At 44.6% G+C, this 144,179-nt stretch overlaps 2 protein-coding genes and 2 long non-coding RNA genes across 5 annotated transcripts; 2 read left to right on the top strand and 2 right to left on the bottom strand.

The window, feature by feature from the left end:
- Positions 1-8,437: 8,437 nt before the first annotated feature.
- Positions 8,438-9,354, bottom strand: LOC123368643. 2 transcript variants are annotated; one of them, XR_006578848.1, is made up of 3 exons: positions 9,302-9,354; positions 8,793-8,940; positions 8,438-8,613 (listed from the first exon to the last, which is right to left on the bottom strand). It is a non-coding gene; the product is annotated as an uncharacterized LOC123368643 (long non-coding RNA). The 2 variants fall into 2 exon arrangements; XR_006578847.1 differs by having other exon boundaries at positions 9,272-9,336.
- A 16,508-nt stretch (positions 9,355-25,862) lies between these two features.
- LOC123368237 lies at positions 25,863-31,367 on the bottom strand. The gene is made up of 3 exons (XR_006578721.1): positions 31,287-31,367; positions 26,473-26,618; positions 25,863-26,230 (listed from the first exon to the last, which is right to left on the bottom strand). It is a non-coding gene; the product is annotated as an uncharacterized LOC123368237 (long non-coding RNA).
- Positions 31,368-38,789: 7,422 nt separating this feature from the next.
- BCAS2 (BCAS2 pre-mRNA processing factor) lies at positions 38,790-48,262 on the top strand. The gene is made up of 7 exons (XM_045017089.1): positions 38,790-38,945; positions 40,138-40,230; positions 40,469-40,539; positions 43,780-43,941; positions 45,855-45,905; positions 47,199-47,279; positions 47,845-48,262. The coding sequence occupies exons 1-7, from the start codon at positions 38,853-38,855 to the stop codon at positions 47,969-47,971; spliced, it is 678 nt and encodes a 225-aa protein (XP_044873024.1). The 5' UTR covers positions 38,790-38,852; the 3' UTR covers positions 47,972-48,262.
- A 7,131-nt stretch (positions 48,263-55,393) lies between these two features.
- Positions 55,394-126,956, top strand: TRIM33 (tripartite motif containing 33). The gene is given in 21 exon segments (XM_045015019.1): positions 55,394-55,425; positions 55,427-55,809; positions 81,210-81,328; positions 81,841-81,988; positions 84,969-85,101; positions 92,639-92,755; positions 93,798-93,912; positions 99,386-99,532; positions 103,014-103,131; positions 105,828-106,072; positions 106,353-106,517; positions 107,556-107,756; positions 111,118-111,250; positions 115,057-115,120; positions 115,525-115,684; positions 116,608-116,954; positions 117,356-117,479; positions 118,435-118,509; positions 119,192-119,344; positions 121,694-121,744; positions 121,828-126,956. Coding segments are annotated over 21 exon segments (3,243 nt in total). The 3' UTR covers positions 122,041-126,956.
- The last annotated feature ends 17,223 nt before the right edge of the window (positions 126,957-144,179 follow it).

Raw genomic sequence — 144,179 nt, 5'->3', positions numbered from 1 at the left:
AGGACGGAAAGCTAAAATAATAGGAAGCAAACAATGCAGAAATTATTCATGATGGACAAGATTCTGAGACAGTCTCTCTTGTTGGGAAGTAACTTAATCCTCAGATTGCACCATTCATATACATTGATGAGTCATGAAGCAGCATTAGAGCTGGTTAGAAAATTTAAATTATAATTAATTTAATTTTAATTTTTAATTTTGTGGGAAACATCATGGAGGTTCCCCCCCAGGAACATCACAGTTTTCAGAAAAACAAAACAACAGCATCTCTCCTCTCTACGTAAATATTTTGGGTTTGGAAAAAATGTTATTCAAATCTGTAGGGTTTTAGTTCCAAATTTCACCACACACTGAAAATGTCCCGCCCAAATATTTGGGGTTTGGTTTCCTTTGTTTTCCCCATGAAACATCAGAGGAAGTTGGACTCGACCTGGGTAGCAATATACCACATTCTGGTCCTAAACAAAGAAGGGGCTACATAGATGACAAACAGTTTTACCAGTGTTACACAAGAGTTAGGAAACAGCAAAGTTAAACGTACAGGTGAAATCTTAACTCTCCCCTTCTGCATATGCATTATTAGAGTTCAGGTAGTTTGAAGTCAATTGAAGTTTTGCCACTTGTCGTTAATAAGATCAGGATTTAGTGCAAAATATAGACATATATGCAACTGAGATGAAAATTATCAATATATTTCTAACTAGTAAAGCAGAACTAAATGACAAACTAACTTTTCTGCAACACTGAAACAAATTTCCATGTGGCTCAAAGTGCAATGTATGTACTGGATTGCCTGGAGGTAGTGCCACAGATAAGGCTGAGTTTGCTTCCACTTAAGCAGAGATTCACTGTGGTGTGCTGAGGTCACTGCCTTTCATGCTGACCATATTAATTCCTTGTTTCCTTGTACTCCCCTATTAATCTGTCTGTGTCCAGTTGTTGACTCTGGAGATATTTAAGCCACGTCCTCCTCGTATTTACAGCACTACACCCTAACTAAAGAATGAATTTTCTGAGAATTTGCTAGTGAATCTGTTAATTAATTTCTGAGTTCAAATTAATTTTAAAAATATGTCCTTTAAAAATTTAACAGTGTCAAACCATTTATTTCTCCCTAAATAACCCAACCCAGGTCCTCCCTATCTCAATGGAAATGACCAAAGAACTAAGTCTTGGGTGGATCTGGGGCAGTGGGTAGTTTTTTTAAAGAACTTTTTAGGTCTTTTTCCCTGCTATTTTACTGAACTGAAAATGTCCCCTTCAGAGCAAGATGTATTAACAAAACACTATTGATAGTGTCATAGTCTTTGAAACAATTCACATAGTAATTTATTTCTAAATCACTGTACCTGCAAGCTTGTTTTCGTTAGTACTCTGTCTAAAGGGTCACCACTTTTCCCAAGGGCAGGACATGCAGCCTCAGTTGCTCTGGGACTGGGTGGTGGAGCTCCAGCACCCCCTGTGCCCCCTTGTGAGCTCCTATAGCAACTCCACCTTAGTTCAGACTCCGTGGAGATTTTACCTTCCTACGGAGTGATGCAACCCAGGAAGTGTTTACAGTGACCCGGGGCAGCCTTTTCAAAGTGAGGTAGCATTTCATAGGCACCTGGAGTATTGCATGAGCAAGTCCTGAGGCTAGCAGAGGAAAACCAAGCTTAAGAGAAAGTCCAAGTGTAAAAATAGAATCAGGCAGGCCATAAAAGCATTTGAAGAGCAATTAGCAAAAAAGACACATAAACAGAAAGTTGTTTTTAAGTACCTCAGCAGCAGGAAGCCTGTTAAACAACCAGTGAGGCCACTGGACAATTGAGGTGCTAAAGGAGCACTCAAGGAAGATAAGGCCATTGGGAAGAATCTCAATGAATTTTTTTGCATCAGTCTTTACTGCAGAACCAGATGTTATTCAAGCACGAGTTCTGAAGGAACTCAAATATGAAATTTGCGCAGCTACTAACTGTGGTATGTATCCTATCACCGAAATGAGCCTCTGTATCAGATGACTGCAGGAAAATTAATATAACCCTGATTTCAAAAAACGACATAGAGATGATCCTGGCAATTACAACAGTAAGCTTAATTTCATTACCAGGCAAATTGGTTGAAACTATAGTAAAGAACAGAATTATCAGATACACAGATGACCATGATTTGTTAGGGAAGAGTCAACATGGTTTTTGAACGGGCAATAATGCCTCATCAGTCTATTAGGATTCTTGGAGGGGATCAACAAACATGTAGGCTAGGGTGATCCAATGGATAGAGTGTACCCGGACTTTCTGAAAACCTTTGACCAAGCCCATCACCTAAGGCTCTTAAGCGAATTAAGCAGTCATGGGGTAAGAGAGAAGGTTCTGTCATGGAGCACTAACTGGTTAAAAGACAGGAAACAAAGGGTAGGAATAAATGGTCAGCTTTCACAATGGAAAGAGGTAAACAACGGGGTTCCATAAAGAACTGCATTAAACTATTCATAAACTATCTGGGAAAAGGGGTAAACAGTGAGGGTTCAAAGCTTGCGGATGATACAAAACTACTCAAGATAGTTAAGTCCAAACCTGACTGCAAAGAGTTACAGAGGTGTTGGTGTCACTAGACCTGAGTAAACCAAAGTTGTGACTGCAGGCCTGAGTGAACCAGAGGTCTTCCATGCTGTGAACTTTAACCAGCCTAAGATGCTAACAGACTGCAAGCAAAATGTGTAACTGTCAGCTGTCTCAGCTTGCAGATGCAGGGGAGGAGGGGGAGAGAGGGGGAGAAAAGTCTACATGCATCTGTTCTGTGAAGGCCAGAGATAAGCTTGTGGATGAGAACTTTTTCTAACACGCTGAAATGTAATGCCTAATGTAGCTGCTGTTGGGAAGGGAGGGGTGAGGGGGAAAACCGAACAAAAGGCTTACACAAACAAGGGGGGTATAAATGCTGGGATCCCGCCTGCGCGCGGGTGTGCAGGATTTGAGAATGCTTTTCTCCCTGGCACCTTTCTTTGGGCTCAAATAAACCTGGTTTTGCTTCTCCACCCTGGTGTGATAATTAGTGCGACGCACACCGGGCAACGAACCTGCTGTTGCTCCGCCTCGGGCTCTTTGAGCCGGCAACAGAGGGATCTCACAAAACTGGGCGATCAGCCAAGGGAATGACAGATGAAATTCAGTGTTGATAATGCAAAGTAACGCACATTAGAAAACATAATCCTAACTATACATACAAAATGATGGATCTAAATTAGCTGTTACCACTCAAGAAAGAGATCTTGGGAGTCATTGTGGATGGTTCTCTGAAAACTATGTGAAGTGATGGTTCAAAAAGCTAACTTCATGTTAGGAACCATTAGGGAAGGGATAAATAATAAGAAAGAAAATATCATATTGCCTATATATAAATATATTGTATCCTCAGTCCCTGAATACTTTGTGCAGTTCTGGTTGCCCTATCTAAAAAAAAAAAAAAGATAGATTAGAATTGAAAAAGTCCAGAGAAGAGAAATAAAAATGTCCAGAGTTCAAGCTTTATTTTTTTTTGAGAAAAAGCTGAAATTTTCTGCTAAAATGGTTGATGCATAAGAATTTATGTGTATGTGTGTAAAAAGTCCATAGGCAAGGGGCACATTTTCCGAAAGTTTTAATGGTGACTTGTTCTTCTTCAGAGAATTGCAACCTTTCAAAATGGCCACCAGCTCTCATCATTGTTGACAGGAATGAGGCTAAAGCTGCCTTTAAGCAAAGAGGTCCTCTTTCAATAGGAACACCACCATCTGCCATTATTTCCAAAGCAGTAAAGTCAAGCTGCCCTCACAGAAGCTGGTGGTCCATGTCAGCCCAGAGAGCCATCCTTGAGAATAGAAGACACAAGCTGTTTTGAAAGAGGGCAGTTCCTCTTGGTATCTTCTGAACTGAGTGTGGCTTTAGGTTAAAAATCCATCTTTTCCCTATAATGTTTTGTGCGCACGTGAGCGCTGATTTTCACTCTGACTGGAACAAGGGGGTTGTCAAGTAGCTAGATATCTGGCTTCCTTTAATTGCAAACACAAAAACCGCAGAGACAAACAGGGAGGACGAGTTTTTAACTATTTGGACCATTGCATCTCTCATATTCCACTTTTGAAGGCTAAGCTGCTGCGAGAACACTCTGAGCACTGATCCCGTGGCTAGGCCGGCCCACAACATTTTGGCACCTGAGGTAGGGAGCTCAAATGACACCCCCATACCCTCTCGCTCGGGCCAAAACTTTGAAAGGTCTCAATTCTGCCTTCTTCCTGTTCTACTCCTCTCATGGTACTGCTCTGCTACCTCCCCCAATAAAGGAGAAACGAATAACTTAAAATGCCTTGTTCCAAAATTTTAAGTAACACAACTTTCAAATGCCTGAACTGCAAACGTAACTTTTCTTGTCTGCATGGTAAACACTGGCATTTTTATCTGTTTGAATAATCAAAGCGGTGTTTTCCGTGCCTTCTTGGTTGCAAAGATTTGAACTGCTTCTGCTTCCTGCATGTCCACCGTCTGGGCCAGCTCACGCTCTATTGAGATGGATGCAAGGCTGACCTGTGTCATTGTGGAGTGTAGACGTGTTTTTATTAACTTCAGCTTGGAGAAGCTGCGTTCTCCAGTGGCAACTGTTACAGGAAGTGATAGAAGTATGTGCAGAGCAACAAAAGCATTTGGAAAGAGGCTGGTCATCTTATTTGTGCACATATATTCCAGAACAGCCTTTGGAGTAGATCCCGCTGAAATGTAACTTGAAAGGGCTTTCAGTTTGGGGTCTCGTAGGGGATTATCCCCTGCCTCGTAATCAAAATGTCTTCTTCTTCGGTGACTCTTGTATTCTTGAATGGGTGGGAAAATAGCTTCAGTGTGAAGTTCCTCTGCCAACTTCTGTGCACTCTTCAGAACGGTTTGAAATCCCTCATCTGACCGGTCAGACTGTAGGTCTGACTTTGCTTTGTCCAGTTGTTCCATTGCGCCAGTTATATCAAGGTCAACACCTTGGAGTCTCTTGCTTACAACATTTATTTCAAACAGTATGTCATGCCACAACACTAAGCCACACAGAAATTTGAAGTTATGTATGTTTCTGGTGATTCCATTTCCCTCTGCTACTGTTCTCCCAAGAACAGTTCCTGTCATAGCATTATCCTCCATAATGACAACTATGGCATCAAACTCAGCCATCAGCCCCACAATTTTAAGGAAGTTTCCATTGTTTGGCATATGTAGCTGATCTGAAGTGCCACACAGTGCTGGGTTTTGGGTAGCAGCATTCTCACAATGGCAATGAGCCTTTTCAGAACATTTTGCCAGTAAAGAGACTCTGATGCAATCTTCTCTTGATGCTGATCATCTATGGTGGACTTTACCCTTAGGCTCATCTCAAGCTCTTTCTGCCTATGAGATGCTCTCTGGTGATTTGCTGCCTTCTCATGGCATGCCACATTTCTAGCCAGATTTTTCCAGTCCTTTGTTCCTGTAGAACGCAATGTGGCTGGAACGTTAGACTGGAGGAGTTTGCAACAAAAACAGTATGCAGTATTCTGGGTTTTTGAGTACCTAAGCCATGACCTCTCCACTTTGTCACCATTGGGGATTTCACACCAGGAATGTGTTGGATGGAAGCTTCTATTTTCATTGTCTTTGGGGAACATGAAGTTTTTCACTTGCTGTGGCCCATGCAGTACAAGGAAGTCCCTCAGGCTACTGCTCAGGTGGGTCCACAGTCCTGGATCATCTAGACTTAAGGAACTAAACTCATCAGCAGCTGTTTCTTGTGCCTCCACCACACTCTTCTCTGATCTACACTTTTCTTCAGGCATGTGCATGGTTTACATCCATTTGGGATGGAGATATGGATGCTGCAGTAGCTGCCAGGTCGCCTGCACTCTGACTAACTGGAAGATCAGGCATCTCCTCACCACTCACATCCTCATTGGGGATGGAAGGCTCACCGTGAACATTTGTGTCTCTGTATCTCAGGAGAGCTCCTTCCTGCTTAGACAGAAAAGCTTCTTTTGATTGCTTTCTTTTTCTGAATGCTGCCCCAGAGGGGCTTTTCCTTCTTTCACTCATGACGGCTGTTCTGTGCCAGCTAGAGTGGCTCTCAACACTCAGTTGAAGGGGACAAAGAAGCAGGCTGGTAGCAGGGCCTGAGTGAGGGAAGAGATCAGCCTCTTAAGGGCCTAACCGGCTCCTACTACTTCAGGAAATAGGAAGCTCCCTGAGAAGCTGGTGTTAATCAGTCCAGGCTCCTGGGGGTGCTCAAGAGGTACATAAGAGGCTCCTCCTCCTCTCTTTCCCTGAAGCTCCTGTTGCTTTCTGTTATTCCCTCTCACCTTTTCTCCTGCCTGCCTGTTATGTCTCTTGGGCCCCCTTCCTCCAGCACAGCACTCCACCATCTCTGTGCATCTACAGCAGAGAGAAAACATATGCACCAGCACCAGACAATTTTTCTACACTCTGGATCCTAGTGGCGCCCGCCCACAGTCTGGCACCTGTGGCAGCCGCCTCAGTTCGCCTCATGGTAAGGCCAGCCCTGTCCTATGGGCACGGAGAACCTAGCTCCCACTGAGGTCAGCCAGGGAGGCTGGATGTGCACATTGCAGGAAATAGACAGTCAGGGCAGCATAATCCACTGAAAAAACCGCGTCTTGCTAATTGCAAATCAGGCTCTCCCAGTGTGGCTCTTCGTCCTGCCTCTGTTGGCTGGAGCATGAGCAGAGCTTTATGAGACAGCTGCTGTGGCTGTGGCCAGCCATTGAAGCGAGTTTCCCATCGTCTCTCTTCTGGCTGTGGATGTTCGACTGCAGCAGCCCTGCAAAGGCACCGGCCTCGCTCTCTAATGTCCATTCTCCCCTTGCTTGCATGGCGCTTCATGGACCATGGAGTAGCCTCATGAAAACATCCCAGTTGTGGACACAGGCACCAGCACCAATTCCACAAGCTAAAGTCCCCTTTGCAATCCAGGGAACCAGCCTGGGTTGTCTGGAACGCAGGGTGTGGCCCATGGTGACTGCAGACACTGCCCCTGCTGCACAACGACTCCTGGGACCCTCTAGCCCATCAGCACTCGGCTCTCCCGCGTTCTGCTGAGCGGCTGAGATCTGGGGGAACAGAAACCCTTTGTTAGAGATGGAAAATCTCCTCCCAGGAACACTCTGTCGATGGCTGCCAGAGGCCATCCCTGTGAAACCCCAAATGTGCAGCCCCTCGGATTCCCACAGGGGAGATCTCAGCTCATTCACTTGTCACCCGTGGCCGCAGTCTCTGACAGGGGGAATGTAGAGGAGGTTTTTGCCAATGGTCCCTTCTACAGGGCACAGAATGGGAGGAGGTTTGGCCTTGTGATGTGAGGCCTGGGTCTGAGAATCAGGGCTCCTGGGATCTGGGGCTCTGGAATGGGGTGTGGTCTAGTGAGTGGAGCTGGATTTGTTGACAGTGAGTGAGAGGGGCTTGTGCTGAAGGACCCTGGGTCAATCCCCACCAATTAATGTGATGTCTACATGTGGCCACGATTTTACTTACCTCTCAATGTAGGTTATTTAGCCCATTCCTGGACACATGTGTTACATCTGCTGCTGGCCATCCCTGAGATGTAGGTCCTTCATCCACACAAGGACATGGCACATCAAGGTCAATCCAGCAGCTCTCATCTGGTCTTCACCTCCGCAATGGACGGTGAGCCCTAGCCTGATTAGAGAAAGACAGGGTGGTGTCCTTCAGGGGAATCTGCTGGTGCTCCTGTATCCCTGCTCCACCTCACACCTCGACACGCTAAGGGTTTTCCAAAGATACCACTAATCTCAGATAAACAAAGCATCTGAGATGAGGTCAGTGTGGGTGGATTTACTGAGCAGACTGGTTCTAACGGAAGAACAGATTTCTCCCCTGCTCTGGGGAGATTCCCATAGGAAAAGTCTCTGATGGTGGGGGTGGGGGCAATGCAAACCCTCAGCCCCTTGAATGGCAGGAAATCAGGACTCGGGGAGTTAAGGGGTGTCTCTGTCCTGCTGAAGGGAGCAGACCTGGAGAGCAGGAAGAGCACTAGTGGCATTGTAGGAAAGCCAGTGACTTCTACCTGTGAAGGTGGCTGAAGCTTCTGGCAGACATTAGAGTTCCGGATCCTTACATCTCCTTTGGGGATCTTTTTCATAGGAATAAAATAAGGACACCACACAGAGAATGACATTTGAATCCCAGGGAAAAGGGATGATCTCAGCCAGGCTACGTACCAGGAACCCAATTTTTGTCCCAAGAGCCACAATTACCCAGATGAGGTTTTCTTCCCCATTTGCTTTCAGGTTATTTACTCACAGTATTCATTTGTTTGCTTTGCCAGGTCTCCACTCTCTGCAGTTGTTCATTGGTTTTAGTAACAATCTTTCAGTTTTTGATTCTCTTTCCTCTTCTTACAATGTAGCATCTGCTTAGCACATTTTTTTTAAATAAAAATAAATTTAAACCAAAATCCTGATCTTACATTGAAGAGGAAGGTTTCTGAGAATTTGGCTGCAGAACTTTAGTGTCTGCATATTTCAGTCACTATTAATTATTCAGGTGCAGGTCTGATGCAATCTGCACACTCAAGAATGCCCATATGATGCACGGGGGGGGGGGCTTAGAATACCTGTTAAAAGAGAAGAAGAGAGTAGATTAAAAGGTGGGGAAATCAACCAATGCATCAGCACGTCTCTGCATCATTGAAGCACCAGGCATGGGAGCAAAACAGGCTAAAAATCCCCATGGTTCTTTCCCACTAGACAGACATCCAAAAAGAAAAAGGCTTTCAGACAATTATTTCCTTACACTCTGACGGGGTGAAATTCAGCCCTGTGCAGCCAGCCAGGGCAAGGTCTGTGCATCACAGCGGGGTTAAGTGGCACTTCACTGCCCAGGTGCTGGGAGACTTCGGTGGCACAGTTTTCCTCCTGGATTGGAACAGCCGGCTGGAATCCTGTGAGGTACAGAGCAGAGAGAGGTTAGGGCCACAACGTTCACCTCAGAGGCTGAGCTTCTACAGACTTTTGGGATGTTCCCATCTGAGGAGGAGGATTTTGGCCAGCCCCAGCTCAGAGCTTTCAGTCACTTCAACCAGTGATTCTCTGGCACAGTTGATCTAAAGCAGCTGAACTTTTCAGGCCTTGCCCCCATCTCCGACCCCCCTCCCACCTCGCATTGCCCTCTAACAGCCCTCTCCCTTCTCTCGATCCCTGCCAAGCCCAAATACAGAGCCTAGCCCACGCTCCTCCTCTCTTAGACCCTCTCCTCACACGACCCTCCCCTACCTTTGAGAGGCTGATCCCTGTGCCCTTTACCCAGCTCCTGGAGAAATCATGGCTCCTCAGGACAACCTGGGAGTGGGTGGTTCCAACCTCTGTGTGGGGTGCGTGGTTTTCCGTCTAAGCTTCACTGAGAGCCAGCACGTCTCGATTTCACAGGATGAGTGAAGTCTAGGAAGCGCTGCACTTCTTGAGGACTTCCAACTTCGCCCCATTTATGAATGGCTTCCACCTTATTTGCATCAATGGTAACATCTTCTGGGGAGAGGATGTACCCCCAAAACTCTGTGGAGAGTTGGCTGGAGGTTCCGCTTTTCCAATTCTGTGTTGAGACCATGCTGCTGAAACCTCTCCAGGTTCGGATGTGCTGCGTGTGCTGCTCTGGGTTCTCCAAAAAGAGACGTATGTCACCCCAATAGATGACACTGTCCCCAAATACATCACTGATGAAGTGTTTCAAGGTCAGGGGACCCTTAGTTAGCTCAACTAGCATATCAGACCGTTAAAATGTCCATCGTCTGTTTTGAAATCTGTCTTCAATTTGTCTCTTGCCCAAACGAGGGTTAGATTGGAAATCCTTGCAGATGAAGTTTGATGAAACCCTTTGCAGATTTCCTGTGAGCCAACAATTGTGGGATTCGCAGCAGAGGGTCTTCTTCCTCTTATTCACTCCCGGTGGAGCATAAGGCGTCAACCATTCTCCTCCATTCGTTTCGTTCTTGAGCGAGGCAGCAAATTTCATCCCACTTCATTCCCATGCCTTTCATTTCCTCTTCAATGGTCCTTCGCCACGTCCCCAATGGTCTACCTCTCCTCCTTCTTCCTTGTGGTGTCCATCGTAGGGCAATATGAGGGTGTCTATCAGCACCCATTCTCAACACATGCCCCAACCATCTCCATCTTCGTTGTTTGGCTTCATCCACTATGTTGTTAATGCCCGTTAATCGGCTCACTTCAACATTGGTGATACGCTGCGGCCAGTGTATGTTAAGAATTCGCCTAAGACACCTTCCTTCAAAACCCCGAAGCCGACTTTCTATCTTCTTGTTGGTCCTCCATGTTTCCACCGCATAAAGCAACACAGAGCGGACGTTCGACCTGTAGATCTCTACCTTGGTTTTCATTTGCAAGATGGCCGACCTCCAAATGTTCTGAAGTCTATAGAATGCAGTTGCTGCAAGACCAATTCTGGTAGATATCTCCTTCTGAATATTACCATCAGCTGATATGTAACTACCAAGATATTTAAAATCGTTCACCTCCTCCAATTCTACGTCACATACTACTGTCTTCATCGAGCTGGCTGTTTTTACTTTCATTGTTTTGCTCTTACCGGTGTGGATATTAAGTCCCACGCACCTTGCTGCTCTACCAACTCTATCAGTCTTCTCTTTAAGGTCCATCTGAGAGCTTGAAATCAGGGCGATGTCATCCGCAAAGTCACAATCTTCAATATGACCAGAGGGTCCCCATGCGATCCCTCTTGGCCTATCTTCGGTGGCTTTCCGCATCACCCAGTCTATAACCACAAGAAATAGGATGGGCGAAATAACACATCCTTGTCTAACTCCCGTTCTCACATGGAACCACTCGCTCCGCTGTCCTTCATGGCGAACACAACACTTATTATCGGCATACATATCTTTGAGGATGTTAATAACTTTCGGAGGGAATCCATATGTTTTTAGGATATTCCAGAGAGATGGATGGTGGACGCTATCAAATGCCTTCTCGAAATCAAGGTAGTTAATGAACAGTGGCGAGTTCCATTCAAGGGATTGTTCCATTATCATACGTAATACAAATATCTGATCAACGTATCCTCTCCCACTTCTAAATCCTGTTTGTTCTTCCCTCAGGATCTCTTCTACTGCTTGTCTTATTCTCTGTAACAGGACTCTGCAGAAAACCTTCCCGAGCACTGATAACAGGTTTATACCTCTCCAATTATCACACAAAGACAAATCACCCTTCTTTGGTAATTTCACAATGATACCTTTCTTCCATGCTTCAGGTATTTTCTCTTCTTCCCATGCCTTGTTGAATAGCTCCTCTAGAATCCCGGCACTCATATTCAGGTCGGCTTTTAGCATTTCTGCGGTTATTCTATCTTCGCCTGGTGCCCTATTTTCTTTTGTCTGTCTAATGGCCTCTTCTATCTCTCGCTCTGTGATAGGCCCTTGTTCTACCTCCATCTGAAAACTCGTTTCCTCTATTTCAACTACCTCTTCAGGATTTGGTCTATTTAGAGTCTCTCTAAAATGCTCTGCCCATTGATTAATTTGTTCTTTCTCTTCTATCAATATTCTCCCATCCTTTCCTCTAACTGCTGTTGACCTATTGCTGAACCCTCCTGTCAAAGTCCTCGTGATTCTATACACAGTTCTTGTGTCGCCCCGCACGGCTGCTGATTGTGCCTCTCTTGACAGACTGGTAATATAATCCCTTTTATCTTTTTGAACACTTCTCTTCACAGCCTTGTTTTTCTCCCTGTATTCTTCATTCGCAGCTTTCTGTTGTTCACCACTTCCAGTCAGCATACGTAATTTTGCTATCTTCCTCTCCTCAATGAGTATGTATGTATGATCTGAAATCCATACTTTACGCTCTCTTTTCTTATAGCCAAGCACTGTCTTGCTGGCCTCCGCATATACCTTCTCAACGTTATCACAAATAGTATGTATATTACCAGTTCGCAAATCATTTAGAAGTTGAAACTTTTTCGAGAGCTCCAGTATGAACTGTGCCTTTACCGACGGTTCTTTCAACTTCCTTGAGTTGAAAATTTGTTGCCCATAAACTTTCTTCGTCTTTCTCAGTTTTATCTGAAGCTTACTCAATACAAGGTGATGATCGCCACCTACATCTGCACTTCTTGATACTCTGGTGTCCAACAACGACCCTCTCCACTTTCGATTGATCGCAATGTGATCAATTTGGTTCCTGGTTTTCCCATCCGGTGATATCCACGTCAACTTGTGTATTGTCTTGTGCTGGAAAATTGTTCCACCTATCACCAGTCCATTCTCAAGACATAAATCTACAAATCGTTGACCATTATCATTTCTCTCTCCAACTCCTTCCCGCCCCATACATGCTTCATACCCGTCGTTATTGGAACCGACTTTAGCGTTGAAGTCGCCCATCAAAATCAGGATGTCGTGGCATGGGGTCTTAAGTATCTCTTCCTGACGTCTGATATAGAACAAGTCTTTTTCCTCTTCCTCGGCTTGTTCAGTAGGTGCATAACATTGGATGATGGTGGTCTTCGCATATCTGGAGAAGAATCTCGCTCTTATTATTCTGGAGGTAACAGGACTCCATCCTAACAAACTCTTTCTCGTCTGTTTGTCGACAAGGATGCCCACCCCTTCATGGTGATATCCATCTGTGCGTCCTGAATAAAAAATTGTCTCACCAGAGTCCAGTGTTAACATACCAGTGTCCGTCCACCTCATCTCACTGATCCCAAGGATGTTAATACCATATTTTCTCATTTCCTTTGTTACTAATGCTGTTCTCCCTGTTTCATACATTGTTCGAACATTCCATACCGCTATCTTTATTTGTTTTTTGGGTTTAACCAGAGACTCCATCGAAACAGGGACTTCCTTTCGGCTTTGATCCCTGTTTGTCATATTTGGCATCTCTGGCTGGCTACCTACGATTTTGTGAATTTCTGGAGATTTGATTGACGTTTCTGTGGCACTTTTTTTTTGTGGCAGCAGAGGGTAATGGTTTCAAATGATCACTTTGTTCAGGAGCTGATTGTCTAAAGAGATGTGTAGCAGAGTCCCAAATTTCTTCTTACCCAAAAGGGCCTGCTCTTAGGACCGGTTTTCATGACTGTACGCAGGGAGATCCACTAATTCTGGTCCCAACAATGCATAAATACAGGGAAAAGCAGCTTTCAACCAAGGTGGTAGGTCAATAGGGCAGTCATAGTCCCGGTCCAGAGGTAACGAGTCCACATTTCTTTCGAAGGTATCCATGTAATCTTGGTATTTATCAGGAACGCCACCATCAATCAAACCCTAACCCCTCCCCTTGACCCTCCCAAGCCCTACCCGTTGACCCCTTAGTCTCTCCCACCTGTCACCGGAAGTCCCGCCCCATGGGGGGGTTTAACTCCGGGGTCAAGGTGGCCACATGACTGGAAGCAAGGTGTATCATGTGACCCCTCTAAGAACTCCTCCCACCACTCTCTACCAATCAGGATGGGTTTCATCCCAGAAGGACCACCCTGGGAGGAGATTTGACCAGTCAGGGTGAGTTCCGAAGTGGGGTGACCCATCCAGAAGTGGGTCGTGTGACCCCTCTAAGAACTCCTCCGACCGCCATCTACCAATTAGGATGGGTTTGACCCGATAGGACTGCCCTAAGAGGAGATTTTGACCAATCAGGGAGAATTCCGGGGCAGGGTGAGCCGTCCGGAAGTGGGCCGTATGACCCCACTAAGAACTCCTCCCAAGGCCCTCTGCCAATCAGAGTGCAGCACCATTACCCCTTAAGTCCCAGCGCCGGACAGATGAAGCCATCTCTTACCAAGGACACATGGTTTAGAAATCGTGGGAAGGCTGCTGAGAGGAAACCTGGACTCCTTCACCATCCCCGTGAGAACTTCAGACTGTCTTCATCCCAAGGGTCTTTGACTATCCGCGGAGAAAGCGCTACATCAGCGACAGTGCCGAGGAGGAAGAGGGAGTGACCGAGGGGAGCCCTTCGGCCCAGCCATGGATAAACCGGAACCAGAACCCCAAACCCAACTGCTTGTGAGACACCCCAATGAGCATGGTGACCTCTCTTTGTCCACCCACTTAGAGGTGGAATGCGATTGAGGCTGGGGGGAGTCACCGGTGGACAAGGTGAATGGTAAAGACGTCACACAGGTAAATGAATGATTAAGAAGCAATCGCTTCTTAACGGGTAAGGAACCAGGAGTTGTGTAAATCTAAAAACAAACACTGTGGCGCTTACACTGTTTCTGTTCTGAAAATCTCTCAACAGCTCGACAATGCCTTTCTAGATGGCCTGGAAGCCCTGGACAGCGTTGCATCAAGCAGGGAAGATGAACTGGGCCCACCTCGGTTTTGCTCAATGCCGATACAAATTGTTGAAGAGGACTCTGAGGACGATGGCCATGAGGGGTTTCGGAGGAGGCTTGACATAGAACTAACTGAGCCAGTGCCACGTCGTGAGCGTAAAAAAATCACGCAGACTATTGTACGCGTTGCTGTTTATGCTGCCCTTAAGCACTGCCTGAGGGAAAAGCTTTGTGAAGATTGCGAGGGCCGTGTCATAGATGCGCCAGGCCAACAGCCCCACGACTGAGTGTCTTGGACTTCAGTGGATATAAACCACAAGCTCTGGGGCCTATGTGCTGAGCTGGGTTTGGAAAGCTGATTAAACACCGTGATTGCCAGAGGTTCTGCTGTGCAATGTCTGTGCCTAAGCCAAGAACATTTAGTGCAAGGGGGGACCTTGTTCAATGCTGTGCAGTTGAGTGGAGCACCTGCACTAAAGGTGTTTTAAAGAAAATAACCTGCTTACAGCTGGAGTGAAAAAATTGCAGGCACCTTCTGGTTCATTTTCTTTAAAACACAGTCAGGGTCTCCACTCACTCACTTGCACAGCATTTCTCCAGTTATGGCAATCATGTGAACAAGGACCCACAAATTGTGGGTTTTTTGCTATAAAACCTGTTGAGAAATCTCTATTCAGGGGTAAGCCAGTTTGCTGGTCCCCGCCCCCGGCATGCTCGTAATAAAGGGGCCTCGTGTGATTCTGATCCAAACACAACGTGGGGTCATTTATCCAAGACACGGCGTGATATTGGCCGTCTAGTCTGCATAAAAAGTTACAGATTCCTGCTTAAGGAAAAGACTATTTGTAAGGAATCTAAAAGGATTCAGCTAGAGAATGGTGAGGGGACAAACACGCAATAGAAAACTTGGTAGCTGTAAATTTTAAAATAAACCCTATTGAAAAGGGCTTTGTGACTATCTGTGTTTCTGTTCAAAGGCCTTTGGCCCTTAAATGAGCTAAAAGTGTTAATGAAGCATCTTGGCTTGGTTTCAAGGAGCTGTATGTCTTTTAAATAAAAAATCAGTTGTTTGTGAGAAGCTAGCGCTTGTGGGTTTTGAGTGTAAAAGTGACCCATTTACAGCAAAAAGCTGAAATGTATGTTGTGGGTGGGGGGAAAATCCTAAGAAATGTGCTTACAGTAAAACAAGCAGGCTGTTCAGACCTGTGTTTGAGTACAATACAGTTGACTTATCCTGTTGAACTGAGTGGGTTTAACCCCCACCCCCCCTCACTGAATAGCCAGGGTGACTGCGATTACTTACCCTTGTTGCCATAGGGTTAAATTTGATGGGGGTGGGTGGGGGTGGATGGTGAGTTCTGATTAATATGAAATGAAATAAAACCTCAGGAATTCACAGATGCTATTGGACAGTTTCAGTATAACTGCTGGAGTTGGCAGAACTCAATTAGACAGTTTCAATATGACCCCAGGAGTTGGTGGAACACTATTGGACAGATTAAATATGGCCCTGGAGTTGGTCGAATGCTCTGGGTCATTCTTTCTAGAAAACACCCCCACCCCAAACTTTAAGCATGAAAGAAACGTGTTTAAAAAAAAAACCAAGCCCCAAGACATTCATTGATATCTGCAAAGGGCCCCCCACTTGGAAATGGGGACTGTTCAATACTCTAAGGCGGCCCCACAGAAACATTTATTTTAACTTACAGAAAAAAGGAAAAAAGAAAAAAAAAAGCCCTGTTGTGCAGACAGCTTGGTTCCCCCACCCCAGATCACCACAGGGGGTGCTGCGGGAGGGGTGCCTAAAGTCCTTAAGGATCTATTAGTTCAGACTCGTGGGGATTAAATTAACCTGCTAGCTACTATGCTGAAGTCTGTTTGAACAATGGGCTAAGATGGTCTAAAAACCTCAGGTCTGTTGGAGACTGTCCTTTTCAACAGAAACTTTCTTGGAAGGCTGCTGGATGGCAGACAGAGGTAGGGCTGGCTGGCTTGAACTCTGAAACTATACATCTTCATTGCAGCGTGATCTGCTTAGCATGGACCCAGAAAGTTAAGCTGCAGTTCACCACCAGGCCAAGGTAAAAACCATTTTAACTATAGTTGTGCTTAATACGGTTTTAAAAATCTTTAAGTATTGCACAGTTTGTATAGGGATTTGGTGGTAATAGTAACTAACATTTTTGCTTGTTCTTTAACCCGAAGGCTCAAACACACATGGGGGAACGGGACAAGCATGTGCCTGCAACACTTGATCCCTTAGTGAAAGGGAACTTTTTTGCAACTGACTTTTAAATGCATGGGGTGGTGGGGGTTATTGAAAAGTATATGGAGGCAAACTTGGTTTAGTGTGTTTCTAAAGCTGCTAATTTGTGTGTGAGAGGGGTCTGGGCAAGGCATAGGTGTAGGGTTTTAAAAGTACTTGGTTTGTTTCAAACCAACAGGGTTTTTTCCTGTGCAAAATGTGGTTTAAAATGGATTTTAAAAGCAGTTTGGTTTTTATTCTGCAAAATGAGATGTATTTAAAAAAAATGTTTTTGAGGTTTTTGTTGTTTGTTTGTTTGTTTGTTTGTTTGTTGTTTTTTGGTTTATGTTTTAAGTGGTAGAAATAAACTCAAAACCGGTGTTTCTCGTACAGCCTGAACTGGATGATTTGTTTTAAAGCTGTGACTTTTTAAACAGAAAAACACCCTAACGAATATTTAGTTTTTAAGTTTACAAGACGGTTTCATGTGTTTTATAATAATGCTGTTTGCTCCACAGTACGGTGAAAACATGAGAGATCCTTAGAGCAGAGGGAAAACAAGCTCAGAAGAAAAGGGAACGAGACAGCTGAAAGGGAAAATTCACCAGCATCAGTGACTGATGGATGGAAGAAGCCCAGTAAATATATTTTGCTTATTGGTTGGGTTGTTCTGTGAGGTTTTGTATTTGAAGTGAATACATAGGTGTGGGTGAGAAAGATGGTAAAGTTCAGTTTTGTAAAATGGTTCCCCCCACCCCCCATAGGCATGGGCAACTTTTCTGACAACGCTTAGTCCGCGCTACAAGGACACCTCCTCCAGAACCGCCAAAGAACCAGGAATCTGCTTTGAGTCTTTTAACAATGCAAAACAGCACAAGAGTGCAGATGAAGCATCCGGGCAGACCAAACCTCATATCCGGCAAACCCAAGGGCAAAACAAGACTCTGGTAAACAACAACCACAACTCCAGTTCCTCAGCGGCCACTGCCACAGCAAACCCTGAGAAAACACCCACATTCACAAACCCGGAGCATGCGTTCGAGGGACTCTGAACGTGCGCAGAACCACACACATTCACAAACCCGGAGCATGCGCTCGAGGGACTCTGAACGTGCGCAGAACCACACACATTCACAAACCCGGAGCATGCGTTCTGGGGGTTGTGAATAAAACACCAAGGACTGACAAACCATTCTCCCAAAACCATAAGCTCGTCACCGCTCCCCTATATTCTAGTATTTGGGAACAGTTTGATGGTTCATTCAGAAAACTGATGGACGCTGTGTCCCCAGAGGGCGGTGGGGGGGGGAAAACGGCATTCTAAAGAGAGTTGGGAAAAATCTGACACTTCGCTCAGAACACTGGTGACCTCTGTATCCTCAGGGGGCCTAACGACCGACCACAACTCACTTACTGGATGCTGAAACGAGTCTGTTCTTCAAAGAACCGACTGAGCCGAATACTAAAAGGCTAAACCTTACAGCGCCGAGCTTCAAAGGTGCCTAATGTACGTGAAGCCGAGCGACGTGGAGAAAGTGAAAATCAGTCTGTTTCTACCAGAACAGGGACAGAATGTAACTGCAACCCCCCAGAAACACCAAAGAGCTCAGAGTCTGTTGCTCAGCAGGTGCTGGATAACGTGAAGAAGCGTTCTAAGAAAAATGCATTCGTACTGCTAAAGAAGCTGGGCCAGGCTACAAATCTCTCTTCATGGAACGATAAAGGGGCTTTTGTGTACAAAGGCTCTGTGGTTAATGGTTCTAACATGCTCGACTTAGTCCGGGCCGTGACCCAGACGTCCTCAGTTCCTAGCAGACATGGACCTTAAAGATGGGATGTGTTTATGAATGTCATGGCGGAACGGAACGTACCACCTTCCGTCATGGGCACTGCGGCCAGGAGAGCTCTATGGAACGTCTCATGACCTCGACCGTCACTTAATCCAGAGGTGAAAGTAAGCTGGTACGGGCCAGTACGGGGTACCAGCCAGAGCCAGTACGCCGTGCCGGACCGCACCGGCTTCCTTGGCGGGGATTTAAAGGGCTCAGAGCTCCGGCAGCTGGAGGGAGTCCAGAGCCCTTTAAATTCCCCTTGCAGCTCCAGCAGCTGGGTTGGGGCTGGGATTTAAAGGGCTCACAGCACGGGGGAAAGTAACTTCCAGGACTTACCGGTACTGCCGGAATCCTGAGGGGGCGTGGCCTCAACCGGAAGAGGTGGGGCCTCTCAAGATTTAAAGGTCCTGGGGCATCGGCTATGGCTGGGAGCCCCAGGGTCTTTAAATTAACCCTGGGGCTCAGGGGCAAATTAAAGGGCCCAGGGCTCAGGCCGCCGCGGAGCCCCGAGGCCTTTAGATTCCCCCCGCAGCTCCGGCAGCCGGATTCGGGTGTGGATTTGAAGGGCCTGGAGCTCCCATGGCTGCGGGGAGCACCGAGCCCTTTAAATCTGGCCCCAGCCCGGCTGCCAGAGCTGCGGGGGAAAATTAAAGGGCTCTGGGCTCCCTGCAGCCGCCAAAGCTCTGAGCCGTTCAAATCCCTGCTCAGGAAGCCGGTGCGGTCTGGCACGGCATATTGGCTCTTCCTGGTACGCCGTACTGGTCCGTAATGGCTTATCTTCATCTCTGCTTCAGAGAACCCACGGCTGCGGGGAGCCCAGAGCCCTTTAATTTCCCCCTGCAGATCTGGCAGTCGGGCTGGGGCCAGGATTTAAAGGGCTCGGAGATCCCGCGCCTGCGGGAATCCCAGAGACCTTTAAATACCCCCTGCAGCTCTGGAAGCCAGGCTGGGGCTGCGAATTAAAGGGCTCAGAGCTCCCGTGGCTACAGGGAGCCCAGAGCCTTTTAAATTCCCCCGCAGCTCAGGCAGCCGGGTTCGGGTGTGGATTTAAAGGGCCCGGAGCTCCCACGGCTGCAGGGAGCCAGAGGGTTGCCAGGCTGGGGCCGGGATTTGAAGGGCCCAGAGCTCCTGCCGCTGCAGGGAGCACCGAGCTTTTTAATTCCCAGCCCCAGCCCGGCTGCCGGAGCTGCGGTGGGAGGGGAGGAGGGATTTAAAGGGCTCTGGGCTCCCCACAGCCGCCGGAGCTCTGAGCCTGTTAAATCCCCGCGGAGGAAGCCGGTGCGGTCCGGCTCAGTGTACTGGCTCTTGCCGCTACGCTGTACTGGCCCTGTACCGGCTTACTTTCATCTCTGGCTCAGAACTCCTATGGCTGCGGGGAGCCCAGAGCCCTTTAAATTCCCCCTGCAGTTCCAGGAGCTGGGCTGGGGCCGGGAATTAAAGGGCTCAGAGCTCCGGCAGTTGCTGGGAACCCAGAGCCCATTAAATCCCCCCTGCCCCCACAGGTCCAGCAGCTGGGCTGGGGCCAGGATTTAATGGGCTCAGCGCTCCCCGTGGCTGCATAGATCCCAGAGCCCTTTAATTCCCCTCCATGCAGCTCCAGCAGCTGGCTTGGGGCTGGGATTTAAAGGGCTCACAGCACGGGGGAAAGTGACTTCCAGGACTTACCGGTACTGCTGGAATCCTGAGGGGGCGTGGCCTCAACCGGAAGAGATGGGGCCTCTCAAGATTTAAAGGTCCTGAGGCATCGGCTATGGCTGGGAGCCGCAGGGTCTTTAAATTAACCCTGGGCTCAGGGGCAAATTAAAGGCCCCAGGGCTCAGGCCGCCGCGGAGACCCGAGCCCTTTAGATTCCCCCCGCACCTCCGGCAGCCGGATTCGGGTGTGGATTTGAAGGGCCCGGAGCTCCCATGGCTGCGGGGAGCACCGAGCCCTTTAAATCTGGCCCCAGCCCGGCTGCCAGAGCTGTGGGGGAAAATTAAAGGGCTCTGGGCTCCCTGCAGCCGCCAAAGCTCTGAGCCGTTCAAATCCCTGCTCAGGAAGCCGGTGCGGTCCGGCACGGCATATTGGCTCTTCCTGGTACGCCGTACTGGACCGTAATGCCTTATTTTCATCTCTGCTTCAGAGATCCCACGGCTGCGGGGAGCCCAGAGCCTTTTAAATTCCCCCGCAGCTCAGGCAGCCGGGTTCAGGTGTGGATTTAAAGGGCCCGGAGCTCCCACGGCTGCAGGGAGCCAGAGGGTTGCCAGGCTGGGGCCGGGATTTGAAGGGCCGAGAGCTCCTGCCGCTGCAGGGAGCACCGAGCTTTTTAATTCCCAGCCCCAGACCGGCTGCCGGAGCTGCGGTGGGAGGGGAGGAGGGATTTAAAGGGCTCTGGGCTCCCTGCAGCCGCCGGAGCTCTGAGCCTGTTAAATCCCCGCGGAGGAAGCCGGTGCTGTCCGGCTCAGTGTACTGGCTCTTGCCGCTACGCTGTACTGGCCCGTACCGGCTTACTTTCATCTCTGGCTCAGAACTCCTATGGCTGCGGGGAGCCCAGAGCCCTTTAAATTCCCACCGCAGCTCCAGGAGCTGGGCTGGGGCCGGGAATTAAAGGGCTCAGAGCTCCGGCAGTTGCTGGGAACCCAGAGCCCATTAAATCCCCCCTGCCCCCACAGGTCCAGCAGCTGGGCTGGGGCCGGGATTTAATGGGCTCAGTGCTCCCCGTGGCTGAATAGATCCCAGAGCCCTTTAATTCCCCTCCATGCAGCTCCAGCAGCTGGGTTGGGGCTGGGATTTAAAGGGCTCACAGCAGGGGGGAAAGTGACTTCCAGGACTTACCGGTACTGCTGGAATCCTGAGGGGGCGTGGCCTCAACCGGAAGAGATGGGGCTTCTCAAGATTTAAAGGTCCTGGGGCATCGGCTGTGGCTGGGAGCCCCAGGGTCTTTAAATTAACCCTGGGCTCAGGGGCAAATTAAAGGGCCCAGGGCTCAGGCCGCCGCGGAGCCCCGAGCCCTTTAGATTCCCCCCGCACCTCCGGCAGCCGGATTCGGGTGTGGATTTGAAGGGCCCGGAGCTCCCATGGCTGCGGGGAGCACCGAGCCCTTTAAATCTGGCCCCAGCCCGGCTGCCAGAGCTGCGGGGGAAAATTAAAGGGCTCTGGGCTCCCTGCAGCCGCCAAAGCTCTGAGCCGTTCAAATCCCTGCTCAGGAAGCCGGTGCGGTCCGGCACGGCATATTGGCTCTTCCTGGTACGCCGTACTGGACCGTAATGCCTTATTTTCATCTCTGCTTCAGAGTTCCCACGGCTGCGGGGAGCCCAGAGCCCTTTAATTTCCCCCTGCAGATCTGGCAGTCGGGCTGGGGCCAGGATTTAAAGGGCTCAGAGATCCCGCGCCTGCGGGAATCCCAGAGACCTTTAAATACCCCCTGCAGCTCTGGAAGCCAGGCTGGGGCTGCGAATTAAAGGGCTCAGAGCTCCCGTGGCTACAGGGAGCCCAGAGCCTTTTAAATTCCCCCGCAGCACTGGCAGCTGGGTTCGGGTGTGGATTTAAAGGGCCCGGAGCTGCCACGGCTGCGGGGAGCCAGAGCATTGCTGGGCTGGGGCCGGGATTTGAAGGGCTGAGAGCTCTCCGGAGCGGCAGGAGCTCCGGGCCCTTTAAATCCTGGCTCCAGCCGGGGAAGGCTCAGGATCCCCACAGCCATGGGAGCTCCGCGCCCTTTAAATCCACGCTTGAACCCAGCTGCCAGAGTTGCGGGGGGGATTTAAAGGCCCTGGGGCTCCCAGCCACAGCTGATGCTGCAGGACCTTTCAATCTTGAGAGGCCCCGCCCCTTCCAGTTGAGGCCACGCCCCCTCAGGACTCCGGCAGTACCGGGAAGTCCTGGAAGTTACTTTCACCCTTGACTTAATCATTCCTTTACCTGTGTTCACCTTGTGTGCCGGTGACTCCCCCGAGCTGCAGTCGCATTCCACCTCTAAGGGGGTGAACAAAGAAAGGCCACCATGCTCATCGGGGTGTCTCACAAGCAGTTGGGTTTTGGGTTCGGGTTCCGGCGTATCCATCAAGGGCTGGGCCGAAGGGCTCCCCTCGGTCGCTCCCTCCTCCTCCTCGGCACTGTCGCTGATGTAGCGCTTTCTCCGCGGATGGTCAAAGACCCGCGGGGCAAAGACAGAGTCCGAAGTTCTCACGGGGGTGGTGAAGGAGTCCAGGTTTCCTCTCCGCAGCCTTCCCATGATTTCTAAACCATGAGTCCTTGGTGAGAGATGGCCTCGTCCGTCCAGCACTGGGACTTAGGAGGTGATGGTGCTGCACCCTGATTGGCAGAGGGCCCTGGGAGGAGTTCTTAGTGGGGTCATATGGCCCACTCCCGGACGGGTCACCCTGCCCCAGAACTCACCCTGATTGGTCAGAATCCCCTCTTGGGGTGGTCCTGTCAGGACAAAACCGATCCTAATTGGTTGAGGGCAGTGAGAGGAGTTCTTAGAGGGGTCACAAGACACACGTCGGGATAGGTCACTCTCCCACCCCAGAGCTCTCCCTGATTGGTCAAATCTCCTCTTGGGGTGGTCCTTCCAGGAGGAAACCCATCCTGATTGGTAGAGGGTGGTGGGAGGAGTTCTTAGAGGGGTCACATGACACACCTGGCTTCCAGTCATGTGGCCGCCTTGACCACGAAGTAATACCCCCATGGGGCAGGACTTCCGGTGACAGGTGGGAGGGACTAAGGGGTCATGGGGCAGGGTTGGGGTTTGATTTATGGTGGGGCCTGTCTACTGCAGCCAGGTGTTGACTATGTGCAGGCCCATCCGGAGCCAGAGTCCATATCTGCGCCGGAGGTCGAAGCCGGGTGGTCGAAATTGCCGGTGTCGGGGAAGATCAGGAGGAGGAGTAGGCAGGGCTGGAGCGGGTGGCTGGAGGGCCTGGAGCGAGGCTAGAGAAAGGCAAGGAGAATACTGAGCCGGGGTTCAGAACCCAAATCTGGAGCCAAGAAGGGTCACGCCAAAGTCATAGCCAGAGACCGGAGTCAAGAGTCCAGCCAGAGTCAACAGCGAGAAACCGGAGGGCAGGGCAGGGCAGGGCAGGGCAGGGGGTACATGCGGGCGGGAATGTGGATGACTTACTGGAGCCTGGAGACCCCTCATCGGGGGACTCCCTTCCTAGCAATAACAGAAGGACAGCGGGATGACAAAGATGTCTCTGAGCCTGGGCTCCAAGCCAAGGGGAGCTCCCATCCAGGTTGTGTGCCAGGACCCCATCACCCTCCCTGTTCATTTCACACTCTCAGACCCCCTAGCCGGAGGGGAGAATAAAGGGGCAGAAGCGAAGGTGCCCCTGGGGGAAAGGCTCTAGGCCGGGACCCAGTCCACTTCCCAGATCTACACCCAGGATTGTGTGACCAGGCCCACAGCCCTTCCTCTGCATCTCAGTTCCCACCTGCCAGACGGGGAGGCTGCTCCCCTGCCCCAGGGTGTTCGGGGGGAGTTTCCTTCCTGGCTGGGAAGAGCTCAGATACCGGGTGGGTGGATTGGGCCCCGGCTGGGGGATGGTCGGATGGGCACAGGGTGTTACTAGTCCCCAACGCCCCAGTCCTCCTCCCTTTCCCCTGGGTCTCCCCTCACCTCCAAAGAGGGAGCCTTGAAACACAGGGCTCCCAGACCCCACGGAGGAGCTGCTGGCCCCGCAGGAGAATACGGAGCTGGTGCTGTCACTGAACTCCTGCTCTGGGCTGGGAGGAGGCGCCACAAGTGCCAGGCTGGGGCTGGCGGGAGGCTTCTGAGGCGTGATGGGGGACGAATCCTCCTCCTCCTCCTCCTCTTCTTCCTCCTCCTCCTCACCCCACCACACCTGGGCGCTGGGGGTGTCTGCACCAGGGAGGGAAGGAGAAAGTTTAATCCCTTCTGCTGCTGGGGGGGATGCAGTGGACAGAGAAGGCTCCATGTTTCCCCTTTCTCTGTAAGGAGCCCCATGGCAGCCAGGGCCCCACCCTGCCCCTCCCAGAGACGCCCTCAGCCCCATCAGCCTCAGGGCCCCATGGCAGTCAGCCCCCCCCCCCAACATGATCAGGGGAGGCCGGAGCTCCCCGACTCCACCCAGCATCCCCTGCCTTGGGGCGTGGCTGTGCTACCCCCACTGGTGTCAGTGGGGCTCATGTGGCTCAGTCCCGGTGCCTTGGCGAGCCCATGGGCACAGGGTGTTACTAGTCCCCACCGCCCCAGTCCTCCTCCCTTTCCCCTGGGTCTCCCCTCACCTCCAAAGAGGGAGCCTCGAAACACAGGGCTCCCAGACCCCACGCAGGAGCTGCTGGACCCGCAGGAGAATACGGAGCTGGTGCTGTCACTGAACTCCTGCTCTGGGCTGGGAGGAGGCGCCACAAGTGCCAGGCTGGGGCCGGCGGGAGGCTTCTGAGTCGCCAGGCTGGGGCCGGCGGGAGGCTTCTGAGTCGCCAGGCTGGGGCCGGCGGGAGGCTTCTGAGTCGCCAAGGTGGGACCGGCGGGAGGCTTCTGAGTCGCCAGGCTGGGGCTGGCAGGAGGCTCCTCCAGGGCCAGGCTGGGGCCGGTGGGAGTTTCCTCCGGGGCCAGGCTGGGGCTGGCGGGAGGCTTCTGAGTCGCCAGGCTGGGGCCGGCGGGAGGCTTCTGAGTCGCCAGGCTGGGGCCGGCGGGAGGCTTCTGAGTCGCCAGGCTGGGACTGGCGGGAGGCTTCTGAGTCGCCAGGCTGGGGCCGGCGGGAGGCTTCTGAGTCGCCAAGGTGGGACCGGCGGGAGGCTTCTGAGTCGCCAGGCTGGGGCCGGCAGGAGGCTCCTCCAGGGCCAGGCTGGGGCCGGTGGGAGTTTCCTCCGGGGCCAGGCTGGGGCTGGCGGGAGGCTTCTGAGTCGCCAGGCTGGGGCTGGCGGGAGGCTTCTGAGTCGCCAGGCTGGGACTGGCGGGAGGCTTCTGAGTCGCCAGGCTGGGGCCGGCGGGAGGCTTCTGAGTCGCCAGGCCGGGGCCGGCGGGAGGTTTCTGAGTCGCCAGGCTGGGGCCGGCGGGAGGCTTCTGAGTCGCCAGGCTGGGACCGGCTGGAGGCTTCTGAGTCGCCAGGCTGGGGCCGGCGGGAGGCTCCTCCGGTGCCAGGCTGGGGCTGGCGGGAGGCTTCTGAGTCGCCAGGCTGGGGCTGGCGGGAGGCTTCTGAGTCGCCAGGCTGGGGCTGGCGGGAGGCTTCTGAGTTGCCAGGCTGGGGCCGGTGGGAGGCTTCTGAGTCGCCAAGGTAGGACCGGCGGGAGTTTCCTCCGGGGCCAGGCTGGGGCTGGCGGGAGGCTTCTGAGTCGCCAGGCTGGGGCTGGCGGGAGGCTTCTGAGTCGCCAGGCTGGGGCTGGCGGGAGGCTTCTGAGTCGTCAGGCTGGGACTGGCGGGAGGCTTCTGAGTCGCCAAGGTGGGACCGGCGGGAGGCTTCTGAGTCGCCAGGCTGGGGCTGGCGGGAGTTTCCTCCGGGGCCAGGCTGGGGCCGGCGGGAGGCCCCTCAGCTGCCACAGTGGTTGGCGGCTCCTGCTGGGCCCTGGGGCGCAGCTCCTGGCTCCTTGGCTTCCTGCAGTGGAAGCCCCAGAGCTGCCGTCCCCGGCTCCTGCCCTCCCCTGGCTCTCTGCTCCACAGCCGAACCCGGGGCCACTTCCTTTTCGGCCCAGAAGGTGCCTCCGGGTCAGCTAGAGGAGCTGCTGTCTTCTGCCTCCTCCAGCAGGCGAAGCAGCTCCTCCCTTTCCGCTGGCCACGAGCCTCTTCCCCACCCGCGGGGACAGAGGGGCCGCTCTCCTCCTGGGCAGGCTGTCTGATGTTTGCTGCCGGCTCTGGAGCCATGTGCCCGGCCTTCCTCCTCAGCATCCGCCTTATTCGCTCCATCCTGGAACGGAGTGGGGAGCAGCCATGAGTCTGGCTTCAAAGCAGCCTCTCATTAACGAGCCTGCCTGCTCCCCTGCCCACCTCCCCTCTGCTGAGGCAATTTTTCCTCCCGACACATCCCACCCCAGGGCACAGGAACCCTCCACCTGGGGAACAAACCCTGACAAGGGACGGGCTGGGAGCCCCAGTGGTGGGATATTCCCACCACACGGGGGATGGCTCTGGAGAACTCCACTTACTTACTCTAGATCAGATGGAGCTGAATGACAGATGCTCGGGGTTGCTCCTCCCTTCACCCTCCTCGCTCTCCGCACCCAGGTGGCCGGAAACGGGTGCCGCTCAATGCCCTGCCAGCAGGGCAAGGGGTAGACACCAGCGATCGAAACTGGCTGTGAAAACAATACAATGCCACTAGCGGAACGCTCCTGGGACACTCCATAGCTGTACCCGGGGCTACCTCCATTTGGGCCCAGAAGGTGCCTCAGGGTCAGCTAGGGGAGCTGGGATCTTCCTCCTCCTCCAGAAAGCCAGAGCTGGCAGTGCCAGCAGGACTCGATTCCCAGTCTCCCTGGCTCCGAGTGGGACCTGTTGTTCTGACTGACGGATTTGCTCCTTGTCCCCCATCCAAAGCCAATAACACATCTCTGGGTTGGCAGTCATGAGTTAGACCTTCTCAGCACCCCTCTGTCTCCCGCAGCCCTCAGCTGTTCCTTGGACTGCGGTGGCTTGGACGGTAACAGGAGTGGATACTGTTACTGGCTCACTGGGTGGTTCTAGCCAATGAGGGTCTCAGTCTAGCCTCAGAGGCCCACACCCCCAGACACTACAGGTCAGGGTGGATTGATTTCATTCCAAATGTTTTGTAGTTGTATTTTTGAGTGATTTTCCTAATGAGGGATTGATTCTCATGAAATTCTTAGTGGTGGCCGATGACAGAACACGGAGCAATGGTCTCAAGTTGCACTGTGGAAGGCTTAGCTTGGCTATTAGGAAACACTAGTTCACTAGGAGGGTGGTGAAGCCCTGGAATGGGTTCCCTAGGGAGGTGGTGGAATCTCCATCCTTACAAGTTTTTAAAGGTCAGCTTGACAAAGCCCTGGCTGGGATGATGAAGTTGGGGTTGGTCCTGCCTGCAGCAAGGGGTTGGACTAGATACCTCCTGAGTTCTGTTCCAACCCTAGTCTTCTATTATACTAGGAATAGGGATCCATTCAAACATGTTGACTTGCTGGTTTTGCAGGATACAGAAAAACAAAAAGGTTGACTGAACCATTTGTTTTCATTTCAAACAAACTGAGGTAAAGAAGTATCTCTAGTTTGTGCACTGAACTGATTGTTCCTGCTCATAACATCCTTCCAGATTTTAGAAGTAGTAGCTCACACCTCCTCCTCTCTAGCCTTTATTCATATATTACAAGAGGAAAAGAAGCCTTCATCCTTTTCTAACTCCCAATCAGTTTCTTACATTTGAATGAAGTAGCTGCATCAACTGGAATGAAGAAAATATTCTTTCTGCACCCGCAGAAGAGGCTAGTGCTGCCAAAATCTGGCTGAGTGTTTCAATAACTTCTGGACCCCCAGGTTCTTAGGCAATGACTTCCAACAGTTCAGTGCTTTGACTTCCTCTGACACTTGGCAGCAAACATGGACTTCTTCATATATGTAGTTATTTAAATTACTTTAATAGGCTGGAGCAACTAGAGGCCTTAACATCACTTGTCATCATTTCAAATTTTATACTGGATAAGTTTAAAAAAAAAACCTTTTTCAATATAAATTTAAAAAACCCAGTTTAAATAAAAAAAATCTCGGGGGGGGGGGGTTGTGAAAAAGCCACTGATTGGTCTTGCCCTTGATTTTAGAAGAACTACTTCATCTGAGAGAATCAGAAACTGCTTGTATTCTAGTCAAGGAGAGGAGGCAGCAAAATTCACCCTAGCAGTAATCTGTTGGGCCTTATTTGCTCAGTCTCAAACAAACAAGTGTGCAAAACTCTAGCTAGTCTCTTTTATGTAGGCCCAGCTAAGAGGTGGTGGGAGGGGCAGGAATGCTGTCTCCCTCCCGGATCCAGTAGCAATTGCACAGGATATTGCCACAAAACCTACATTTTACTGCCAAACTTTCTAAGCCAGTCCTCTCCTGCGCTTCCTGGTTTCCAAGTTTCAAATCCACAAAACCTTCCCCTTGACAGTCACTGCCCAGGTGGTGCAGCAGGCAGAGGAACCTGAGCCAGGGCCGGCTCCAGAGCCCAGCGGGGCAAGCACCCGCCTGGGGCGGCCCTTTCCCGGGGGGGCGGCAGGCTGGGCCGGCGGACCTGCCGCAGTCATGCCTGCGGGAGGTCCACCGGAGCCCCGGGAGCAGCGGACCTGCCGCAGGCATGACTGCGGAGGGGACGCTGGTCCCGCGGCTCGGCTGGACCTCCCGCAGGCATGACTGCGGCAGCTCAACCGGAGCTGCCGGACCTGCGAACCGCCCGCAGCTGCGGGAGGTCCAGCTGAGCCGCGCGACCAGCGGACCCTCTGCAGTCATGACCGCGGGAGGTCCGCTGCTCCCGCGGCTCGGGGGTGCCTCCCGGGCATGACTGCTTGGGGCGGCCAAAAACCTAGAGCCGCCCCTGACCTGAGCAGTAACATTGTGACACCAGAGGGAACTCGGCCACCTGTCGCTCCCTGACTCCACTAACCCTGAGCATAAACCTGAAGCCTGAGCCCTGCTTTGGGCATCGCTCCCACGGAAACCTGCAGGTTCCTTTACTGACTTATGCAAATCACCTGTGGAGAGTTAGCACTGACTGGCTGAATTCACTCTCAAGTCACAATGCCCTTCAGCTTACAGCACGAATGGAAGGGGCACAGGGTGGAAATCAGGCTTTTCTGGTGGCCCGTTTTCCAATTGAGAAGAAGGGACAAGAGGGAAGGAGGAAGAGGGAAGCAAAATGGCCACATTCCAAACGCCCCCAGCGAGTCACAGATTAATTCCAAGCCCAGAGGAAACCACTGTCGTCTGACTTTCTCTTTCACTTCGGCCATAGAATGTGCCTCAAAATAATTCCCATAGGAATTAGAGCAGATTTTTTAGTAAAACACCCAAGCTTGATTTTAAAAGAGGCCAGTTGTGGAAAATCCAGCACAACCCTCAGTGAATTGCTCCAAACTCTGAGGGTAAAAATGCTCCTCGCCTTATTTCCAATGTGTATTGGTCTAGCTTCAGCTTCCAGCCATTGTCTGCTCATAACCTTTTTCTGGTAAAGCGAAGACGGAGGCTTGCTGCAGCAAGGCTCCAGGGCTCTGCGAGGTTCCCCCTGCCCCGCATCCCTGTCCTGCCTTGCTGTTGGCAAGGGAGCTCTGTGAGGTCACAGACGCCTCACTCATAGAATCATAGACTATCAGGGTTGGAAGGGACCTCAGGAGGTATGTAGTCCAACCCCCTGCTCAAAGCAGGACCAATTCCCAACTAATTGTCTTTGCTCAATGGGCTGAGTTCCTGCCAAAAGCTTTTGTGAAGTCACTGCCACACCCACCTTTCCCTGGCAGGCCTGATGTCTGCCCCTGGCCAGCCCAGTTGGATGTTTGAGCTGCACCCCGGATCACCCCACTTGCTCATTATTGATTCTGGAGAGCAAGCAGGCTACCCAGTAAAACAGCAGAGTCTGTTCCGCACCCCACACTGAGTTTTTCATAGAGGCTGTGAAACAATTGTTGTGAAACAATTCAGTCTCCTAATGTGGCCTCTGTTTCATGGGCTATGAAATTTCACACTCTTAGCACCCAATTAAGCCCAATTGCTTGTAATTCACTAAAAGGCACCTTCCCAACCAGTTATGATGGTAGGACACCAGGAAACAGAGACTCCACCTCTCCCCTGGGTAATTTCTTCCAGTGGCTAGTCTCCCTCACTGTCATCATTACATTGGAAATTGACAACCTCTGATAAGGGCCCAATTTATGACAATCTTTTAAATAATTTAAATAGAAGAGAAAAAATAACATTCAGTAGAACATGTTGACTGCCAAGCTTTTCAGACAGTCGCACCACTGATGTGATAGCTAAGGCCCCGGAAGCAAAGCTAGCTGAAATGCTAACCCAGCTTTGGGCAGCAGTAAAGGTGCAGAAAATATTGTCTTCCTTTCAATTTATTCAAACTGACTAGTTTGTTGAAATTCAAGAAAGCCATTGGGAATTAACAAAACAGGCAAACTTGTTTTCCTCCCTCCATCTAGGGATAAAAACTAGGGGATAGATCTACTGGATCATCAATCTAGAAACATGTGGAGACAAGAATGTATCATTTCAGTTCACGAACCACACATCAAATTGCCTTTGTTTAAGAAATCTGTCAGTTTGAAATGCAAAACATTTTGATACAACTTCTTTCTTATGCTTCTCTTTCTAGCTCTGCCATGACCTTGCTGTGTGACCAAAGAGAGGTCACTTCTTTTCTCTTTCCCTCGGTATCCTGGGGGATGGAGAAAGTTCTCTCAGCCCTAGCAGGGGAGAGATTGAGCAAGTCAGGTGCGTTAGGGCCCTCGTGCTCTAAGGGACAATGGGTGATTGTTGTTCGGGGCAAGAATCCCAACGGATTTGTTACTTGTCCCCCAACCAAAGCCAATAACACATCTCTGTATTGTCAGTCATGAGTTAGACATTCTCAGCACCCCTCTGTCTCCCGCAGCCCTCAGCTGTTCCTTGGATTAGGGAGGCCTGGATGCTAAGAGAACTGGAATTATTTTACTGCCTTCCTGGGTGCTACTAGCCCCTGAGGGTCTCAGTCTGGCCCCCAAGGCCCGCACCCCAGACACGAAAGATCAGGAGGGGTTGATTTCACTCAAAGTGTTTTGTATTTGCATTTTTGAATTATTTTCCTAATGAAAGATTGATTCTCATGAAATCTTAGAGCTGGCAGATGACAGAACAAGGAGCAATGCTCTCAAGTTGCAGTGTGGAAGGCTTGGATATCAGGAAAAACTTTTTCCCTAGGAGGGTGGTGATGCCTGTGAATCTGCTAGGATAGAGTCCCCTATCTTGTATCTATATCTAGAGCCTATATTTTTTCTTACCTTCTACACAGATGACAACGTCTTTGAAACAAATCCAAACGGGAATGAAAAACACACGCACTGAATATCCTTCACACCAACGTCTCTTGGTCCTCAGTGAGAGACCGCGAGCTGGAGGCTTGCTGCAGCAAGGCTACAGGGCTCTCCGAGGTTCCCCCTGCCCCGCATCCCTGTCCTGCCTGGCCGTTGGCAAGGGAGCTCTGTGAGGTCACAGACGCCTCATCATCTTTGCCCAATAGGCTGAGTTCCTGCCAAAGGCCTTTGTGAAGTCACTGCCACACCCACCTTTCCCTGGCAGGCCTGATGTCTGCCCCTGGCCAGCCCAGTTGGATGCTTGAGCTGCACCCCAGTCACCCCACTTGCTCAATATTGATTCTGGGGAGCAAGCAGGCCACCCAGTAAAACAGCAGAGTCTGTTCCGCACCCCACACTGAGTTTTTCATAGAGGTTATGACACAATTCAATCTCCTAATCTGGCCTCTATTTCACAGGCTATGAAATTTCACACATTTTGCACCATATTGTCAGGGACTCGAACCCCAACAGCGAAGTTCGTTGTCTGACCGCAGAGAGACAGGCAACACCAGCAAGGTCCGATCAAAAGCTCTTTACTGACAAGTGCACGCGTCAATAGAGAGCAACTCGTCTCCAGAGAGAACCAGCCCCCCTTTACAACTTAGTATTAGCCTATATAGACAGTTTTATTACGTCATAGATCATTCACTTGAGCAACCCACCCCCTTTGTCTAACAACTAGAAATTAGACACCTTTTAATATATACGCATGCCTAGTCTCTACAGCATTCAATTGTTAATATTTTAACAAGCGCCAAAAGTTAGGAATGTAAGGGAGTTAAACACACCGAACACTAAACCAGGGAGTTAGAGTCAGAACTGTGGGATAGTGTTTCTTATCAGTTCGTCAAACACTGTTTCTAACACAACACAGCTGGTACCAGCCCCCTCACTTATCTCACTCTTTCCCAGGGCTTTGTGAGACAATGCTGCTTCTCAGTATTTTTCCACTCTGGGATTACCCAGAAACCTCTGTTAGCCTGACTTCAGTCAGGTTGGCATAACTGGTTTTGTGCTACATCTTTATTCAGGCCTAACAATCCCCCCTTTGTCCCCAGAGGACCAACGGGACTCTTGGGACAACAAATTACCGCTTGGCAGGGCACAACCGGGTTACGGTTTCTTCAGTTGCAGACGAAGCTTCAAATCGCCTTCAGGGGTAACAGTTCATTGGTCTGGGGCAATGACTATAAATCAGTTAGGTATACCAAGTGGTCTAATTTCCCAGATGTCTCAGTAAATAATTCAGTCCCACATGCATCCTCCCCATGGACCCGGCAGGATTCGGTATGTGGGAGCCCACACTCACCCTAACCGGTCCATATGCTTAGAAGGAGCACTGTGAATGTCCACACTTTCATCCAGAAAGTGTCCAAGTATGTTTCCCTGACCACAGATCAGATGGTACTCCTGATGTGTCTGTAAGGGCAGTGGGCCAAGTCCGGTGCTCAAGATCACTTGGAATGGCCATCAGCTGGTCATTCAGGAAAGCCTGAATTTCTAAACACACTAGATCCCACTGCAAAGCCTTCCCAGCCTCAGTGATATTTAATACCATCTCTTGCAGTAACTTCTGTGTCACAGAACTAAGGGCTGAAATGACATGTAACTCACCAACTCCAGCCTGTACTTGGGATAGCTGACCTTTAAAAATAAGTCTAGTGGCCTTTTCTAGTTGGCCCAATTTCTCATCATGTTCTTGGCTTTCAGGTCCCTCTTTTTTCCAGAGGAAATAGCCCAGGCTCTCTGTTATACTAATCTAATGGCAGCCCCTTGTGAGCAATCTGGGTATGTAAAAGCGATCTGAAAACTGGATAAGGACAATGTTATTTAAAATGCAATAAGGGAGGGCAATACATGCTGAAGGATTTATCCAAAACACAGGGCGCAGCCTGTAGAATAAACCCCAAAATCCAATCAATATCACATTCCCAAGCATGGGTCCCACAAATTTTTCTGCCAGTGTATAATTCTTTGTTTCTTCACCAGGGTCAGTTCTCAATGTCCTTTTTGGTCAGGAATTCCTGCACTTTGGCAATGTCAGTGGAGTGAGTGTTTCTTCTTCTTTCCCGAAGCAGTCGTGGTTCAGCATCCTACAGGGGAGATTACCAGGACATCACCCTGTAATGGTTTTGCTTCTTCTAGAAAAGTTTAAAGGCACAGTAGATGTCAGTGGACAAGGGAGAGGTTGCTAGCACGTCACCTTGTCCTTTTTTTCCTGCTGTCCAGAAGCACAGTAGAACTAGAAGAAAGAATAGGCTAATCATCAGTAGGAAAATTCTCCTGATGTGGAGGGGTCTTTTTGCAGTGAGAATACTGGGTCCAAGCAGTCAGTCTTTGGCACTTCACAGCGGTGTTGGTAGTCAACAGGACTTGGAAAGGGCCTTTCCAGCGTGGAGCCAAGGCAGTCTTCCATTGATGGATCTTTATGTAGACCCAGTCTCCTGGTTTCAAGAAGTGGCAGGGCTGCTAGGGTCTTCGGGAAGTGCTTCTTTATCTGTAAAAAAACCTAACACATTTTATTAGGGCTTGGCAGATCTTATAGCTGCGTGGGCAAATTTAAGTCCCCCCCTTTTCCTGGTTATCAGCCAAGTTTTAACTGTGAGCAGTGTCCTTGAATGGGGCCAGCGCCTTATCCTTAGACTGAGCATGTTAGCTATTTTTTTCTCAGTCAACTTGTTTTTTCTTTTCCCTTCTCGGCTTTTTTCTTTTTTTTAACCTACAAAAGAAACTTTTACTTTTTACTTATACACCTTTTGTTAACAATGAACACATACAAATTGCTGTTATACAGTACATTAGTCTTATCTAATATATGCCACATATACTGTTTCACTAAAATAATCTTATTACAGAGCTTGAGAACAACAAACCAAGACAAGCACACCCACTTTGATGAGTTCATTCAATACAAACTCTAGTCCAATAGCTTTCCACCATCCCCAGCCCTCTGGCTAGAAGTCTGAGGTAGCCAGAAGGAGCCCATGTACAATATGGGGAGTGGGTTAACTTTTCATGTCCTTGCTTTCAAAGACTGTTGGTATGCAAATTTTAATAACAATTTTTAATTAAAAATATCGGCCAATGTAGTTTTTTCTTTTACTTAAGAAAATGTATAAGACTTTAGTATATCACATTTTTCTGATGTATCCAAACACTTTGTATTCTAAGTTGAACAAAACAAATATCTGCATTTCAATCCAACACTGCCGCTTGATTTTAAATCAGACCATCCCATAAAAATATTAAACACATCAATTCTGGCCACCAGACAAACACCACAAGACAGAACATAGAACACAAAACATAATTTTTACTCTGTCAGTAAATGCATGGTATGTTGAATGCTGTTCAGCTGGCATTAGTTTTCTTTGATTATCTGAAAGACAAAAACAGAGGTCTTCCCCTTCTGGGCAGTCAATCATTACTTAAAATATACAAATACTTTTGTTGATTTCAGGCAAAACAGGGGAATTGCCCCATATTTTCTTTGCCTGAATATATTTACAAACATTTTAAAGACACCAAAAACTTTTCTCTTTAGCATTTTTACAAAGTTCAACTGCTGTTCCCTCCAGCAACTACAGAGTTAACTCTTCACCTTCCCTTAAAAATCACTTGCTTTTCCCTTAAATCACTTGCTTGCCTTTCAACAGCCACTTACCAATTCAAATCACCATTCCAAATATCCTCCTGAGTATTTGAAATTTCCATGCTTATACTCACTTACTCTTTTTTTTTCCCACTACCCTCAAAAGTTTCCAACCTGTTCTCCAATCTCTCTGTCTGCCTGGGCCCGATCCTGCTTTTCTCGCTGAACCGTCCCTTTCATGGACACCAACTTGTTCCACTACTAGTTTAACTAGGAGGGTGGGCTTCTCAACTAGCCCCCACCCTTCTGGTCTTTTCCCTAAAACATTTTTACTTACAAGGCTACCCGAGTCCTCCCTAGTAAGGCTTGCCACCTGGGCAAAAATACACGGCCATTGCGTAAAGGCCATTTACTTAACACACAATCCAAACCCCTTTAGAGGGTCTACCCAGAGACCCACCCATTTGTCTGCTGACACTTAAACAGAAAAGAAAATTACACAGAGAGCAGAGAAAATTACAGTCTAAGCCAGATTTTTCCTACTTCTATTACATTGTCCGTTACAGGGGGCGGGACAGAAGGATCTCAATACAACCTCAGAGCTTCATCGCACACATGGCTTCCACCCTGAGGAATTACGAACGAGAAGTTCAGTTCCGCCCACACACCTAACGCCCAAATGAACAGAGCAGAAAAACAACAGTAACCGGTTAAACAGAACAGAACCAGAACCAGATAGTGTTTCCTTATTCTATTAGGGCTCACCTTTAATCATGCAAATCTTATCACATAACACCAACAATACCAAACAAAGCAAACATAAAATAACAAGGGTAAAACAGATAGATGGTGTAAATTCTGCAGGCCCCCCATTCTCAATTGCTCACCAAACTGTGACAAATTTCTGTTACCAATTTATCCCTCATGTCAGGTGATCAGGCTGACACTGCAGGAGGTTGGGGGAAGAAAACACACCATATAATCAAATTTTAAAGCTTCATTAAAAATAATAAAACAACAATGGAGAGTGTTGGGAACGCTCCCACATCACTCAGAAAAATATGAATGCCCCAAGCCTTAAGCCACTTTAATACTCACACATGTCTCACTGGAAAGTTAAGCTTTGCAAATGTAATTTCAATTCTGTAACTTGTATTGCCTTTGGTTTGCCTCTGTCTCTATTTTTCCACAACCAGCTGGGGCTAAAAGCAGTTTTTCTTTGCACTTAGCACAGTCTGCGCTGATTCTTGACCTTGAACACAAAGCAACTTTCCCTTTATCTCTGGGCTAAGCTGAATTTCAAATTAACCCGTTCCTAGACAAATTGCTCACACTGTGTCAGAGGCTTTTCTTTGGTGATTAAAAGCTCCTCTGAGATATATGATCTTATCTAGATTGAAGGTACCTTCTAATGGGCATTGTTTAGATGGATCTTCACGTGTGTGAAGATTCCAATTCTCTAAATACCTGCAGGTTTTAGGACGATAATGTACGTACATGTAATATGCTGGGGTACCCTTAGGGGGTGAGGTAAAATGTTTAGACTGTCCCTTACCCATTTTCCACTTACACACACAAAGAGGGTGCCCTGTCCGCGCTAGCGGCTCATAAACTAAGGATCTCTCCCTACAGGACACTCACACAGGAGAGACTAACAGGGATGACCATGACTCTCCTACACCTCCCTTCAGCAAAGAGCGTCGGCTAGTCTCTGGGAGACGGCGCCGCTTACTCTGATTGCATCCAGTGAGATGATCAGACTGTCAGTAGCCCACACGGAAAGGAATGGGGGGGAGGGAAGATGGGTTCACACATTCCTAGACCCAGGTAGCTTCCTCGCCGGACGATGCCAGGCCAAGTCAGCCCACCGTGGGTCGGATCTCCTAAAGATCCACTAGTTACCGGGCTTGCGTTAGAGTAGACCTGATCACTAGCTTTCGCTTCACAGGGTATTCTGGGCATCTTCCGGTAACAGCCACTCACACTGGTATACACACACACCCACACCAAGACCATTATTTCCTATTACCACGATGCATCTTATCTTGTTGCACAGTCAATAAATTCAGATGGCATAAGCCCAACAGAGACAGACATTCCCACGGACAGTCCTCCTCCCAGTGCAGCTCTGGGGCATATGATGGGGGATTTTTTACAAGAGCTCTCTATACAAACAGCTTCAGAAGCTACCCATTCGCTGACAAAACAGAAGTAATTGAAGGATCATGTTGTAATTAAGTGATCCTTCTGGTGGCCACCTTTCCTGGCTCTCTAACTGATACTGAGGCCAGTCTACTGTACAAAATCTTTTCAGTTTACTTTTAGCAATTGGATCCAAACCAAATACCTTCCAATTTGCTAGAATGCATTCTAGGGGCGTACACCTTGCCCTACCAACCATACCCTGTCCTTGCCACTTACCATGGGCTTGCCCTTGACCCACTATAGGACGCTCTCTCATCTAGTGGGAATTACAATGGCTGGGCATCCCCAGCCTCAGGCAAAAGTCCACACCACTGGACTGTTCCTACCTTATCCACAGGACCGGTTCCTCACCGTCGCCTGCAACACCTTCTCCACTATCTGAGTGCGTTGCACCGTTGTGTCCTCCAAGGTCAGCCTGACGCATCTCTGCCGAGGCCCCCGGTAAAGGCACCGGTGCGCGCTGGGCGTCGGCTGTGACCATTGTCCACCAGCCATTGGAGGAGTCCGGGCAAGGCACAATTTTGCCTCGAGCCCACCCAGGGATGCCAAAACTGTTGCCGGCTCAAAGGGCCCGAGGCGGAGCAACAGCAGGGTTCGTTGCCTGGTGTGCGTCGCACTAATTAACACACCAGGGTGGAGAAGCAAACCACGTTTATTTGAGCTCAAAAAAAGGTGCCAGGGAGAAAAAGCATTCTCAAATCCTGCACACCCGCGCGCAGGCAGGGTCCCAGCATTTATACCCCTCTTGTTTGTGTAAGCCTTTTGTTAGGTTTTCCCCCTCACCCCTCCCTTCCCAACAGCAGTTACTTTAAACATTACATTTCAGCGTGTTAAAAAAGTTCCCGTTCGCGTATTTATCTATGGCCTTCACAGCACAAACGCATGCAGATTTTCCTCCCGCTCCTCCCCGCCGCTTTTTGCTGTTTCAAATTGTCCTACAGCTGCAAGCTGAGACAGCTGACAGTTACACATTTTGCTTGCTGTTTTGTTAGCATCTTAGGCTGGTTAAAGTTCACAGCATGGAAGACCTTTGGTTATCACTTTGGTTTACTTAGGCCTAGTGACACCAACACTGCTGCATCCTCAGGCCCGCGTGATGGGGGTGGGTAAAATGACAGTGGTGGCTGCACATAGGGACCTACGTCCCTTTAGGAACTTTGTGAATGTGGCCTTTCTGCACAGCTGCCCTGTGTGGCTAAAGCCCTCAGAGTGGGGCTAGCAGGGCTCCCTCAGGCCTGGCCTAATACCGCCAGTGGAGCGCTGACAAACCAGCCTCAGGCCTGTGGGGGCTAAATAAAGCACCAGCTCGTGCGTAGCTAGCGGCCAGGTCGTTTGTGCGTCTCTCCCCCCCCCCCCCGGCGCGTGGGCGGGGACACGGGGCCCGTCCGCAGCCCCTCGCTGAGGTAGGGCCGGGAACAGCCCATGGCACGGGCCGGGCTGGGGCAGCAACGCTCCCCCTGCCCCAAGGGCGGCGCCTCAACTCCCAGCCTCTGAGGAGAGACCACGTGCGAGGGGCGTGGCCGCCCGGGAAGTGGCGGGATGAGGCGCTCCAGGTTTGCGCGTGCGCGTTGGGCAACTACGGAGCGCGTGTCTCTGCGCCTGCGCACCGAGGGCAGGGGGCCGGCGCCGGCGCGCTGAGGGCGGTGGCGTGGGGCCAGCACGCAGGCGCGGCGGGGCGCGCGGTCAGTGCTGCCATGTCGGGGCCGGGGCTGGTGGCCGGGGAGGTAGCGGTGGATGCGCTGCCCTACTTCGACCAGGGCTACGAGGCGCCAGGCGTACGGGAGGCGGTGAGTGCTGGGCCCCGCCCCCGGGGGACCTTGCCGGTGTCGTGGGTGTACGGGGGAGGGGCCTGGAGACGTGTGTACGGGGGGGTTACTTGGGGGGGGGCGGGAGGACTGTGTGTGCGCGCGTGCGAGCGAGGGATGATGCGGGGGGGAGAGAGGCACCGGGGAGGGGGAGGGTGTGTGGGTGGGTGAGGGGTATTGGGGGGGGGGGAGGGATTATGTGTGTATGTGGGGGGGAGAGAGAGGCACCAGGGAGGGGGAGGGATGATGTGTGTACGGGGAGGGTGCGTGGGTGGGTGAGGGGTATGGGGGGGGGAGGGATGATGTGTGTATGTGGGGGGGAGAGAGAGGCACCAGGGAGGGGGAGGGATGATGTGTGTACGGGGAGGGTGAGTGGGTGGGTGAGGGGTATGGGGGGGGGGAGGGATGATGTGTGTATGTGGGGGAGAGAGAGAGGCACCGGGGAGGGGGAGGGATGATGTGTGTACGGAGAGGGTGTGGATGTACCTGGAGGGGACTGTGTGTACGGGAGGGGGATGATGTGTGTACGGGGGCGGGGACCAGGGGCACCTGCAGTCTCACTCTCAAGGTGGGGGCAGTGTCACTCCCTGTCACGGTGGAAGGCAATTGGCGCAGGCCCGTCATTTAGCTCCTCCCCAGGGTAGGAGCCGGGGCCAGGCCTGGCCCTTTCATCCCCTCCTGGTTAGGATGACCAGACAGCAAGTGTGAAAAATCGGGACGGGGTGGGGGTTAATAGGTGCCTATATAAGAAAAAGACCCAAAATCGGGACTGTCCCTTTAAAACCGGGACATCTAGTCACCCTGCTCCCAGTCAGGCTTTGAGGCCCTACCGTGGGGCAGGCATCTCCGCTTAGCCGGTGGGCCTGGCCAGGCAGGACCCAGCAGCAGTGATGCAGGGGAGGGACCAGTCGGGGCGTGGCGACAAAGGGCCATAACCAGAACGGGGCAGCCGCCCTGTGCTCACAGCTGTGGGGACAGAGAAATGATGGGGACCCAGCAGCAGAGGGCGCAGGTGCCTGCAGCTCAGTCTGATCTGCAATTAGCAAAGAAAAATCCTGGACATTTCTTTATGTTTCAAAAATCCCCACGGACGGAAATCAGAGGACCACCAAAGAGCTCATGTCCAGGAAAACCTGGTACGCTGACCCTGCTCCACTCTGTGCTCTCTCTCTAGGCTGCTGCCCTGGTGGAGGAGGAGACGCGACGCTACCGGCCCACTAAGAATTACCTCAGCTACCTGCCCACGCCTGACTACAGCGCCTTTGAGGTGAGTCAAGGAGATGCCGTGGGTGGCCAGAGCCAAGCCCTGAAGTCTCCTGGTTACAGGCTCCTGTAGCACAACGCCAGCTGTGCCCTCACTGTGGGGCTGGGGGCGCAAAGAGAACTGCCACCCTCAGTCACTGCGTGGCAGGGCTCCAGTCTCTCCTGCCCTTGGGGGTGGGAGCACTCTGGGACTCTCCTTCCCCCTACTTGGCTGTGGGTAACTGTCTGCTCTGCACCAACAGACTGAAATTATGCGGAATGAGTTTGAGCGCCTGGCAGCCCGGCAGCCCATAGAACTCCTCAGCATGAAAAGGTGAGTGAGAGTCCGAACAAGTGACTTCTGTGAGCCGAGTGGGCAAGGCCTGGTCTGGATGGGATCGTTCCAGACCCTGGCAGGCCTGCTCCTGCTGACGGATGCCGTGTAGTGCACGATTCTTAGGCCGGGTCTACAGTACAGACCCATATTGGTATAACTAAGTCTCTCAGGTCAGTGGTGTGAAAAATCCACACCCGTAAGTGACATAGTTATACCTACCTAACCCCCTGTGTTGACAGCGCCAAGTTGATGGGAGAGATTCTCCTATTGATACAGCTACTGCCTGTTGGGGAGATGGATTAACTGGGGGAAAAGCTCTCCTGTTGGCATAGGAGCATCTTCACTGAAATGCTACAGCGGTGCAGATGTATCGGTGCTGCTGAGCCAAAGCAGCATTTTAAGTGCAGATCTGCCCTTATTTGTGCAGCTGCTTTTAATAATGCTTTGTTTGTTGTTGAAAATGTTGCAGCTTTAATTAGGGCTACTACTTTTCTTTAAAACACATAGTCACCTTTTCTAACAGGAGGGACAGAGAAGCCAAAATCACATCTTTTTTTGGATGATGCAGCCATGGAGCCTTAGACTTCTTGGCAAGTTCAAATAGCTTCAACCCCTCTTTATTTGAAACTCAGGATTGCCACAGTGGAGAGATGTCCAGGCAAGACACATGATGGGCTGACCACCCTTAAGTTTCAGCAGATAGCCTTTCCCATTGTGTAGGTCAGCCCAGCTCTGTTAAATATACTGACAATTTGAAATGGGAAGCTACTCTTTTATTTCTAGCAGTAACATGCTGTATTTCACTCATTACATTTATTTTGACAAGTAGCTGCACGTTGCATTGTTTCTTACTAAATAAAAGTGGACTATAAGACTCCTTCCTGTATTTTCTCCATCTTGATGGCTGGTTCTGAGCATGACTCTTTGGACTCTAGGTCTCTGGTAAACAGTAGGTAACAAAGACCCAACGACAACTAGGCATATGCTAACTTTTCTAGCCTTAGAATCCCCTTCCCATCTTCATCTAATATGATCATGATGTGAAGTTCGTGCTTTATAGAAAGCCTGTTTCAAATGTAATAATACTATAGGGCAGCAATTTTCAAACTTTAGCAACTTGAGGACCCCCATTTTTATTTTAAAATGTTTGCGGACCCCCAAACTCCCTGCTCAGACCCCACCCCCATTCTAGCCCTTCCCCACTCTACCAATTCCCTCCAAGGCCCCACTCCTCTCCCTCCCTCCCAGCGCCTCTTGCACCTAGAATCATAGAATATCAGGGTTGGAAGGGACCTCAGGAGGTCATCTAGTGCAATCCCCTGCTCAAAGCAGGACCAATCCCCAACTAAATCATTCCAGCCAGGACTTGTTAAGCCTGACCTTAAAAGCCTCTAACAAAGGAGATTTCACCACCCTCCTATTGAAAAAGTTTTTCCTAATATCCAACCCAAACCTCCCCCACTGCAACTTGAAACCATTACTCCTTGTTCTGTCATCAGCTACCACTGAGAACAGTCTAGATCCATCCTCTTTGGGGAACAGTTGTTCCGCAGAGACTGCAGGGCTGGCCTTAGGGAAAATGGCACCTTGGGCGAACTTGCATTTTGGTGCCCCAGCCCCCGTGGGCATGGTGTGCCCCCCCATTGGCCCTTGCCCCCATGGGCTCCCCACCCAACCTTTACCCTCCCACACTGTGTCCCTTTGCCCCTAATTCATGTGCTCCTAATCCTGCACCCCCTTCACTCCTACTGTTGCACTTCCCTCTTGTGCCCCTAACCCTGCACTGTGCCCCCTTCACCCCAACCCTTGTACTCCCCTCCTGTGCCCCTAATCCTCCTGCACGCCCATCACTCCTGTCCCCTGCACCTGAGGGGAGTGTGTGTGTGCCTGAGTGAATGTTGAGCACACTCTCTTTAAGAAAGCACTCAGGGTCAGGTGCCTGAAGGCTTGTTCAGACACAAGCAGATGCTGCGGGACCCAGAGAGGCAGCAGCACACAGAGATTTCCCCTGTCCCATCACCCCAGCTCAGTGGAGACACCGTGTATATGGGTGGAGGGGAGGGTAACACGCCACCATCAGCCTCCCACTGCACAGCAGATAGGAGGATGCTCCCAGTACAGAGTGGCCACGGGCTCGGGGGGTGGGGAGGAACAGAGCAGCTGCACGCGGCAGTGGAGCAGGGGGAAGGAGGGGCACCCTTGCTCTGGAGAAGTCACATGGCTCAGCTTTTTTGTCCAGCTGCCCCCCTGCAGCTTGGGTCCCCCCCCATCCAGACGCTGCTGCTCCGCCTGCTGCCTCCTCCAGCCAGACTGGCTCTCTGCAGGTCAGGTAGGAATCAGGCAAACCCTGCACACAGTGCTCCTTTGGCAGGCCACCTGGGCCACCACCCATACTGCCCACCTGGTGTTGTGCAGAAGGTGCTGGGAGGGACGGGGAGGAGTTGATCAGCAGGGTCCATGGACACCAGTTTGAGAGACACTGGTATAGGGTTTATTTAAAACGCACACCTGTGCCTTTCAAAATAATAAAAAGAGTGACATTTAGGGTCTACATTATTAGTTCAAAAATGGTCAATGCCCAGCAGCAGCTTCTTGATAATGATCTTTCCCTGCTAGAAAAAGAGTTTCCATAGGTTTACTGTGTGTATGCCTACACTGCAATTAAACACCTGTGGCTGGCCTAGGTTTGGGCTGTAAAATTGCTGTGTAGCCGTTTGGGCTCAGGCTGGAGCCCAGGCTCTGGGACCCTCCCCCCCTCGCAGGGTCTCGGAGCCCTGGCTCCAATCCAAGCCCAGTGTCTGTACTGCAGTTTTACAGCCACATAGCGTGAGTCAGATGACATGGCCAGCCATGGGAGTTTAATTGCAAAGTAGACGTACCCTGTGATTTTAGGAGCTGCCTGCGTCTGTTCACTGAGAAATGTTGCTGTAGAAAATTACAAAATCTCAGCAAAGAAGACTGACAAGAAGTAGAGAGAAATTAGGTATTTAGTGACGTGCCTGCGGTTCTCAGCTAGCGACATTTGAAATCATAATAATTGAGCAAATAAAAGTTGTTCTGTATCCGGAGTGTATTAATGACTAGTTCTGAGCTGATGGCTTTCTCTGCATTAGGTTTGACACTAGGTCAGTGTTTGTGCCTCTGAGCAAAATTGGTTCTAGAAGGTCTAAATGCAATGACCTTAATTGTAGTTGAGACGTGTTTAGAGACACATTTTTCTGGTTGGCTTTATTTCAGGTATGAACTGCCTGCTCCATCCTCTGGTCAGAAGAATGATATCACAGCATGGCAAGAATGTGTTAATAACTCAATGGCTCAGCTGGAGCATCAGGCTGTTCGGATTGAGAATCTGGAGTTAATGTCTCAGCATGGCTGCAATGCTTGGAAAGTGTATAACGAGTAAGCAGTCCCTTCTTTTCTTCTGAAAATATTGGACAAAAGTGGTGTCAATTTTCAGTTCTCAGGTGTTTTCCATACAACTTCTTCAGAATCATCACCGAATTGGAACTATGGTAGAGTTCATCTGATCAGGCTGTATGCTGATGATGGTGGAAGGGAACTCTCTCCACCTTTCCTATTGAGACCACAGAAGTGGTTGCATAGCCTGATGCAATAGCCCTGCTACTGCCACAACCCTCTCTGTGCTGGAGAATGATCCAGTGGAGCCATGCACCTAACAGTCACATCCCATATTCCAGCCTCTCCCACTGCTCCAGATACAGTGGGGCCCAGGGAGCCCAACAGAAGACAGCTGCAACGTGTGCTGGTTTTCTGTCCATCTGTTCAGGGTCCCCAGATTTTGCTCCTCCCTTTCTGCAGAAGAAGTTTAGTTTTACTAGATGGCAGATTGGAGGAGGGGGACAGGGTTTTAGCCCTTACAATGAAATCTGTCTTAAGTGACTATCAAAGGAACCAGCCAGAATATGCTTTCCTCAGTGGTTCTCAAACTAATTTGTGGAGCCCTTCCTGGGTGATTTGCAGAATGGAGTATGTTAAAACATAGGCAGAGGCAGGATTGAGGCATTTGCAGAGATGTCTGAGAGAAGCTCTGAGTTCTACAGAATGAATGAGGTTGTAGAATTCCTGGTAGATGTTTGTGTCCTTAACTGAAGTGTAAGGTGGGAAACTGAAGCATGAGTCCACCCAATTTATGCTTAGTCAGGTTTTGTATTTGATTCTATCTGAAAACGTACAAATATTGTCACTTACAGTTTCTGATCATATTTATGTGACATAACAAACAGATAAAAAGGAACAGGTAGGGTCCCAAGTTACTGAGTTCCAGGAGACCAGGAAGCTCTTCTCCACTTCTTGATGGTCATCTCAATCTCTGGAAGATACTCTCCAACTTCAGTCCTTGTTCACTTTGTATTTTTTTTTATAATTTTCAATATCACATATGCATTACACATGCACAAACTTCAATGTATGTAACTTATGTTGTCCACATTTCGTGTCACCTTACTCCTGCTTTTCCCAATCCGGGGACTTCTTAGCATGATGTTTTGTGTATTTTATGGTACTGATTAACTTTCTCTTGTCTGTGTCCTCCAACACGATACATTCTGTGACCAAAATAAAATGTCCTGTCAGCTGTGAACATCATTTAAGAAAGTCTTCCTAAGAAAGAAATTGGCAAGACTCATGTCAAGCAAAGACTAGGCCAAAGCCTTAGCATAAGTATTACACTGGTCTATCCAGCTCATTCTCTATACATGGTCATAAACTATTAACATTAAACTAACGAAACGTAAACTTTTTTTTTAACATTCAGCAATTTTTCATCTTTGGATATTATAGTTTGATAAGTGTGTGTCCTAAATTATGCATTAACCTTTATTTTTCTTATTTGAGTAGGAAAATTATGGGGAATAATGTGCCCCAATTTGAGCATATTCTTATCTTTTCAAATACAGGCTTCCAAGGGACTGTTTGCTGAAAGTTTAGCATCACGCTTGTAAACCAATAAAAAGCCTTGTCAGTAATTTTGCCTATTGCATTTTGAGATGCATTTTTCAGCTTAGGGCCTGTGCGTTTAATTGTCCCCCAGCAGCAGTTCAACCCAAATCATGCAGGTTTACTGTAAAATAAATGTATAAGATACAGTGTGCCTCTTCAAGGTGAGGTGCAAATATCAGACATCTTGGCCTGGGTGGGGAGTATGACCATCATGTCATTTATGTCATTTTGGAGAAATAAATGACACACCAATCTTTGTTTTTCCTTGCTTCCCACTATTGATTGTATAGCACTGAGTGAGCTGATAAATTCTGTGTTCTCCTGTTTTTACACATTTCATCTTTGCTTATTAGACACCTGGTTCATATGATCGAACAAGCTCAGAAAGAACTACAGAAACTGAGGTAAGTGCTGCCCTTTCTCATCCTTATGTTTAAACTTGGAAGGAACTCTAAAGGGAATTCCCCAATAACAGATATAGAAAGGCCTCCACTCATCCCTAGGCTGCTGCCAGGATTGTAGAGAAGAGGACCTGGTCATGTTTCTTTTGGTTTTGTGGTGAAGCAGCAGGTGGTGAATTAGTCCATCGTTTTTGGACAAACTCACTACAATTCCTCCTGTTTCCAGTCCATACAAACTGTTTCTGCCTGGATCCCTACCCAGCAATAGTAGGATCCTCCTTGAAGAACAGCTGCTGGTAATGGGTTCCCACTGCTTCGAGTTATTTTTGTCCAGAGGATTCCAGTAGTCTTGGCAGGTCTATGTGGTGGCTAGTGTGAGGTTTGGCTTGTTGATTGCTTTGATTGGGGCTACAGCCTTGAATAGACAGCAAATGCAGATTGGTCACCAGTGTAGGGAACAGGGGTGATCTGATCATGGCAGCTCATCTTACTGAGATGGACTGGTGCATTCCGTACAAGCAGGAGCTTTTTCATTGATTTTACCTTCAGACTCAGATACAGCAAATTATAGTAGTCCAGTCTGAAGGTGACAATCTCATGAAACACTGTGTGAATCCTTGTCAGAGGGAAGGGCGACATTGCCTAGCAAGCCATTTCTCACCACTGCCTGTTTTTCTTGGGCAATTTAGGATTAGTTTCTGAGATACAGTGAGTGGGGGAAGCAGGGGTGATAGGACTCTTTGCTGGAGTTTGGGAAGTGTTCCAGAACAAACTTGGATATGCAATCTGGGTATTGAGACTGACAAAAGCAAGAACCTCACCAGTGTTCTAATTTTATTTAATACAAAATCTAAATGGTCTCTGTGTATCCAGCTCTTCCCAGCCTCTGTCTGGAGCCACTTCCATCCAAAGGTATTATTGTTGGCTTCATGAGAATGGTGCAGTTTAGTTTAAGCATCCTGATTTTTCTCAGAGTGGACAAAACAGAACTCTGAGCTCAGACACTCCGACACTCTGCTTTTCCTGCCCTACTAGCATGTTTGAGTTTCATTTTACAGAATTTTATGTCCACAGTCTGCTTTCTCTTTAGACTTGATACTTAGGTGTAGTTTATATGCATGCCTGTGACTGAGCTTCATGCTTCTGGTGCTGTGCGTTTGGGTATCCAGGATCCTTTCCAGTAGCTGAGTAACGGAGTTGGGCTGCATTTAAAGCACAATAGCAAATGTTAAACTTCCAGGGCAGCAGAAAAAGTGAATGCAATTGTGTGGTTAAACAAGTAACATTTTCTCCCAGGAAAAACATTCAAGATCTCAACTGGCAGCGAAAGAACATGCAGCTCACAGCTGGGTCTAAGCTACGAGAGATGGAGTCAACGTAAGTGTCTAAAATCTCCTCTTAATCTAATTCTTCCCCAGATACACATTCTGCATGATTTTTTTTCTCCCTTGGAGAGGATAGCCTCTGACAGGCTTTTGGTGACCCAGGTAGATGCCTTCACAGGATTGGCATCACCTTGTGCACCTTTTATCAGGTAACAGTAGCTGCAGGTAATAGTTGTTTAACTGGGTAATTCAGGTGTGGCTGCTTGAAGCAGTGACTGAATTGGGAGGGCAGAGGACACATTAGCAATTTGAAATCACCTACAGAACTTGGTTTATTTCTAAAACTCTTAGTTTTCTAACTGTCAGGAATCTGAAAATGCATCAGGTTTTGCAGAGTGTGGTTTAACATCAAGTAAATAGAATGAAAGTTCCATCACTTTGTCTGTTTAAATTGGTCATATGTAGTGGCTGAAGTTTATCAGATATTGAGGAATTACTTCCTTGTTTGTATCTAATGGATTGATCCAAAGGTGCAGCTACCTTCCTTTATTATAGAAACAGTTATTGCTCTGAACAATTAGTATTTAAACTCAGGGTTTTTATATGTTCTGTTCCAGGTGGGTGTCTCTGGTCAGTAAAAACTATGAGATTGAGCGAACGATTGTGCAACTAGAAAATGAAATCTTACAAATTAAACAGCAGCATGGGGAGGCCAACAAGGAGAACATCGAGCAAGACTTCTGAGGTCTGACCCCTGCCATTCACCGCAGCACATTTGCAACTTTTTTTTTGTGGAGATGCCACGTGTCCTTAGGCTGTCTAATATCTGCATGTGTAATGAGATGGAAAACCATCATCAGTGCTCAGTTTCTTGTTTTAAAGACTAGGAGGAGGCAGAGCAGATTCAGGAAAAAAAATCCTGCTCCATAGACTGAATGCACAAGGATTTCATGTGTGAATGAGTGGTTCTTGGACAGAACCATATCTATTTGTTTTTGTATTTCTTATACCTGAAATAAACATTTTTCTAACTTTCTTTGGCTTCTGATAGCTGTAAACATCTGAGCATTGTCAGATACTAAACCTCATGCAGGTACCTTAAGCTTGTATGCATGTTTCATTTCATAAGAGCCATTAGAGGGCATGATATCATCAAGGCCATAGATGGAACAAGTTCTTTCTTGGGGCAAGGTTTTGAATTTATTGATGACAGTGGATTCATTGCTGTGGTTACTACCTCCATGACCTTTAGAAGGAGCTTTTGCTGGTCTTTGTAGAAGCTGCTGTTTGCATTTCCTGGCACTTTGGCTTGTCTGGCAGATCCAGGGTTTGCTGCTTTGATCTCCTTCTTTCTCTTGTCTAGGCCATCTATCTTTTTCAGTGTATAAGGCACCTGTCCATAGTTCTAGCCGCAGTTTTTAAATTATGCCATAGGTCTTGCTGCAACTACCCAAAGGGCAAAATGCTGTCCAGCATTTTTTAGCCACATATGACATCATGGCACAGAAGGAAGAAGCAACCCTGACTAGTGACAGTGCAAGAAAAGTTAACATTAATAGTTTAGTGCAAGTCTCTAGGCCGTTCTGTAAGAGGAACTGGAGCTTGTACTTAATCCAAAGGAATGAATGAGAGGCCTTATTCTAATAGCAAGTGTGCATCACGGATTCAAACTGAATACATTTTCCTTAGTAATAAACAGGATGCAATTATATGTAAAGCAAAAAGGGAAATATATTTGCTTAACAACACTATAGTTAAGCCTTCTAAAGAGATTAAAATTCTTGCCTTATTTATATTTGTATTATCCACAGACTCCAGCATCATGGCTGGATCTTTGTTTGCCATGTGGATAGTGATGTCAAATATAGCTGTCAGAATATTGCTGTCCTGCTGGAAGCCTGGTGTGACTTCTCTCCTACTGGCAGCCTGACCTTCTCTCCTGCTGGTAGCCTAGTGTGGTTCCCTGCTGCCCTCATCCCTTACTGCTGTGAATTGCCTCTTAATCTGCATGTCATCCCTTTTCAAAATATGAACATAAAATCCAGCCACAGTGGATTAATATAAAATATCCATGTTGTTAGCTTCTTAAACCAAGATTTGAAATTAACAAGGTGCTCTGCTCTTTGTGAGTGAATTTATCTGACAGAGGAAAATTTTATACGAGATCACTGGCTAAGTTGCCAAAGGTAGCTACTCTTCCCTCATGGGGATAGATACCATCCCTCTTCCAGTTTTAAAATACAGAATTCACTGCCTCAAACCAGTCTAATGCAGTCATTTCTACAACTGATTCTTTGCTGCTTACTCAAACCCAAATATTTGCTATGCTTGTTCCTCTGTTTCTGTTTCAGAACTAGCACTCTTGAAATTTTATGAAGAGAATGTCTTACATTAATCACAGTTTGTCCCAGGCACTCTAGGATATAATGAAAGGATCAGTCCTTATACCAAAGTACTATGCTTCTGCTACAAAATATAACTGAAGTTTCAGGTATTGTGAGGCTGTTCCTTCCTTTTTGTTCTGATAGCCACACACCCAATCATTGTATATGTGTTATTACAAGTAAGTCCTTTTTTCTTTCTAGGCATTTTAAAATTTGGCTTTCACGGTGGTATTTTGAATGCCAGAGATCTGCTTTTGTATGGCAACTACTGCTGAAAATTATTTGTATTGCAGCGGTGCCTTGGAGTCCCAGTCAGGGACTAGTCCCCATTACACTTGGCACTGTAGCAACACAACAAAAATTGGTATTCGGTTTTGTTTAAATCCACATGCATAACTGAAATGTGCACCTACTGCCATGTCCAATATCCTGTTAACTTTAGCCCTCCTACAGGATACAGGCTCCCTCCTATATCTTGGGTATTTGTAGATGGGGAAAGGGAGACTTATGATAAAGTACAGAAGAAATATAGTGCCCAGTAAGGATCCTTCAGTATGCTGGGGTGAGGGAGTGCAAAGGAAGGTTGGCACCTCAGTGTGAACATATCTTAAATCCAAACTTAAGCATTCTTTAATGCAGTCTTTGTCATTTGTGTTAATCAACAGGGCACTTTGCTGCTTTGGCTGCTCAGTGGAGAAGTAGGTGATTGTCAGTGTAAAAGTATAGGGAGCCCTCTTTAATAGCTCCACACTTCCATGGAACCGTGGTCATTTGAATAGGAGGGGAGGAATTTTCCCTAAATCACATCTGGCAGCTTGGTAAGTTTTTGCTCTGAGATGCATCGTTTTGGGATCTTCACCCATTGCAAGCCCCAGTTGATTTGCTCAGAGAAGTTTATGTAATGTGTTGCCAGTGATGCTGTGACTCTCATGAGAAGCAGAGAAGTCTCTCTTAAGAACATAAGAATGGCCATGTTGGGTCAGACCAAAGGTCCATCCAGCCCAGTATCCTGTCTACCGACAGTGACCAATGCCAGGTGTCCCAGAGGAAGTGAACCTGCCACCCTCTGACAACAGGCTAGGGACACCATTCCTTACCTATCCTGGCTAATAGCCACTAATAGATTTAACCTCCATGAATTTATCTAGTTGGCTTTTAATCCCTGTTATAGTCCTAGCCTTCACAACCTCCTCAGGCAAGGAGTTCCACAGGTTGACTATGCACCGTGTGAAGAAGAACTTCCTTTTATTTGTTTTAAACCTGCTGCCCGTTAATTTAATTTGGTGGCCCCTAGCTCTTATATTATGGGAACAAGTAAATAACTTCCTAATAATTTTAGTTGCCCTTTTCTGAACCTTTTCTAATGCCACTATATCTTTTTGGAGATGAGGAGACCACATCTGTATGCAATATTCAAGATGTGAGCGTACCATGGATTTATATAAGGGCGATAAGATATTCTCCGTCTTATTCTCTATCCCTTTTTGAAAATAAGTCTCAAAAATAAGTTTCTTACCTTGTCCATATGTATTCCACTCCTGGCTGTCATGTGCGCTTCCAAAAGTTTCTGATCTCAGCGTTGTCTCTTGGAGCCACACCTGTGCCTTGATTGCCCTCATTCCCCACCCCCAAGGGCATAAAGGGTGAAGTAGGACCAGCCATCCCTCAGTTCCTTTGCCAATACAGAATCCAGGAGTTATCAGACTCCTTAGTAGTGGGAAAGGAGGCTGGATTATGGATTACATATTGACAATGCATCTTGAAGAACCTCAGTTGTTACAGAGTAGGTATCCTTTCTTCCATATCAGTGACTAACAAACAGGGACTTGATGTGGAGGAGGTGGGTGCTCAGAATCTACAAAACCGGTGATTGTAAGACAGCTTTGCCAAAATGGGCATCCAACTGGAAAGCTTCAGTGAGGGAATAGTGTTTTGTAAATGCATGTACTGATCCCCAAGTAGGTAACCTACAGATTTCAAAGATGGAAACACCTTTCAAAGAAACCACAGATGCTGCCTGTGCTCTAGCCAAATGGGCTCTACCCTGACCTGATGGGTAGGTTTCTAAACTAGCTAGTACTGGGATTCCCTCTGAGACCTTTCCATGTGGCTTATCCAGAACACCTGGTCCAGTTCTGGAAGAAGACTTCATCCAGTTATCTAGTATCCAAAACCTCAGTTCAGCTCCAGCTCATCATTCAGGTTACTTTATTAGGCATTTAACAGCTTTTTGCCCAGGCTCGCCAGATGAAGGCATTGGGAGTTTAGGTACAGGATGAGCCGTAATCCCAATTCATGTCACATTACACAGTTTATATACATCTTTCCTAGCTACTTATAGCTATACTTTTTGCATGTAAGGACCAATCACTTTGCAGATTGGTTAAGGTAAACTTACCAGTTCATTGCGTTCCTGCCTACTTGGTTTACTATAAACACACCTACAATAGTTAGTTTAATTTTTCTCTTCCCATAGTTACTATAAACGTCCACAATAGCTAGTGGTGTCAGCAATTACTTGTTTGGGCTTGTTCTGCAGCAACTTGTTCGGGCTTGTCTTAACTTGGGCCTACTCATGTCAACTAAATTAGCCCTAAAGCAAGCTTGTAACATAGTAATCCAATCAGAGACCCATTTTGAAAGCCTTTGGGATGATGTAGCTTGACTCTTAACCCTATCTGCAGTAGCAAAAGCAGTACAAGATAAGTGGAAAGAGTTCTGAGTACATCTAAGGTATAAAGCCTAGCCTAGCCTCCCCTTGTTCGGTATGTGATTTTAGGAAAGAACACAGGTAAGGTGGGTCATCTGGTTTAGATGAAGTCAGAGATCACGTTAGGTAAAAATTCTTGTTGGGGTCCTGTGGAAGACAGTGTATGGTGGGTCTGCCACAAGTGCCTGCATTTTTCCCTAACATTTGGGCTGATAGCCTTTTTAGTGGCAATCACTATCTCTATTAAAAGGAAGTTTAGCGAGCATACCACCAAGCACTCAGAGGGAACCCATCAAGCTAGCTGAAACCACATTGAGATCTCAGGCAGGAGGGGGATTCTAGGACTGGAAGATACACATGAATTAGTCCTGTACCTACTGTTAGTCTTGTGGAGTCTTTTCTGCTTTGAATTAGAAAGTTGAAAATATCAGCAGAGCAGCTTCTATCCACTGTGGTTAACCAGCCAGCATCCATGTTCTGAGATACTGAAGGGATGGGTCTGGATGAAAAATCTGTTTTGGGAACTTGTCAGGAATCAGAGCTAGCGTTACTGGTGTGTGTGAGTTAATGAATGTTGTTTGGAACAAGCAGTATAGCCCCATTACACTTTGTAATTGCTTCTTCCAAACAATGTCTGTATGGCGATATGAAGACAGAACTGCATTGTGTCTAATTTTGTATGTCTTATGGTTTAATTTTGTCTTCTGTATGATATTCATGTGCAGCAGAAAGATATTATGTAATGAAATGACTATATACTTTATTTAAAAGTGAACAGCAAAGCAACCTGTCACCAAATCTGTTCAAATATGAATATTTATGAAGCCTCAGACTGCTGGCAAGGGGGCCAGTACAACTGCACCCACTTTTAGGAAGTTATGCAAAACTTTATCTGAACCAGTCAGTAGGGAAAACAAAAGTCTGACAGCTGATGAAGAACATGAAACACTTGGTAGGGTATGTGAAAACTGTGATACAACCAGGAAGGAACTGAGTAGCGAGCTACAGTGTTGGTCCTAAATTTAACAGTTTTGATTGATTTATTTATTCTAGACTAATTTTTAAGTCTTATCACTTGGATTAGTGATGAGGGACCAAGACCCACTATTTCAATGCTGTGCTCATGCAGTAAATTACTATCTGAGTTACAAAAATAATTTTAAAAGCAGGTCTGTTGCTTATTCTTAACCAATTAGTATTTATTCATTCACCACAGACAATAGGGGTTGTTAGTAACAGTTAGCAGTATTTTAATCAAATGAGCAAATAAGCTAGGCGTATAACAAAATACAGCTTGAGACAGGAAAAAGACAATTATTATGATTTCTTTGACACAAAATTATTAACAATAAAACCCAAATGAAAAATTATGTTGTAATCTATGAACAGGTAATGTCTCAGATGAGGTAATTTATAAGAAATAAGGAGCTGGTCAAATTGACCCATGGTAATTCACACTATTTATCATTCTCTACAAAATGAGACCTTTTAGGTTTCAAGCCCAATATGGGGGAGAGATGAATAAGTACAAGAAACTGCTTAAGAGGAAGTGTTGTTTTTCTATTCTCTGCCAAGTTTATCTGGGCTTATAGGATAGACAAACCACTACATGACTTGGCCTGTAGTGAGCCCCCACACTTACTCACTTTCTAACTGAAAGACCCAAATAGAATGACCTTACTTATAATTTAAAAAAAAGTGAACAAGAGCCAACTTTTAAATTTTACCACTCTTCTCAACTGCTGGTTCATGATGCAGGGGTCAAGCTCTTCTCTTTTTGGTTACTGCATGGTCTGGGGTTTGGCTTCAGCTCATTTTTTCAAAATCCTTTTTGGACTTTACACAAGCACTATCTCCCCCATGTTGATTCAACCTCAAATATAGAACCAAATCCTGTTCATAAAGGGGCAGCCTCCATTAACCAAAATGAAACGCTAAACATGTAGCCACCTTTTTTTTTTTTCTTTAAACAGAACATCCACCTTCACTTCTGAAAACAATGGTGCATATAAATTCATTCCAATAATTCCTGTGGGATCTTTACATTTAATTTTTATATATGTATTTTTTTAAACATCCTATCACAAGTGAGCAGGAGCGTTTGAACCCTCAAAACCCTACCACCACCTGCTTCCCGTCAGCTATTGTAGCAACTAGTCAGGATTTGTCACGCTGTTATGAACTATATGGGCCACCATGGGCAGGGCACTATGAATTGCCTGGCCAGTAGGTCACCCACAATGTGTAAGATGACAGAAGGATGCTGGGCATTGGGCTTGGTTTCTGTGCGTGGTGCTGTGGCGAGCGTGGTGCTGTGGTCACGGACAGCGAAACCACGTGTAACGGTGCCCCTGGACAGGCCCAGCTGACGGCAGGCTGGGTGGGCAGCCCGGCCTGGGCACTACCCACCCTCTCCTGGCTGGACCCTGCCCCTGGCCTTGCTGAAGGGGGGAGAAAGACCCGCCTCCTGTGGGCCATGAGGGGGCAGTGCCACTGCCCATCACGCTCTCTGCAATGGCAGTTGGCTGCCAGGGCCAGCGAGACCGCTTCCATCCCGGCAAGCTGATTGGCTGCAGCCCCTAAGGGAGCCTATGGCTCAGCCAGTCGGGCGTCGAGCTGAAGCGTGGAGCCTGGAAGAGGAAAGGAAGCCCCGCCCCTCATTGTCCCGCCCTTTTCGGTGCCCCGCTGCTGATGCTGAGCCGAAGAGCGAAGCAGCTTCACGACGCCTCGCTGCTCCGGCCAGGGAGGAACACTATGCGCACGCGCCGCCGCTCCCCTGGGCCATGCCGTACGCGCTCCCTCCGAAGTCGCGTGCGCGCTGGGCAGGCCGTGCGCGTTCCCTTGAAGCGGCGTGTCGGCCGCGCGCTCCACGCTGCCCGCGGTCTCTAGCCGCGGCGTGCCGGGTGCGCGCCTCGCTCGGGCCCGTGCCCAGCCCCGCCCCTGCGCCGCCTGCCGCGTACCTACCGGGCGCGAGCACGCAGCGTGTGCGGGAGCCCGGTGACGCGGGGCGTGCGGGCGCAGGCGCGGAGCTGTGCGTGCGCGGAGCGGGGAGTCGGGTTCAAAGGAGGAAACATGGCGGAAAACAAAGGAGGCGGCGGGGGGGGCTGCGGAGCCCGGCCCGGACGGCGGCGGCCAGGAGCCCGCGGCCACGTCCCCCTCCGGCTCCGCCCCGCCCGCGCCCGCCGTCGCCCCGCCCGAGGAGCGCGAGAGCCCCGGCGCGGCGGCCGAGAAGGGCCCGGCGGAGGCGGAGGCCGCGGCGGGCCCGGGCCCCGGCCCCAGCCCGGTGCCCCCCCTGCCGGCGGCCGCGCCGGGCCCGCTGTCGCTGCTGGACACCTGCGCCGTGTGCGCGCAGAGCCTGCAGAGCCGGCGGGAGGCCGAGCCCAAGCTGCTGCCCTGCCTGCACTCCTTCTGCCGCCGCTGCCTGCCCGAGCCCGAGCGCCAGCTCAGCGTGCCCGTGCCGGGCGGCGCCAACGGCGACATCCAGCAAGGTGAGGCCGGGCCCAACCGCCCGCCCGCGGGGCAGGGAGCGGCTCGGGCGGCGCTTCGCCCGGCGCTCCGGGGGCCGGGGCCGCGGGGGGCCTGCTCCCCGCCCTTGCCCACAGCAGGCGGCGCGGGTCGGGGTTTGGCTCTAGACGCGCTGTTCGCTACTTGCCCGGGAACCCCCGGGCCGGGGTCCGAGCCGCCCGGAGATCCCTCCCCTGCGGCGTGTTTACATGCTCAGCACCCCGGCTTGGGGCTGGCAGCTTGTCCCCGCTCCGCCTCCTTGGAGTCAGGATTGTTCCGCTCTCTGGGAAACACACAGCACACGCCTGGTGCGCAGCCCGAATCCCTTCCAGCAAAGCGCCCAGGGCGGGCGGGCGGGCTGCCTGCCTGCCTGCCTTCCCCGGGCCCCTAGTGCGGCTGCTGGGCCCTAAACTTGGTGGCAGGGGAGGTAAGGCTGAGCCTCTCCGAACAGAGGGAGAATCCCGAATCTGTCATGTGAGCCTTTGGGGGCTTATTAGCTACAGCTCTGTTGAGAACTACCCACTCATAGTCTTGAAAAATAGACTCGTTTAAGAAACCTAGAGAGCTTCATGGAGCTTGTTTTTTTCAGTTTTGTCTTAATTTAGTTCAGTTTGGAACAGCCTTTGTTCGCAAGTAGGGGGGTAGGTTAAGAAGTAAAATCTATGCACCCTTATGCTGTTGTTTGGATGTAGTTTGTTGGGTCCATCATTTAAAGAAAATGCTGTAATATGCAATCCTAATTTTATGGTAATTTTATGTTTGGTTTGGGAACGATTAAGTGTGTATTTTGGGCTACCTTTAGTTTGCCAACCTGTTCATTCACAGACGTGCTAAAACTGCATCTTTATGTTGTCATCCATTTTGGCACAGTTAGATGGAATGAGGATGGCAAAACTCATGGAATACGTATGGTGGTTGTTTCCTTATCTGTACCCCTTTTTTGAATGACCTGTGTGATAGTACATATGACACTCGTACTGTATGTCCCTGGAAGATGACAATCTTGGCCTTGTAGTTAAACAGACACTGAAAACTTTCTTGGCTAGTCTTCTCAAAGAATTTTGTCTCTGGTAGTTATAATGTGAATGCCAAGCAGCAATTTGGAGAACTTAACTTCATTTGAATCCTAATTACTACTTGGTTTCTTTCTAGAACAATCTGCATATGCTTGTTAGAGATGCTATGTCCATTGGTATAATATTTCCATGCCCAATTAAAATTGGGATACACAATGGGATTTATTTCTAAACTTGATTAAAACTGAAAGTTAGCTTATGTTTTGAAACTTTCAGGTTTTTGGATATTTAAATTACCATTTAAAAGCAGTTTCTACAAATAGTTACTTTGGTTTGGTTATAAGGAACACTATCTTGGGGACATGTAAAACCGGAAGAGGGGCCCTTTCATGAACAGCTGTTTAAAAAGTGCTCATTTAAATGAAAGCTAATGCAACTTTTTGTAAAACGCTATTTATTTTCATCAGTATTCAACAATAAGAAATGATGTAGGGCTGTCAAGCGGTTAAAAAAATTAATCATGATTAACTGTGCTGTTAAACAGTAATAGAATACCATTTAAATATTTGGATGTTTTTCTACATTTTTTAAATATATTGATTTAAATTACAAAACAGAATACAAAGTGTGCATTGCTCACTTTATTTTTGATTATAAATATTTGCACTGTAGAAAAATACTATTTCTTTTGTTTTTGTTTCACCTAATACAAGTACTGTAGTGCAGTTCCTTTATCATGAAAGTTAAATTTACAAATATAGAATTGTGTACAAAAAAACCTGCATTCAAAAATAAAACAACATAAAACTTCAGAGCCTACAGGTCCACTAAGTCCTACTTCAGCCAATGGCTCAGACAAACAAGTTTGGTTACAATTCGCGGGAGATAATGCTGCCTGCTTCTTGTTTACAATGTCACCTGAAAGTGAGAACAGGCATTTGCATGGCACTATTGTGGGAGGGGAGGGATAGCTCAGTGGTTTGATCATTGGCCTGCTAAACCCAGGGTTGTGAGTTCAGTCCTTGAGGGGGCCATTTAGGGATCTGGGGCACAAATCTGGCTGGGGATTGGTCCTGCTTTGAGCAGGTGGTTGGACTAGATACCTCCTGAGGTCCCTTCCAACCCTGATATTCCATGATTGTAGCTGGTATCACAAGATATTTACATGCCAAATGTGCTAAAGATTCATATATCCCTTCATGCTTCAGCCATCATTCCAGAGGCCACATGTCCTTCCAGATGATAGGTTCTGCTCAATAATAATGAAAAGCAGTGCAGACCAACACATGTTCATTTTCATCATCTAAGTCAGAGGCCACCAGCAGAAGGTTGATTTTCTTTTTTGGTGGTTCAGGTTCTGTAGTTTGTGCATCTGAGTGTTGCTCTTTTAAGACTTCTGAAAGCATGCTCCACACCTCCTCCCTCTCAGATTTTGGACTGCACTTCAGATTCTTAAACCTTGAGTCAAGTGCTGTAGCTATTTTTAGAAATCTCACATTGGTACCTTCTTTGCATTTTGTCAAATCTGCTGTGAAAGTGTTCTTAAAACGAATATGTGGTGGGTCATCATCTGAGACTGCTGTAACATGAAATATATGGCAGAATGCGGGTAAAACAGAGCAGGAGACATACAATTATCCCCCAGGGAATTCAGTCACAAATTTAATTAACATATTTTTAAAACAAGCATCATCAGCATCAAAATGTCTTCTGGAATGGTGGTCGAAGCATGAAGGGGCACATGAATGTTTAGCATTTCTGTGGCATGTAAATACCTTGCAACGCCAGCTACAAAAGTGCCACGTGGACGCCTATTCTCACTTTCGGGTGACATTGTAAATAAGAATCAGGCAGCAGTATCTTTCGTAAATGTAAATAAACTTGTTTGGCTTAGTAATTGACTGAACAAGAAGTAGGACTGAGTGGATTTGTAGGCTCTAAAGTTTTACATTGTTTTGTTTTTGAGTGCAGTTACTTAACAAAAAAATCTACATTTGTAAGTTACACTTTCACAATAGAGATTTCACTACAATACTTCTATGAGGTGAATTGAAAAATACTATCTTTGCACTGTAAAAATGATAAAAATATCTGTAATTAAAAATAATATGAAGTGAACACTGTACACTTTATATTCTGTGTTGTAATAGAAATCAATATATTTGAAAATGTAGAAAAACATACTAAATATTTAGTAAGTTTTAATTGGTATTCTGTTTAAAGTGTGATTAATCACAGTTAATTTTAATCCGTTAATATTTTTGAGTTAAATCGCGTTAACTGCAATTAATCGACAGCCCTAAAATGTTGTCATTCTTTTCATCACTGAAACTTTTCAGACATTTGTGTTCACAACTCAAGCTGCTTCTTTTTAATAAAACTTTGTTTGGCCTTTGTCTTCAATAAGAATGAGTGTTTTGAGCATGTTTGAAGAATTTTAGATTAGAAACATCATTAGATAGTTGTATATGGTGTGCACATGGTATGTAATATGCACTGAGATGCAGAGCTCCAGCTACATACATATGATCTAAAAAGTAGTAGCTCTCAACCCGGGGTACCCCTGGGGTTACATCAACTCATCTAGATACTTGTCTAGTTTTACAACAGGCTACATAAAAAGCACTAGCAAAATTAGTACAAACTAAAATTTCATACAGACAATGACTTGTTTATACTGCTCTATATACTACTGTACACTGAAATGTAAGTACAATATATATATTCCAGTTGATTTATTTTATAATTGTATGGTAAAAATGAGAAAACAAGCAAGTTTTCAGTAATGTGCTGTGACATTTTTGTCTGATTTTGTAAGCAAGTAGTTTTTAAGTGAGGTGAAACTCAGACTCCTGAAAGGTGTACAGTAGGCTGGAAAGGATCAGAGGCTCTCAACTACAGTATAAACCAATGAATACAGTAGTTCGCCCTTTGTTTGCCTGCTGGTCCACCTTAACCTTGCCTGTTCTTGACACTGCCTGTACATCTGTCCCATATGGTTATGTGAATGCGTGAGGGCTAAATTTGTGCATTCTGTGCTGTGCGCTCTTGCAGAGTGCACAACTTGAATTTGATATCTTTGGGGGGTACAGGAAAAGAGTAGAGCCTGAGCAAATGGTATCAGAAGGTCCATCTTAAAATGAAGGTTCATAAAATCTTATTTAGACTCATAGAAGGACTCTGACACATCTGGTGTTTTGCTGAGGCCAGATTCTAAATCTTGCATGCTGTATAGGTTGTACTCTACTAAAGGACATAGATTATCAAGCCAAATTTTGCATGCTTTATCTAATAATGGCATGTTCAGATAAACAAGTGTCCAAGTATAGAGAATTAGTAAAGAGTAACTTCTGCAGAAAATAATTAAGTTAAGGATGGAAAACAAATTCCAGTAAAGTTCTCTTAAAGAACACTAGGCCATATTCTGTGCTGATGTAAAAGGCACCTTACCTATTTGATGGGGCAACTTAGACACCTAACTGATGTGTAAATTGACATGTGCAAACCTCCAGTACTGTGGGTTCATCTGGTTAAGGGTATCTAAATTGATGCCCATGGATGGCTCTGAAAAATGCATCAACTGCATGGGCAAGGAAGTACACCTCTACCCAGATATAACGTGACCCGATATAACACAAATTCGGATATAACGCGGTAAAGCAGTGCTCGGGTGGGGTGGGGTGGGGTGGGGGGGGGGCTGCGCACTCTGGTGGATCAAAGCAAGTTCAATATAATGTGGTTTCACCTATAACACGGTAAGATTTTTTTGGCTCCCGAGGACAGCGTTATATTGAAGAAGAGGTGTATACAGCCCTGTTGGAAGCTGTGGAGGACAGTGTACAGCATTGCATGGTCAAACTTCCATCAGCCCAGCAGGTTCCCTAGGAATTGAGTAAAACCAGAGGGCTATAGATATTTGAACAATTCTGGTGTTCAGTGGACACACATTCCTACATACTACAGATGGAACTAGCTAGATGGCAAGAAAATCATGGCATTTGTGGCAATAGAACATTCTTGCACCAGAGGCAGCTACAGCATTGCTGAGCAGTGTGTGGTGCAATCATGGGCCATGTAAACTACCTTTGCAGAAGCTCCTTTTCTTTTATATATAATTCTGCAATCCATATGGCCTGTTAGCTTGCCATGAGCAGCTACTTTCCCTGTCAGTCTTGATAGTTAGCCATGCCCACTGCTACACCTGAAGCATCCTGTGCAACTGCAGGATACCACTTTCAGATTACATGCTCCATTGTGTTTATTTTACATGTATCTTAATTTACATTGTGCTTAGATGATGTTTACAAGATTTTGCTCACCTAAGCTAAAAGATTCTTAAGGGCTAGTGAAAACTATTGGTTATATATTTTTCCTTGGGACGAGTGGGGTAGAGTGACATTTTTTCTTTTCTGGTAAATTTGTCCTGTTACTGTTGCTAGTTTGTTAATCTCATTTTTCGCTCCTTAGATTCCTTAAAGGATCTGAAGTTTTAAACATTAAGTAGGATATAGGCCCATAATTGCACAAATTGGCCACGGGTCATGAAGGAGAATGTCTGGTTTTACTGTACCCTGGAGTATAAACAAATAAATGAAAATGGCTCTTTTACAGTATTTCTGAAAATGACTAATATGGGAGTTCCATTTTATTATCTAGATGGTAAAACAATGACCTAAACATGCACCTGCTCTATTAAAGAAAGGAGTACTTTGAAGCATGGTTAACTTTGTCCTTCAAGTGATGCCTAATTCTGAGTGAAATACTTGGGGGTTTAATATATTTCACAGTTGATAATGAGATGAAGATATTTAAATGATGAAATGTTGGGTTTCCAAATCTAGAACAAAAATGAACGAAAAAGATACTTGTTTTTAATGTCAGCACTTCAGTGCCTCATTTGGTGATGGTTGAGTTCCTGTAGTTGTTTTTACTGTCCAGATGGAGGCAGTTTCGTGCAAGGCTGGGTTACTGGTCATCTGCACAACTGCTTGTTTACATTTTGACAGTGATATTTTAAATTTGGAAAAATAGAAACTTTTTTTCAAATGAAAGCTTAAAATTTCAGGAAAGGAGAGCTCTCTTAGCACTTGAGGATCTCCCTTTTTTTTTTTTCACCCATGATTTTCTTCTCTCCGTGAGAAGATAGGTTGTTCTGAGAATTTCACTATGTTTCAGTGAGGTATTTGCAATCTGTTAAGAAGATTATCCCAGTATGCAGAATAGGCAGTTCTCCCAGCCCCTTATGAACACCACAAAGGGTCAGGACTTCATTAGGCTACTGAAATCTTAGCCAGTGAGCCCACAAGGTGACGTTTTCTGAAAACTTTAGGAAAACATAGACACTGGGTTAAATGGAAGTGTCAGATGCATTAACACTTCTTGTGGTGAATGCTGTAATTTGCAACATAGCTAAATTATAATTGCTCTAAGAACTGTTACTTTTAATTTCTTGTCTCTTGTGTACACAGTTCCATTCATAACATTTCATAGACTTTTGCATTTAGGGCATTTATATGACAGTGATGGACATCTAAGAAATGTGTGCAATATCCTTTTGTTTAAAAGGAAGACAAAAACTGACTGCACATGTCAAGCTAGCATAGTTATGTATGTGATGTGACACTCAAATACAATGAACTGTTGTCAGCTTGTACGTAAGCATCATGCATTCAGTAAAGTGAGACTGAAAGTAAAAACTTCTGTTAAATAACAGACTATTGAAACTGCAGAAATGGTTATAAATTAGTTTACTCAGTTTATTTGCATTTAATTTAGCTCAGACACTGACGCAACGGCTGTTCTCTCAAAGTCTGCCTGGGTAGACAGCCGATCTAGCTCTGCCTGAACTAGAGCACTAAAAATAGCAGTGTGGACCTGGTGGCACAGGCAAGCCACCTGAGTGTAAGCCTGCCTGACCTTCTAGAACAGGGGTCGGCAACCTTTCAGAAGTAGTGTGCCAAGTCTTCATTTATTCACTCTAATTTAAGGTTTCGTGTGCCAGTAATACAGTTTAACGTTTTAGAAGGTCTCTTTCTATAAGTCTATAATATAGAACTAAGCTATTGTTGTATGTAAAGTAAATACGTTTTTAAAAATGTTTAAGAAGCTTCATTTAAAATGCAGAGCCCCCCAGACTGATGGCCAGGACCCGGGCAGTGTGAGTGCCACTGAAAATCAGCTCGCATGCCGCAGGTTGCCTACCCCTGCCCTAGAATCATATTTGGGTGGCTAGTCCATACCAGCGCCCTTGCCGCAACATGCACACTGCAATTTTTAAGGTGCTAGCTTGAGCAGAGCTAGCATGTCTGTCTCCTAGGCTCCCAGCTGCAGTGTAGACATACCCTCACTTTCTTTCTTGTGCATGATTAGGAAGGTGGTGTGTGCAATGTTGGCTAAACTTCAGTGGAGGTTTAATTCTAAAAAATTTTCAATGAAATCCTTTCTTTTAGGTTTTGTATGATTTCTTATATTAGTGAAATACAAATTTCTGAGCTCTTTCAATTTAGTACATTTTCATACATGAATCTGATTATTTTTAACCTGTGTTGCAAATAATGTCTAAGATTACTATAAGTTACCGATTCCCATACTTTTTAATAAGTAAGTGTCTTGTGAGCCACCAGTCATTGCACTGATTGTTTTGCGGACAACAGCTTTTCCTGTTCACGATCACATAACATCCTTGTGGCAACTGCTTACATAAAAAAGTGATATGAGAAAGAAACATGAAATTCTAAGTGTCTTTTAATGAATTTGGCAACTGGAAATCAGGGGGCGCGACCAACACCACTGACCAGTCAGCCAGCTATCTATTGATGACACTTTGGGAACTTCTGATAATATAACTGATGTTTTTTTTTCTCCCTCTCAGTTTACTTTATGTATTTGATAGCACTTTGTGCCTAGTCAGTTTTGCTATTTCCCATTTGGGTCCCAGCCTCAACTGGGCTTTCTTGGATCTAGTGCAATATCACTGTTTCGCTTTTGTGCAGGTCTTTCAAACAGCTACGAAGGAAGATAAACCTTTTTTAAAAAAGATAAAGTGCAATACCATGAATATTGCCGGAGACATTTAGGTGTAGAATTTGAAATTACTTATATTTTGTTTAGATGTCAGGCTGATGGTGTGACATTCTAGTGACCTGTGTGGGTTTATTTGAATGTCTAATCAATTCAATTAGCATAGGTATTTTGATGTGTGGCTATCAGATATGTGCATTTGATGAGCCTTGTAGCCGGCAAGGGAAATGATGACATATTATACATGTGCAAAACTACTTACTCATTTTGGCTATCTCAACCAATATATTAAACTTGGCAAAATACTCATTCTTCAGAGGGCTACGTGTATGCCAAGTTTCAACTTTAAAACGGAAGTTTGAGTTATTAGAGAACACAAATGTTTGAAAATATTTCCTGAAGTGTGTAACAACACTATTTTTATCATGCTTGTAAAAAAGTAAACAGCTGAAAGGATTTTCTTTAAATATTGTGATGAAAAATTCATCTTTGGGTTGAGAACAAGCATAGGATATTTCAAAGGGTAAATTTGCTGGTTGAAAATAGAAGCTTAAAATGGGGGGCCTTTGGATACACAGCTGTAGCTCTTTAGGCCAGTGTTAACTAATGTGGCATCTCCTATGTATCAGTGAAAAATTCTAAGTCACTTCTCTAAAGTGAATGTTCTTGGATATTTGCTATATTAAGTCAGTCAGTCCTGAGAATAGATCTCTTCCAAAATGTGTGATGTGATATTTGTTTTTCTTTTTTTCATTTTTCCATTCTGGGTTGGGTTTTTTTGTAAAGTACAACAATGAAGAAACATACGAAGAAATGTTGTTCATTTTAACTTTTGGCTTGTATGTATATGTAAATAATTACAAAGAATAGGTTACATAAATAAGCCACATTATTCAATAAAATAAGAAATGTGCTTACTACATACAAGTAAAATGCATCTTTATGCAGTGAAGTCCAGGCTTGAATTCTGGATAAGCTTATAAAAGGTACAAAACTCTCTCTTCTGACTGGCCATACCATCTCTGGCTATGATCTCATCTGAAACAGTGCCTAAGCACGATGCTGAAGGGTATGTGTTCTGCTGGAGAACATAAACTTTCTGCCAAGATGTCAAAGGCGGCCCTGACCACATGTGATTTTACAAAAAGAAACAGTATCTTTAACAGAGAAGGAAATGTTAACCCTGTTGTCCTGCCTCAATTTACCTTCTATTTAGAAGAAATAGGTGTGATAATACTGAGATGTTAAGGCTTTGTTTGTAAAATATCTGGAGGTCCAGAAATGCAAAGTACTTGTGACAGTGCCTTGCAGTCTTGGGTCCTCTATCATTTTGCCTACAGTAATACATTCAGGAAAAGGAAGCAGCATTTTCCTTGCCCTTTCCCCATATGCATACTCTCACTTTACCATTCTTCGCTTTTTAAGAGGTCAGATTAGCTTCCTTTGAGTGCTCCAGCTAGTGGTATTCAGGAATGTAAATCAGTGTCAATTCTTCTTGGATTAAATAAATTTCTTGTCAGTTTACAGAAAAACACACCTGATACATATGTCATGGAGTTTTAAGTGGAGCTGCATGTAAATTACAGAGTATAGGTATATGTTCTGTGGTCCAAGGAATATTTCAACTCCCTTGCAGTTCCAAGTGTTTTCTCCATGTTGCAACAAAGTGTTGCTCTGCAAGACTGGATTTTTCCTTTCTAACTTCTTCCCCTGTGTACCCCCTTTCCCCCTGCTTCCTAAAACCACTAAGACCCTAAGAGATTTTGCTACACTTGCAGCTGTACAGTGCTGGGAGTTAAAGCTGTCTTCGTACAACTGTGTAGGGAAAGCGCTGCAGTGTGGCCACACTGACAGCTACCAGCGCTGCAGTGTGGCCACATTTGCAGCATTTGCAGCGGTGTTGGGAGTGGTGCATTATGGGCAGCTATCCCAGCATTCAAGTGGCTGCAACGTGCTTTTCAAAAGAGGGAGGATGGGGTGGAGTGTGACAGGGAGCGTGGGGGAGACAGAGAGTGTGGATTTTTGGAGCTGACACTGTGTCAGCTCCCTGCCTTGCAAGTTCTAAGGACTGGAAGATACACAGCACCAACCTTCAATCATTTTAAAAGTTTCAACCCCTTCCCCCACCCCTCTCTCATTCACTAAATGCAAATAGCCTTCAGACCAGATAAGCAGCTGCTCCAAAATGGACCCCCCCTCCCCCACTCCAGGCTGCTTCTCTCCTCAAGCAAACACTAGGGGATCCCCTCTCCCTGCCTCTGTTCCTGCCAAACAGGAGCTGTTTGTTTTTAGATAAGCAGCTCCGGGAGCCCCGAGTTCACAACAAAACAAAGAGAGGCATCACAACAAAACAGAGTGTTATCTTTACTTAAAAAGCATTATGGGAAGCTTCCGGAGGTCAGTTACAGCGTAGTAAGATTAAGCACTGTTTACACTGGCACCCCAGCGCTGCAGCGCTATAGTCGTTATTCCCCAGGCCGAGGTGGAGTACAGCCAGCACTGTAGCCAGGGAGATACAGCGCTGTATGTGCCTTGCCAGTGCGGACGGGGAGTAAGTTACAGTGCTGTAAAGCCACCACCAGCGCTGTAACTCTCAAGTGTAGCCAAGCCCCTTGTCTACACTGGCAATTTACAGTGCTGCAACTTTCTCGCTCGGGGGTGTCAAAAAACACCCCCCTGAGCGCAGCAAGTTTCAGCGCTGTAAAGCGCCTGTATAGACAGTGCACCAGCGGTGGTAGCTACGCCCCTTGTGGAGGTGGGTTTTTTTAGAATGCTGGGAGAGCTCTCTCCCCGCGCTGCGCCGCGACCACACAAGCCACGTTAAAGCGTTGCCAGTGTAGACTAGCCCTAAATAAGTAAATTCCACCACAGGTGTTGCATACAATAATGTGTTTAAACTAAATGACCTTGGCACTTCCTCTCTGTGATCATGGGTTAGAAATAAATGTCAGTTAAATGATGCTCTTTGGCTTACTGCTGCTGTGGTAAAGGGAGGATCTCAAACTCTGGTTTTCCCAGCTGTCATTTAAATGTTTTTTGATAGAGATGTGGCATCAGGTCTTAGACTCTGCCCTATGGGAGAAAAAAAAATGAGTTCCCTTAATTGAGGTAGAGGAACAACTTGAGTTGCTCCTCCTCTTTAGGGGAAAATTGACTTTGAATTCTGTTATGACCCTAATTGTGTCAAGAGGGAAAACTGGGAAGAAATTCCACTACATGTCACTAGTTCATGTAATCATCACTTAATGGCAGTGTCCATCCGTCTTTGAGTTTGATCCAGTTATGCAAGAAATTATTCAGAAAATGTATTCAGTGGGAAAGTGGAGTTCTTTCTTCAGTTGACTGAGTCAGACTGACCCATGGGTCTGAACTCTTTCAGAACTCTTTCAAAGCCATGTCCATCTCTTGTGGCACTGAACATTCAGTGCAAGGCTGCTTAAAGGTTGGACTGGCTAATAAGATTTAAGAAGCTTCTGTAGTAGACTCTTCCTGGTGACTGAGAGACAAGAAAATGTTCTTGATTCTCCTCATCTACTATATTTATGCTTGTTAAGCTTTTGGTGATTAGATTTTAATACTAAGAAAGTGTAATTTTTATGTGCTGAAAGAGAATAATGCATGTGTGTAGTTAGTTACTAGGGAACAGCAGAGGTAGTTGAAAATACTCCTACTTGAATGCTCTAGCTAACGTTAGGCAGTGGCTATAGTACTCTAGTTGGAGATGGTAAACGTGTGGTGTACTTTACCCTGCTACTTTTTAGAACAACAAAAGAAAAATTATAAAGGCCATTATTACTGGAAATAAGCCGTTATATATTTACTTGTTTGGTTTCTTTGTCATACTTTGGTTTCAGATTCATAATATACTGCTTTATTTTGTGAATTGTAATTGTTGCACATCATGAATTTTTAGCTATTGCAGTACCGTCTGCTTTATGCATGTTCATGTCTAAAGTGACTATAATTCCAGTCTGCTATTGCATTCTACTTCATCCTGTTTCAGGAATGGCGAAATTTGAAACATAAAGAGGATCTGACACCATTTCTGCGTGATTGCAGCTAATTAGCTGTTACCCATTGTATTTAGTATCAACATCAAACTTCATGTTGAATTCTGTAATTTAAGCCCTTCCATCAGGGAGCTGTAAACATGATGGGACACCTGCTATCCAAAGTGAGATATAAGAGACTAGTATTGGGGAACACGCTAGTGAAGTTCATGGGAAGTGCCGCCTTCGCTGCTGTTAGTGAGTGTGAGGTGTGTGGGGGTTTTAAAGAAGGATGGTTCAGTGCGTGGGGCATTAGCTTAGGACTTGGAACCTAGGTTGGATTTAAGTTACTGCTCCACCAGATTTCCTGTGTGACCTTGGCAAGTCAATCACTCTGTGCCCCAGTTGCCCATCTGTAAAATGGGGATGATAGCCCTGCCCGGCCTCTTGGGTGTTGAGGATAAATACATAAAAGGTGGTGAGGCAATCAGATACTGCAGTAAAAAGCTACCATACAAATACCTAATACACTTATAGCAGGGTGCTGTCTTTGGACCCTTTTTTAGGTGCTCCATCTTTTACATCAAATTCTGACTCAGAGTCTGAAATCTGAAGTTCCAACACCCCTCCTTCCTTACCCACATTCTTGCCTTTTCAGCAGCTAGAGCTTTATCTGCTCTCACATCTTCAGAGCCTCTTGGCTGCTGTCAGAGGGAAGGGAGGAGGTCTCTGCTATACCTCTTCCTTAGCAGACGTTGGAGCTGCTTTCCCAAGTAGTAGCAACAGCCGTGTGAAACTGACATCATCCATGACATTTTCACTGGTGTTTGACATAGAAGCCCTAAGGTTGATCAGAATAAACTTCATTGAAGCAGGCTGTGCACATGCCACATACACTGGGTACTGTCATTATACTATATTTAGTATTTGATTAGGTCAGGTTAGCAATATTTTACATATGAAAAAGAGGCAAAGAGTCCTGCCCTGTACCTCAAGGAAGTTTGTGTCAGCGCAAGGAGTAAAGGGATTCCTAACGTTTGGTACAGTACTCAAGCCATCCGATTGTTTCTCTTTTCCAGTGTTTTTCATTGGCACTGGTGTAATAGGAGCAGCTGAAATTATTTCTGTAGTGACTCTTTATATTGGACAAAATCTGTTGGATAGAGAAGTTTTGTGAAATGCTTTCTTCCTTTAGTCTAGAATTTTAAGTACTCTTTGGCAGAAGTTTTCTGTTACAAGGATGCACTGATATGCAGTCTGTTTGCTGTTGGATCAGATGATATTCTGACTTACTGAATCACTATAAAAATAATGAAATACAAAGTATTGTGCTGCTGTTTTAAGTGGCAGCAGCCTTAAAGGGGAACTGTCAAAGCATACTTTCCAGTTGAATTTCCAGTGTTTCTGTGATACTTTCTTTATGCTGTTAAACATTTAGTGGAGCTAAAAATTGAAGTCTCATCTAAAAGTAATTAAATTTTGAACAGGTAATATTTGTGTGACCTAGGGATCTCAGGGTGCCAACTGGCAGAGGGTACAGGAGGGGGGTAGGCATCCCCTGTGTTAGATGTATGCTTAATAGATCACCAAAAGGTGATGTGAAGTCTTACTGAAAGCCAGTAGCCTACTTGTCATAATCACTGTAAAATGTACGTATAGATAATATTTAATTTATATATCTATATTGAAAATTGTGTTCTTAAGGTCTGGGAGTTAAGGCAGGTCACCCAGAAGTGACCTCTGGGTGACATGCCTCAGACATGTACCTTTCAGGCAGGAGGTAACAGACGCTTATCTCCCTGTCTGGTCATATGTGAATTGTGTATTGTCTGCCTCACAATGGAGGCCTATTTGCATACTGAGCCTGGTGCTAGCCAAAAGGTTGCAAAATCTACAAGAGAGAATCTGTAGGAAGAAACAAAGGGGGGTGGGGGGAGGTCTGTCTCCTTCTGTGTTCCCTTTATGCATGAAAACAAAGGCTGGGACTTGTTTATTTTGGGAGGCAAGGGAACAGGCTAGGTCCTTCATCCAGAATAGGGGTCGGCAACCTTCGGCCTGCGGCCCATCAGGGTAATCTGCTGGCAGGCTGTGAGACGTTTTGTTTACATTGACCGTCCGCAGGCACGGCCCCCCGCTGCTCCCAGTGGCCGTGGTTCGCTATTCCTGGCCAATGGGAGCTGTGGTAAGGGGTGGGCCGGTGCTGGCCACCACTTCCTGCAGCTCCCATTTGCCGGGAATGGCAAACCGCAGCCACTGGGAGCTGCGGGGGGCCGTGCCTGCGGAGGGTCAATGTAAGCAAAATGTCTCACGGCCCGCCAGCGGATTATCCTTATGGGCCACATGTCAAAGGTTGCCAACACCTGACCTAGAAGGAGACAAGCTTAACTGCATGTCTGTCTCATGAGAAGAGGCTCACAGCCAAACCTGGCTGTAAAGTTCTTCAAGGACTTTGGGTATGCATTACTTTAGCAGACATGAGTGTCGAGTTAATTCAGTCTAGGTTCTGCAATGAACGTTCTGATTTTTATTTTATATGTAACCACTCTTTTGTTTCCAGTACTACTTCTTTCTTATTGCTAACCTATCAAGAAGCAGCAGAGCAGGGCCTGTGAAGCCTTGAGGGGAGTGCTAGTGTTACCCATGGCCACTAGGGTTAGGGAGCTGACCCCAGGCAGGCACAAACAAGGCTTCTTTACGCTACTGGCAGGTGGTAGCAAGGTGCCTCACAACCCTGGGTATACCCCAGGAAGTATCACAGTGGCATAGTTGGCAGGAACTACACCCTTGCTGGTTAGCCAAGGATCACGCTCCACACACTTATATACCAGATAGCGCAGATACAAAAAGATTTAAACGTGAGAAGGTTAGAAACAAGTAAAGAAAAAGATTTCAGTTTATTTTGGGTAAGGGAAATAGAAGAATGGCGAGGACAGAATGGGTAAGCCAGAGACATGCTAAGCATACAAGATCCCAGTTGGGGAAAACTGTGTGCAGACCGTGACTTGGAAGCTACAGGAGAAACCGGAGAGGGGATGAAATCTCTACTCATGGAATATCATAAACATCAGGGACAACTGATTAATCCATTGAAAGTGCCTGTGGTCGAGGGAGGCATCGGCTTAAGAAACCAGCCTGGCACAAATCCCAGTGGGGCAGTCCTGCAGTTAGAACTGGACAAGATAGAGATCCAAAAGCTGGAAAGAGAGAGCTAGAAAGCGGGGAAACAAAGCAGAGTGCCCAGGACAGGGAGATGCTAGCAGAGAAGCGAAGGTGATAGCCACAAACCAGGCTTCCTCAAGCTAAGGGCATGTGGTGGCAAAGTGCCTCACAATCCTGGGTACCCCCGGGAAGTCTGAGTTCAGCATGGGTTTATATGGTCTCATCTAAGTGTTTTGTATCAGTTCCAAACTGTACTGTCAGTTGTTTCTTAGTGGGCACTTCACTAGTTTTGGATTGGGTTAGTGCTGTGTTCTGAATCTTTTCATAAGTTTGTTCTTGTGATATGAATGGCATTGCATTTCACATGGAAAATTCATTATAGTTCCCCAAGTTTAGGTGAATACTGTTGTCAAGTGTGTTTAGACTATAGTTCCTGCTGAACACATTATGGCAATTTAAGTAAACATGTACATCTAAAAGATGAAACTCTTTAATAGGAAAGAAGAAAGATAGTTATGGCAGGTTTCAGAGTAGCAGCCGTGTTAGTCTGTATTCGCAAAAAGAACAGGAGTACTTGTGGCACCTTAAAGACTAACAAATTTATTTTAGCATGAGCTTTCGTGAGCTGCAGCTTTCGTTAGACTCTGCCTGTTGGTATGCATACTTCCACCTTTTCATGTTCTCTGTATGTATAAATATCCCCTGTCTGTGTGTTCCATTCTATGCATCCGAAGAAGTGAGCTGCAGCTCACGAAAGCTCATGCTAAAATAAATTTGTTAGTCTTTAAGGTGCCACATGTACTCCTGTTCTTTTTGCAGATAGTTATGGGTTAGTCCTCTCTAATATAATGGAGTGGTTTAAAATGTAACAACAGTACTATGTCAACACTTAATGCATCTTCAGCCAGAATTGTGAAGGAGGAAGTCGTGGTTACCTAGCACAAGTATTAATCTACTCCGTGTGAAACAGAGCCTTTGTTAAAAATGGTAATTATATTTAACAGGATGGACTCTGGTGCAGATGTCTGAAAATTATTTGGTGCTCCCTACGTTTGCTATTCCCTGAGCATGTTGAGTAGACATTCTGGGAAGCAGCACCTTCTGTTACTGAATCAGTACTGCTAATATGAAATGGATTGTTTGCAGCAAAATTGGCAGCTCTTTTGCAGCCATCAAAGCTTGTGAAGTTCTGAAGCTTAAGTAGATGGTTTTTAGCTGAGAACAATGAAGTTTAAATTTAATCAGTGTAAAATGTAAACAGATTTTTCAGCTTTCTAATTGTGTTTAATTTTTGTGTTTATGGGATTTTTTTTTCATCTTGGATATTGACATCTTGCTTATAAGCAAATACGTAATGGCCATTTATTCTCATTTCTTCTTTGTTTTATTTTTAGTGACATCATTTTATTACATTTTTCAAAAGTTTAATCCAAGTTTAAATATCCAAATAAAAGCAATTTAGCCAGGTTTATGCTCAGTGTTTGGACTCTCATAATTTACTTTCTATACCCTACTTTTATCAATATAGCAAATAAGTGTATTTTGTAGCCAGAGCTTTTTGTTCTAATCTAGTTTTGCTTTTAGTAGCAAGAATTTTTGATTCTTCTGTTTGCACAGTAAGATGAATATTTTCCTTAGCAACACACTTAGCTTGTTCCCAGAGGAGGAGGAGTATTTAAGGTTTGAATTTTACCTTTCTTTGTAGCATAGCGCAATGGTTTTACTTTGGGTTGAATTGTACATTTTGTCTGGTTTAAATTATAAGTAAAATTGGGTTTTTAAATAGAGAAAACTAGGTACCTTTAAGTTTGACTAATGTTGAGCTCATAATATTATCAGTACTTCACATTCTGTTGTCAGCTGGATAATCAGTTGGATCAAAAATGAGTCTAGGAGCAAGCTTTAAATAAAATAAAGCTGCAAGGGAATATGGGAAACTTATCAATACTGAAATCATCTTGGGAAAAGAGAGGAAATGACACATTTCACATGATCTGTTCTCTCAGGAAACAGATTTATGGTGTTTATGGTTGACCAAAGTAATTTAAAGGGGGAAAGCATCAGTTTATAACTAAAAATGGTCAGACTTAACCTGCTAATCTTCTTATACCACATTTATGGTCAAAAGGCTCTACTAGGATCAGAAAATTCAACAATTATTTTCAAACAACTTCTCAAATAATCTTGTGCCCATTGGACTAAAAGTCCTCTTTATTCAAGGTCTCCTAAATGTTCACTGGCTGAGTGGGCAGCCTCTTTCTAGGAAAAGAATCCTTGAGTGTGCAAATTTCTTGTAAAGAGATGAGAAAATCTTGTAATGAATCTTTTTGCTCCAAACTTTTTAAGAGGCTTTTAGCAAATTCAGAGCTTTTCATGAAACAGAACATAGAAAATGGGATTTTCAGCTGAGTTATCTTTCCAGTCTCCATGAAACAAGACTCTAGAAATCTACTCATCCTAATTATTCTCAAACAGCTAAGATGATCCTAGCCCAGACTTATTCTTGTGCTAGCCTGCCTGAATTGCAGCTTCTCTAGAAATCTTATTCACATTGACTTGGTCTGTGAAATCCTATTTGTTTGCCTTGATTTACAGATTATGAAAAACCAGGGCAGATGAGGTGGGGAGGGACGGACACACACACACACACACACACACACACACACACACACACACACACACACTTACTTTTGGGTAACACGTATTCAAATAGAGCAAGGTGGGCTGGTTTGGATTACTCCGTTTGTGGACTGGAACTCTTTTTCCTCCTTTTCGTACAAGTGTTTCACAAATGCCTTAAGTAAGAGCTTGACTTTCTTTTCCCCCTCGACCGCAAGTCAGAACATTGTGCTTGGTTGATAATGGTCAGGAGACTTACCCTAATGAATGCTGTCTTGAAAAGATTTAGTTAACTTTATCCCACAGCAAGAAAGGTCTTGGTAGAATTCAGCTTTTATTCTGGCTGTTTTTCAGACCTTCTAAAACATTAAAGAAATAGAGAACTTTTTATGAAGTCATGGTAAAGAAGGCAGAATCTGAGTAGAGTTAGATGCAGTTTATTTAAAAGGACAAAAGTAATTTGAAATCTAGTAAATTTATAATTAAAAGTACTTTTGGGTATTATACTTGCCACCTCTATGGTTTACGTAATTACATTTTTTTTATTAAAAAATTCTCTCCCGTATTGTGTGAAAGACCCATGCAAGCAGCTATCAGGGGAATCTGACTATTCTGAGAAAACATTGATGCTAACTATAGGCAAAATACTCATGTCAAATCACAAAATAAAATGAAAAATATGTTTAGACATTTTAGATGTTACTTGACAGTGGTAGGTAAAATTTCAGATGGGTACGGTTTTTATGTCAATGTCTCTTTAATACCCTCCAATATAGGTTAGTGTGGGATTTTAGAACCTATTGTAGGGGTTAATCTTTTTTTTACTTCTTTGAAAATAGGACTAGTGACTTTCTTTACTATTGTTTTGAATATTTTTGAGTCCTTCTGTAGTAAAGCCAAGGTTTTAATTTAATATACTCTGTTATCTGAGTTATAAACAATTAAAAGGGCTACAAAAAAGCTTCATGCATTAATATTCTCTTAATAAAATCTTTTTTGACCCCAACAAAATGAATGTGTAACATGAGCTCTAAGCAAAACTTGACTTTTCAGCCTTATTGCAGTTATCTAACAATATAACGCTCCTGGTATATAGTAGAACTTCTTCTGCTTGCATTCTTTCCTTCATCTGGATGTTCTATCTTCTATCTCAGTCAAGAAGGTGAGAAAATAACTTCTATCTTTTAAAAAAATATCATTCAGATAGCTGAAGAACCGTTAAGATGTCCTTGCTTCTCACGCTGCCGTTTCAAGATTGTAATTCATTGTCTGAATAATGGAGGCTCAAATTCCCTTTCTTGGGTCTGGCAGCTGACTAGAAGGATAGTGACAATTCTTAGAAAGTGACAAGAATTCCCTTCATCCATCCTCCAGTGGATTCTTTTTTTGAGTAGTTGTAATAAGTCAGATCATTGTCAGTATGCAAAATCTACAGAGCAGTTACACAGGACTGAATTCCTTCATTAAACACTATGTACTCTAGGTCTTCTCACTCACAGGTGCCTCCTTGACCACAGTTTTAGGGGCATATTTTCCCACCTTTCCTCCTTCATGATTGCCTTCTGCCCATATTAGTGTGTTAGGTGAATTACTCCTCCTATTGGGGTCACCTGACCCTTGTTAGGAACTTGTCACAAGGGATCTGGGAGTTTCTCTTCTCCCTCTGTTGCAGGCTTTGGAAACACTCTCTCTCCTGGTGCCATGACAGGGAGGAGTGGCTCATGATGCAAGAAGATGGCAAGTGAAACCTATCTCCATTTGAGTGTGGTTGACAGTGCCAGGCAGGCTTTCCCTACCTGCTGGATTGGTGACTCAAACCAAATTTTCAGGTAAGAAGTTATTCCTGCTCCTTGATTAGATCAGACTTAGCTAGGGTTACAGGAGAGAAACAAGAACCACTATTATCAGTGGTGCTAATTTACATAGCAGCTATGTGATTTTGTGTATGATACAATGAACTCTTAAGGTATAGCAACACTTTAGTGTAAACCCAGGATTAGAGGGACTCAACCCAGCTGATCCTGGGTTAGAGAACCCAGGGCTTTAGGGTCTACGCTGATTGTTAACTCCACGTTAACAAATTTTCAAACCTGTGTTCGAACCTGGGGTTCTGGCATCCACGCTGCAGCATGCAGACCCAGGTCAAACCAGTCAGATCCCAAACTACCTAGTGGCCTCCTAGAGTGTGGCTGCTCTAGCTATTTGACCATGGTGCACTGCAGGAAAACGTCACTGACCACCCTGCACTTTACAGGAAGTTTGAACAGCCGCTAACACGTTGTGCCAAGCACTCGGTTCGGTCTGTGATGGTTATAGCATCAGCAGCTAGTTTGAGTCTGCTATGTCTGTGTTCTGCTCCATCATAAGCTCTGTTAAGTGCCTTGGGTGGATCGGAAAACACCACCAAAATGTCCACCAGCACCTCAGGGAAACGGCCTGTTTCCTGAAAGCTCTACCTGTTTCCTGACAGGAGAGAAAGTTGCCTCCTGTTGGAATACTGGAAAGGAAAACCTCCTTGTGTTCTTCTGGCTTTGTGATTAAAACATTGAGCCATAGATAGCTTAAGTACTAAAATACACTTGTTTTTCTATTAATTTGGTTACATGTTGTGGAAGTTTTGATGGTAGTGACCAGTTCCTCCTGTTTTTTCTTTTCTATAAAATTAACACCATTTCCACATTTTTCTTATACAGAAACCTTATCAACAACGTTTGGGAGAATGGAACTTGGAGTCTTAATAGTTAAGATAACACATAGATTTACTGATAGATATGTATTCTGACTGGAGGAATGTGGGACACAGGCTGATGCATTTTGCATAATATTGCACAGGATATATGAAAACCACTATTATTGAAAATAATGAAATCCGAAACACAAAAATGACATTTAATGTGGAGGCTGAGAAGATAACTTTCTTTTAGAAGGACTCTGTAATCCATTGAGTACATGATTGCACTCTTACTCTGGTTCTAATGAACTTAATCAGGAGTATAAATCTAGTGTTTCAAGGAAAGTTCTGATATATCCTCCATACCCATTACTTTGGTGTGGGCACTTCCTATGCAGTCACATCTTTGCTTGCTCTACAAGGTCCTTGTGATCTGAAACTGTAACTTGTTGTTTCTACCTTCTTTCATAGGTAGTAAGTTTTTTGTTTCTTCTTTTTAAAATATTGGCTTTCTGCAGGTCACCCTAAAAATGGTGTGAAAATAGATTTTTTCACATGGGATCTCAAGAAGTATTTGACTCTTTATGTGAAAAATCCTTGAAGTACAACTGTTTTTCTTGAGTCTGGTGATATCACCCTAACCAAGATTACACGTTTTTAGTTGGCTAAATCCTCTAGAAACATTTGATGCTTGTTTATTCCCCCATCATTTAATTTTCACAGTGAGAACCAGAGGCTGTTTTTCAAGAAGTTTATTAAAGCTGTGGGACCTGACTACAGAGAGATCAGAGATTTGAGACCTGGTTTTATTAGTTTTCCTTCCACTGTCTTGTGATGAGCCTAGGAGAACTGTAGTAAAACTGAGGTGGGATATGTGATCCGTTTCAGTTTGTCAAGGGGATGGTGTTCCACTGAGAGTACTTGTAGTGGTAATTGTTCAGTGAAACCATTTTTTTCCTCCTTATATCTAGACTCTTGGTTTAAGTACCTTTTTGGAATTATCTCACATGGTTGTCCATAATTAACCAAATCTTAGCTTTTAGTATGAAGAAAATATCAAGGCTCTCCTCACCTTGGAGACTTCATTATATAAATAAGTGAACACTTGTACACTTAGACAATATGAAACCATTGGTTATTTCTGCAAATCTAACCCTTGCAACAGTCCTGAGTTTGGGTTGATGCGAGATCTTGTCATCCTAAATTATTTCCCCGGAATAAATTCAGTTGCATGTCTGCATAATCCCAGCTATACGTATAAAATGAGGGGGTCTAAATTAGTTATCACTCAAGAAAGAGATCTTGGAGTCATTGTGGATAGTTCTCTGAAAACATCCACTTAATGTGCAGTGGCAGTCAAAAAAGCAAACAATGTTAGAATCATTAAGAAAGGGATAGATAATAGGACAGAAAATATCACATTGCCTCTATATAAATCTATGGTACTCCTACATCTTGAATACTGTGTGCAGATGTGGTTGCCCCATCTCAAAAAAAGATGTATTGGAATTGGAAAAGGGTCAGAAAAGGGCAACAAAAATGATTAGGGGTGTGGAATGACTTCCGTATGAGGAGAGATTAATAAGACTGGGACTTTTCTGCTTGGAAAAGAGACAACTAGGGGGTGGGATATGATAGAGGTCTATAAAATCATGACTGGTGTGGAGAAAGTAAATAAGGAAGTGTTATTTACTCCTCATAATACAAGAACTCTAGGGGTCACCAAATGAAATTAATAAGCAGCAGATTTAAAACAAACAAAAGGAAGTATTTTTCTCACAATGCACAGTCAACCTGTGGAACTCTTTGCCAGATGATATTGTGAAGGCCAAGGCTACAATAGAGTTCAAAAAAGAACTGGATAGGTCCATCAGTGACTATTAGCCAGGGTGGGCAGGGATGATGTCCCTAGCCTCTGTTTGCCAGAAGCTGGGAATGCATGACAGGGCATAGATCACTTGATGATGACCTGTTCTGTTTGTTCCCTCTGAGGGACTTCGCATTGACCACTGTCAGAAGACAGGATACTGGGCTAGTTGGACATTTGGTCTCATCCAGTATGGCCATTCTTATGTACGTCAAGAATTCTGAGGCGGTGAGCATTAATTCTAGACTAATCTGAAAGCTAGTCCCTCAAAAGGTAGATATAATAAAGTAAATTAATAGATTTCAAGGCCAGAAAGGGGGGGGTGGAGGGGCATTGTGATATTCTGTTTTGACCTTCTGTAGGGCATGGACCATCGAACTTCCCCAAAATAATTCTTTGAGCATAACTTTTAGAAAAACCATCCAATCTTGATTTAAAAATCATGAGTGATAAAGAATCCACCACGACCCTTGGTAAATTGTTCCAATGGTTAATGTGGTTAGATGTTTGGCTGCATGTGTGTGTTCTCCCTGTGTGGTGCCCCAGCTCTGCGCAGACAGCTGGCACAGCAGACTTAGAGCGAACCGCCCAATGACCACAAGATCCGTTAAGGTACGAAGGCGCCAGGCCAGATTTATTGTTGACAAATCATGGTAATAGTACCTGACAGGCTCTGCGAGGATGCTAAGACATATGCACGTGACAATGGATGCAACTCTGTTCATGGCAGGACTTTCTATTCACTGCTCAGCTGGACAAAGATATTCCCTCTGAGATGCATCTTTATACCCTGATACAAACAAGTTACTACTGCCCCCGATATGTCTAGTTTTTACCCATTACCTTGTACATGGTGGTTCGATCAAAACATCTCTATTACGTACTGTCATCCTGACCTGATCTTTTAGGAGGAGTCGGTGTGTTCCTATTATCCTTGTGGAATGTTTTTGTACCATCCTTGATATCTGGATGTGTTTGTGTTAGTACTATGTGCTTAGCACTTCGTACGAATGTGTATTTCTTCAATATTATCCCTGTTCTTGTCAGATTTTGTGAGAAGGTCCTGCCTCATACCAGGCCTCTGATACAAGGGCTTATGTCTCAGGCTCTCTTCTTACTACAGTCCCCTGCTTTTTGTCTTTTTATGGGGAGAATGTTTACCCAGTTTATTAATTATTGCTGTGTTAGTGTTTAGTATTGATACCCAGACACTGAACAAGATTGTTTTGAATAACATGTGCCTTACTTAGGATGCAGTGTTACTGATCCCAAAGTGTTACTGCTACTACCAGGGAATTTGTTTACCCTGTTTGTAGTTACCATGTAACTTAATTTTTTTTTACCAATTGGGGGTTTGGTTTTTTTGGCCTTTATGTTGTTTGCTGCCATTTGCTTGTTGATATTTATTTGTGTGTTGGTTAAACAGTTTAGCAATGTTATGCACATTGTAAATGGTGTACAACAATACAACCAGAATTGCTAGAAGTAGGTCATGCTACAAAACATCCCTTCTTGAAGTTGGGTGGAGTGTTGTAATGCCCTACCAAGGTTCCTGAAAACAGGAAATTACTAATGTGACATCAGATTATCTAGCTACATTCCCATTTAGTTTAAATTCTGTATCTTCCAAAATCTTGCTTCCAAGTGCTTGGGCTTCTAGGGTCCGTTCTTGATGTCTTTCTGCTGTGGCAGTGACTTAACTGATCTCCACTGAAATAGCAACATCATCTTTTCCTGAAGTTCCCAGCTCTGTTGTTAAATATCAGTTTGCTCACTTAAATAATACAGGATATTTCATCTGAAAATTCTTCCATCTAAACAGGAAATAAAAATATTTAATTTAACTCTGAGGCATGACCATCCAAAATGTCAGTGCTTTATTCCAGTACTAACATTAAGCTTATGTAGGGGACACCTTTAGTCTGCTCTGAGATTTCTTTTCTTTTTCTGATAGTTTCATTGCAGTTCATATTAATTCATAGTGTAGAACGTAGCAAGACTAATACAGCTAGGGTAATGGCTGACTTTTGTGCTGTTAAGGAAAATGATGGTTTGGGGTTTAAAAATCAAAAGATTTTTAGAATATCCCCATGGTATTCTGGTAAATCTTAGTGGACACATGTGATTGAGGTTCTGTTGCATGCAATATTGCAGCCAGGAATGGTCTGCTGGAGTACATTGTAGGCATTTAAAATCTTTAATGTAGTGTGGAATAGTTGTATCCATATGACAAGAATTCAGATTGGAGAGTATAGGGACGAAGTCACTTGGTCTTAAGGCTCCTTTGACATTTAAATTTGTGTAATAGATCTGAGGTGTAGGGAAGGGATGCAATGAGTAAAATAGTTAACCTTACTTAGGCCATGGCTACACTTGCAAATTTGCAGCGCTGCAGCAGGGTGTGAAAACACACCCTCTCCAGCGCTGCACATTGCGGCGCTGCAAAGCGCCAGTGTGGTCAAAGCCCCAGCGCTGGGAGCACGGCTCCCAGCGCTGTACGTTATTCCCCACAGGGAGGTGGAGTACGGACAGCGCTGGGAGAGCTCTCTCCCAGCGCTGGCGCTTTGACTACACTTAGCGCTTCAAAGCGCTGCAGCGCTTTGAAGTGCAAGTGTAGACATAGCCTTAGACAGAAAAACCCATGTAGCCAAGACCAAGTCATTTAACTAAATGATGTACTATACTTGGATCTTGTTGGGAAGGTCTCTGAATGATTGCATCACAGTTCATACCAGCTGGGCTTGGCCCCCTGAAGGGAAGAAAGTCTCTTTAGTGGTGTTTGGTCCTTCATTCTAAAGGTTTGGCCAAAACTTCACCATGTTTGGCCCAGTGTGGGTTTGTTAGGGTGTTGATATTAATCCTAGAGTCTGGTTTTCACTTAGCCAATCACATTAAGCACTCAAAGATGGTTTTCTTTGTTCATTCTGGTCACTTGTCTGTTAAACCCATTTGATTCTGGCACATTGACTGTTATAAATTTGACTTTCATCACTTTGTTTCTTGAAACCAAGAGAATGTAAAACATTTCTTTTGTGTGTTGCAGTTGGTGTGATCAGGTGTCCAATATGCCGCCAGGAGTGCAGACAAATAGACCTGGTGGATAACTACTTTGTGAAGGATACTTCGGAAGCACCAAGTAGCTCTGATGAGAAATCAGAACAGGTATGTCTTTCTAGTTTTCTTACTGCAAGTTAGGTACTGTTTGGTGTATGTGCACCTTGTAGGTATATGTGATTGCCTACCCGTGCTTTAGATGCTCCATCTATGGCATGCATGCCGAAGGCAGCATGCGAGCTGATTTTCAGTGGCACTCACGCTACCCAGGTCTGGCCACCGGTCCAGGGGGCTCTGCATTTTAATTTAATTTTAAATGAAGCTTTTGAAATAAGGTTTCAAAAACCTTATTTACTTTACATACAATAATTAGTTTAATTATATGTTATAGACTTATAGAAAGAGACCTTCTAAAAACGTTAAGCTGTATTACTGGCATGCAAAACCTTAAATTAGAGTGAATAAATGAAGACTCAGCACATCACTTCTGAAAGGTTGCCGACCCCGATCTAAAGAAATGAACACTTTTACTGGACTTTATTTACCTGCATATTAAAGCCCCACAGGGAAACTGAATCTTTGTAAGTAACTATATTGACTTGTTTTGTTCCTGCTTTTAGGTGTGCACTAGTTGTGAAGATAATGCTAGTGCTGTGGGCTTTTGTGTGGAATGTGGGGAATGGCTGTGCAAGACATGCATAGAAGCACATCAGCGAGTAAAATTTACTAAAGATCATATGATCAGAAAGAAAGAGGATGTCTCCTCAGGTAAGTTTGCTGATCCTTTGCCCAATCCTACCTGTAGCCTAGGAATAAAAACTACTTGGAGGTTTCTGGAGTGGGTGAGCGCATGTGCCCATACAAACCAAGAGAGGAAGGATGAGTTGTATGTACTTATCCTTAGTCTGCGACTTCCCTGGAAGATTTTAGAGCAGTGGTTCTCAAACTTTTTTACTGGTGACCCCTTTCACATAGCAAGCCTGAGTGCCACCACCCCCCCCCCGCGCCTTATAAATTAAAAACACTTGTTTATATATTTAACACCATTATAAATGCTGGAGGCAAAGTGGGGTTTGGGATGGAGGCTGACCGTGCGCGATCCCACATGTAATAACCTCATGACCCCCTGAGGGGTCCCGACCCCCAGTTTGAGAATCCCTGTTTAGAGAAAGATGAGGGCAAGCCAACATGCAGTCAGTGAGCCTTGAAAGTGGAAGAAACTTGTACATGTTAAATAAATTAAAATGACTTGTTCTGGTAATACTTAATAGTGTTAAAAGGGTCTGTGAAGGAAATGCACGAGTATAGAACAGAAAAACAGTGTGAGGCTTCTATATTTGTTTGGGTTTGTTTTTTTTTAAAAAGTGTGAGTGGTGCACCACCTTAATCAACAGAACTGATGTGTGTATTCTGAATCAAACCAGATTACCTTAGTGACAAATGTGTTTATTAACACTGCAGAGCTAGGACAGATATGGGAGCATGAACTGGATTCTGTTTTGTTAAGTATCAATGCAATTACTAAGTTCCAGTTGCAGAACCTTTCTGGTTCTCTCATTGCTAGTAACAGAGCCAAACTACATTTCAAGATCCTAGGATGTATTTTCAGGGCTGGTAGTTTAGAAAGGGGGTTGGGGGAGTGTGAAACAGATGTCAACTCATCTGCTGGAGAGGACTGGAATACACCTTTAATTATGGTCCGTGAAGTTTGTCATACTGTACCATCCTTTATATGCAGCAGGGCTCCCACAGGAGGTTTCCATAAAGATTGAGCACAGAATATGGCCCTTGTACAGGATGCCAAGTTACTATTGCATCAGTATCACTAAGTGGGGATGCAACTGGCAGCACACTTTCAGGACCATCACTGTTTCTGCTTAGTATCTTTCACCAGTTACATATGCAGTTAGACAGTTTCCTGGTACTACTGTGCTGAGTGCTCAAATTTGGTTTGAAATTGCACATCTAAAGTATTGAGAAATGTGGTCCTTAAATTGTCATCATTAGGCTTTGCAGTTCACAACCTACTGAAATAAATGGGGACAGGTCACTCCTCTTAGAGCTGTTTTCAGGGTACGTAAAACTACTGCATTTTCATTTGGAAGGTTTTCTTTGCAAACGAGGGACAAAAGGTTTTTAAATTGAAGCTTAGTTTCTGCAGAATCTAAGTCTGTCGTGTCGGACAGACAGTTCTGTTCACAATAGTGATATCAAATAAGTTGAGAGTATGTAACTAGTAACCTCATGATGGCAGTTTTGGTCTCCTTTTAGTGTAGTTGGGAACTCCTGGTCTATGCCAAAACTGTGTTATTAATGACGTATAATGCTTAATATTAAAGAAAATTGGTTTGATTAGTCTAAAAACTTGTTCTAGCAGCAAAATTAAACTTTAAGAGGCTTTTTGATTTCTGCCTTAAATTTGACATCATTTACTAATTCATAAGAGTGTACATTGGTAAATTTTCAACTTCTGAATCAGACTAGGTGGCAGTGTGTCGAGGTAAAGCCACAACAGCATGGCTACCTAAAAAATGACATTCATAATGTAACACCTACAAATATCATGACTTTGCCACCAGATTTACCCTTCAACACTTTGCTGCGAATGTAGAGTGTTAGAAAATATCACTTCCATATTTAGGACTGTGTTAATACAGTCATCGTTCCCCAGAAACTGAACCACATAGTGATTCTTAGTGGTATCAGCTGTGGTGAATTATTTACTCTTCATGTACACCTCTACCCCAATATAATTCGACCCAATATAACACGAATTCAGATATAATGCGGTAAAGCAGCACTCTGGGGGGGGGGCTGCGCACTCCGGTGGATCAAAGAAGTTTGATATAACATGGTTTCACCTATAACGCAGTAAGATTTTTTGGCTCCCGAGGACAGCGTTATATTGGGGTAGAGGTGTACTTGGAAGAAATTATCTATTCTATGTTTGCGATGGTTTGTTAGACGATGTGAAATGTATCTTGAATACTTTTAAAATTTCTTTAGTGGAAGATCCAACTTTATATTCCTGTGTGCTGTCTTTTCTTACAATAACTTGCATCATGTAACAAGTTTCAGACAGTACTTGAGGATAGAAGGAAACATCCACTTACTACTTTTCTTTAATCCTTATCTGCTTCATCTTCCCAAGACTGCTTTTCCTCCACAAGTGTCTTCAAAGGGTCATTGGGCAATTTGGAATCCCAGAAAGAATTTTTTTTTTGCCTTTTATCCTTTATTTGCTTGTGGGTAAATTTCTATTATCCAGCCCAACTGCAGCTCAGATGACTAGATGTTGACCAAAATGAAATAGTGGTGGTTACTTTGACATTAGTTTTCCCATTAAATGTGATTTACGGCTATTTTGTCAGGGTTTTAAAGAGGTAATTTAGAAGATTCCTGGGTTCTTGACAATACAAAAGTTTGAGGGGTGTTTGAACCTTCAGATAATGAGGGTGAAATGATGTGGCTATATAGTCAAACAAAATAGCTTGATTTGGGGGGTTTTAAGGCAGGGAAGGGAAAGCAATTCCCACCCTTTTTTTGCTTAAAAGTAACACACCTGGAACTACTGACACTGTAAATATTTTAATAAGTACATATTTACAGTAATATGCACTGACTTATCTGAGAATAGGTTTATAATTATCCTTGTCTGACTTCTTAAGTCTTACCCAGCATGACAGTTAGAGATTTTTCTCTTCAAACTTTATTTTAAAATGCAAAAATGGTTTGTTTTTAAAAACAGAGGCCGTGGGAGCATCCGGTCAACGTCCTGTTTTCTGTCCTGTCCACAAACAAGAACAGTTAAAACTTTTCTGTGAAACATGTGACAGACTGACATGCAGAGACTGTCAGTTATTGGAACACAAAGAACACAGGTACAATTATTAACATGTCTTACCTCCTTGGTGCATTTTCTCAGAGCAGGAGGAAGTGAAATTAATATCAAGCTTTTGTGTAATTAAATATTGCTGTATTTGCTGTTCATTAGACTGAAATGCTCTTTTGGTGAGGGGAACTCACTAGGCCTCTTTTAAAGTCCTGAGTTCTACAGGTGACTTAGGTCAGAAGTATAAATTAATATTTTAGTCTCATCGTCATCTGTGGTGGATACTTATAACAGTCACACAATGCTACGTGGCTGGGTGTCTGCTTATATCTGGTGTAGCAAAGGGTCCTGTGATTTGTACGGGTGGTGCATTGGTAGAGCTATGGGACATCTAGGGCTGGATTCAGAGACGTGCTGGTCAGGGCTTGAGGTGAATTGACAGTAGAGGTTAAGGTGTAAACTTGCCTGGCACTCGGTGGAGCTGCCACTTTAAGGTGTACACAAATGAAATATAATAAAACATATAAAACTGGCACAAACCTGGATTTAAAAAGTGGTACTTTGAATGAATGGAGGCTATAGTAGTGAACAATAGGTGAAGTAGTACTTTTCTGGAAAGATCATTTTTTAATATGATACATACTGTATAACTTTTAGGCTAAATCACAAAGCTTATATATAAAGGTTTGCGTCATGGATGAATGTACTTGCCTAATACAGTGGGCTGAAGTCTGATCCACTTGTGTTGGTGTGTTGCTTGTCTGAAACTTATCTAATTCCAACTAAAAATGGTGAGGCTGGTAACATATAAAGAATGTAAGTTTTCCTCTCCTTTTGTATTAGTCTTAAGAAATTATCTGATCCACTGGAGAGAAGGAGCTGTTGAAGAGCATAAAGTCTTTGAAGTCTTATGGTTGTGCAGTGATTTGAATGATGCTGTTTGGGAATTTTGGTAAGTAGTTATGCAGTGGTGTAGTAAGGATTCTAATGTGCAAATATATATTTCAAGTAATCAACTATAGAAATAAAACTCTGCACGTTGGGAGCTTTAGCAGACCATTGCAGAACTGCTTACTGCAATCTGTCTCCAGACAGCACTTCTCTGTAAAGCTGCTTTTTCCGTTTATTTGGACAATGGTTTGAAACAGCTGATCTAGCCGTTTTTAAGTACCTTTCCAGCATAGTCAATGACTTCATAGAACATTAAAGCAGCTTAATAGAGAAAACTTAACTTCTTTAACTTCTAACAGTTTCTAACAGTTTCATAATGTAAGCAATTTTGGCCCAATTTTTTTTCATGCTATTTGATTGTAAATAGCCTCAAAATACAATTACCAAGAATATTGACGTCTAGGATTTGTTGACGAGCTTTTGCTTGGTAGCCTGTTTTACATTTCCACCTGTTGTGCACTTGACACTAACTGATTAACAATCCGTAAATAGACACATCTTGTTTTACAGTGTATTCTCTTCCATAAGACTTCACTAATAATCTGCTTTCATGTGCCACTAAATAGAAACTTTTATTTAAAATCTCTCTTCTGGGTGCAGCTGAAAATTACAGATGGGCAAGATGTCTGCCTCTACTTTAAAATAAAACTGGGATTTTGTTTATGGAGCTCTGTAAAATGTTTAAGTAAAATCATGTCAGGTGAACAAACACACTGTTTTTAATCTCCTGCTTATTCCTCACCTGAAATCCTAATCCTCTGAAACACAAGAGGCTGTTGAATCACTATCTGAATAGCCACAGGGCACACTGTTCAGACTCCAGAGAACTTTGAGGGTAGGAGCTTTTGGGGAAACTGTAGAAAGCTGAGATTGTCTTGTGGCAATAGACTGACATGAACTAGTTGGTTTAGGTTCCTTCCAGCCCAAATATTAGAAATTAGAGTAAAATCCAGTAAAAAACAGCAGTGTTGTGCCAAAAGCTTAGCAATAAATAAACTCAGTAAAATTTTTTTTTGCCAAAAGTGATTCTCTTAATCTTTTTATCAGAGACACTGCATGAGAACAGACAGAAATTTCCATGCAGATTATGAGTGATTTTTTTTGTATCTGTGGGCCTTTAATACATATTTCAGGATTTGTAAGGTTCTTTTCCTTGTACATGGAAAGTAACATTGTTATGCTGATTTTGAGGGAGGGAGGCTCTTTTAATTCAATCCTGTCCATTGTTAGTTCAAAGTGGATAGCATTTTGCCAATACAAGAACTAAATATACTGGTCTAAGTAGCACATTTCTTACTGTGGTTTACTGCACAGACGTAGACAGAAGGAGTTGAAGCAAGAAATGGGGTTTGTGCATACTTTAAACACCAGATGCAGACATTTCTCTGAATTGGTTAGACAGATCAGTTGCCCTTCTAGATTTCAAATGAGGCTCATTTACCCTTTTAATGGTAGTCTTTGAGCAGAATATAAATTACTTTTGTTCCATCACTAGAGCTCCCTGACCTCTTGAAGAGTGCTGTCATTGCCTCTAGTGAGGGAAGGGAGACGCATATTTTGGGGTTCTTTTGGTTAAGTTTCCTAATGCTGTTGCTAAGCTGCACTTCAAAAGCTTGGGATTTATATACAGCTAAGCCACAATAGAAGTAGCAAGTGACCCTCTGGCCTGTTTTATACTGTGAAGTTAGGTTGAGGTAAGTAGCCTTACATTGACCTATTTGTGCCTGTATTGATGCTCAAATTTGTCTCTGGCTGACATAAGTTCCCTGTTAAAATGATGCAACAAAACCACCTCCCTGAAGGGCATAGAGCTATGGTCTGTGAGTGTAGACACTGCATGGTCTGTGTTGGCCCTAACAGACTCCAGCAGCTGTCCCACAGTGCTCCGTTCCCTACAACAATGACTGCTGTGGTCACAAGGTTAAACTCCACTGCCCAGGGATCACAGAGGCTGGAAGGCATGCCCTTTATGCTCACTTGGGTGGTGGTGAAATACCTTTTCCTGATTGCCCCCCTTGATGAGCATACCTAGCGGATCACCATTGTGTGCAGCTGACCATGCCAGCTCTGTGCAGACAGGTACTAGAAGCTCTCCTGCCTGGAGTAGGCAGGAAGTAATGGCTCTCTTGGTCCTGTGGGGCGAAGATACTGTGCAAGAACAGCTGTGGACCAACCACAGAAATGTGGACATCTACAAACAGACTGCACTTGAGGATGCAGGCAGAGAGGTACGACAGGGATCTGCAGCAATGCCATGTGAAAGTGCAGGGAGCGCAACAATAGATCTGATGCTGTGCCTCAGACCTGCCACTTCTACAGCCAACTACATATCATACTTGGCAGAGACCTCACCAACACCCCACCAGTCACTGTGGATACCTTGGAGGAGCCTGACACAGAGACCCCTGCCGTGAACAGCGAGGAGTAGAAGGAAAAGACAATGTGGGACTCCAGCTATGCCATGAGCCTGGACCAGTTTGAGACTGTATCACAGTCTAGCCAGTCAAGTGCAGATGAGCCTGATGAAAAGGAAGGGGACTTGGAAAAGTGCGTGCATGCCTTCTTCCTTAAAATGTTAACAAGACAAAGGTATCAACTTTTCATTGTTTTGCTTGTATGAGAAGAGGTAAATTTGGCATGTGATTATCATTCTCTATATTTGATTAGCTGGGATATGTAGAAGACTTTGTTTAGGTACATAGGGATGTCCTTTGTATCCTCCTAAGAGATCTCAGTGGAACTTTCATGGAAATGGTCTGCAATCCTCTCCTGAAGGTTTCTAGTGATGACTCCCTTGTTTCTTCCTCCATGGTAGTATGCTTTCCCATGCTACCTATGATGAGTTTGGTTGGCACCATTGCAGTAAACAGGCTAACAGCACGTGAGCCCAGGGGGCTTCGGGACACCAGTAGCAACTGTGTTTTCTGTACCTTTGTGACCCTCAACTGTGAGATATTCGCTAAAATCACCACCACCTGTGGAAAATAGTGTCAATATTCAGTGCTGTTGCCCTGTACTTGTACCCATGGAATAGGGATTGAAATTTTATAGCTTCATGCAACAGGAAATCCTTCCACCCCCTTGTCTCTAGAAGGCCGTACTCACAATAGCCAGGGCTGGAAAGCAAAGCATTGTCGGGGCACTCTGAAGCCAAAGTGTCAATAAACGTCTTATTAAAAATGCTTATGAGAACGAGGGACGGGAGTTTGGAAACTTCTCTCCCTTTCCCTTGTGACTGTAAATCCAATGACACATCTGTCTGTTTTTATCAGTAGTTGCTGCCGTTGCGGCCTTGAGGGGTGCCCCTCCACACCCACAGACCCTCACCTCAGTGAGGTAGAGAAAAAAAAGACTAGGAGTGATGCACTCTGGGAGAACCTGCAGGCCAGTACTGCACTGGGCCATGAACAAAGGACTTGGAGCAATATGACCAAGAGCATGAAGAAAGACCGAGAGGACAGGGGAAAGCCTAGGAGTCCCAGCAGGAAAAGGAACAGGAAATGCACCAGGACATAGTGGGTATGTTTACACTACAAGTAAACACCTCTGGCTGGCCTGTGTCAGCTGACTCAGGTTATGGGGCTGGTTAATTGCTGTGTAGACATTAAGGCTTGGGCATGGGCTAGCCACAGGTGTTTAATTGCAGTGTAGACATACCCGGTGGGTCTTCTCAGGCAGCCAAACCCAAATGCTGCAGATCCTGCTTGACCTACATGTCCAATAATACCTAGCTGTCCACTCTTTGCAGTCCATGGAGAACTCCATTATCACTGCTTCCTACACAACACGTGGCATCACAGGGCCCGTCATTACCCTTATCACTCCATGTCAGGGGACAGCATGGAAAACCACAGCTCCACATACACTGACCTGTGAGGGCCTCGTTTGGTGTGCGTGCAGCCACAGTAGGTTACATTTGTTTACTCAAATGGACGTAAATGTTTACTACTTTTATAATTTTAAATTTTCATCCTGTTATGTTAAAAACTTGTATACTACTGCTGCATGTTTTGGGTTTTTTTTTTTTTGCATATTGATTTTCTGTATTGCTTTTTCTACTGAATAAAAGTTCTATTTTTGAAGAATCAAATTATCTTTATTCCAAACAAATATTGCAGAATGCATATCAGTTGTCAAAACACACCAAGCATCACGTAATTCATGGCTTCAGGAAAACACAGTCATATTTATCAGTGTATAGTAAGTACTACACAGTTCTTAGCAGCACCCAAAGTATTTACCACTTTGCCTCACAGCTATTACTCAGGACACAACAGGCAGCTATAACCATTGGGATATTTTTCTCACCAATATCCAATCCAGTGAACAAATCATCCAGTGTCCCTTCAGTCTACCATTCAGCACCTGCTGAGCCAGTAGTTTAATCTTTCCTTGGTGTTGTCTGAGTGGTTGGTGTATAACTTCATAAGCTGAGGGAGCAAGGGATAGACTGGGTTCCATTTCAGTAGTGCCAGTGATAGTCTGTTGGCTGGGAAAGAAAGTCCCTGTTTATAGCTTTCTGAACAGTCCTGTGTTCTTACGAATGCAAGCATCATGCACCTTCCCTGACCAGCCCACAGTGAAATCATTGAAGTGTCCATGATGATCCAATAACGCTTGCAGGACTATGGAACAGTAGCCCTTTCTGTTGATGTACCCCGTGGCACGGTGGGCTTGTGCCAAAATAGGGATATTCCAGCTGTCTCTCACCCCAGTGCAGTTCAGGAACCCCCTTGCTGCGAATCCATCCACTGTGTCTTGCACATTAGCAAGAGTCACAGTCCTGCATAACAGGAGACGATTAACGGCCCTACACAGTTGTATGAAAATATCTCCCACTGTGGGTTTTCAACTCCAGAATGACTTCTACTGACCACTAGCAATCCAGCGCTGCAAGTTTCCAACATGCAATTTACCACTCACTTCTCCACTGTCAGTGCAGTTATTCTGGTGTCCCAGGGCTGGGGCAAGTCTGGTGTGTAAATCCAGGAATGTCACCTTTTGCATCTGAATGTTATGCAGCCACTGCTTGTCATCCTAAATCTGCATTACAATGTGATCCCACCAGTCTGGGCTTGTTTCTCAGGTTCAGACAAGATATTCCCACCATCTGCAGCAGCTCCCTGAAAGCCATCAACAGCCTTGTATTGTTTTCTCGCTGTGTCCCTCTCAGCAAATTGTCCTTGAAGAAATTCTTGTGTCCTGGATGTTGCAGCACTTCCTTAAGGTCTGGAAAGACAGGAGAATCATGCATCCTGTATTTGCAGCATTCATGAGGCTAGCTCTGTGGTCCCCAGGCTTCTGTCAGAGGTTGCAGACACTGAAAAGGGCCATGTGGGTTCATGTGACTTAATTTTTGCTTTAAAAAAAAATGGGCTGTATGGATGGCTTTATGGGGTGGAGAAAGTTGCATGCTGGGAACATGACCCCTAGCTCTCAGAGATCCCTGGGCACAAGTGCTTGCTGTCCCACAAAACATGCAAAAATGTCCCCAAAGGCATTGCATTGGAGGGCGGCATGTAGCACACTGGGATACCTCATGGTGTATTGTATTTTACATCAACTCCAAGCACTCTTGATGAGTACATGCAGCACCAATGCAAACAGCTAAGTATGCATGCACCCAAGCAATACACAAATTTGGCAGGTGTACGTGACATAACTTGTCGGCCAATGTTTGTAGTGTAGACATGGTCTTAGTAATGGGACTCATTAAGCAGAATCATGGAGGGTTTTGAGGAAGATACCTTACTAGCTTGGACACCTGATTGGAAAAGATCACAAAATCTTGAAAGTATTTCTTAAATTCTCCTTGCCAACCTTAAATTAAATGTTCTGCTTTTTATGTTGTCTATCTTATCTTGCCGTGCTCTGCACTAAGTAGTGAAGCATCCCTAGTTTCATCCTCTGATACTATAGCTGCTTGTACTCTTCTCTGGTAATACTAAGTGAAGGTGCTTTAGAAGTGGTGTCTGTTCAGTCAGGGAGATTTGGTGGGTGGGGAGTTGTGAAGTAAAAATTCAGAAAAACCAAACAATTAAGCTGTTAGAATGTAACAGCTTTAAATTTACGTGACTGTTACTGAATATGAACGACATAGTGTGAAAGGTGAAATTACCTGTCTTAGGCGGAAGTCTATTCTAGCAGTCAGTATATCTTTAATTTTTAACTAGTCTTTATGCACTGTGCATCTTGTCCATACATATGTTTTCTTAATAAAAGAAAATAACTTACATTTATTTCCCACATAATAGACTTTTAAAGGAGTTTTTTCAAATATTGACAAACGATAAAATGGTTTATTGTGAGCTTTATTCTGCTGTGTCCCCTTTACAGTAATATCCTGAAGCTTATTATCTTGTGAACAGTAATGTTTCTCATCTCCCAATGTATAGAAAATTTAAAATCGCGAACAAATGACTTCTAAGGATTCTCTTTCCTTGGGAACTTTATTGTGCCATTATCAGAAGTATTGTAAATTGAGCAGGTTTTGGCTTAAATCACTACTTACCAGTAATTCTGCCATAATTTGTCACGGTTTTACTAGCAAATATAGGTTTAAATCCATACTGAGAAGTTTTAGTTTCCGTGCACTGCTCCACAGTAATTGGTATCCTGTTTTGTGGCTTGGAAAGGTACCAGTTTTTGGAAGAAGCTTTTCAGAATCAGAAGGGTGCAATTGAGAATCTGTTGGCCAAACTTCTTGAAAAGAAGAATTATGTTAATTTTGCAGCTAATCAAGTGCAGAATAGGTAAGTACCTACAAATAATATTCAGACGTTGATACTGCATTGTGCATTTACTAAAGCCTATTGTTCATACTTTTGTAGGCTCCTAATTCTGTGGTTTAAATTCTAGTTGGTCCCTATGTCAATTATACTGGATTTATAGTTGGAATGCTTTATACTTTATTATGCTGGTCTATGACACACTATTGCAACTACATATAAAATGACCTTTTATGGAACTGCTGGTACTATCAAAGTGTGGCATGGTTTATTATAGAGTAAAATAACTTCTACTGCTTGGGTCTTTGTCAGTGAGAACTATGTGGTGGGTGACAGACATACTGGCCATACAGTTTAATATACACATCTTTCAGATTAGAAAAGACGAGCTGGAGCTATTAAAATAAGAAACTAGAAGCAGAGAATTAATACTTCACACTAAGGGTACGTCTTTATTAACCACCGCATTGGCGGGTAGCAATCGATTTCTCGGGGATCGATATATTGCGTCTCATCTAGACGCGATATATCGATCCCCGAATGCGCTCATGTCGACTCCGTAACTCCATCAACGCGAACGGCGGTAGCGGAGTCGACATGGGGAGCCGTGGACATCGATCCCGCGCTGTGAGGACGGTAAGTAATTTGATATAAGATACTTCGACTTCAGCTACGTTATTCATGTAGCTGAAGTTGCATATCTTATATCGATTTTCACCCGTAGTGTAGACCTGCCCTCATTCAAGCAAAACATGAAAGAGCAGTTAAACATAAAAAGGTGGACAGAAAAGTCAAACCGTTAAGTTATCAAATCAGGGTCAGACTTTGTGTAAACTTTCTCCTTTGTTTGCCAAGAATTAAATTCTACATGGTTTATCTGTAGCATTGGGTTAGCAACTTTTTATCTGTTAGGTAGAAAATAAATAAGCCATACAATTCTGCGTTTATCAAATAACTTTAAAAATACAGAAATTGCTTCTTTACTTTTTATGTGAGAAAAATTACTGTGTAGTATTTGGAGGCATAGTGTAAAGTGATTGCCTGATAATACGTTTCTCTTTTTTAGGATAAAAGAAGTAAATGAAACTAACAAACGAGTAGAACAGGAAATCAAAGTGGCTATTTTCACCCTCATCAATGAAATCAATAAAAAGGGAAAATCTCTCTTACAGCAGCTTGAGGTACAGTTAAGAACAAACAAACAAAAATCAGTTCACATACTAGCTGTTTCAAACACCTATTGAGAACTTGCATTCCATACTTGAGTGAGAAGTTTATTCTGTGCAGACACAGGTGTTTCAGTGGTATGCCACTCAAGTGTGATATGCCTGGAGTTCAATCTCCTGTCATCTTTTTGTTGATCTAAAATGCTATGGCTTTCTTAACTTGTACATCTGTGTTGTATAGCCCCATTTTAAACTTGCTCTTTTTCATAGATAAATGTTTGGAAAAAGCCCTCTCTGACCCAAAATGCCTTGTTCCTACCCTAAAACATGCTACTCCTGAAGTCTGTAAACTCTAGTCCTTTTTAAAGAGGATAATGTGTACAGACTATAGAATTAACATGACTCTCAATATCACTGCTTATTTGCTTACTTTTTTCACTTCCTCTCCCAATGCCTTATCTAGGAGTCACTCTCTTTAGAATGTCAGCTCTTAGAGGCAGGCATCTGCCTTAGTTTTTTGTCTGAAACACTTAATTGGTGCTGTATAAATGGCAAATATTTGCCAATCATCTGTTTGCTCTGCAGTTTGTGAGAGTTAATGCAGTCAGAACTGGATTCTCCCCTCTCCCCCTGTTCTTGTGAGATGGTAGTGGCAAAGGGGAGGTAGCTCAGAAGACTTCTAAAGTCATCCTCCTTGCTTGAGGCTATCCTTCCCTACTTAACCTAACTTGAGCTTGTCAGTATACCTCTGAGTGTACAGTCTGTGGTTGGGACTGAAATTATTCTCTCCGTAAGGCAGTAGCTGAATGTGGCTGAAATGTGATTCCTGTGTGTTCATAAATCTCCTTGTCTCCACCAGGAAAGCGCCTCACTTCAGCTTCAGAACTCCTATGTATGACAGAGTGCACTGCTGTCTGTTAAGCTGTCTCATAGATGTGGCTTGTTACATACTTTTAAATTGTGCATGCTGACAAAAGGCTGTTTGAAAGACACCAATAAATGTCTCAATAAATTGTAATTAAAATTTACCAGCCCAAGCCAGGACCTACTCGTCTACTCCTACAGCTCTGTTGGCAAATGAATATTTTTCACTCAGGGAACTGTTTTGGGGGCAGAGGGATGCACAGGGAAGGGAGAGACTAAAAGTAGGATTCTGCAAGGCTACATTGTATAAGGAGCGCGTACTGCTTCTTTGTACTGCAGTAGAGGTCTTAATATCAGATTATGTACCCTTGGAGTTATGAAAGTCATCCTTCAGAATTGACACTGTAATTCCTAATAACTAAAAGAGCTGAGACATTCCAAATAATGGATTCAGAAATCTGGTAGTATAGGTGTTGCATATTTTTACATAAATGTGTAAAGCACCAATCTTAAATTATGTAGTTTAATTAAACTCTTAAAGCATGTGATGCCTTTTTAGAATCATAGGAATATAGAAGTGGAAGGGACCTCAAGTTTTTCCTAATATCTAATCCAAATCTCCTTTGCTGCAAATTAAGCCAATTGCTTCTTGTCCTACCTTCTGTAGACACGTAAAACCAGTTGACCACAGTCCTTTCTAATAACCCACCCTGTTATCAGGTGCTGCTGTATCCCCCACCCTCATTCTTTTTTCAAGACTAAACACACGCATCTAAACATTTTATCATTTTTTGTTTCTCTTCTCTGGACTCTCTCACATTTGTCCACCTCTTTCTTAAGATGCAGTGCCTAAAACTGGACACAGTACTCCAGCTGAGGCCTCAGCATTACTTAGCAGAATGGGACAATTGCCTCCCATGTCTTACATGTGACACTCCTGTTGTCAAACTCCAAAATATTAGCCTTTTTTGCAACTGCATCACATTGACTCATTCAGTTTATGATCCACTATACTCTTTAGCAATACTTTTGCCTATTAGTTATTCCCCATTTTATATTTGTGTATTTGATTTTTCCTTCCTAGTGAAGTACTTAGCACTTGTCTGTTGAATTTCATCTAGTTGCTCTTTGACCAATTCTCCAATTCATCAAGGTCATTTTGAATTCTAATTCTGTCCTCCAGAGTGTTAGCAACCTCTTTTAGCTTGGTGTCATCTGCAAACTTTAGAAGCATATTCTCCACCCAATTATCCAAATCATTAATGACAACACTGAATAGGACCAGACCCAAAGAAGACCCACTAGATATGTCCTCCCAGTTTGACAGCAAACCATTGATAATTATTCTTTGAGTACAGTTTTTCAATGTGTTTTTCACCCCCACCCTTAAAGTAATTTCATCTAGACCACATTTCCCTAATTTGCTTATGAAAATGTCACTTTGGACTGTCTCAAAAGCCTTGCTAAAGTCAAGGTGTACAACATCGACCGCTTCTTCCCATCCACTAGGCCAGTAGTAAACCTGTCAAAGAAGGAAATTAGGTTGGTTTGGCACCATTTGTTCTTGACAAAATCCATGTTGGCTGTTTATCACCTTATTATTCTCTAGGTTCTCTAGGTCGTTCAACAATTTGTCCCAGTATCTTTCCAGATATTAGGCTTGACTGGTCTGTAATTCCCTGGGTCCTCTTGTTCCCTATATTTCCCTTCTCCAGTTCTCTAGAACTTTACTTAATGGTTTTGAGACTGCTTCAGATAGCTCCTTAAGTAGTGTCTGTATTAATTTAAATGGAATATATAGGCCCAAAAACGCAAAGTTTTTAACATGACCCCTGAAAACTGTCCAGCATTAAGCAGTTTTAAATGATGTTTGGGACTTGATATACAGAGATCTCAGCCTGCTTAGCACCGTGGAAAACACCATTAAAAATCCTTTTTAACCTTTTATTAAAGATACAGAAAGGAAAAACAGTTCTAGCATTTGAAATGTAAAATATCAAATAAGGCTTTCATTTTAACAACATCCCTGGTTCCCTTTCCCTTCAGCCCTTTTGGAAGGAAAACAGGGGAAATAAAAACAGCAAAGATTAAAAAATGCAGTGTCTGTCTCTGGTGTTGATTCACTTGCATCCTCGCTGCTGGAGAAACACAGGCTGTGTGTTCTGTCTTATCAGCTACTCCGAGACCTGGCAAACTTGTACCAGTATTAGGCTGTTTAGGGCATTGCTTTTAGCTGCCTCTTTCTGGTCATGGGCTCAACAGCAGTGTAGCAAAATGTACAGCCTTGGCTGGCTGAGCCAGACTCTTAATAGACAGAAGGAAAAAGGAGAGATAAGATAGAGAAGTAGTAAGGTCAGGAAGGAAAAGGACACATTAGAGATGAGGGGGAGGCAGTCTCACATACACCTCTATCCCGATATGACGCGGTCCTTGGGAGACAAAAAATCTCACTGCGTTATAGGTGAGACCGTGTTATATTAAACTTGCTTTGCCTTCCTTGTTTTAAACTTGCTTTGCCTTCCTTGTTCCTTGACTACCCCATCCAGAGACCCCCCCATCCCTAATCACCCCCAGGACCTCACCACCTACCCAACTGCCCTGTCCCCTGACTGGTCCAACCTCTATCCACCCCCACCATCCCCCCGCCCCCTGACAGGCACTCACCAGCGGCGGGAAGCGGAGCAGCCCGGCCCCAGCCCGCTCCACTCCGCCACCTCCCAGCCGTGGCACTCTGCTTCCCGCTGCCAGTGGGTGCGGGGAGGTTGGGGAAAGGATGCCCCCCTTCACTCACCTGCGGCGGGAAGTGGAGCGACGCTCTGCTTTCCTTGCCCCGGCCCCAGCTGTGTCGCTGGGGGGCAGCTGGGGAAAGGTCATGCACTCACCTGCCTGGCGGGAATTGGAGGGCCGCGTCACTCCGCTTCCCGCTGCAGGTGAGTGTGGAGGGCGTCCTTTCCCCAATCTCCCCGCACTCACCAATGGCAGGAAGTGGAGCAGCCCAGCCCCAGCCAGCTGCACTCCGCCAGCTCCCAGCCGTGGTGCTCCACTTCCTGCCGGGCAGGTGAATGCAAGACCTTTCCCCAGCCGTCCCCCAGCGACACGGCTGGGGTGAGGGAAGCAGAGCGGGCTGCTCCCGGCCCCCTGCTAATCCCCCGGGCCACTCTCGGACTGCGGGGCCCCCAAAAGTGCCCTCCCACAGCTCCTGTCCCCCCGACCCTGCTGGGGGAGCCCCTGACTGCCCCGGAGAACCTCTGCCCCTTATTGAACTCCTCGGCCTCAGGCTGTCCCGGCACCCTTAACACACTGCTCAGAGCAGCATGTCAGAGCTTTTCCGCCTTGTATGCGAACCCGCCTTATATTGGGGTAGAGAGGTGTACTAGGTGGTGGTCAGGATTTAATCAGAGCCAGTGGAGGTGACAGTGTGATTCTGGCTCCCGCTCTCTGGCCCACTCTGATCAGAATGATGAAGGCAGAACAATGTTGCACTGGATTCCGGGGTCTCAAAAGACAGCAGGGGTGGCAGCCATGATGGTGAAGTTCGCTCCTTCCCCTTTCAGTCAGTCAGTGTTGCGGTAGCCTGTGTCTATCTGAATTTCCCCCCAAAGTCTTACTTTTTTTTAAGAACCCCAGAAGGGAGTGGTGGGTGGAATAGCCCACCCCTCATCATTTTGTTCACCAGTTAGGCCTAATTTCCGAGACACCAATTTTGGTCCAGTAATTTCCTGTCCCACGCTTGTATTGTTTACCAGGCATGATCTTAACACAGACCTTGTATTATATCAGTAGGCCTTTTTGTTTGAACTAATTTAGTCTTTTGCACATTTTCCCATCAACATTTATTATTATAGGTTATTGTGACATTTTATAAACGTCCTCCTAGTTTTTACAGTTGAGCTGACAATTAGGGTAAATTTTTAGGCCCAGTTATCACAACGGTACCCTGTGATGAATTTAATCAGGCCCTGCTCACATGAATACATCTAACGTATCTAAATACTCTTACCTGTTCTTTCTCTATTCTGGCTTGTATTCCTTCTCCTTTGTTAATATTAGTAGTGACCTGATGCTGGGACTGTGTGGTGTCGTTATGGGGAGCCTCTGTCCTATATGGTGCTGAAATAGGCCCCTGGGGCCATTTGTTGCTTCTGGGGGTGAGGGTTGTTGGAACTGGGGGGAGTCTCGCCTTGTTCTCTTTCCCACTCCTCACTATTGTACAGCTGCTCTGGCTGTAGCTTGGCTGGCTGCTCCCTGGGTTCCCAGTATAACAAGTGCTTTGGTGGCAGCATGCTACCAAAATGTTACTGACAACCCAGGGAACAAAGAGGAAATGACAGTTTGCAGTGGTTCATAACTCTGCTAAACCCAAATGGAATTTCGTGGGACCTAAAACATTCTTCTCTAACCTCAGGGCTTTTTCTCTCCTGAATTTTGAACACCTGCTGCAAAGAATTGGCAGTGTTAACACTTTCCTTTACGAAAGATTCTTGAAGTACTAAGTAACTTAACGATGTCACTGGCAGCTCCTCCTATAATGTGTATTGTTTTTAATTGTGTGTATTAGAATTTTGATATTAGTATAGATGTTTTTTAAATCTAATAACCTGATTGAGCTTCTGTTTCTTTGTAGACTGTGACAAAGGAAAGACAGATGAAGCTAATACAACAGCAGAATGACATCACAGGGCTTTCGCGGCAGGTGAAGCATGTGATGAACTTTACCAACTGGGCCATTGCAAGTGGTAGTAGCACTGCATTGCTATACAGCAAGCGGCTGGTAAGGAAACCTGCCCCTTCCAGAATTTAGAGTAGAGTATAGCAAAAATTTTGGGATCTTAATATGTTTGTGCCTCCAACCTTGACAGAAGAGAACTTTATGGTCAAAAGAATTTTCAAGACATGGTTTAGTTTCTCCAGATCACTTGCAAGGAAAGGAGAGCCAGTTAATCACACTCCATCTAAAACTGTTGACTTCATGATTTAATAGTAATAAAAACAGGTTTGCCAGCGCACTGACCTCTCTCTCCTTGCTGAAACAGTTAAGTGGGGATAGTTGTGTGATTGTTTCTTTTGTAGAACTTTGTGCCATCAGTGTTCTCTCAGTCCCTGGGTAAACTGCCCCTTCTTGAGACCCTTTTCCAGTCCCCTGAGTACACCCTTTGAAGTGGCAGGTCCATGGTTATAGATTTTTGGAGTGGGACCCGGTGAACCAACCATATCAAGTTACACCCAGTGGTTGCCAGCTGTGATACTTAGGAGGCCCAATGATCTTGATACTTGTGAGAGTTTTCCTTCAGGAGCCTATAGATAATGTTCAGTGACACAGAGATGGCTTCTTCAAAACAAAGGATGAATTTTGCATTAGAGAAACAAATTTAAAACAAGACACACATGCACCTACTCTTACCTTAACTTGGCATTCCCCTTAAGCACCTAGGTGGACGTAATTTAGTCTTTCTGCCACAGATCCTCGCGCCTTCTCTTGGGCACCAAGTTACAGCCTATTTGCTGCGTGCCCCCAAGTCTGTCACTCTCTTTTAACAGAACATGGTCTTTTGAGCTCCAGATTCTCAACTGTGGCAAAAAAGCTGTGTCACCAGGATTGCATCTCAGGCGTGATCATAGCTAAAAACTTGACTCTTGTATTCAGGTGTTTACTAGGACACTTTTTTACATTTCCTGTTTGGTTTGTTTAACAACCCCTTTTGATCTAACTCTGTGCCTAATATATTAGGTACACAGAGGCATATATGTTTATAAAAACTAATATAAATATTTTCCAATTCTCCACAAGAATCATGGAGCTACATTTTCTTCAGTAGGAAATGCCTACTTTCTGACTGGAAAACAAGTTATAAAATGTTGGCTTTGGGAATTGAGGGACAGCATTGTGTTTAAAGTTGTCTTTATGAATGAAGAACATCTGGTTCTGCTGGGAATTCATTTACTAAGTTAGACTGAAATTATGTTGTTCTTTGAACTTGCTGGTAAATTATTATTGCTATTGGAGGATCAGATGGCTAAATAAGAACATGAGAACGGCCATACTGGGTCAGACCAATGGTCCATCTAGCCGAGTACTCTGTCTTCTGACAGTGGCCAATGCCAGATGGTTCAGAGGGAATGTCTTTTGGCAGATGCTTCTCAAATTTTTTTCACCTGCCTAATTATACTTTTACACTTGACTTGCCAGAGTTTTTGCTCCTTTCTATTTTCCTCCATACAATTTGACTTCCAGTTTTTAAAGGATGCCTTTTTGGCTCTAATAGCTGCTTCTCCTCTGTTTAGCCATGGTGGCATCTTTTTGGTCCTCCTACAATTTTTTTTTTTTTAATTTGGGGTATAAATTTAATTTGAGTCTTTAGTCTGGTGGTTTATAAAAAGTGTCTATACAGGTTGCAGGCATTTCAGTCTTGTGACTGTTCCTTTTAATTTCTGTTTAGCTTCATCATTTTTGTGTAGTTCCTCCTCTTGAAGTCAGATGCTACTGTGGTGGGCTTCTTTGGTATTTCCAACCCACAAGGATGTTAAATTTAATTATATTATGGTATCTATTACTCAGCAGTTCAGCTGTGTTCACCTTTTGAACCTGATCCTATGCTCCACTTAGAGCTAAATCAAGAATTGCCTTTCCTCTTGTGGGTTCCAGGGCTAGGTGCTCCCAGAAGCAGTCATTAATGGTGTCTATAAATTTTCATCTCTGCATTCTGTCTTGGGACAATGTGTATATGGGGATAGTTGAAATCCCCCATTATTTTCTATTTTTATAGCCTCTCTAATCTCCCAGAGCATTTCATAATCACTTTGTCATCTCGGTTAGGTGTTCAGGAGTATATTCCTACTGCTATATTGTTGTTATTCAAGCTTGGAATTTCTATCCATAGAGATTCTATGGAACATTTTGTATTTATGATTTTTACTATATTTGACTGTGTTTTCTTTTATATATATATATATAGAGTGCAACTCCCCTATCAGCATGACCTACTCTGTCATTCCCCTATATATTGTTTCCTGGAATTACCGTGTCCCATTGATTATCATCACTCCACCAGGTTTTTGTAATGTCTATTCTATAAATATCCTCATTTAATATCAGGCACTTAAATTCACCAATCTTACTATTTAGATTTCTAACCTAATGGCAGAAAGCATATCTGCTGTTTTATTGACTTGAAGAGGGGGAGATGGTGTGGAGCACACACCTTTCTAGTCCGTTAGCATTGGAGTAGGAATTTCAAGGTGAACTCATTAATATGAATTCCCAGAATTACTTCTGTGTAATGTTAGAAGTCATATTTTCTGATGCTGTCAAAGGGTGAAAGATCTTTAAATGATTCAACTGAAGATAGTTAGAACGTGGTGAGTTTAGAAAAAGTTCAAACTAACTGGCAGTATTCTAAGGAATTGTTACAGACCATCAAGCTGAATCACCTGGATTTATAATTTAGCATAATTTATTTCTAAAGCAAAAAGATACTCACATTTGTAAGTAAAATGTACTTGATATTTTCTAGGAGCAGAATACGGTAGCTATGCCCACTAACGAAATAGACCCTAAATTCTCGTGAATTGTATTTAAGGTTTCCTACATTATGATAAAAGGAGTAACTGTTTTTAGGCAAACTTTTTCCCTTACAAACATAAGAATTTCTAAAACAGTAGTTGGATTACACATTTATTGTATAATTGGGTAGAAACAACTAGTTGAGAATGTTTCCTGAAAGCAGGTGAGCAAACTTAAAGGTGAGAAATTGGACAGTACTTCATAATATTAGCTTTTTTGCTTAATTATTACTAATTAAGTCCTGGATTAATGAAAGAACAAGGGGCCTTAATATTTTGCATACTATCAATCTTGCATTGAGTCAGCACTAAACAGATGGTGTAGTCTGCTGGAAAGCTGGGAATCTTAGTGAGGCAGGCCATCAGACATCCGAAATCACATCGTTCTGATTACTGCTATTCTCCTTCACGTGTTTAGCACTGCTGATATGTGCTATGAAACTGTATGAAGTGAGTTGTATGATGGATGCACTAACTTTTCACGAATAAGACTCTACTTGGATGATTAAGAGGGAATGCTATCCAGCAATAGTTTTCTTTGGCAGTGACCAACTGGCTATTAAAAGTCATAATTTTATGTGGTAACTGGCAGCTCTTTGCTGAGCAAACTGTACACTTCTCACTAACATGTTCACTCTTTGATTATGACACTGAATGTATGAGCAATCTTAAATTGTTTTGTGTCCCATCAGATTACGTTCCAGTTGCGTCATATTTTAAAGGCACGATGTGATCCTGTCCCAGCTGCTAACGGAGCAGTACGCTTCCATTGTGACCCCACGTTCTGGGCAAAGAATGTCGTCAATTTAGGTGAGAGAATAACATATAAAGTGTTTCTGGGAAGACTGGATTGTCTGGGGAGGTTTTCAATGTCATACTAGCTGGTATGAAACAGAATTAAATATTTTATCTTTTCTGTAGTCAGACCCTAAAGGCGGTCATGATGGAAACAACTTTGGTCACTTTGTATTCCATTTTAAGTATATGGTCACTGTAGCTGGTCACACTGATGCCTGGAATCTTCTCCTCTTGGGCTGACCTTGCTTGCCTGTCCATTGATACAGGATCTCTCTTTTCCATGCAAGAGTAAGAGTCTGTCTAGTTTTGGTATGACTATCCCATCCATCAAGATTTGCCTGCCATTTGGAGATTGAAATGTGCAAAACATTTGTGATATGACATGCTGTTTGATGGTGCCTGCTGGCTTCTCTCTCTCCTTTTTACCAGCTGATGGAGACCCTCTTCTAACTGCTGAACCCAGACTTTTAGTTTGTAATTCTTAATAGATGTGTTCTGCAAACCTTTTCTTTTGGCGGGATTACCTAGTTTTAGATTAGGGTAAACTTGGTCAAAATAGTGAAGCCTAAATACATTCCCACTAAGTGCGTTCTTTACATTTCTGAAGTCTATTTATTGGCACGTAAATATGTAAAAGTGGCCTTATAGGGATGAACTCTTTGGACTTATTATTCCCAATACACAGCTAAATAAGATTAGATTTGGTTTTATCCAATCACTAGATGTCTTACTGTGTTTAATATGGCTTGAGCCAGTGTAACTCTTAAGAGGCCTGGATGACCCAGATAACCTAGTTGACTGGTTCCAAGCTAGCCCGTGTCATATTGTCTCAAAAGTAAATGAATTAATACTCACAACTTTGTAAAGTAGTTTTGGTTGCTACACATACAAAACCACAAGGCAAAGAAATGGAAAGTTGAGCTATGAAGTAACGCGTGGCTTGTGGGTGAAGGAATAAAGGGCTGGCACCTCACAACTGCCTGCACCACAGACCATGCGCTGCAACTGTAACTTTGCCCCATTTTCAGTCATTCTTTTAACTGCACCCGGCTGCTAGATGTTCCCCCAGCACTATTCGTTGTGGGTGTTTGGTGTGATGGTTGTGATGAGAGAGAGTAGTTTGGGAAAGGAGTTATGTGTAAAAGGGTTAAGAAAGGTTAGCACCCTTCAGGGGTTAGAGTTAATGTTGCAGTGCATGGCCTATGGGGTCCATTAGTTGTGGTAATAAGGTATCTGCTTGTGGATTCAGAGTATGGGCTTATGTACTGGTAAGTGGCTTAACATTTTCAGTTGTCACACATGGGGAGGTGGGTGTGGCAACACTAATTACTTGCAAAAGTTTTCCAGCGATTAATTTCCTAATTTATGCCTAATTGATGCTTATTTGGGGGTTGGCTTTAGAGCAGGTGGGCACAGGCCTGAGGGTAGAAATGCAGCAAGAGTATTTATAGGTTCATGCGCAGCTGCTGACCATTCTCTGTTATAGGACAAAATCTGAAGGAAAGAGTAGCTCTTCATGGCAAAAGTTTTGTGTGCACCCACTACCTGCCCCCCAGCCCCAAAACAACCAACCAAGTTTGTGTGTGCCCAGCCTCAGTCAATCAGGTTTGTGTACACAACAAGTACACTTTGTTATAATGTGAATAATGGGTAAAAGTTACCCTTTAATTAAAAACAAAAACAAAAAACCCCCACCTTTTCCCCTTGCACCAGTTCTCCTCAGGGGCTACCTCTCAGCCAGGTTTTGTGAAGATTAGTCAGCAATTAAAAGGACTATCAAGGAAAATGTCATCTAGAGCCCAAATTCAGAGGGTTCCTATTAACACTTTATGAAGAGAAACCAAAGAAAAGCTGCACAGAAAATTCAAAGAGCATAAAAACTAATCCTGTGTGAAATTCCACATTGGCTATCTACATTGATTAAAAAAAAAAGCAGGAATTTATCTCATTTTAAGCTCACTTTAGAGCAGAGCCCAAACTATTGAGTTACTATAAGATGCCTCCATAATATTCTTCCAACTGTGTGAAGTGAGTCGGTGGAGTTCAGTACAGTTCCTGGTGCATAAATTTCCACAGTGTATAAAACACTATCATATTCATAAGGCCTTACCAAATTCAAAGTCCATTATGGTCAATTTCACAGCCATAGCATTTGAAAATTGCCTCTCAGGATGGAGATTCCACACCTCCCTAGGTAACCCATTCCAGTGCTTCACCACCCTCCTAATGAAATAGTTTTTCCTAATATCCAACCTAGACCTCCCCCACTGCAACTTGAGACCACTGCTCCTTGTTCTGTCATCTGCCACCACTGAGAACAGCCTAGCTCTATCCCCTTTGGAACCCCCCTTCAGAGGTTATAGAGGATATCATTAGGGAAAAAAAGTTTAATGGTATAAATTTGTATGTAACTTTATCTGAGCTGCAATTATTGTGGAGTGATGCTGCTTTAGTGTAAAAACTATGCCAGCTGAGTAACAATCCAAGCTCAGCCCTGGCTAGCCTGAATTTAGACTAGATCAGAGATACTTGCAAATGGCTGTCGAGGAATTCACATTTTAATTTAGACTTAAATTGCTTTCTTTAATGTAAAATACTGAGGAAACTGAAGTTAAAAGTTCAGAGATTTCTGTTTTGAATCTTTATCAGTCATTGAGTTAAGGTGGAACTTTTGTAGTTCACCAGCTTGCTTTTCCTCTATTCCTTAGGTAACCTTGTTATTGAAAATAAACCAACCCCTGGCTACACTCCTAATGTAGTAGTTGGACAAGTTCCTCCAGGAACAAACCACATCAACAAAGCCCCTGGACAAATTAATCTAGCACAGCTGCGGCTCCAGCATATGCAACAGCAGGTGTATGCACAAAAACACCAGCAGTTGCAACAAATGAGGATGGGGCAACCAGCTGGGCCCCTTCCTAGGCAAGCAGGCCCTCAGATGTTACAGCAACAGGCAAGTTTCCTGAATCCCTTACCTTACATTGCAGTGTAACGCTAAGACTTAACTCTGCTTCTCTATGGCATGAGCAGATACCTGCTTATATTATACAGAATTAACTTAAAATGTATGAGCAATCCAGTCTTGGGAAGTTTGATATGCTTTAAATAGGGCAATGATTGGCTTTTCTAGAGATTATGGAAATTATAAGTAATTGCACCTACTTCTATGGAAGATTTGCTTCTCATTTCCTTGTTAACAGCTGGAATTTTTAAATAAAACCAAACCCTTGTAGCCTCCTAGGTTGATCAGCATGCAGACCATGCAGAGGGGTAACTTGAACTGTGGGGCTTTCCAAGCACACCAGATGAGAATGGCTCAGAATGCTGCTCGTATACCAGGAATACCACGCCATAATGGACCACAGTACTCCATGATGCAGCCGCACCTTCAGAGACAAGTATGTACTATGCATACCTTTTTTTGTGCCCCAGCATACCAAGCTTTCATTTAAAAGCCTACTTAATTCATTGATAGCTATCTCCAGATTGGTCAGTTCTCATAGATAAAAAAGTGTGTGTTTGTGAATAGATGAATGTATATATTTCAGCTGTATGGGAACTACACGTGTGAGTGGCTAACCTTCTTTTTCATGTCACGTGCTGTCTGATATTTCAAAGTTACATAAGTGTGAAAAATCTGATAACTACTTTTCATTGTTTTCATTCTGCATTTTAGTCAGCTAAGAAGCTGAACCAAGAATGACTGGTTTCACTTTGTGGTGGCTGGGCAGCTGCTGAGTTTCTTTCTCAAATTATTGCATAAATAAAAATTTTCATGATTTTTGTAAGACTTTTTTTTAAACTAAATGTTAGTCCTGAGCTACAATGGATATGACCCTATATCTGAAAAAAATGTGATGCAGACTTTTGATAAACATTCAGAATAAAAATTTCTGTAATAGTGAGTTTCTTTAATTAGAAAAGCAGAAGGGAAGAATTTTTTAAAAACATCTTTATTAATGCTTTTAAAACATCTCAGCTATGAATATTGTGCACATGCAGGCTCTGCTAAAGAAGTCTCTGGATTAAAATGCTGCATGTCTAAGAAAATACTCCACCCAACCCCCCCTTTTCTCCTCTTTTTCCCCCCCTATGTGCAACAGCAAGGAACTAGACAGGAGGCCATGGGAAATCCACACTGTACATCAGTATCTCTAGCAATTCAGAGTTGTTGGCTGGCTTTCTTCCCCCCCCCCCCTTTCCATTCCAATGATCACTGCTGGTTGGTTGTTTACATTGCATTCGATTGTAATTTTCATTCAGAAAAGTGACTTCATATTTCCTGCAAACATTACTAAACTAGATTGAGAATAGCTAGTTGGGTGTCAGAGACCAGCATGTAGTTTAAAGTCCTACAGTTTTACACCCAAGGTGAATATTTTGCTGCCTTTAACCCTAACACAATAGTTGTCTATTTTTCCTGACTCTTCCAACAGCATTCTAACCCAGGGCATGCCGGGCCCTTTCCAGTTGTTTCAGTGCACAACAACACTATCAATCCAACTAGTCCTACGACAGCAACCATGGCAAATGCAAACCGTGGTCCAACAAGTCCATCTGTTACAGCAATAGAACTTATTCCTTCAGTCACAAACCCAGAGAATCTACCTTCCTTGCCAGATATTCCGCCCATACAGGTTAGTGCAGAAGATCAGCTCATTCTGCTATAGATGAGGTGATCACTGACTTTCCTTCATTTAAAATCTTTTTTTCTTCACGTTTTTTTTGTATTTGCATCCTTACTTGAAGATTTTGATAAGGCTGTTACTGTTTGAGATCATTCTAAGTAGTAAGAACTGGAATTTGCAGTCTTGTGTTGGATATACCAACTGTTGAACCATCCAGCGCTGATCTACTTTTAGTTACAGCAAACTAATGTTAAATTAGGCAGCGCTTTATGGAGTGATGTGTAATGCTTGATATAAAATATTGACACCACGGCACACTTGGAGTCACAAGAAAATGTCAGTCTTAGGTGACTGTTTTCAGTTACTTATGGCTTGTCTACACAGGAAAGTTATACTGGTATAATTATGCTGGTATAATTAAACCAATAGTTATTTAAATACCCAAAACTTGAATGCAGAACTAAGGTTGCTAGTGGTGCCTCATTTCCTTCCAGAATGTGCAGAGTAGCTAAAAACAAACTCTGAATAGAAGGAAGTATTGAATTAAGACTGCATTTTGGGGGGTTATTTTAACTCTGTCCTATTTGAGCCCAGTCCTAGCACATCAGAAAAACATACTCGTCACTGTGCTCTCACAGATGCTACGGAACACACAACTTAGCATGTCCCCTTTAGCCATTCCATTACTGTGACAACAGTCTGCCTGGAAACTCTCTTGCTTGAACAGACCCCTAATCTTGCCACACATGTGCGTTTCACTCTTGTAGGTATGTCAGTTTGGCACACACTGACTACAGTTTGTGCCAAAGTTTGAGTTACAAAATTCACCATTAACTTTTTCTGTATTGCTTCCCCAATACCAGCTGAGTGAAATCCTGAGCAACTGAGATCAGTTGGGGGAGGATCATAGCTATAGTTTAAGCCCAGTTGTGTCACAAAAGTAAAAGATCATTTTGTAAAATGCTGTTATGTTTTTGGGGTCTATATCTCATAATCCACTGGCTCAAATGACCCCAGACTTGGTCAGCTAACACTATCAAACACCTCTGTGTGAGACAGCAAGCTTAAGACAGTGAGCGCTTGGATTTTAGAGCACTTAGAATAGTCCACCTTTAAACCGAAAGCAATGCTGAACCTTAACTATAGAAGCTGGTGCTCTAATACTGGTATAACTCCCCATGGGGTCACTCTCATTCCAGTATGAGTGGCTTTTTTTAGTTTAGCTTAAACCCCCTCCAAAATGATCTAAACTACATAAAAAGGCACTCTTATAGAATCAGAGAAATGTTGAGCTTGAAGGGACTTCAACAGGTCATCTAGTCCTTCCCCAATGCTGACATAGGATTTAATGTACCCCCGCGCAGGGGGATAAGCTATATTGGTATAACTATATTAGTTTAAATTCCCACCTCAGCTTACTTCAGGATAACTTTCCCATAGAGACAAGCCCTAACTTAACTAGAACCTATTTTGCTATTTGATCATCAAATCAAGTAATTTATTTACCTAAAAGCATATCAGGAAACAGAGAAATGTGCAAAGGCTCCAGGACAGCTATAGCACATTTTTGAGGTGATTAAATTGGTCTGCAGCGCTGAAGCTCATTATTGTTGAGCCCTGGAAAAGAAGAGCACACTAGACTATGGCCTTGCAGTTTTAAACAGATTTTATGGCCACCAAGGTAGGAGACTGGTGGTATGATATGCCATAACATAAGCTTAACTGGGTGACTTTTGGGTGTTTTGAAAATGTAATAAATGGTGTGTGCACCTCTCCCTATGATACCTCCACCAGATCTTTCTTTCTAGAGAGACAGGGTATAAAACTTAACTCATGACTACTCTTACAAATATTGGCTTTAGTGAAATTGAGGGTGATTTTAAAAAAAAAATCATGTTTTATTCAAAATAGATTTTTATTTACGTTACTAGTTTTTTTCATTTTATAGTTTTAAATTGTACTCATTTCTAATTTTCCTATGTTAGTAAGAATTCAAATTTTACATACGTCTTTTTTTTCTGTTGAAGTTTTCACACTTAATTATTGTGTCTGGTGAAAAAGAGAAGTCTAGTGTTTCATTAGCATCCTTACTGTGAGAACAACACACACTCTCACAATATTGATAAGCAAATAGCCGGTGCTATATGTGCAACTACCACTACCTTTTGACAAGTTGAACTTGCCCGGTCAAAGAAATGTGAAACGATTCAACCAGGCTATACTTTACCCTCAGGGCTAGCACCCTGAAGTCAGTGGGATTTGTATTCCTACGTCATTTAAATGCTTTTGAAAATCCCATCCTTATGTTTCTAAGTATAGATTTAAGAGCCAAATTTTAGGCTCCTATTTTTGAAAATTTGAGTCGAACAAAGTTATTGTGAACTTTTTTATAATGTATTGAAAGTCTAAACTTTTTGTTAACGCTGAAGCAATTTTATGTTGAAGTGACAGTTTTTATGCCACTAAGAGTTTGTAATAAAGATACAATTTTAGCCCTGGCATGGAAACACTTCTGCGTATGCTTAACTTCAAAAGTATGTGTAGTCCCACTGAGTCCATTGAACTATTCATGTGAGTAAAATTACACACCTGCCTAATAGAATTAGGGGCTTAGTTTTCAATATTTGCTTTTGCCTATAACAATTTTTGTAAAATTCAAATAAGATAAATACTGGTAGGATAGCATTTTTAAAGAGCATTTATAATTTAATCATTATATATTTATAATCTGAAGTTGTAATATAAATTCTCTAATTGATTTTACAGAGTCTCAACCTGATTTAATCAGGGACCTAAAAAAAAGTCTAATGAATTATATTAGTCATTTTAAATTGCCTTGATTTAAATTGTTCCACTTCGGTGAAATTAGAGTTTTTCTTATACAGTGAAGACATTTAAGTGAATAATTGAAAGGTGAACTTAAATACCAGGCCCCCTAATATGCTTGCTAGTGAGTCTTGACTATTAAGTCTAAAATTAAAGTATATCAGAGCATCACAAATTCTGATACAGTTTTTATTAGGTTTTGTCCACAGTTCAGAGTTAACAGGTGTAAGAAATTAACCTGCAAGTACAGAAATGTTCTCTGAATAGAAGTTGTAATCCTTAGAAGATGAGCATTCAGAACATATGGTGAATCAATATTGCTTATCTTTATTAAGTGGTAGTAATTGTGTAAGTGTTTCCTCAGAAGTACTGATGAGTTACACTGGCAGAAAACATTTTCAAATTTAAATTTGGTAAAACAATTGTCAGGTAATCTAATATGCATGTATATTTACATGTGCAAATAGATGAAAAAACTGTTAATGGTTTAATCTCATTTGACTTAATCCCAGCTCAAGTTTGTTTTTGTTTGATTTGTTTTCAGCTGGAAGATGCTGGTTCAAGTAATTTAGATAACCTACTAAGTAGATACATCTCAGGCAGTCACCTACCCCCTCAGCCTACAAGCACCATGAATCCTTCCCCAGGACCCTCAGCCCTGTCTCCAGGATCATCAGGTAAATTGGAATGAAGGTGGTAGGTGTTTTTGATATTTTACACTTACAATCATTGGCAAGCAATTTTCTCAATGTACAAGGAAGTAATATTCCTCTCCTTTCTTGGTATGTTCACCCAGAGGTTCTCTCAACAATTTTTTTGGTGGCCTCAGAGTTTGGCCACCAACTCTTGCTGGTGGCTGCTCTGACAATTTTTCCTAAAATACTTAATTAACTTTAGGAAAAACAAATAAATATGCACATATACGTGTCCAAATCATTGTAATTTAAGTAGGTTTTTTTGCAGACTCAATAATAAAAATAATGTACAGTTTTTATTTTTTTACTGGACCTAAACAGAAACACAAATAAAATGCTTTACATGTTTTGCTATTTTTGGTTGATTTTTGTTGTTTTTTGTTTTGTTTAAGACTTGCTATCTAGTAAAACTGCTATTGTGAAAAGTGATATTTGTATATCGAATATCACTTTTCACAGCAGATTTACTAAGCCCTAGGTGGGGAGGGAGGCAGAGAGGACCAGTGGTGATGTGGGAGTGAGCCTGGGGCTGGAGCCCAAAACACTGCGGCTGGGGGACAGAGACCACTGCCACATGGCCAGAGCCTGCCATCCACCACCTCAGGGCTGAAGCCCGAAGCCCAGGCCCGACTGCCCCCAGGAAGGTGGGGAACTAACTGGTTGCCTGCTGCTACAGTGTTTGTGGCTCCAGAATGGAGCAGGGACCTGCCCGTGCTGGTGGCCCTGGGGGGATGGGCGGTTTGTCCCCCATGGGCTCCCCTCTTTTCCCCCCATCACCACCCAGGAGTCTGTGGCTGCAAGAAAAGCCCCGATGGCCACATATGAGAAACACTTGCCTTTCCTCGTAAATCAAACCCTCTAGCACCCTACCGTTTTTTCCCCATATGATGTTTTTATGGGAAGGAAGTGCCCAGAAGGGAACACAGTATTCCAATGGCCCAGAGAGGGACCAGCACCTTTCTGTGCTGTGATGTTATACTTCTCAATGTTCCTCAAAAATCCATTGGTCCTTTTTGTTACCATGTCACCTTGCAGACTTAGATCTGAGTCCACAGTTCAGTTCGAATGATTTTACTTAGGATGGAAGAATCCCATGCACTGCTACAGACTAGGGACAGAGCGGCTAGGCAGCAGTTTTGCAGAAAAGGACCTAGGGGTTACAGTGGACGAGAAGCTGGATATGAGTCAACAGTGTGCCCTTGTTGCCAAGAAGGCTAACGGCATTTTGGGCTGTATAATTAGGAGCATGGCCAGCAGATCGAGAGACGTGATCATTCCCCTCTATTCAGCATTGGTGAGGCCTCGTCTGGAGTACTGGGCCCCAAACTACAAGAAGGATGTGAAAAAATTGGAAAGAGTCCAGCGGAGGGCAACAAAAATTATTAGGGGACTGGAGCACATGACTTATGAGGAGAGGCTGAGGGAACTAGGATTGTTTAGTCTGCAGAAGAGAAGAATGAGGGGGGTATTTGATAGCTGCTTTCAACTACCTGAAAGGGGGTTCCAAAGAGGATGGATCTAGACTGTTCTCAGTGGTACCAGATGACAGAACAAGGAGTAATGGACTCAAGTTGCAGTGGGGGAGGTTTAGGTTGGATATTAGGAAAAACTTTTTCACTGGAAGGGTGGTGAAGCACTGGAATGGGTTACCTAGGGAGGTGGTGGAATCTCTAGAGGTTTTTAAGGTCAGGCTTGACAAAGCCCTGGCTGGGATGATTTAGTTGGGGATTGATCCTGCTTTGAGCAGGGGGTTGGACTAGATACCTCCTGAGGTCACTTCCAACCCTGATATTCTATGATTTATGAAGCTCCAGTCCATTCCAGGTTTTGTGAAGGGAACTTACTGAATTTCATTACATATGCCATTTAGGGAGAGATCCAGAGTTATGTAAGGAGTTTGCTATTTTTGCAATTCTTTTAGAAGTACATATAATTGTGAACGAAGCTTTTGTTCTGCATCTGAACAAATTACATTACTGAAATCACCTAACATTCCATAATGCAAATGGCCATTTCATAAATATTGGACATAAGAAAAACTGGCTTCAGCAATTCCATACAGGTCTTTCCATCATTTAGGTCTTTCCTTGCAACCCTCCAAGTTTACTTGGTCTGAATTGTGAGTTAGTGTATGCTTCCAGTATAAATGAATTTTCTCTAAGCTTACATGCAAAATGCATGCTGTGGGTCTTCCTTTCTGCTGACTTTATTTGCAATAGCCAACAATCCAGCTGTGTTAAAACAGATGAGTAGAAAGTTGGTCCTGAAACATGGGTTGAAAATAAGACTAGAAACTTAAAACACAAGTGACAACTTTTGTTCAGAGACTTGCATTTATTTGCAACAGACGTTGGTGGCGATGACCAGATCAGGATAATTCATAGATAAAAATAACAGGCATTTAGATCAAGAATATGGCTCTTTTATATTTGCATTAAATTAAGTAGTCTCTGGGATGCTAAATGAAAAGGCAGTTGACAAACACAAACATGCCAGATTCTGTATCAGATCTGCTTTTCTCTGTTTGAGCCAATGACTAAACTAGCAGTGATTCTCAACCAGGGATATATGTACCCCTGGGAGTACACAGAGGTCTTCCAGGAGGTACATCAACTCATCTAGATATCTATCTAAAGTAACTCCTCACTTAACATCATCCCAGTTAATGTTGTTCCATTGTTATGTCGCTGATCTATTAGAGAACATACTCATTTAAAGTTGTGCAATGTTGGCTTATAATGTTGTTTGGCCATGAGGCCTTGGAACCAGGGTGGGCCGGCAGCCTCCCATCAGCTCCCTTCTACACACACCCCCAGCACCTCCCGTCTACCGCCAGCCCGCAGATCAGCAACTCTCCCTTCCCTCCTTGCGCCTCCTCTCTGCAGCAATCAGCTGTTTCATGGTGTTCAGGAGGCTGGGTGGGGTGGGGGAGAGAGTGAGGATGCAGTGTGCTGGGGGTGGAGGTGGCTTGTGGGAAGGGGTGGAGTGGAGGCGGGCCTGGGGCAGAGCCAGGGGTTGAGCACCCCCTCAGCACTTTGGAAAGAACAGCAAGAGGAGTAGCCCGACGATCCACTCTTTATCACCATCTAACTGCACCACATCAACCAAACTTCACAATCATCATTGCTGAGTACAGTATTAAATTGCTTGTTTAAAATTGTTCAAAACTTATATTGCATACGTATATTATGCCTTTTGTCTGGCAAAAAAAACTTTCCCTGGAACTAACCCTCCTATTTACATTAATTCTTATGGAGAAATTGGATTCGCTTAACATCATTTCGCTTAAAGTTGTGTTTTTTCAAGAACATAACTACAACATTAAGTGAGGAGTTACTGTAGTTTTACAACAGGCTACATAAAACGCACTAGGGAAGTCAGTACAATTTTCATAAATTTTCATACAATGACTTGTTTATACTGCTTTATAATACTATACACTGAAATATAAATACAATGTTTACATTCCAATTTATTTTATAATTACATGGTAAAAATGAGAGAGTAAGCAATTTTTCAGTAATAGTGTGCTGTGACACTTGTTTTTTTAAATGTTTGATTTTTGTAAGCAAGTATTTTTTTAAGTGAGGTGAAGCTTGGGGTACACAAGACAAATCAGACTGATGAAAGGGTACAGTAGTCTGAGAGCCAGTGGATTAAAGGATCACTGACATGCATGAATCACTGGCTTATTTCATTTAGCATCACTTTCATTTATGTTGTTGTAGAATACTAGTTGCATGTAACCTGCTGTAGATATTTATGAAAAGTGATTTATACTTTTTCAGGGTTATCCAATTCCCACACCCCAGTGAGGCCACCCAGCACCTCCAGCACAGGCAGCAGAGGCAGGTGAGTACGTTCTTAGTTAACAATGTGTGGCTGAAAAATCAAATGTAAAGAACGTGTTAAAATGTAAACTAAAATCAACAGCAAGTCACTATTAGCTACAGTTATAACTATGTCCTCTTAATTGAAGAGTGAATGCATATAGGAAAATAATTATTGAAAAATTATGTTGCCAGATGTCTGTCCTTATATTTTGTAAAATGTAGGCGTCATGAGAAAATTCACAGTAATAGCTTTGGCTTTGAAACGTCTAAATTGTTTTAAACATGGAAATGTAGGACTGGAAGGCACCTTGAGAGGTCAAGTCCACCCTGTGATGAGGAGGCAGGACCAAGTAAATCTAGATCATCCCTGACACCTGTTTTGTCAGCTTTGTAAGCTTTCCGTGTACTCTTGTGTCTTTCTAGCTGTGGTTCATCAGGCAGAACTGCTGAGAAGACTGGCATTAACTTCAAGTCTGACCATGTGAAAGTCAAGCAAGAGCCAGGGACAGAGGAAGAGATATGCAGTTTCTCAGGAGCAGTGAAGCAAGAGAAAACAGAGGATGGCAGGAGGAGTGCATGCATGGTAAAGTTGCTTTGTGAATTGCATGTTACCCTGTCCCCAACAGCATCTTTAAGAATTTGGAAATCCATAAATGGTGCCTAAGAGCCCTGGAGACAGAAGGGCAAGATAGCAGCCCCTAGTAATGTCCCTGAACTCTGTTCTGTATGGATCAGTTCGAGAGATGAGAGGGATTTCAGTTTCCTTGATACCTCTGCTGAAACTGCAGCTAATGCTGCCAACTGCGTTGATGGGTTTAGTGACATGGACATGAGTCTACTGGCAAAAAGACTGGGATCCCCACTTGTTTGATACATGCCCCCATACAGACATCAGATTGTAGCAGTTTTGTTCTACTGAGCTGGACTGGATTTGACCTGTCATTTGTGAAAGGCGTCCATCCTATCCCACCAAGTGTTATGTATATTGCTGTTGGGTAATATAGCAGTGAAAGCTGTACAGTAGAAACAAATTGGAGCTTAATCTCAAATTGGCACCTTACTTAGGACTTGATTCTGTCTTTTGGTATACATGCTGAACAGCTGATGTGTCGAGCCAGAGGCAGGCTAGTCTCCCAGCTGGTGTTGTCTTTGGGATCTCAGTAAAACTACCATCAAGGGTTTAGTCTGTTCATTGTTTTTAATCTCTAGCTAGTAAAAGCTTCTGATAATTCACTGGCATGTTCTCTCAAGATCAATCTATTGAATGTTTGTAACTCTATTAAAGTCCTATGCAATTTAGTACAGAAAATAAGGTATACTTGTTCTCCATGCAGTATGTAACTCAAATATCTGATAAGGAATTGCCAATATTTGTTTGTTTTTGGGAAGCATTTTAATTTGGAGTACTAGTAAGCAGCAGATGGCCTCTGATTCCCAGCATATGAGGAAAGATGAATTTGTAAAACTGATTTCTTTGCAGATTTTCATGCAGTAATTTTATTTCAGCTTAGCAGCCCTGAGAGCAGCTTGACACCACCTCTCTCCACTAACTTGCATCTGGAAAGCGAGTTGGAAGCATTAGGAAGTCTTGAAAATCATGTAAAAACTGAACCAACAGATTTAAGTGAAAGTTGCAAACAGTCTGGACATAGTCTTGTAAATGGGAAATCGCCAGTGCGAAGTCTAATGCATCGGTCAGCTAGAGTTGGAGGAGAAGGCAACAACAAAGAGGATGATCCAAATGAAGACTGGTGTGCTGTATGCCAAAATGGAGGCGATCTGTTATGTTGTGAAAAGTGCCCAAAAGTGTTTCACCTCACTTGTCATGTACCAACACTTCTCAGCTTTCCAAGGTACCAGAAATTAAAATAATGTTACTGGTGCCCAAAAAGAGCTTTGTGGGCTTATTCACACAGTGAAACTCAGGATCTGGAACCTCAATGCCCAGGAATAGCATAAAAACTTCCCTGCCATGTATATTGCCTTCACTCTTAGGATTTATTTTGTTTTATAGTTATTCTGTGCTGATTCTGTCAATGTCAGTATTTTCCAGTGATTTTTAAAGTGGTGCACAGTGTTTAGTGCATTCATGATTAACGCTTGCACCATGATAAATTCTACACATTAGAGGAGTCTTTAACAAGGTACAACTTTACTTTTGAAAGGCATAGACGCTATAGAAACATCATAGTAGTGGCGTAGTAGACTTAATCTCTGGTGGATTCCTGGACTAATTGTGTCTCTTCCTATTTAGTGGGGAGTGGATATGTACGTTCTGCAGAGATCTAAGCAAACCTGAAGTAGAATATGATTGTGACAATTTGCAACATAGTAAGAAGGGGAAAACAGCACAAGGCTTAAGTCCTGTGGACCAAAGGGTATGTGTCAAATACTGTAGGTATCTGCATCTAAAAACTCATCTTTGACTTAACTGATTGTTATTGGTCATCCTTGTATTATAGCCGTACTTGTCCAGTAGGTTAAATATATTGTATTAGTTGTGTGCTCACAGAAATTTTAATTCACATTTAAAAGTTAATTTTATTTCCTACAAGTTTTTAATTGGAAGCTCTTTTGTGGATTTAACGTGGATGTTTTAAGTACCTACATAACACTATGTAAATTTGATGCCTTAAATTCACGGGGAGAAGTGCTGATAGGTATTTCTAGAGCATATGTATGGCAAAATGTCTTGTGTGTGTCAGAATGATTTCTAACTTTATATATGGAGAATCTATAAAGTGTTTTGAATCAGCAGTCAGAATAGTTTTGGAACTTCTTCACCATGAATAAATTCTTAAGAGGAACTTACCAACAAACTGAAATAAGGAAATGTTTGAGGGAAAATATTGAAAACAATTATTTGAATGGAATTTAAGATTGTTTAATTCTGGATTTATGAAAAAATAGGTCAGACCTGAGTGTAGTTCAATTGCATTTAACAATATGAATAGTAAGTGTCACTGAACATCTACTAGTTGCTCTGTTCTAATTTGGTTATTTAATGTATTGGCTTGTTCTGCAACTTTTTGTTTTATTAACCCCAGCTTTCTTTTGGGGAAAGGAAAGCCAAAAAAGGAGTCAAGAGCTTTTATATTAAGTATATTGTGCTAGCCAAAGTAAAGGCACTCTTTCCTTCTCCAACAATTTGCGCTCTATAAATGTTACCTTTTACACTCTTACAATGAATGAAGAGGCTTCTAGGCTTGAAGGACTTCATTTTCTACTAGTGAGACTATGTAATCTGAACCTATTTACATTAGTTAAGTACCAGCTTTTAGACTGAGGATTAAAAAGGGATATTCACTTGAAGTTTTTTTGTTCCTTTGCAAGAAATGTGAACGTCTCCTGCTTTACCTATATTGCCATGAGCTGAGCATTGAATTCCAAGAGCCAGTCCCAGCCTCGGTGAGTGTCCTGCTGCATGAAACTATGGAAAAAATAAAATGTCGTCAATGTCACCAAAAGGCCACCATCGTGACAAGTTTTGTTTTTTGGAATGAGTTGCTTGTTCTTGCCATATTTGTCATTGAGACCCTTCTGGAGTAAAACTAGTCTGAAAATTTCACTGGTCTTACCTAGCATGGTACTTCTGAACCATTAAACCTCTTACTTAAAAAAAAATCCTTTCCAATAGCAATAACTGAATGGACTGGAGAGGATTAGGGATATCTTATAAAATGCAAAATATTTTACCATTATGCTTATCAAGAGGCTTTAAAAGAAACTGTCAGCCATTTGAATTAAACCAAAAATCTGATCTTCTTGACAGTCTTGTATTTTAAGATGTAAAACAAGTTATTTTAATCTAGGAAAAGACAGTGATGGTCTAATATAATCTTTATACACAGGTTTCTTTCCCAAATACTAATAATCAGCACTAAAATATAACAAAATATGTTGTGTTGTTAAAACCTCTGATGGCCCTCTTTCCTCCCCCACAAACTGAGGTAGTTGCTTGAGATTGTTCCCTCGTGTACACATTTTTGATACTCTGATAAGTAGATTTAATTCTCCTTTTGTGAAGTATAACAATTGCATATCAATCTTTTTTTGGTGGTTTGTGATTAGATGTACACTTTCTTCACAGATACCAAACTACTATAAAATTATAAAGAAACCAATGGATTTATCTACAGTAAAAAAGAAGCTGCAAAAGAAACATTCCCAGCACTACCAAACTCCTGACGATTTTGTGGCAGATGTCCGGCTGATCTTCAAGAACTGTGAAAGGTTTAATGAGGTATGTTAACTTCCAAACTGTAAAAAAATTTTTGGATTGAGATTTATTTAGGCCTGATTCCACAGCTGCCTCTCACAAAACTCCAACTTGCAGTCGGTGGGAGTTCCACATGTGGAGCAGGTGCAGAGTCGGGCCCTTTATAAGTAAATACAAACCAATTGATGACAGATCTTGCCTTTGGTTTTCATTAGAAGAGGCTATAAAGTGCACAGAAGGAAAACTTTTACATGCGTTTGTGGGAAGTCGTGAACTCTGCAATAGCTGCACTTATGGATTAAATTCATGATGTGGGGGAGCAGTTATTTGCTAAGGCCTTCTGGCTGGCCCATCTTGACTGGATTGTGGCCGTTGCTGAGAACTGTGGTGTGGCATAAATTGGGTAATCCCCCCCCCCCCAAAATATTCCAAATTATGCCAAAATGGAATATACTATTATTGCTTATCAATATTATGCCATAAACTTGTACTGATAAGGAAAAGTCTATCTAGAGAGAACCCCTACTGGTTGTCTCTTCCTGAACTCCCAGAGTCGGGCTTTCATAACTATAAGCAGAGCCCCAAAAGTCTTTCTATTAGTCCCCAAAAGATCTGGCAGTTCTCTCTTCTGGTTCATAGGTGTCTAGTCTGGCACAGAAGCAGACGTTAAATTGGTAGCCCACACAGGGATGTAAAACTTTTCTGGGGAATGTGGATAGATGCGCCAGCAGCTCTGGGACGTTTGCTCACCAGTTACTGAAGAACTTGCTCACATGAAGAACTGAAGAGTGTGATCCCTAGTGGGGAGGTACCACTTAAGGTGGTGTAGAGTACAGCAGTAATAAAGTGGAACAAAGAAAAGGAAAACTTAATCTGAATGTCACAGAAAAGTCCTTGATGCTGAGCCACTGGAATATGGAATAGTCCGGGGAGAAGTGGGGGGAATGACCATCTCTGGGACACTTAAAGCAAGATCACATGAAGGTCTGCAGAATGTACTGTAGGGAATGGTCTTGCATGGGCCCTAGTGATGATGAAATGACTTTGATAGATCTCAATGTGTAACTTTAGTTTTCTGATGTTTAAACAGCATTTCTGTCCTCTGCACAGAGAGAGACCCTTTGGAGCAAACAAACCTATGTTTAAAACTGACTGAGCCTCACATAAAATATTGGAATAACGAAAATAACCATTAAAAAGTTTTAGAATGAGGCACATTTGCACAGTTGACTTAGACACAAGCACATGGGACTTGACCTCTTTATAATCATCTGTCAGGTGGAGGTTAATGGGGGAATATGGAAAAAGTGCATCTCTCAAAGCTGTTTGATCTAGGGAGTGAATGAAGCCTCCGCTCTGGAGGAAACCACTTCTGCTGCTCTTAAGAAGTATAGTGTAACTATGGCAAGAGTAGCAGGAGGCTCCAGGGAACAGTGGTTCTTTAAAAGGACTCTTCAGACTTCGCTGTTTGGAGTCTCAAGTACTAACTCTTACTCTGGAAGCTGAGGTGATCCGACCACTCATGACTATGGATACAGTTTTGTCACAGTAAAATTATGCATAATTCACAGCACGGTCACAGTTTAAAAAACAGAGAGAGAGAGAGAATTTCGTGCTATGATCGTGGCCACCTTGTGGATCCTCCTCCCGTGCATTAACAGTTTATTAGTTCACACTGATCTAGTCCTCTTTGAAACAGAACTAGATCAAAGCAAACTAACCAACTTTTAATGCAGGGCAACAGGGTCCACATGAAAAGTTAATTAGTTGGCTTTAATCTAGTCTCTTTCAAAGAGGACTAGATCACAGTGAACTAATGAACTGTTCATGTGTGGCAGCAGGGTCTATATAAATAGCAAAATCTACAGTCCCATGACAGCGGTGACCATCATGACCTAAATCAGATCCTTACTCATGACACAGGTTCAAATACAGTTCCTGCATTTTTATAACTTGACACATGAAGGTAATCAAAGTGGAAATGGATCCTGCAAGAACGCACTATCATTTCTTTTATAGACAAGATTTATACAGGAGCTCTTCTGTTATGATTGAAACATAGAGCACTTACTTTCCATGATAACATTCTGGGCAACTGAGTTTGATAATAAAGGAACGTTGTCATGAGCGTTTATTATAATGTGTTTTAACATGACCGGGAGCAGCTTATTATACGATAGTTTCATATCTTGCCAAAGGTTCATGAACCATAGATTTTGACCTATACGACATTGAATTTTAGAACTATACTTATCTGGTCATAACAATCTGTTTTTCCTGTTATGGCTAACTTTAGTCATCCAACCCTATGCAATCTCATAACTTTAGAAAGGATTATAATTTCATTTTTTTTGACTCTGGTATCCTTTTTAGATGATGAAAGTTGTTCAAGTTTATGCAGAAACACAAGAGATTAATTTGAAGGTAAGCGTTTCAGACCACGCACACTTGGTGAAGGGATGTGCATTACCAACAGGTGAATATTCCTTTTTTCTTTTTATTTGCAGGCTGATTCAGAAGTAGCACAGGCAGGGAAGGCAGTTGCATTGTACTTTGAAGATAAACTTACAGAGATCTACCCAGACAGGACCTTCCAACCTTTGCCTGAATTTGAGCAGGAAGAGGATGATGGTGAAATAACTGAGGACTCCGATGAAGATTTTATACAGCCACGTAGAAAACGTCTAAAATCAGATGAAAGACCAGTGCATATAAAGTAATCTGATAATATGGACCTAAACCTATTGTAAAAACTGTTATTTAAGTGTTCCTGGAATATCATCATGCCTTCAGTGGTCATTTTGAAGAAGCTGATAGCTTTTAGACAGTATTAGATTACAAAAAATGTGTACAGAAACATTCTTGTCAAAGGGGGAAAAGTTTGGTTGTAATTTTTTGTGAGGTTGGATTATTTGGAATTCCCTTTTCTTTTCCCGAGGACACTCTCGGCATGTTCTCACAGTTAGACGTGGGTGAATGTTGATAAAGATGCAGAGTTGATATAGGATGCTCCTTGTACAGATAAGTGGACTGTCATACTGCCTAGTGAACTTTTCTGCAAGACTGGACCAATACAGCAACTGTATATCACTTTCACGATGGACTGTCGTCTAAACTGTAAGAAACTTCGCTAAAACATCCCCTCTTGTGTGAACTTAAGTGTGAATTGCATCATTGCTTTTATCACCTTCTCATTTAAGTGATGTTGTGAGTAACTGATCTTCTGTGTTAATTCAAGTATCTAGATTCCGCTTTCTTTACAACGTTTTATGTATAGAAACATTACAAATGATCATTAAACTGTTCTAAATTGGCAAGTGCAGGAGTGTGAGTTCTTAATACATGCAGGAATAGGCCTGGTTGCAATGAATGCTTTTCAGTAGGGTTCATGCATTTTTATTAATGGAGTCCTATACACAGAACACTTAAATGCATTTCTTGTTGGAATTGTTAGGATTTTATTCTCTCTTCCAAATCCCTCTGCAGAGGCAGATAGCGCCAATATTAGTTATATAATTTTCTGTACTTATTCATTTAGACTGAGAAGATAACTGATTTTCCAGTCTTCCTTAATATCAGTTTCCGATAGACCACTATTGGCAAACAATAACCTGACTACCAAATGTGTAAAATTTTCTGTATTCACTTTGTCTTATTTGTAAATAGGGGATTGAAATTTTTTGCAGCTCAGCAACATTTGCTGAGCTGTTTTTAAGCTTATATGTATTCTTACTAATGTTCCTATCAAGAACAGATTTGTAATATATGCTCTCTTTCTAACAATGCATTCATATTGAGGTTCTATCTAATTTTATTAGAGAGCCACTCAGAACTTTCTTCAGAAGCAGCTTATGAGTGAAATACCTAGAAAGATTAGAATAAACCTGTTGGAATTGGGTTACTTATCCAGCCACAAAATGGAGCACTTGCACGGACCAGGGTTTGAAATTTTGAGTGATTTCTGGTTGAATTCTGAAAATAGATCAGTCCCTATCCAAACTCTGTGTAAAGTAGGCACCTCTAATTACACCTTCCCATTGAAAACTGCCTTGATTGCAGCATTTGTGGGTAGACCTACCAGCACAATGAACTGGTTAAACTTCCTCTACTGGCCTGATCTGCAGGGATTGGCACTAAAATGTAATTTTTAGCCTTTGTACAGATGAATCTTTTGTTAGAATAAGATGAAACAGTCCTGTGTGTGACCGCAGACCAGATCAGGGTGACCAGAATGTAAATTTGCCATGAAATTTTGCTTAAATACAGCAGATCTGTGGCAAACGAATTATTTTTGGCATGAGCGATTCATATGACAAACGTTGCATGTAAAGAAAGATTTAACTTAACCATAAAGTAGAGGTAAATATTTTTAGCAAAAAATGTATTGAATCAAAATAAATGATGCTCTAAATTCTTTATGCAAAACACTTAGGATTAATTTTCTGTCTACATAGAAAAAAATTAATTCACATGTGACTAAATCCTTTCTAAAATATTGGAAGGGATTTGAAGGCATTTACAGCTTTGTCTTACTTCCTTAGGTTACCTTAGATATTACACTTGAACAAAATTATTGGATCCTTTTGTTTTATTTTGTTCAAATGGTAACGTTTTCTCAAAGGATTTTGCCCCATTAAATGGAGTCATTATAAACCATTCATATTTGAATACAAAAAGTAGTTACCCAACTTCTTTTAAAATGTACATATGTACATTCATGTAGTGACATTTTGTTAAATCTTTGAGTGTCAGAAGAAAAGGATGGGAAGTGTGCGTAGGAAATTCTAACCTTTTGGGTAAGATTAGATCTCTTAACGACTACACTCATCTATTCGTTGTGCAGTTTCTAGTTTATCTCAGAAAAACTTGTCAATTTGAAAAGGAATATTCGCTCTTAAATTAACAGTGGGAAATGAGATTTCGTGGATTGTCTTCAGTTTGTGTTGCTAGTTTTTATGGCATTTAAACACTACATTCTGCAGATGTCTTAACATTTTGAAATAACCTCTCAGACACTTTAGATTTGTTCTCTATATAAACAGGTAGACTCACTATAAGGAATTTTGTTAAACTTTAAAGTAGCCTGTATTCCATTAGTTCCATCTACAAACCACAGTTAGTGACATTGTGCTTTGATTCTGGTCACAGTTTCAAGTTTTATTCTTGCACGTTATCCAGTAAACTTTTTAAAAAGTTGTTTTTTCCTTTCATCTCTGCAGATGACCATAAAGATTATTGCTTTTGATTATATGAAATTTTGAACTGTTGGCAAGAAATCTTAAGTTAAGAATTCTTAACTTATGTACAACAAATTGATGAGAACAGTCTAATCAAGTAAATGAGAACGAAGAACAATTCAATCAAGTAAATATTTTTCATTTTTTCTTTCCCTTTTGGTACTCCAAATATTCTAAGTCAGAGTAACTTTTTGGAATTAGCTAGGTTCCATTCATAAAGGATGCTGACGGATATATAAGCTGCATTAACCTACTTCTTATTCCCTTAGACTGTGATAATAAATTTATCCTACAACTGTTCAGAGTTCACTCAGCCAAAACATATTTGTGCCGGGTTGCATATATTTTACTTAATAGCAAATTGATTAATTTTATTAATTGTATTAACATCTGGAACGTTCGGAGCAGCCTGTTTGGCAGTTGATGGGTACTGAAGGATGTGTGTGCAATAGATGCAAATAAAAGTTGTGAGCTACATTGGAATTTAGAACATGCCTTACATTAAAGATAAGCCTTGAAGCAGATATTGGGGTGCACTGTGCATGCATCATAGTTTATCTGCACAGTTGCAATGTTCTAATGTGATAGCAACAGGATATTTTGGCATGTGATGTAACTATATGCTCTGATCTTTAAATGCTCCTGTAAAAAGATCATTTGCATCTCACTTTTTGTTGTAAATGGTTCTGAGGTTTAAGTTAATCCAAAGAAGTAAAAGGTAACTTGCTTTTGAAACAGGAGTGAAAAGTGTGTACAGTGTGCTAATTGTGGACTTCTCAATTACCTCAGCAGGTATCCTGCCATGTAATTACTAGTGATTAGTGTTAATTTAACCAGCTACATAGGTTCAGGTCTCTTACTTAACTGTGCCCTGGAATTAAATCGCCTACCATGTAATGTTAAGGCTGAGTTACTGTCCAAAAAGGGTGTTCCTCTAACTTTTAAAAGTAGAAATGCTCTGTTAAGTGTAGATAGCTTGTTTCTTGTGAAATGTCACCATTAATATTATGTGGCATGGCACTGATGTTATGTCAACATACTCAACACTGGATCAGTGAAATGTTTTATAAACATTTCTGCAAGCTACCAGAACTGAGATCTTTAAAATTAACCCAAACTTACCATTCTGTTGTATAACCTAGTTTATTAGCTGATCCTATTTAAGCTTAGGTAATGGCAACAGTGTTTTAAAGTTGCGTGTATGATGTACTGGATGTAGGCTATTTTTCTTGTTTTCTTATTCTCTTCCTTGGAAAAAGCAATAAAACTGCTTTGTCTGTTGCCTATTAGCATGACAGGAATCCTTTCCTTTGGATAGTGGTTTTATAGGAAAGTTTGTATGCATATCACCAAGTCTAGCTTTTAAAACAGAGTGTGCAGGAGTTATTGACAATATAGTGTGGCATTTTATTTTAAAAATTGGGGAAAGTTACATATTTTTTTAAAAAGTAGGTGTTTGAGTAAATAATGGAGGTACTTTTTTAAAAAATGTATATGCCACAGTTTACATAGACATATTTCCGACTAAACATATACGTTGTAACTTCAGATATGGCAATTTCTTTTACTTGGTTAAAATGCATGTACAGTAACACTTCCATCTTAATTCCTTGTGTTTGCCTACTCGGGTCCTCCTTTATATGCTTTTTAATGTATCTGAATCAAAATAGTTTTCAAAAATTGCAGTTAATTTGGATATCTTTATTGTAACTGAACTATTACATGTATGAAATGCAGTTTTGCCCTTTTCTATTGAATGATCTTTACAACTGAAGGCTGCCTTCTTTAAAATGAACTGAATTTCTACAAGGAAAGGTACTAAAAGAATTTTGTAAGTCTGCTTATTATAGCATTCACTCTAGAGTGTGACCTAAATTGAAAGGAATAAAAAAATAAAATGCATGTCTGGTAATGGTCTGCAAATGTGAAAATTTCTTAAGTTCAAAACATCCTGAAACATGTATATAGCCTATAAAGATTTGTGCAATTGCAAGCCTGTTTTAATTTTATATGTAAGCATACTCATGGAAGGGTTAAATTCACAGCAGTCTCAATAATTTCTTGTTTCCAGCAATTAAACTGGTATTCTTTTTGCACATAGGTAACTTTGCTCATCCTTCAGTATGATTCTTCAAAAAGTGCTGTTTCTGTGGTATTGTATTATCTGAATAATCATATTTAACTTTAACAGTTACAGTTTCTGATTGTTCTGTTCCTGTGTTTTTTGCTGGTGTGTAATAAAGGCAACTTTTTTCTTTCATGGTTATTTAATACACTAGCTGCCTGTAAATATTTCTTGTTAAATGCTCTGGAATGTGGTGTAGAAGTTGTACTAGATCAGTTTAAAGCATTGTTTGAAAACCAGTTTGTTTTGGTTATTTCTATTAAATTAGAAAAATGAAGAATTTTTCAATTTGAGTTTCTTTTTTGCACATCTGAACTAGACCTTTAGAGGGCACAAATGTATTTTGATGAGTCATTTTAACGATAGTGGGAAACAGTAAATACTTAGAACAGAAGTTTTGTACAAATAAAAGTAAATTCCATTGTTGGGCAAGACTATCAAATAAAGAAGAGAGCAGTATTTGGAGCATGAGCTAGAACGGGACAAGATGTAACGCGCATTCCTAGCATGATTTCTTTGTCTAATAATGGTCCTTGTTTCTCTCTCTCTCTCTCTCCTTTGGCTTTGCTGCCACACCTCTCTCCATCATGGTTTGTGTATTTACTCATTTGAAAATGGAACTAGATTGGATAGTAGCAGAAGGTGCATTCTTGGCTTGCCCAATGCTTGTTTTGGAGAGGGCAGTCTCCAAATGGTGGCTAAACCATAGGAACAGTTATCTAGAACTTAGTTCTGGCGAGTGTGAGGGAAGGAGGTTGCATGGCTTTGAAAGTTCTTCCTCTTGGACTTTAGCGGCTCTCATGTTTGAGTGCTTGTAGAAAAGTGTCTTATGTGTGTGCACATACATACAACACCAGGAACACTTCAGCATGGGTAATAGCTTCCTGGTCATGACGGTGGTTGAGCCAGATAGTTTGGCTGCTATACCTTGCAGTCAGCTCCATCCTATTTGTAGAAGGTCTTGGAAAGAGAAGAATTGTTTGTTGTCATCCCAGGTATGACCACAGGCCTTGTCACATGCAGAACTAGATGCAAAACCACTTCTACTCAGGTATGCTCTATTCAACCACAGCTGTTAGTTTTAAGCAAGAATTAATTCTGGTAAGTCCTGTGGTTGTGGGTTCTGCAGGAGGTGGGTTCTGCAGGATGGGGAAACACTTGAGAAAGCCAAGTTCTCCACACAACACACCATTGCTCCTGCGCATGCATGCACACACACCAAAGTCCCACTGACTAAGCCTCCTATGGGTGGGCAGGATGGGGAAGGATAGCTCAGTGGCCTGCTAAACCCAGGGTTGTGAGTTCAATCCTTGAGGGGGCCATTTAGGGAACTGGGATAAAAATCTGTCTGGGGATTGAGCAGGGGGGGTTGGACTAGATGACCTCCTGAGGTCCCTTCCACCCTGAATCTTCTATGATTACATAAAAAGCACTAGTGAAGTCTACAAACTAAAATTCCATACAACTTATTTATACTGCTTTATATACTATACACTGAAATCTAAGTACAATATTTATATTCCAATTGACTTATTTTATAGCTGTATGGTAAAAATGAGAAAATCAGCAATTTTTCAGTAATAGGGTGCTGTGACATATCTGTATTTTTGTCTGAGTACTGTACTAAGCAAGTAGTTTAAGTGAGGTGAAATGTGGGGGTACGCAAATCAGACTCCTGAAAGGGGTGCAGTAGTCTGGAAAGGTTGAGAGCCTCTGGTCTAAACCATCCAAGGTAGATGGCTACCCAGCCTCCTTTTGAAAACCTCCAGGAAAGGCGCTTCAGCAACCATCCTAGGCATCTGTTCCATTGTTCCACTGTTCTTACAGTTAGGGAGTCTTTCATGAGATTTAATCTAAATCTGCTAAAATGTCCTGCCTTAAACAGGCACCTCCCCAAGTGCTGAGACTTGGGGGTCCCGGGGTAACAGGCCCATGGGAGCTTTGGAAGTGGAGGTTTTATTGTGCGCATCTTTCAGCTAGTCTGTAAAGTTGAGTGCATTCTCCCCTCTGCATATTGAACACAGTCTCAGCCTTGTCAGTGCTGCTGCTACTACTTCTGCCAGACCATCTGCTCCATCTCCTACTGTGCTGTTCATTTGGCCTGCCCCTGTGGCTAGACTCTCATCTGTCAGTTTCAGCACCACCATGCCTGTCTCCATTCAATCCCCTGGGAACAGACTTCCTCTTTCATTCTAGCTTGTTTCTCTTAGGTGACCTTTGTCCTGGCTTGCTTCAGTGAGATTCAGAATCTTCCCTACATCAGAAAGGAGAGTTTGATTTCCCGTTGTCAAGGTTTAGGGCTTTTTAACCCTGTACCTCCAAAACCACCAGCAGTTGAAGACACTTTTCCTCATCACAGGGCTAAGTGGCTGAGTTTGGAACCATGGCACGGTCACTGCCACTGGCTAGACACTCAACATTAGAAAACTATTTCCATGGAGAGAACGTGATCTCAGAATGCTCTTATCCCCAGGTGGAGATTAGCTGGTGTCTGCAAAGTGCCTTTTTTTACTTATTCCCATCCTTACTGCAGGCCGCAATTTCAGAGATCAGCGTGTTGTTGGCAGTAGTGACGGTTGAGTATTCCAGTGCTTGAAGGCCTGTATTCAGCGTTGGGTTGTGTGCCATTATGCTCCTGGTCACACTCTCCCATAATACAGGAACAAAGCATATTAAACCAAACTCCTCCTGCTAAAAGGAAGTACTCTATGTACAAGTACATTGTGGCGGTGAGTTACACAGGCTATCAGTGAGGCTAATTCCTTAGCAGGCTTCAAAAATAACTGGACAATTACATGAATCAAAACACCTAGAGGTGGGAATTAAAATAAAAAGTGATATTAAACCCTTCTGCTTGGGGCTACTTCTCTGCTTTGCCGTGCAGCCTTTCAGAAGGGATGTGCCAGATTAGTGCTGCTGTGATCCGTACTACCAGACAGACTATTGGCCTCCAGCGTCTAGACCATATACAGAGGTTTGACTCTGCTAGGGCTGCCCTGGCAAGGCACACAAGCTGTTCACAGCACCAAAAAGAGAGCCCATGAATCCCAGTGCCCAGCAGCCCATGGTCATCTCACATACGGGGGTAACTCGCTGGCCATGCAATGTCTTGCCGCATGGCCTGGTCCATAGAGGGGAGAACAGCATGACTAACTCCTCCCACTCATGCCTGTGGTGCAACAGGAGGTCTGTGGTGTGCAGCTGAAGGGGCTGAGTTCAAGGCAGTATAGGAACCTCAGTGACAGAACTAGAGTGATCGTATTTAGCAGTGAAGTTGGTCATTTTCTAATATTTGTCTTTCTGTTGCATTTTTCTTATTTGTACTTGTCAACAGAAGCTGGGCGTGGCACTGGATGGGCCAGTGTGTGTGAGGCTGAGCACCAGGAGATGGTGCCTGTGAGCAGAGAACAACCAACATCTGGGAGTTCCAGCACTAGGATGTGATTGAAGCTTCAGGCTGAAGGCAGACCAGGAGCAGGGACAGGAGCCTGACCCCACCCCGCTTGCCCAGCTCAGCAGGGGTTAATAGTGGTCCCCATCTAGCTGGTGTGTGGTTGGCCTGAGATGACCCAGTTCCACCTCCTGCTGCTGCTGCCTCTCTGGGGGTATGGTTACACTGGCGAGTTGCAGTGCTGGAAAGCCCTCCACCAGTGCTGCAATTAGTGGCCACACCTGCAGGGCACTTCCAGTGCTGCAACTCCCTGGCTGCAGCGCTGGCCGTACACTTCACTCAGCATGGGGAATAAGGATTTCAGTGCTGGTCATCAAGTGTGGCCACACACCAGTGCTGTGATTGGCCTCCAGGGTATAAGGATGTATCCCAGAATGCTTTTATAAATTACTCTCTTTGTTTTGTTATGCAGCCTCTCTTTGTTTTGTTATGAATGAGCTCCGCGCGGAGCTCCGTTGCAGCTGCTGCTTATCTAAAAAACAAACAGAGCTCCTGTTTGCTGTGATCATCTGTACCTGGCTGTAAACAATCAAATGAGAGGCAGGCAGGGAGCGAATGAAACAGCGGGGAGTGGTGTTGGCTGCAGGCTGTTTGCAATTAAGAGTTAAGACTAAGGGGTCGGAAACATGTTCTGATTTTTCAAGGCAGGAAGCTAAACACACAGTGTTGGCTCCAAAAATCCCCTCCCCCCCCCCCCTGCTCCCTGTTGCACTAGACCCCACTCCACCCCCCTCTTTTGAAAAGCATGTTGCGGCCACTTGAACGCTGGGATAGCTGCCCATAATGCATCACTCCCAACAGCGCTGCTAATGTGGCCACACACCAGCGCTGGTAGCTGTGAGTGTGGCCACACACCAGCGCTGGCCCTGCACAGCTGGATGACCAGTGCTGCAAACCGTAAGTGTAGCCATACCCTGGGTCCAGAGCTGCTGGGGGCTGCTTGTGTCTGAACACTTCTTCAGGCTCCTGACTGAGTGCATTCTTAAAGCGACAACATGCTCGTACACTCGGCCATATACATACACACACTCCTTCACACAGTCCCCCCAACACACACACCAGGGCTCCTGCATCCAGGTCACTTTCCCCACCTGTGCTGTGTTGAGGCATCAGGAGCTGCTACTCTTCTGCCCTCCCCTTACACAGCCCGCAGGGAAAGTGACCTGGGTCCAGGGAGCCTGATGTTGCTCCTTGCTCTCCCCTCACAGCCTCCTAGGGCTGCGCAGGGTGGAGGAGCAGCAGTGCCAGCTGCTTTGTGCATCTAGGTCAGTTTTTGCAGGAGGGGGATGCAGGAGGGTCAGTGGTTGGGATAAAGGGGACAGTGCAGGGGTTAGGGCAACAGGAGGGAGGTGCAGGGGGTAGGAATGAAGGGGGTGTAGGGATTGGGCCAGGAGGGAGGTGCAGGGATAGGGTGAAGGTGGCACAGTGTCAGGGTTAGGGTGCAGGGGGGACAGGTTGGGAGTGAAGGGGGTGTAGGGATTGGGGCACAGGAAGGGGAGCAGGCATTAGGCACAAAGGGGGCACAGTGCAGGGGTTGGCAGGAAGGGAGGGTGGGGAGCCCATGGGTGGCACCAAAATGCAAGTTTGCCAAGGGTGCCTTTTCCCTAAGGCCAGCCCTACCGAACTCTCACTCGTTCCCCCAGGATTGGCACTAGACTGTAAGGGTGGGGGAAAGGATTGTCCCTCACCATCTCCTTGTGTTGATCTCAGGGATGCCTCCACCAAGAGCTCCTTCACTGGGCCCCAAACTGCTTCACTCCTAACGTGTGTGTTGGTAATGCTGCTGCCGCTGCCCAGACATACATGAACCCATGCACTGGGCTGAGGGCAGGGGAGGCTTTCAACAATCACAAGCTTGATCAAAAAACAATTTACCCTCCCCCCCACCACCACCCATGATTTTGGGTCCACTCTTTTATTTGGGGCAGGGAGAGTGAGGGGGGTAGCACTAGGCTGGAGCCTGGCAGGTGCGGGGGTTGGTGCAGCAGCTCTGCAGCCTGAGACGCACCTCTCCAGGTGAAAACAGTGGTAGCTAGTGCTGGGTAGAGGCCTGGGAGGCTGCTGCCTGCCTGGGTGGGGACTTGCTACTGTGAGGGGGGATTTCCCCAGCAGAACTTGCAGTCCCCCTCGTGATAGGTGCTAGCCTCAAACCAGCAGCACCTGGCTGGTAGAAAGGGGTCAGAGGCTAGCACAGACTGGCTGCTAGTGTAGGGAGACCCCCATGTCACCCTGGCAGCCAGATGCATCTGCCAAGAGGACATCCCAGCTCCCAGCACCCTTCACTGAGAGAGGCAATTCCAAAGCTCAGGCCTAGGGAGGGTGATTTTGCTCCTCGTTAGTGCCTGTCTCATTGGCATCCCCTGGACAAGGACATACCCATGTCGGGCTTGGCCTCAGCTGAACTGGTTTCTAGCTCAGGGCATGTTGCTGTGTTGTTGTGCACACAGGTCAGCCTGCAGTAGGTAGAGGAATGCAGGAACGTTCCTCAGCCCGAACCAGCGTGCTGCTGCACGAGTGCCTCTGCTTAGGCCCAGGAAATAGCTGGGGCTGGTGACCCCACAGCTCAGGGCAGGACCCACACAGCGCAGCCTGAGTGGCCATCTTGGGGGTCCATGGTGACTGCCAGCAGCGACTTGTGGGCACAATGCAGTGCCCGTGCAGACCTGCCATCTTGTGCATAGCATCTCCCAGCCAAGGGGGAGAGTCCAGCGCAGATAGCAGGGTGGCTTGCGGCCAAAAGGCCATCTGTGCGCTGACCGGCTGCCTGCACCCAGCCATCATCTTCCAGACAGCTGCCCTGCCAGGGCGAGGGGAGGAGCCGTCACACCTGCCCTCCATGGTGCAGGACAGGCCTGTCCAAAGGGCAATCGGCCACGGGCTGGAACACATGAGGCTTTTGGCTGGAGTCTGGCATAGGCTGGGCAGGGGGAAGCAGGGAGAAAGCAGGCAGAGACAGGGAGACCCCGCCCTTCCTGATTGAGGCCCCTCCTCACAGGGCAGTTTCCATGGAGCCAGCCCTGGCAGCCCAGCAATTATGCAGCCACACGAATCCATTGGTGTCCTAGCGTCTGCAGGCGCTGACCCGTCACTAATTGCTTCCCGCAGGGACAGGCTCAGCCGAGCCCAAGTGCCACATGGCCTGTGTAAGTGCTAGAATCACTGTTACCAAAGAGGGATGCACCTGCCAGCCACACCCTGCAGAGAGGCACCAGTTGCCATGCCAGGAGCAGAGGCTGCATGGGGCTGGTTGCTGCTCCCGCAGCAGTGGCTAGCAGCCTAGGACGACGAAGCACCAATGCTTTTCTCCCCAGGGTTGATTCTGATAGCAAGCAGGCCCATGGTGGTGATTGGAGCCAAGCTGAGCCCAAGTGGAGTGCACACAAACAGGGCCCTGTGCTGCCACGCTGGGCTGCTCTGTCTGCAGCCTGGGACTAAACACCTGCTCCCGTCCTGGCCTGGGGAGAGGCACACATTGCTCTGCGGCTCCCACCGCACTTCGGTGCCTCACTGGAAAGGGTGCCATAGCAACAGCCTGGCTGCACTGGCTTCCCCTATGCCGGGAGCCTGCCCGCAGGGGCACGTAGCCCTCCTGTGCCAGCTCCCTGCCCCCCCCACGCACACTCAGTAACCCTGCCCCCCCAGCTCTCGCATTACTCGGGCCGTGCTTGGCCTGTGTACTGCAGGGCTCCCTCACACCTTGAGCCTTTGGCCTGCTTGGCTTTCACATCCGGGGCTGGGGTACGGGGGGGGGGGGGGAGCTGAGCAGAGATGACCTGCACCTGCTAATGGAGGGGGGGGGGTGCACAATGTAAAGGTTTGGCTACCACCCCCTTGCCCTCAGGCTCCCCTCCTAGAAAGCAGTGGTCTCTCCCTGCAGCTCCCAGCTGTTGCTCCTGTCTCTCCCTCCACAGCTCTGGCTCCAACAGCTGCTGCAGAGGGAGGGGGGCCAGCCACACCATGTGACTGAGCAGGGCTGGCAAACACTGGCAGAAATCTTGGGGGGCATGTGACCCCGTGTCCTTTCCACCCCCCACCCCTGCTGGATGTGGCTGTACAATAAAGATACCATTGAGACACAGGCTGTTGACTCTGAAAAAGCTCCAGTTGGGTTGGACTGCACTTACCTACCTTCAAATCTTGTTACTCATACTGAGCAAGGACTACTTGATTCACCCACAGCTCAGTTCTTTGTTAACTCTCTGGTTAGGTCAGGTCTGCCCATACCATGAATTCAAAGTAATGGTACTAATTTATAAAGCTGTCATCAGGCAGAGACGGGGCTACCTCCTAGAAAATCAGATCATTTTTGATGTGTGACCATGTAGTAGTAGGATTTTATGTTTGTATTTTGTATCATTTAGAATAATGAATAAAGAATAATAATGTAGCATGTATTGATGCATGATTTGATCATATCCTTCCAGCCACCCTTTCTAAAAGCGGAAAGGAATGGCCTAGTGTGCCATTGGTAAAGATGCATCAGCCGGAATCTTGTGTCTGAAGCTGATTTCAAGGCAGTGATAGACCTTTAAGGTCACCACTTTGTTGTAGGTTTAGCATTTTGAAATAAGTAAAAGAATGCAATGATTGTTTTCTCTTGCATTGCAATTTGATGTTCCTGTTGAAATGCTTTGTGTAAATCAATCCTGTTTTGTGTGTGAATGAGGAATATGTGTGTTAGAAGAAGCCCATCACTGGACCAGATGTTCTAGGGAGGAATCGAGGACATACATAAAGGTGCCAGGAGATTGCAACACGCCCCTATTGAGATGTCAGAGGAGGGCAGATTGATGACTCTAAAAGATGTGGCAGGCACCCATCAATGGGGACAAGATAGCTGTGATCAAAACCAGCATGAGGTAACTCCCTGAGAGACTGATGAAAGAACAAGACAAAGGATGAGAAGAACAATCTAAGAAAACAAGCACTCCTCAAAGGACAATTGATTACAGCATGACCATGCAAAACTCATTGGTCCCAGTGAAGGAAAATCATTATATAAACAGGGTGCTTTTCCATGAAACTTTGGGTTCGTCCTGTCAAGACTTCCCCAGAGCATTGTGTTGTGACGGACAGAACCCGGCTCCTACCTACCCATGATCAACCTAGCTGGCCGCTAGATTGATCCGGACTCTGGACTGGTAACTATAACATCAACTGGCGGGATTGAATGCATATGCTAATTATTGTTTCTTCAATAAATGCAGCGTATTACCTTTTCCCCTGAAAAAGATCCCGTGTGCTTCTTATAAGCATAACAACCATGTCTGAGAGTTTCTGCTCCTAGCCTTTAAACCTGCTCACACTGTAGCTAATGGGAGCAGGCTTAAAAGTGACAGCCTGCAGTTAGGTTACTGATACACCACAGCTGATATTTCCTTCTGGTTTGTGGGATGGGAAGAAATCACTTTTCTTTTCCCAAAGCTGGGGGGTGGGGAAATGAGCAGTGTTCACCCATTGTGTGCATATCACTAGCCTTTCCTGGATATGACCAACACCCAGCTCCAAAACCCAATAATCCCAGCAGTATTAGATGTTGGTTTTACAAAGTGGTGGGGCTGGGAGCATGCCATGGAATGAACGCCAACAGGCACAGAGAGAGACAGGCTGCCAGTAGTATTTCTCTTTAAAGCAAACTTTCAAAGCGCTCTAAAGTGCCAATGCAAAGCCAGATTGGCTTGAGAACTGGTATGCCAGGAAGACCCCCGAATAGAATCATAAAATATCAGGGTTGGAAGAGTCCTCGGGAGGTCATCTAGTCCAATCCCCTGCTCAAAGCAGGACCCACACCAACTAAATCATCCCAGCCAGGGCTTTGTCAAACTGGGCCTTAAAAACCTCTGAGGATGGAGATTCCACCACCTCCCTAGGTAACCTATTCCAGTGCTTTCCCACCCTCCTAGTGAAATAGTTTTTCCTAATATCCAACCTAGACCTCCCTCACTGCAACTTGAGACCATTGCTCCTTGTTTTGTCATCTGCCACCACTGAGAACAGCCGAGCTCCATCCCCTTTGGAACCTCCCTTCAGGTAGTTGAAGGCTGCTATCAAATCAACACCTGAGGTACACATTTGGGTGTCTTGTGGTGAATCAAGCCTTCCTTTTACATGTTGATTTCACAATGGGGCAAACTAGCCAGGCAACTCGAGCAGACTGAGCAGAATGGCAGGTGGAGGTACAGGCAGCCGGCATCCAGTGCTGAGCTGGGGAGTGAAATGAGACTGTGTGCACAGTACATGCCACAGGCACTCACGCAGACTTACAGGGAAGCCAAGAATGGGCACACTCGTGCCACTCCATTGTCACACAAAGCCAGATCCACACAGGGAGTTAGGTGCTGCCAAACTCCTGCTCAACTGGTGCCCAAGCTCACCTGGCATCAAAGTTTGTTCCAAAAGTTCAAAAAATGGGATATGAACAATGGTGGCTTTTTGAAGCGGTTCCACTTTAGTTAAGTTGTAATTGGCCCAAAGGAAGCTTCTAGCAGGGAAAGCCATTCTGTGATGGAGTGGTGAGGGTGCTCTGCTAGGCTATGAAGTTCCCTGGTTTAATTCCATTATCTGCCAGCTGGAGTAAAAGGATTTGAACAGGGAGCTCAGCTTTTCTGTTGAAGCTGTTCCACTTTAATTAACTATTAATTGGGCTAAAGTAAGATTCCATCACGGGACGCCTTCTAGTGTGCAGTGGTTACAGTGCTCACTGGGTTTCTGAACTACGCTGGTTCAGCTCCCCTGGCTGTAAACTAGGGATTACAGGGAGTTCCCTTGGCTTTCCTGTTGACACTGGTCTACTTTCATTAACTATTAATTGGGTCCAAGCAAGGCTTAAGCCTAGGAGCCTCTCTATAGTGCAGTGGTTACAGCACTTGCTGGGGCCGTTGGCTTACTTGGTTTAAGTCTATGCTCTACTGGCAAAGGTGGCTCATTTGAAGAGAGAATCCCCCTGGCTTGCATTTTGAAGCGGTTCCCCTTTACTTAAGTATGAATTGGGGCAGCCCAGAACTCTTGATCACTCTATAGTCAAGTGGTTAGGTGCTTGCTTAGGAAGTAGGCAATCCTTGGATTTCCTGGTTTGAATCATGCTTCTGCCCCTTTAGAAGGGGTTTGAATGGAGAAATCCTATCTCCCAGGTTATGGAGGAAGTAGCAGATTCCTGTTTAGGTTCCCCCTCCTTCACAGGAGCCCTTGAGTTCCTGGGAAAAGCATGTGCAAAGCTACTCCTCTTCTGAAAAACACAATGAGCCGCTCCTTGGGTGGTTTTAAGCCAAACTCACAAATGACCATGACAGAGCAACAGCTTCTGTGTATGGGGATTCGAATACAAGAGAACAGCAGCTACCATTTAGCACCAACAGAGGGAGCCCCTGGCATTCAAATCCCAGCGTGCAGCCCAGAACTGTTCTGACTGAGGGCCCAAAGAAACTAGCACAGGTCTGCAAACGCCAGGCTGGCAACCATCAGGGCTGGGCATGTAAGACACTCTCATAACACTCCCTGCAGGTCCCCGGCTCATTGCTCAGGGTGCTGATCTCCCCCACACGTATGTTCTGAGAATGCTGCTCCTTTCCCCGACCTAGAACGTGCCCATGGTGCTGAGCCTACAAGTGAAGGCTGAGTGTCCCAGTGGTGCCCAGGTCTGCCAGCCTCGCTGTTGGGATGCACATGTGTCATATGCAGAGTGATGTTTATTCCAGGTGCAATAAATATGTAGCCATAGCAAGTTTTCCTCTTAAAACTGTGGGAGTGTCAGGGGTCCCCCAGTGCGGGGGCTGAGACCGCTTTGTCTTCAAAGTCCAACAGCCCACACATGTGCCCTGTCCCTCCCTCAGCAGCACTTGCCTTCCCTAGAATGAGGGAGGCGCCATCTTGAGCTCATACTGCCTTGCTTCGCATTGCCCCAGCCTCTAGCAAACCACAGCCATGTCATGCACCCCAACGACTGGGGAAGGGAATGCCCACTCCAATGTATAGGGGGAGAGTGGGATGAGATTAAGGGGGAAATAAACCCAGAATACCGTCCGGGAGCCGAGCTCTGTATCCCATGGAACTAAGAACGACTCCTATTCAGTGAGCTGCAGGCCCAGCGTTTGTTTGGAACCTCTATGAGGGAAGAGCAAAGAGCGGGCCAAGCAGCTGCTGTAGTAGGGGGTAAGCGTCTAACACCTGCTGTTGTCCCTGCCCAAATCTCATTCCTGAGCTGCTGATGCAAGAAATGGAAAGGTTCCAACCCTTCCCAACACAAATTAAAATATAAGACGCAGAAACGAAGCTCCCTGTGACCTGCAATACTCCGTTGTATGTGGTGCTGCGGGGGCACTAGGCTCTGTGGCCCTGAGCACAGGGCCCACTTCTTAATCAGTTTGTCCAGCACCTAGCACAAGCTAGGACTTAGCCTAGGCTCCCAGGCACTATTGTAAGACACCTAATAAATAATTACACATTGGGAGGCACCAGGAAGAGCTGCAGCCACCCTGGGGGAGACGCTCCCTGTTACAGCAGGATATGCCTGGGGAGCCGTGTACTGTGAGTGCTGCTGCAATGGTCAGGCTGGTTAAGGATTGTTTCAAGAAGTGGCGCTGATTCCTTGCCCTGAGGCTGGTGGTAGTTATTTGTATGCAAGCCTCCAGGGAGAGAAAAATTCTCAGTGCAGTGTTTTGATCGTAATGTGCTGCGAAGCGAAGCAATGCTGCCTTGTGAGCATTACTGTGCTGGGCGACTGAGTCTCAGGGCCTCGGTATCACTTCTACTGCAGGTGAGAATTTAGTGGAAGTGCTCAGTGTAAGGGCTTGTCTACACTGGCACTTTACAGCGCTGCAACTTTCTTGCTCAGGGGTGTGAAAAAAGTTTCAGCGCTGTAAAGCGTCAGTGTAGACAGTGCACCAGCGCTGGGAGCCGCGCCCCTCGTGGAGGTGGGTTTTTTAGAGCTCTCTCCCAGCGCTGTGCCGCGACTACACATGCCACGTTAAAGCGCTGCCTCAGCCAATTTGGGGGCCCCCGCAAGAGTGCCAGAACCTGGGAAGAAGTAGGGGGGGGGTGCCACCAGTGCCGGAGCTATGACCCTGCCCCCTGCTCCTCTTCTTCCTCCCCAGACCCTCCCCCGTGGCCAAGCTGGAAGCCAGGCTGTGGAAAGAGCCACCCAGAGAGCCCGGACCGCTGAACCCTGCTCCCCGGACCATCCGCCTGCTCTGGGTATTGGGTGGAGTGCCCAACAGCACTCCCCAGCCTGTGTTCCCACCCCCCGGGGGTACTGCCCAGGGCAGGTGGATGGTCTTGGGCTCCCTGGGAGGCTCCTCTCTCAGCCTGGCTCTGGCTTCCAGCCCTGGCTAGTGGGGGGGAAGAGGAGAAGCAGGGGGCAGGGCCCTGTGGTAAGGGGGGCTAAGGCCCGCCTCAGCCCCTCACTGGGAAGAGGCTGGTGCCTCTGGCAGGGGTTGCGCTTCACGGGCTGGCAATGGAGCTAATCACGCCCATCACAAAGCACAGCCCCTGCCACCGCCGCTCTGCAGCTGCCCGAAGCTACTACGCTCATGTTAGAAAGTGGGTGGGCATGGCCCTCGCACTTTTAAAAGGGGGGGGGGGCATGGCCTCCCTGGCCCAGCCAGCACCCATGGTATGGGGGGTCCCAAATAGTATTTGTACTAAGGCCCCAATAAATCTTAATCCATCTCTTTATGCAGATGAGACAGACAATGGCTGGGAGGGGAAAGAGAGCTGCCTTGGTTTGGCCCCAAAGGAGAAGAGACTTCAGCTCTCCCAGGCCGGAGTGCGCTCTACTAGAGCACTACCACACAGTTCTGTGCTAAAGAATCTTTTGTGTTTTCCAGTGATCAAGGGAACTTAGCTCCAGACCCTGGCCCTGAGTGCCTGAGCTTCACACCTGTCTGCATTGCGCTCTGTTTCTCCCAGGGATGTCAGCCAGGGTACAAAAGCAAGAGAAAGGTGGATAATTGGCCTTCTTCTGCTCAATTAACAACCCAGTTCTCACAGCTGTGAATAATAAATGACAGCAAAGGGAGAGATTCCTCTTTTCATTGGAGCTTACTCCACAAGCACTTTAACATTACTGATTCCTTAAAGCCAGGCAAGGGGGAGAAAAGCATCATTCAAGCTCAGAGAAAACATTAAGACAAGCCAGTGTTGGTAGCTCTTGTCTACTAGACAGCTTTTGTCAGGATTATAACTGAGCTGAACCAAAAGGTTGAAGGGTGATTCCTGTTCTGGTTTATGGCACTGTTTAACTTCCACATAATCGCAACAATGTAGGAATTGCCAAGCTGATTAGCCCAGGGTCCATCTAGCCCAATATCCATCTTGGATGGGCCAGCTTTGGCTGCATCGCAGAAAGGTGCAAGAAACCCCCTGGGGGGATTATGGGACAACCTGGCCACAGGGGTATTGTCTCCAAGTTCATACCTCAGTTAAAGGTTGGCGCCTGTCCTGAAGCACAGAGCATCTTTCCTGGGCGCTTGCTGACAGAAATGAAGGAACTTGGATCCTATATCTCCATGGAGCAACCTACATAGGTAATCAAAGTCTCAATAACTAAGATGTGGGGTTCTTCATTTCCTGTCCTAAATGTGTGTGTGTCTTATGGCTATATGTTGCTTAAATAGCTACCATATTTCAGCCCAGAGGTGGCTGCAGTTAGGTAGTGGGTATGTTGACACTTGTACACGTGGCCAGAAGACTGTAAAACAGGTTGAGATTAAAGGCTCTATGAAACAAATGTAGAAAATCATTAGAACTCAGATCAGAGCAATAAAACCAATTGACTGTGAAGAGCTGGAGCAAAAGGCAATAAGAGGTTTCCTCAAAGGTCTGATGCACACAGTGCCTTATTTTGGTAACCTGTGAAGTTACATTCAGCAGCAGTTCTGTTTTGTTAGTATCTGGAAGGCCTCAGTGGCTATTGACTAGGAACTGAATGTTGGGATTGCCCGTTTTAAAAGGTATCAGGCCATGTTATTGGATTGTTACAACAGATCCATTTATTCCATTCCCTCAAAGCTGCAAAAACATTTAACTTTTGAAATAAGGGACTTTAAACGTTCCTTTTTGCAATTCTAGTCTGATGTGCTAGGGCTGCTGTCAGACTGGGAAAGAAAGGCTGGCATCTCATGACAATGGGAACTGATAGCTGAGAGAGATGTACATCACAAACCACTCATAAAAACTTGCAGAGTGCTTTTCACTTCCAGGAACATGTTGCATTGTAAAGTAAATTTGCTCAAAGCACGGAAGAAGTGCTAGAAATAGCCTGAGGAAATAGCTTTCCAGATGCAGAGCTGCTCCATCATTAAGGAAGTGTCTGTGATCTGTTGTCAGTGAAGATGATGCTTTGTAAAGATACTTGGATTTTAGTGCTCATCTGAGCTGAAGAAACCTGCAAGTCCCATGTGATGGATTTTAATAGCCTTTGTTGTCCATGTCGTTGGTGAATATCTTTGTTTGTTTTGATTCTACAAGCTGTTTGCCTTGATCAGTTTGGAGGGGTAATTATTTCACAGTGTACAAATGTGTAAAGTGTCTCCTTTTCTCAGTTTTAAATCAGCTGTCATTTAATTCCTTTGGGCTTGCCTCTGTATAGTAAACAGGAGCCACCTGATTTACCTTCTATCACTCATCTCGCTCAACACTGTCCTGACCGCCTTTCTCGTCTCTCTAAACAGTTCAAAACATTTGAATCCCCTTCTCATGCAGAATTTTTTCCAGGTGGCTTATAATTTTTTTCCCCCATCTCCAAACCGTCTCCTATGTTTACCATGCCTGTGTGAGACGGGGTGACCAGAGCTGTACACAGTGCCTTGGGTGAGGGGGAAGCTATTGATTTATAGATTGGCCCGGCAGGGTTTTCAGGATCCTTCCCCTCTGCATTTCGTACTTAGCCTCACATTTTGTTTACTTTTCTGACTGCAGTTGTTGCACACTTAGCAGGGTGGGATGTCTCTGAACTGTCCACAGCGATGCTCATGACTTTTCCTGAGCGGTTACCGTTCATTTAGAAGCTGGCAACACGTGTCAGTCAGTGCATCTCTGGAACTAGGGGCAGTGCTGGATGGAAATGGCTTATCTCAGTAGGTGAGTGCTGCAGCCCTGCACCAGGCAGTTCTGCAGCTGTCGTTAGGAGGCGTTTCAATGTCCCCCTGGGACTGTCTGGGCTTGGCTCCCAGAATCTGTCTCCGACCCTGAATTTTGGCCCTCGGGCTCTACTGGCAACAGGGCCTAGTGTGGTGTCTGTGATGAAGTGGAAATGTCTGTACAGTTGATGAATTCTGTGTGAGATTATGAACCCTGTGTGTCTGGATCAGGCTGCAAACTCCATTTTGAATTGCCTTATCCACAGCCTGTTTGCCTCCATTGGGCTGAAAATTCCAAAGGCAGGAGACGGTATTTGACTCTATGTACCCAATGGTTGGACACTATTCACTTTGGACAAAAGACTGGTCCCTGCCCAGAGGAACTGGTTTTGCAGGGGACTGGTTTAGCCCCTGGGCAACAAAGTCACATGACAGCGGTGGGTGCTCATGTGGGGAAGCTGGCTGGGGGTCCTTCACCTGCCACAGGGGACTGGAGGTTTTAAAAGGGCAGAGGCTGGTCTGCTCAGGGGTCTTTCTCTCCAGTCTAGGTGGGAAAAGCAACCCAGAATGTTTCAGCCTCCTGGGGCAGAGGGTCCCAGCCTAGATGGACAGCACAGGGAATGCCCTGGAGTGGTAAGGAAACCAAGGCATGGACACGTGTGTAGAGTTCTTGTTTTATAGGCTCTGTACTCCTCTGTGCTTTACATGATTTAGTATAAAGAGTATAAAGGTGGTAGGCGTGTACTGACTGCGCGCCCCTGCTAGTGTTAAACTGGAACTGGAAACTTAGCTCCTTTGGGTGAAGTTCTGGGAGAGGAAGGTATCTCCCGGGGTCAGTGCTGGCCTAGAGGCCTAGGGCAGGTTGCTGAGGAGCCCTGTTTCCAGAAAGGGCACCAGACTGCAGGCCAGTGCCCAGGCCAAGGGAGGAACCAATGCTGCAGCCTGCGAAGACTCAGGAGCTTAACGCAGCGCAGGGGGGCCAGGGCAGAATGGGGGGTTCTCGCTAGCATCTGGGACAGCATCTGTTTCCTGTGCCCCAAGGTGGCCCTTGTGTGTCTATGTTAGGTAAAAAGCAAGTCCTTACTTACCTCTCCAGCACCCGGGTTTGTGCGGAGTTGGTATGGGGCTCAGAAATCTGTCAGAGACCAGACAACAATTCGTTGATCAACGGGCTCACACCATCCTTAGCTTACAAAAAAGCTTTGGAGTAAGTGTGGCAAGTTTATTAGGGGTGAGCATCAATGTTTATACACAGAAGTAAACAAAGTGATTAACAGATCATAATGGTCATGCATAATCAATCAAGATTCTACAGGATAAAACAGGTTAAAATGTAAATTAGAAAAGACAAAGGAGGAGATGGCTACTTATTGGGAGGGGGAGGTGTCATGAGTAGTTCGCAGGTCAGAGCTTTGATTAAAAGTTTCAGATAGAGACATCAAGTCTGGATTAAGTTTAAACTCATCAAAAGTTCAGACTCAACATTCCTCCATTTGTAGCTTTGGGATAACTATTTACCAAAAGCTACACCCCATTTTAAGGAGCCAAGGGCCGCTTGGCAATTTCAGCCTGGGCCAACTCGAAGAGAGTACGGCCTTTGGCTGAAGTAGGAAAAGAATAAACTGACCCACATGAGTCTATGAGGGAGGGGACACACTGAATACCGCAACACAGTATTATAAGGATTACTATGGCCCCAACAATACCCACCAAGAGTTTTTTAACCCACCCAAATCCAGGCAGCCAATTCCATAAGGCTCCCCACCAATCATAAGGTGGCTGGCCAGAGGAGTAGTTCTTAGCCATTTCCCTTAGATGTTTGGTACGTTGAAAAGTGTCAGGGTAGGTGTCATTTACAAAAACACAGCATTCTTCATTTATGAGGGCGCAACTTCCTCCTTGGGCTGCTAACATTATGTCTAAAGCCATTCGGTTTTGCAAAGCTAACTGGCGCAGCTGGGACATTTCCCCG

Source organism: Mauremys mutica, chromosome 4 (assembly GCF_020497125.1).
Source record: "Mauremys mutica isolate MM-2020 ecotype Southern chromosome 4, ASM2049712v1, whole genome shotgun sequence".
Lineage (NCBI taxonomy): Eukaryota > Metazoa > Chordata > Testudines > Geoemydidae > Mauremys > Mauremys mutica.
Note: the sequence above shows the minus strand (reverse complement) of the source record. Positions and strands in the feature narration are given on the sequence as shown.

What these genes read in the sequence shown, in the direction of transcription:
- BCAS2 (XM_045017089.1), top strand. Translation starts at nt 38,853, where the DNA reads ATGTCGGGGCCGGGGCTGGTGGCCGGGGAGGTAGCGGTGGATGCGCTG. An exon ending in CGCCAGGCGTACGGGAGGCG is followed by an intron (nt 38,946 to 40,137) that starts GTGAGTGCTGGG and finishes CTCTCTCTCTAG; the next exon opens with GCTGCTGCCCTGGTGGAGGA. An exon ending in CTACGAGAGATGGAGTCAAC is followed by an intron (nt 47,280 to 47,844) that starts GTAAGTGTCTAA and finishes GTTCTGTTCCAG; the next exon opens with GTGGGTGTCTCTGGTCAGTA.